The 133,901-nt window shown below is 43.3% G+C and overlaps 9 protein-coding genes across 14 annotated transcripts; 1 reads left to right on the top strand and 8 right to left on the bottom strand.

Annotated features, from left to right (window-relative positions):
- Nucleotides 1-13,389: 13,389 nt before the first annotated feature.
- Nucleotides 13,390-20,909, bottom strand: si:ch211-266g18.9 (transforming growth factor-beta receptor-associated protein 1). The gene is made up of 11 exons (XM_062396497.1): nucleotides 20,091-20,909; nucleotides 19,712-19,906; nucleotides 19,391-19,545; nucleotides 18,338-18,420; nucleotides 17,869-18,219; nucleotides 17,641-17,698; nucleotides 17,415-17,558; nucleotides 16,850-16,984; nucleotides 16,625-16,769; nucleotides 16,117-16,538; nucleotides 13,390-16,018 (listed from the first exon to the last, which is right to left on the bottom strand). Exons 1-11 carry the CDS (start codon nucleotides 20,776-20,778, stop codon nucleotides 15,857-15,859), a joined length of 2,538 nt encoding a protein of 845 aa, XP_062252481.1. The 5' UTR covers nucleotides 20,779-20,909; the 3' UTR covers nucleotides 13,390-15,856.
- Nucleotides 20,910-21,508: 599 nt separating this feature from the next.
- On the bottom strand, nucleotides 21,509-24,966 carry fhl5 (four and a half LIM domains 5). 2 transcript variants are annotated; one of them, XM_062396529.1, is made up of 6 exons: nucleotides 24,797-24,966; nucleotides 24,519-24,699; nucleotides 24,187-24,361; nucleotides 23,375-23,544; nucleotides 23,042-23,228; nucleotides 21,509-22,678 (listed from the first exon to the last, which is right to left on the bottom strand). In XM_062396529.1, exons 2-6 carry the CDS (start codon nucleotides 24,678-24,680, stop codon nucleotides 22,527-22,529), a joined length of 846 nt encoding a protein of 281 aa, XP_062252513.1. In that variant the 5' UTR covers nucleotides 24,681-24,699; nucleotides 24,797-24,966; the 3' UTR covers nucleotides 21,509-22,526. The 2 variants fall into 2 exon arrangements, with proteins under 2 accessions (XP_062252513.1, XP_062252514.1); XM_062396530.1 differs by having other exon boundaries at nucleotides 24,806-24,966.
- Nucleotides 24,967-30,109: 5,143 nt separating this feature from the next.
- Nucleotides 30,110-38,480, bottom strand: fut9a (fucosyltransferase 9a). 2 transcript variants are annotated; one of them, XM_062397087.1, is made up of 3 exons: nucleotides 36,261-38,480; nucleotides 34,170-34,407; nucleotides 30,110-33,948 (listed from the first exon to the last, which is right to left on the bottom strand). In XM_062397087.1, the coding sequence occupies exon 3, from the start codon at nucleotides 33,938-33,940 to the stop codon at nucleotides 32,858-32,860; it is 1,083 nt and encodes a 360-aa protein (XP_062253071.1). In that variant the 5' UTR covers nucleotides 33,941-33,948; nucleotides 34,170-34,407; nucleotides 36,261-38,480; the 3' UTR covers nucleotides 30,110-32,857. The 2 variants fall into 2 exon arrangements, with proteins under 2 accessions (XP_062253071.1, XP_062253072.1); XM_062397088.1 differs by having other exon boundaries at nucleotides 30,110-33,833.
- A 101-nt stretch (nucleotides 38,481-38,581) lies between these two features.
- On the bottom strand, nucleotides 38,582-42,443 carry manea (mannosidase, endo-alpha). Of its 3 annotated transcripts, none has more exons than XM_062397084.1 (5): nucleotides 42,286-42,443; nucleotides 40,911-41,520; nucleotides 40,314-40,423; nucleotides 39,800-39,876; nucleotides 38,582-39,643 (listed from the first exon to the last, which is right to left on the bottom strand). In XM_062397084.1, exons 2-5 carry the CDS (start codon nucleotides 41,410-41,412, stop codon nucleotides 39,010-39,012), a joined length of 1,323 nt encoding a protein of 440 aa, XP_062253068.1. In that variant the 5' UTR covers nucleotides 41,413-41,520; nucleotides 42,286-42,443; the 3' UTR covers nucleotides 38,582-39,009. The 3 variants fall into 3 exon arrangements, with proteins under 3 accessions (XP_062253068.1, XP_062253069.1, XP_062253067.1); XM_062397085.1 differs by having other exon boundaries at nucleotides 42,131-42,440; XM_062397083.1 differs by having other exon boundaries at nucleotides 42,227-42,440.
- Nucleotides 42,444-44,473: 2,030 nt separating this feature from the next.
- LOC133961982 (serine/threonine-protein phosphatase PP1-beta catalytic subunit-like) lies at nucleotides 44,474-59,198 on the bottom strand. Its single transcript, XM_062397411.1, has 8 exons — nucleotides 59,069-59,198; nucleotides 54,111-54,242; nucleotides 48,017-48,247; nucleotides 47,820-47,924; nucleotides 47,641-47,712; nucleotides 47,237-47,388; nucleotides 46,067-46,201; nucleotides 44,474-45,956 (listed from the first exon to the last, which is right to left on the bottom strand). Exons 1-8 carry the CDS (start codon nucleotides 59,118-59,120, stop codon nucleotides 45,852-45,854), a joined length of 984 nt encoding a protein of 327 aa, XP_062253395.1. The 5' UTR covers nucleotides 59,121-59,198; the 3' UTR covers nucleotides 44,474-45,851.
- A 990-nt stretch (nucleotides 59,199-60,188) lies between these two features.
- On the bottom strand, nucleotides 60,189-74,019 carry plb1 (phospholipase B1). Its single transcript, XM_062398132.1, has 42 exons — nucleotides 73,837-74,019; nucleotides 72,844-72,896; nucleotides 72,677-72,740; nucleotides 72,483-72,546; nucleotides 72,360-72,394; nucleotides 71,821-71,887; nucleotides 71,688-71,736; nucleotides 71,295-71,360; nucleotides 71,121-71,186; nucleotides 70,985-71,040; nucleotides 70,768-70,837; nucleotides 70,407-70,514; nucleotides 70,215-70,268; nucleotides 69,775-69,843; nucleotides 69,442-69,613; nucleotides 69,286-69,344; nucleotides 68,737-68,810; nucleotides 68,595-68,638; nucleotides 68,373-68,481; nucleotides 68,220-68,271; nucleotides 68,049-68,129; nucleotides 67,491-67,556; nucleotides 67,296-67,396; nucleotides 67,111-67,192; nucleotides 66,816-66,920; nucleotides 66,627-66,722; nucleotides 66,449-66,520; nucleotides 66,268-66,345; nucleotides 65,578-65,638; nucleotides 65,439-65,497; nucleotides 64,538-64,605; nucleotides 64,415-64,458; nucleotides 64,209-64,308; nucleotides 64,073-64,124; nucleotides 63,864-63,944; nucleotides 62,819-62,884; nucleotides 62,575-62,669; nucleotides 62,266-62,347; nucleotides 62,066-62,170; nucleotides 61,861-61,956; nucleotides 61,642-61,716; nucleotides 60,189-61,564 (listed from the first exon to the last, which is right to left on the bottom strand). The coding sequence occupies exons 1-42, from the start codon at nucleotides 73,898-73,900 to the stop codon at nucleotides 61,304-61,306; spliced, it is 3,321 nt and encodes a 1,106-aa protein (XP_062254116.1). The 5' UTR covers nucleotides 73,901-74,019; the 3' UTR covers nucleotides 60,189-61,303.
- A 1,968-nt stretch (nucleotides 74,020-75,987) lies between these two features.
- On the top strand, nucleotides 75,988-79,362 carry ypel5 (yippee-like 5). The gene is made up of 3 exons (XM_062397680.1): nucleotides 75,988-76,148; nucleotides 77,148-77,314; nucleotides 77,417-79,362. The coding sequence occupies exons 2-3, from the start codon at nucleotides 77,174-77,176 to the stop codon at nucleotides 77,639-77,641; spliced, it is 366 nt and encodes a 121-aa protein (XP_062253664.1). The 5' UTR covers nucleotides 75,988-76,148; nucleotides 77,148-77,173; the 3' UTR covers nucleotides 77,642-79,362.
- A 2,294-nt stretch (nucleotides 79,363-81,656) lies between these two features.
- lclat1 (lysocardiolipin acyltransferase 1) lies at nucleotides 81,657-93,223 on the bottom strand. 2 transcript variants are annotated; one of them, XM_062397133.1, is made up of 6 exons: nucleotides 92,869-93,223; nucleotides 88,089-88,256; nucleotides 87,482-87,680; nucleotides 86,728-86,874; nucleotides 85,073-85,189; nucleotides 81,657-84,076 (listed from the first exon to the last, which is right to left on the bottom strand). In XM_062397133.1, the coding sequence occupies exons 2-6, from the start codon at nucleotides 88,254-88,256 to the stop codon at nucleotides 83,556-83,558; spliced, it is 1,152 nt and encodes a 383-aa protein (XP_062253117.1). In that variant the 5' UTR covers nucleotides 92,869-93,223; the 3' UTR covers nucleotides 81,657-83,555. The 2 variants fall into 2 exon arrangements, with proteins under 2 accessions (XP_062253117.1, XP_062253118.1); XM_062397134.1 differs by lacking the exon at nucleotides 92,869-93,223 and having other exon boundaries at nucleotides 87,482-87,811; nucleotides 88,089-88,222.
- A 7,156-nt stretch (nucleotides 93,224-100,379) lies between these two features.
- On the bottom strand, nucleotides 100,380-110,721 carry lbh (LBH regulator of WNT signaling pathway). The gene is made up of 3 exons (XM_062397837.1): nucleotides 110,469-110,721; nucleotides 104,994-105,096; nucleotides 100,380-102,220 (listed from the first exon to the last, which is right to left on the bottom strand). Exons 1-3 carry the CDS (start codon nucleotides 110,495-110,497, stop codon nucleotides 101,993-101,995), a joined length of 360 nt encoding a protein of 119 aa, XP_062253821.1. The 5' UTR covers nucleotides 110,498-110,721; the 3' UTR covers nucleotides 100,380-101,992.
- Between the last annotated feature and the right edge of the window lie 23,180 nt (nucleotides 110,722-133,901).

The following is a 133,901-nucleotide window of genomic DNA, read 5'->3' as shown; positions in this document are numbered from 1 at the left end:
TCCAACATTAAAACTTTATATGCTCGGGGCATGTTTATATTAATGGATGTTTATAGGGGATCTCTGAAAATAGTCACCAGAATGGCAGAGGTACCTGTGCGGCTACACAAAGACCGCATTGAGGATGTACAGGACCAGAGTGCAAATTTACATGGAGACTCGCTTTCACCTGTCCTGACCGTCTGGGCTGCTTCATGCCCGCCATGATAAGGTAAACAGGGGAAGTGGTGGACGTTGTTGCACGGATGACAAGAAAAGACGGAGATTTTAGACGTCTTAGATCGAGAGAAAATAATCCTGTTTATTTCCAAAGCAACACCGACACCATATTTAGTTTTTTATTATTTATTTCTTGTTATTATTTGTGTCAGTGTGGCTAACAGGGGACAAAGTGGCCTTGATTTCACTCTCTATTTCAGGACAAACATTTTTCTTAGGTTTGTGTAATTGAACTAATAAAACTATATAAGGAGCCACTGGAGGAGACATTTGCTGCCGGTTCGTTGTGAATGCAACCTTCTGTCCTAAGGCCCTCGTGTGCACTACTCACGTTGGGACACCAGAGGGCAGGTTTTTACTGTGCCACCGCAGCCCCTCCACGGAGCAAACAAGCCGCTGCTCCTGCTGTGAAGAAGAAGAAGAAGAGGGCTCTGCCTGCTGTGGTCACTTGATATTTTTGGCCCCCTCAGTGTGTATATACATCATCGGAGGTTTCAGGCCTTTTTCCACAATTACAGCTGGTTTGTGTCACAATGTTGTATTTCCTCAATCAGCTCCATCCTCCAGTATTATCCTCCCTCGCCCTCACCCTCCAGCTCGCCTTGCTTACTCTGAGATCCTCCGACTGTAATTTCTCAATTCCAGGCCAGCCACATAGGAAATGCATACACCCAAATAATCACATGTTCTGGAACGGGCGAGTGGCCTTAAACGATGTGTAGGGTACTCTGTGTCCCATCCCAGAGTCGACCGGAACATGGGAGTGTTTGTGGTACATGCTCTTCCTGTGTTCATATGATATATATACTGTGCATCCCGCTGACGGCATGTGTGTATTTGCAGAAAAGACTGCGATGAGTCGCACAATTGAGGGCTTCAACCATGTTTCTATATGAAGCGTCTTCTCTACACATTAGTGTGACAGCCATCCCTCACCAGGGATATGATTAAAGATGCTACAACATGAAGCTTGTGTGAACCCCATACCATCTTCTTTTTTTTCTTTTTTTTTTTTCAAATTAGAGCAAATTATCTGTAATTTTCCTAAGTGCTACCTTCTCTGACTTATAGCTCCTCATCATGTTTGGCAAGTTTTGTTTAAGTTTCTCTCTTCCTGTCAAGTAAAAACAAAATGAAATTTGTGATCTTCATTTTTAACTGTTATAAATTTTGACAGGAGAGATGATTCACTGTGAAGAGGTGTGGTACATGCACATGTGACATAGGAGAACCAGGGCCGTGCAAAGACATTTAGAGGGGCAGGGGGCACATGGAACAAGATTTTGAAAACACTGTACACCAACACAGTTTTTCAGCATTAACCACTGAATTATAGCAACAAACATCATACTGTCTAATTCCACAAACATCTGTGTGTTTATATGAACACAGATCTCAAAAACTTTCAACTGTCCTACGCCCTCAGATAAACTACAGCAGCGGTCTGTACGTGAATCAAACTCCAAATCACTGCCAGAACACTTAGATAATTTCATTATTTACCACAGACAGCCACACAGCAAAGCTGCTGATCTTCGACATGGCAACAATATTCATAGAATCATACACACATACAAATTTTATTTCACATGTTTGCTTTTACTTTATCAGCTGAATAATAAAATCCTGTTTACCCGAGTACCAAGCAGCGGGAGCTTCCTGTTTTGATGAGCTACTGGTAAACACCACACCACACGATGCTGGTGCCACCAGTTTTATATATATTTTCTAGTTATACTATATTATTTTAAAATCTCTGTATGCCGGAGCCCCGAGTGGAGGCCCAGGGCATTCCGCTTTTAGTCAGATTGAGATGAAATGACAGAGCAAGGGAGGGTGGGGTTAGGACTTTATATGTTTATAGGTTCCGATAATTTCAGTTTATTTATGTTTTTTCAAACATGGTTAAACCACTGCAGAAGAGGTTCTCCGTTTTCAGTCCAAATGTGCTCAGAACAATGAATCTTCTCTTTATGCAAAGAAAAAAACAAACAGCAAAACTTACATCTGTAAAGAGGAAGAAACATCCAAGCAGTGGCCTTGGAACTAGAGTAAACTTTGGATGTTGTTTATAACCTTGCAGCATATTTTGTATTTTCTAAACTCGCCACCATGCTCAATCGAACACGACTTTGTGTCCTTGTCCTTGTACTGGCAGAGGTGAAGGCTGTGAAAGTGCACGACCCGGCCCGTCTCTGCTCGGCTCATTATGGCGCCGCAGAGGCTTGATGTGGTCGTCAGGGCTTATTGTAATAACCATTAGGAATTAGGTTAACAGCCTCTAGCTGAAGGCGGTGACGCAGCTTTTCTGTTATATTGAAGAGAGCCTCTCACTGTAAAACACACACATGCTTTCAGTTTCATCTCACTTCACACACTTGATAACATAGAGTAATTTTTACTGAGTTCAGACAAGGCGAAACATGGTTAATTATGAGTGAGACACACCCAAAGTCTCAGAGAAAGCTGCTCAGCCTCTTTCAGCGTTCTGTTCATTGTAAATTTTGTGTTACGCTTGTTGGTGAAAGTTAATATGTAGAAGAATATTTTGAAGCAAAATGATCATGTTTTCCAAGCGGTAAAATTGAAGACAAAAACATGCATGGGAATCAGTGACAGGGCAAAAATGTCCTCGTCTGATCTTCCTGAAGGACAAACGCTGGCACTGTGAGGTCCAGGTTTTTGTTCAGGCCTGCGTCCATTTTTAACTACAGCCTGCAGATTGGGCTTAATTCCCCAGAAAGCGCTGCTGGACAGTTTTCCTGGCAATGTTTGTGATGTTTGTGCTTGTACTCTGCAATGATAACAGAGTTTGAGGAAAGGCCTTTGCATTTTGTCTGTTTTCGTTCACTCCGCTGGCCAGGAATTGATGTTTCTGGTTTCCTCGCCGTGCTGACTGAGGCTCAACCCACACCCAGGAGGAGAACATAATTGGCGGTTGATGTAAGGGGGGAACTTGACCGAGCACGTGAGTAAGTCAACTGCTAAAGATACACCATCACTGCTGGGATACAAATTTAATGTTTCAATAAACTCCAAGGACCACTAAGAGCTACTTTAAACTTTATGAATGGCAGACTTGACAGGGGCCTGTGTGAGTGATTGTTGGGGAAATTAGAGAGTCCTGAAAACAAACACGAGCCCAAATGGAGCCAGAAGTGTAAAAGTAACTGAAAAATGGTGGTGGTGCTACTGATGGTGGTGGTGGGCGCCAAGTTTTAAGCCCCACAATGGCAGAAAAAATGTTATGGATGAGAAAGTAAACGCTGGGTGTCGTCCAGCAACCCTCAGGTGTGAGTGTGTATGCACGCGGAGCAGTGAGTTGACGTGCAAGCTTTCCTAAGCTTCAACAAACAGTCGGACATTAGTAAAATGCTCAAAGTTTTTTACTTCAGGGTGTTTTATTGTGTAAACACATGAAATGTTCTATGTAATTAAGACGATAAGTTGGAAAATAGTTGGAAATTTGCACCCATGCACCGCTCGTGATGTTATCGCCCGAAACCGCTGTCAGACACGCTCCTGGAAGCCAGAAGTGGCTCGCTGCCGCTCGACCACGTCCAGAGCTGCTCTATCTGATTTGATTTGTTTCTGCTCTCGTAGCTCAATTCGCTGTTAAGTTTATTTCTGGAAAAAGTCTGAGTCAGCCGCTGCTTTTAGGCGTCGTTCGTCGTCCTTGTTTAACCGAGGGAATCAAGAGTTTGAGAGTGGCAGCAGCCAGAAAGTAATTTAACGAAAAGACCTCAGCCAGACGGTTTATGAGGTGCTGCAAAAAATAATTATTGTGGACACGATGCACTACAAAGGTAAAAAGGTCAGAATAACGTATTAATTTTTTTGTTTTGTCCTGAAGCAAGGAAACAATCCCCACTTCTCAGTCATTATGACTTTCCACTCTTCACTCTGGTTCACCTTCAAAAATCCCCAGCAGACAGGCTCCTCGAGGTATCTGCTTATTGTGGGATCTTTTAAAGATATCAAAGCTAAATCAAACCACCTAAATGGGATTTTGGAGCTTAAGTATAGGTGGTGGCTTTCTGTAGGGATAATGACTAATCCGCTACATCAAGCCTGCAAAAAGTTGAGGTTTTACTGTCTGTATCAGGCAGCTTCAGCCGTTTCACAATCAACGCTTGAATAAAAAAACAAAAAAATACTGTCAAGTCTTGAAGAACAAGGGGGTGAAAACGTGCAGCAGCGCAGAGGCGGATTTATATTTGATTTGTCGGTTTATAATTAAATGGACTTTAATGTGTGGGAGGGAGGTGTTACTTTGTGTGCCTGAAATACAGAGCGATAACCAAGAAACAATATTTAAAGGTTCAGTGTGTAGAGTTTTGTGACATCTAGAGGTGAAGTTGCATGTTGCAGCTGAACACCCCTCACCTCATCCTCCCCTTCCAAACACAAAAGAGAACCTGTAGTAGCCTTCCACTGTCTCAAAAGGTTTTTAGTTTGTCCAGTCTGGGCTCCTGTAAAAAACATGGCGGCCTCCGTAAAGAGGACCCGCTCCCTATCTAAATATAAAGGGCTCATTCAAAGGTAAAGAAAACACCAATTCATACAATGTGTGTAGATGACCACACAATTGAAAACATCACTAGGATTATTTAATATTCAATTTCTGCCAATAAATCCCATTCACCTAAATCTTACCCACTGAACCTTTAAACAAACGAATGTCAGCTCACTGGCAGGAGCCAATAGTTAGCTCTGTGCCATAATGAGGGACAAGACAAGTGTTGTTTCTTTATACACAATATTTGGCCTGTCTCACAGTAAGTGTCGGAGCTAAACTGTCAGTTAGTGCCCACACAGTTCACATATCTCTGCCCATGCTGTATATATATATATATATATATATATATATATATATATATAGAGAGAGAGAGAGAGAGAGAGAGAGAGAGAGAGAGAGAGAGAGACGTGACCACAGGAAGTTAGCTGAGCTTAACACGCAGCGTGTCCAAAACAATGCCGAGGTCGAGGCTCGACCAGCCTGTGGTTTCGAGGTTTGTTTTGCTGGCTGATGGACGCTGTGTGGGCCGTTACTGCCACCAGAGCCAGAAAAGTAGTTTAACTGTGTCTAAATGGGAATAACACTACATTATATAATATAAACAAACAAAACCGTCCTGTCCACTGTCTGAAAATAACTTTGTCATTTTGCCTTTCTTGTCGTTTCATGGAGAGTGATGCACGCGCAAACTTTGATGTTATGTCATAATATGACTGGTGTCTCTCATCTGCCTAAACCATAGTGGTGCAGATCCAAATACAAATCTGTGTCTAGTGAATTTAAATGTGGTTTAACAAAGCGACTGTTGGGCCTTGGTGGAGTCCTGGACTCTACTGAGTGACATTCTAGTTAAAAAGGTTTGTTAATTGAACTCAGTTGTGACCGAGCAGTCAACACACGTCTTCCCATAAAACCAACACTATAGGATTCTTTGGACGGGCTATAACTTCCCGGTGCAGATGTTATCTGAGTTTGTTATTGGCGATCCACAGACACAAGAACATCCCAGAATAAGTCAAGATGAGAGAGCACACAAACTAAAAGTTTCATTCCCTATGGTTTGCACTCTGGTAGCTGGCTCCTCGTTGTGTTTGTTTTCGGGGTTTACGGGGACCAGACATCATGTTTGCAGGATATTTTGAAGAAATGAACCAAAGGTGGATCCTGAAAATGAAAAAACATTGGTGTGGAGAGTTTGTCCAAAGCCTCACGTGGCCTGCGACTGTAGAAAACGAAATTTGTCTGGCCCAGCATGGGTCCTGGGTATTTCTTGGCTTTGCTGTGTCTTTTGAATGCCCACAATAAAGGAAACCATGGCACATTAAACACGTCTAACCCTAGGTCATTTCATACTATGCCCAGACAGTCAGACAATACAAATCTGAAAACCAAGCTCAAAGGCTAAAATTGTTGTGTTTGGTGAACATTAACTCTGAAATGTTCTTCAGGAAGCTTTGAAAGCACGAGTGGTTTAATTTCTTCCTCTCACAAAGAAACAGCTGAGCACATCTGTAAAGGGGCTATTAGACCTGCACTTATATGTAATGAGCCATTAACCCCCATCCATTTTTTAGCAGGTAGTGCTGGTGTTCAGGATGATGTGCACACTTGTAATTCTATAGCTTCTTACATTCACTTCTTGATGAAAGGCTTTTTGTGGAAAGGTTAAGGCCGATGTGCTTAATGGGCTGAATCCTGGCTGGATTTGTGTTAAATCTTGCATGTGAGACAGCAGCGTTACACAAATGAAAACTGTGGTGATGAAAATGTATCAATGAAATTCTGAAGAGCTTCTTTGGGGGTCGTCATGTTCTATTGCTTTTTTAGACACTTCTCAAAGGCAGCAGGGCGGCCTCTTTCTTCCCTGGACACAAAATTCAAGGTATTTCTCCTCGAGTTGATCAACGTAAAAAAGACAGAAATAATAAATGCTTCGAGGTGGTCCGCGAGGCCGAAGCTGCAGAGCAGAACAAAGACTTTGTTATTTTGATGAGCCAACAGTTTCTGTGTGCAGCGCCTGTTTTACTGTGAGGGCTTGTCCCGTCCCGAGGCCGAGCCAAGTGGTCTTAAACACAGAAAGAGTGTGAGTCATGGTGCTCTGTAATTTGGGCACGCTGCAGCTGTCTTAAGTGACCACGGCTGTAGACCTGTTAACCGGGGCCTGATCCACATGTAAAACTTTCCTTTCCTTCTAACATAATAATTATAATGTCACTTCCCAGGGAGCTCTACCTCAATTGCAGCATGTACAGGTTTAACGGCAATGACAGCTTGCTGGAAGATCTTTCTATGACAGGCCTGATGACTATTTTGGGTCTCTGACCTTCTTTCCCGACAAAGATCCTCTGTTAATCTCTTCTATAATTCCTGTACCAAATCTCCCTTTTCCTGCATAATGCACTTACTGTAAATACCATTTTCAAAGGTTATGAGTTTTGCTTCTAAGGCACATCCGAAGCCGGTAAATATATGTCTTCCTCTCTGAAGCCGGAGCTGGACAGTTCAGTCTGAATGGCACAAGGTGAAGCGCTAGTTGTGCTGAATGGCACATATACTGTATGGGACTTTGAAGAGTTTCCAATTGGTGTTTTTCTCAGATATTTAAAGGTCCGTATTTTAAACAAAAATCTCCAAATGTGGAAGTTTGAGGTCCTGCGGTGAAGGAAGAGAGAATTACAGCCCTAATACTGGTGCACTTCTTCTGCTGCACTGTTTACATTGGTCTAGTCACATTCTGGTCAGTTTGCGAACAGCTCGTGGTTGAATAAACCTGTGGTTGTAGCCGCTGGTAGAATCCAGACAGACAGAGAGACAGACAGGTGGACTGAATCCATGTCTGGAAAGCCCTGTAGTGCCATAATTCAACGGCAGCAGCTTTTTTGAGTGACCGTTTAAAAAAGTGACATTTGAAAACATGGCTCCCAAGATGTTGCTGGATCTCATTCAGGTTTTTTTCATCCTTTTTGTATTTATGCAAAATAATTTGTTTTAAAACATAAAATAATGTAGCCCACTCTGTCTATGCAAACATTCAATAAACTGCATTTAGGCTGCCATAGTAATCAGCTTTATAATTATGCTAGCGACAAATGTTTTGGTAAATGCGCTATTTGTGCGATTTTGCTATTGCTGCATAGCTTGTGTTAGCATTAACAACATCAGCATTAAAGTTACTTCTTTTACTTTTCAAAAGTCAGTCAGGAAAAACAACATTGGCTCTTGTAATGCTTCTACACGTGTTAACCTCTTCGTAGCATGCTAACCAGCTAGCCCTGGCCTGGTTGGCTGTTCACATGACTGTATGGACGACATGACAGCTCCTTAAAAGTGAAGCCAAAACATCTTGATCACCTATTGTTGGCCGACTGTAGTAAAGGTCATAAACCGTCCTCCTCCATGTTAGTGGACGGGACAGAAAAATCCAAGTCATATAATTTTTTTTGCAAAGATGTGATTTGCAGGTAGTTCTCATCACACTGGAGTTTGTTAAAATGCTGATTTGTTTTGGAAAGTTTGGTTTCACTTAGTTATTTGATGCTATGATAACGTGGTGAAAACGTGATTGACAGCTGAGACTGACAGTTTGATAATAGGAGTATTTATTTCTGGTTTCATTGTGCTTTTACATGGAGGAACAATGAAGGCCCACAGCAGGTTGAGTAGACGCCACTGTGCTCCGACCCTTTTCATCTGAGGATTCCGACGATTCTAAATATATTTTCGATGAACAATAGCATGCAAGATATTTTAGTTGACCCGAACGTGAGGTCAAACTGGAGCAGAGCGATTGCAGTCAGGTTTTTATTACAGTGCGTTTCTAATGACAGAGGACGACACAGTCCCTCTCCTCCTCCTGCTGCTCTGTCGTTAAGCCGGTAAATTGCATCCGTTTGCTGTTTTCGCAACAGATCTGAAATAAGAGATTTAAAACCTAAATGAGATTAGCTTCATGTTTGGACTCCTATCTCAAAGCCCGTCCCTATGGCTTCATACACATTGTGTGAAGCACCTCAGCTGATTGCTCTGAGCGTGATCCCCCTACACCTCAGAGACAAGCGGTTGACTTCATTGAAATTAAGCTAATTATATTCCACGCCTGTGCGTATGCAGCCACTGTAAGCTATACTTTCACCCGCCATTATCTCTCCAAGGTTTCGTGACTGCGAAACACCCTCTCCAAATTAAAGGTCGGAAATGTGCCAAAACCTGACATTATAAACTCAGGAGCTTTTTTTAATGGGGAGCAAAAAACTGCCCCAGTCTCTCAGGATCTTCTAGTTTGGCTTAAGATAAGATGCATCTTGTTTGACTTGTTCTCCGGTCGGTGCACAGAGCTGAGGAGCTGAGGAGCTGAGGAGCTGAGGAGTCGGTTCAAACTGTCTGCCCTGTGATGAAACGGTCCAGTAAACTGCAAATGTCAGTAATCACCGGTGGATAAGAAAAAAAAAAACGTCTGGTATGTGGAGTAGCACCTACGAGTCGCACAGACACACACTTTGTCAAACATGCCTTCAACAGACATCTGCGAGATGTTTCAAACCACAACCATCACAAATAATGAATCGTTCAACTGCGGCTTCTCTATTTGAATGGGGAACATTTGGTTTTCATTCACGATTTGAATGAAAAATCTCCTTTATTTGTATTCATTGGTATCAGTAGAAAACAATAATAAAAAATAATGAAAATCATCCAAAACCTTTTTTAAGTTTTAACTTTAACGGGGACTTTTAGACAAATGAAACCTGCTCAGTGTTGTGTCTTTTTTACTAAAGTTTTTTTGTGCTTCAAAAGAACGATTCAAAGCATCTAAAAATATCTCCAGCACTTGTTGCCTCACATATCACCTCCCCCCCCCCCCCCCCCCCAGGTTTTTATGGGCCTCTTTCTCTGTTTTACTCAAACATATAATCCTTGCTGTTGCCATGGTTTGGTTGCGTCATTATGCAACATGTTAAACCTACATAATGTCATGTTATAGAGCTAAAGCGGCGTCGGGTCTGTGTTAAGACAATGGAAAGTTAGAGAGCTTTATTTAGGACTCCGTCATTCACTTTGCCGTCACCACAACCCTAACTGGGCTTTGATATCTTGTTGTATCTGGACCCACAGTGTTTGAGCATCTGCTGAAAGCTGAATGACTCAGTCAGCAAATTATCCGTCACAGATCACATGGACCGAGCAGTGGTGAGAACAGCATTCAGATCAGGGTCACAAGCTAAATATGGATGGTCCTGAGGGGGAAAACTAAATTCTGCTCTTTCAAGTCAATGTTGATTTATTTTATTTGCTCATCTGAAGGTAACCTCAATTTTCCAACAATCCCTGACATCTGAAATGATATGAGGGGCCTCAAAAGTCAAAATCACAGGTTTTATCTGTGGCGTCAGGGGTGTTGTTAAACTTAAGGCAAAGCAGACAACTGCCTGGGGCCCCTGAGCTGAGAGGGGCTTAATACCTAACCATTTCTAAAAGTTTTTACCTTATTTATCATTTTGATATCAAAAGCTGTTTAAAGATGGGAATGACGCAGTTTGGTGTCATTGTGTCTGGGGGGGGGTCCCTTTTGCCGGGGGCCTCCATACTCCCTTGAAACCTTCCTGTTCGGCTCACAGTTCAGCAGGTGCTTTTATAAAATCATACTTTGTTATTTATTTTTCAAGGTTTTTATCAGTCTCTGGGCTTTTTCCTCGGAAGGTACCAATGGCTTCATACAACTTTAACATACATGCAGTATTACTCCCTGAGACACGTAAAGACTCGCCTCCATGTGTCGGACTCAAATTCACCTACAGTCATTACTGTGCAAAACAGGTTCCAAGTTAACTGATAAGATTAGAAGAAGGGCAAAGGTGACACAAATTCATTTGGTTTAGTCAGAAAAAAAATAAAAAATGTTTTTTTCCTGTGTACATTTTGTGTGGAAAACATCTTGTACTCTTTGGTAATTGTTATTTGCCAGTTTTCCTCGATGCTGATGCTCAGGCACTCCTGAAATACCCTCCAGTAAGTGTTGGTTCATGAAACCACAAAGTGCCGAGATGTCGTGCAGCTTCACGTCAGCAGAGAATCCTTCCATTCTTCTGCGCTCGGTGGTAGTCAGAGTTCATGAAAGACTCAATGAAAGCCCTGCGTTGGATGCGCCCAGAGATATTCGATAGATAGAAATAGAATTGTAATTCTATGCTTAAATACAATACACCTCTAATTTGACTGAGTTTATGATAGTTTGTGATAGTTCAGGGTTGTTCATGGGACTTTTTTCGGCTCTAAATACAATACTTAAGATTTCTTCTGCAGATGCTTCAGCTCAATGGATAAACAAGGCCTTTTTGGGGTTAGTGTTGGATTTCTTCCCCCCCCCGGGGCCTTTACTGTGCGGGTTACAGTAAGCCTCCAGTGGTGGCTATCGGGGGACATTTTTAACTCCTGGCCTATCTGTTGTGGTGAAGGGTGTGTGCATCTGTGGGGAGGATTGGCGCTAAATGTCTAATTATGAGTGATTCCATGGTCTTAACTTTCCCAGGGTACAGTAACAGTAACGTGCGGCACATGCTCTGTAATCAGTGACGTCAATCACCACATGAGGCGCGAGCTCTCAGATAGAGCCCAGGGACCCTGCGGTGCCGAACTCCCATCCCTTCTGTCTCTTCAGAGTTTTAATTGTTTGTTTCACACGGGACAATCATATTTTATCACCTACAGTTTGCCAAATTGACGTCTCGCATTATAAGCAAAAGATGTAGAAGACAAAGAAATGTAAATGAGGCAAACTCTCGATAACATAGATATATACATGTATTAAAGGAATTTATTGAAATATGAGTCGATCTAATCTGTTCGTTTTGATTTTGTGCAGCTTAAAATATAGATGATTACATTTATTAACACAAAATTTTATGTAACAATGAGGGAATTAGTCAGATTGTGGTTCCGCCCAATTTTGAATATTCTTAGCAGGTCCATTTATGTTCAAAGAAATCCAAAAGCTCCAAAGATTAAAGTCTCCACATTAAATAAGAAAAGAAAAATAATATTTCAGGTGGACCACCACAACTAGACAGCTTGTGCGTAGTGCTCACTCCTAGAAAAGAGCATGAGGTTGCCAAAAACAACTCAACAAAAGTTAACCTTCATATCTCATCTAAAATTGAGTCATTAGTCCAATGCAGTACAGTTATGTTAATAACTCATAGCGTGTTAGGGAATAAATCTATTTGTGGCGGAGTCTGGTGGCATAGAAACAAGCAAAGTTTGATGTTTCTCTAAGATTGATGGCGAGTTTGATGAAAACTGCCCCAGAGTGGCAAACTGCAGGAGAACAGATGACAGAGTGTGTGAGTTATAAACTTGTGCAGATGAGCATTCACAACCTTTCATGTAGGAAACACAAACTGTAAACAACCATATCATGACACACAATGTGACTCATATGGCAGATAAAAGTCACAAGTGGCTGTCAAATTAAAAAGTGAATATGGGGGGAAACAACAACTTTCGTGTTCCCCCCCTAAAGTCAGACTACCCTCCCTTCTCTGACCACCTTCTCCCACCCAATAATTTTCATACAATCCCCAAGGCACTATTTATAATAATAAAACTTACTTATTTTGGAAAACTAATCATCTGGAGGTAAATAAATGGTATTTTTGCGCTAATGCTATTTATCTTGAAATTACCACTTATGTGCGTAATTAAAGCATAAATCTCCATTAAAGCACCCTGTCAACAAACTGTTTTTAACACTGTAAGTGGTGAACAGTGAACAATAGCAGCCCTGTAGACCTGATCTGACTCTATAGCATGCAGCATGATGTATATAACCGGTGGCTCCATGGATCAGGGCAGGGTGGGTGTCTGTGGTCACTGTCTCTGCCCTGTGTGTCTCCTGTGGGCCACCCTACGCTTCTCTCCCAGTGGCGCTCGGCCAAACCCCAAGGTAGCAAGTCATGAAAATGAGAGTGTTGCTTTAAGGGTTTAAAAAAGACGCGCTTTGATCATCCTCTTTGGCTATTTATTCCCATACTTGTTCTGCTATATCTACAGAATTAGTATTGCTGGGGGGAAAGTGGGAATTAAAGTTCAATCGCTTAGGTTTTCCACTAACTTACCATTATTGCTACCAAAAGGGTTGCAAATTAAGATTCTCCTTGTCTTTCACCAACCACTAGAAGACTGAAAAATACGTCATGAGGGACATGATACAGTAATTTGTGGCTTTGACTATAAATATGATGCACGATGCACAGAGAAGCATTGTGTATGCATCTTTCCCTAAGGCTTTATTTAGTGAGGTACCTGCTGCAATTTTCAGGATCTTGAGGCAGCATTTTCTCCATGAGCGGTTTTAGAGTCGGTGCCAAAGAGTGGAAAACACATCTCCACTAAAAGTTTGAGATTAAAAATAATTGAGTTAAAGGTAGTGAATTATTAAAACCACACATTTTACCCTTGTGGTCTAACGCTGTCTTCTTGTGGCCTTTCTCGTGTTACATGATCGCAATATCAAGCTTGGTTTTCATTTAAATATATTTTTTCTTCTTTACACCCTCTTTAAACTCACTATGTCAGAAGCAGTGAGGCGGTATATACTGCAGAAAGTACCTTAAAGCTGAATCATTACACTTTATTTTTAAATGATATATTGGATATCATGAATACAATTCGCTTTATTTGCAAACATTATTTCACAAAGAAATACAAGTAAATATAAAATGTATGTAAATGTAAGGCTCCTCACGGTGACCTAAAGTCAGGCTGATCCCAGAGAGATCTAATTAAAACTCATTGCTATAAAGCATATAAAATTCAATGTGTTAAATCATGCTTTATAGATGTGGTGTCTGAGCCTAAACACAAGTACTGTATCATTTTCTGGAGCAGACATCTGAAACATGTCAAAATCACACTTATATACAATCCTCAGTGAATTCACAGTGAAGTAGAAAACTGATGCCCCCACGTTATGTATATATTTTTTTATATACATACCATGAAGGCACACAAGGCTCCATATGCATCTCATATAACTGCTTCCTTCCCTGCATGTAAAACTATGTTAACATGTAAACAATTACATCCTACAGTCCAGACAGCAGACATTTTCCCCTTAAATTTAGACGAGCACAGGAAGAAAATGTTCCTATTTTCCGTCCTAGTACTGACTCTGTGGTGACGGGGATATTTATAATGGGAGACCAATGTCTGGATACCCACCATACTTCCCTCCAACTGTTGACTTTTGCATCCAATCCACTCCACTCATGTGTAAAATGACCATCTGGCCAGCACCCCAGGGTGCTCCGAGTCCAGGCTGACACAGGCACCAGGCTCCAGTTTTCAGGAGGGTTACATTCATCAGGGACTCATGATTTTAACTTTAATTTAATGTGCGATTCCACCAAACGTTGGGAGGTGTGTTTGTTCTTGTGTCTGCGTATTTTTACCTTCTGGTTACCCGGGCCTGTTGGTCAACATCAAAGATGAGAAAAACATGTTTTGAGGCGCAGCGTAACCTCAAGCGTTCAAAACAACACGAATGTTCCCTGAGGATGTTCCAGAGAGGACAGAAGTGGACACGCTCCCTGGGCCCTTGGGTCCAGCCAGCGGTCGCCAGGCACCGGCCCGAGGCCCAGGCTGTCGCAGAGCAGCAGGCCTCACAGCGGGCCTCACAGCGGGCCTCACAGCGGGCCCATATAAACTGTGAGAGGCTCCCTTCATGCAGGCGAGGGAGGAGTTGATGCTTCGTGCTTTTCTTCACACTCTCTTACTCCATGAGCGCTCAGATCGTGATTGAATGAGAAGCAGATTATCAAAATTACAAAGAGGCGGTGTGGAGGAGTGTGCATGGCAATTCTCCTGCGACCACATCAGAGAAAAAAAAGCTTCTTCTTGAGGTTTCCTCGCACATGGGTCTATTTATTTATACGACTCAGGTTAAATTGATACGGTGAGAAATATAATGAGGTTTAATCCTAGTGATGCCCTCGAAAGGCTTCACCGCACTGAGGAATGTGAACCCAGCTCCTGATTGTCCTTTGCCCTCAGTGGGAAACAAAAAACCTCATTAGCACGAGATCTTGGCGGAGGCTTCACAAAGAGATAATCCCATCCAGCGGGCTCATAATTCACTGTTTATCTACATTGCAATTAGTCTCTCACCCCAGCCCAGAACACTATGAGCAGTCCAGCCAAGTCGCTGCTCCAGCCCCCGTAGGCGTCTCCGCAGCTCTCGTCCCAAAATGCATCGGTATAAAGAGAAAGTTGGGGTTAGCGCCGAGTCTCGACCTTCTGACAGACGCAAACAAATATATCTCCACTGCAACTGTCATCCGGCTCACGACATGTGATTACGTTTTATTTGCAGTTTGGTTACATGTGGACGATGGAGTTCGAGTGTGATTATTGGGAATAGACGTCTGTGATAATGACACAGGGACGAAAAATAAAAACTGACTCAGATTTCATATTCCAAGCAAAGCACCCAGATGTAATTTGGCTGCATGTGAGATACGTCCACAATAGAAGTGACTCAAAGCTCTGCACCGTTTGACTTTTCATTCCAAAACCTGCCTTTTGCTCTTGAATGTACATTAATGCACAGGCTGGATGGAAACAGAAGTATCTCACGTGCAGCATGTTGACTTTCTATTTCCAGCTCCATGCAGACAAATAAACCCAGTCAGTGGAAACCATGATGGTGGGGATGCGTATATACAGCACTGGAGGATGGTCAAATTCTCTCTGGTCATCCGGGCGACCACGGGTGGTTTCCATGTAAAACACCACTGTCTGATCAGTGAATATACAGTATGTCCCAGAGTGTCCTCCACAATCCAATTTATAGCTATTGCTGTCTACAGTGTCTCTCGGAAAAAGCTCAGGCATGCCGCCCTTAAAAAGTGCAACGAGTGCTCTTTTGCCTTTTTTAAAACCAGTTATTTACACTATGTATTTTCTTTTTTCTAATTAGGGAAACTGTCTGGTCCCGGGTCCATGAATTGAACCGTTGATGGGAGTTTGCTTAGATGACACGGTCTAATCTAGATAAATCATCAGGTGAGAAGCAGACACTTAACCGGCTTGAGATTAATGTGATTCTCGGGAGTGCAGAGGAACTCATAATGTGCACGGACAGGCAACAGACTGGTTGATCGTGCAGCCCACGTGCATCAAATCGCCGTGCAGGTCACAGGCAAAGTGGGGCTCGGCAAGGACTCGCTGACAGACCTTACACTTCTGCTCCTTGTCCAGTCTGAACATTGCTTTAGAGGCCTGCATCTGCAGATGGAAGGGGTCAAAGGTCAGGAGGGTTCAGGAAAGCATAAAACACAATATTTGCAGCAGTAACAAAATGTAGATTATGTTATTTAACTCACCCAAGTGACCTTGTGCCGCATGAGCTCCACCCGGGCCAGCGCCTTTTCCAGCTTCACTACGCGGCTCTGGTGGAGCGTTGCCCTCACGGATCCCACTAAGAACTGGGAGACGAGCTGAACAGACCAGGAGTCGGGCAGGAGCTGGACAACCTCCTCCGCTGCAAAGGCCCGCGGGTTATCGTTCAGCAGATCCACCGCAGTGCCGGTGGGATCCTCGGAGCTCAGGTAGATTTGGAGCAGGGTGAGCAGCAGGGCCTGTCTGAAGGGGGCGTCGTGGCCCTGGGCAGCCCGGCAGCAGTAGGCCTCGGCAGCCTGGGGGTCTCGTTCCCGGTGAACGAGCACCTGCAGGGCCCGGGAGTGTTCCCCGCTCCTGCCGAGGAGAATGGCTGTCTCTACGTGCAGGGTCGTTGACTTGACTTTCTCTGCAATGAGGAAAATAATCAAGATTTCTGCTTTAATTTGCGGAAGATTCTCCAATGATTTGTGGTCCCACAAGACGTCCACACACCGTATACAGTGGAGACGTCGTAGAATTTGGATTCCCATAACAGATGTTGCAGCTTCCCCCTGGTCGACCTCGAATCTGCTTCCTCTTCCTCTCGCAGCGTCTGAGCAACATATGCCAAGGCCAGACAGCTGTGATGTCTTTCCTCCTTGAGGGCAGATTACAACCGATGGTTATCATCGATGAAAGAGTCAGGGTGTTCGACCAGGCGGCTGCTGCTGTACCCACCTCGCAGCTCAAATCATGGATCAGGAACTCAAGATACAAAACCGACGCCAGCGGATATTTCTCCAAGAGGACGAAGACGTCTTGTGTCTCCAATCGATCATCTGGAGGGCGGTTGGTGAAAATCTGCACACCTTTCTTTTTTAAAATAAAGAAAAACTGTTATTGGATGATTTGATGACCCATAATTGCCCCATAATTACTTAATATGATGGAGTGGGTGGTGTTTTGCTGTGTTTTTCAATCTGGCTGTATTGTGCAACTCTGCCCTCTGCAGTCGGCGTGTGAGCATTAACCTCCTGAAATCCGACCTTTTCTCAAGCCCTTGCTCGAAAAATGACATACATAAAAATAATACTATATATTTTTGCAAATACAGGGTCTATATGAATATCCCTGGTCTCTGTATAAAGGTTACACATGTGAGACTTCTTCAGAGGAGTAGATGTTACGATGTCACAGTAAATGAAGATCAAGACATCAATGAAGGATTTCCGGATCACCTGAAATATACCATTTTAGAGTGAAGTTACCAGATGAAATCGTGCATTAAATGATAAATAGGCACCTCTTGGTTTTGTTGCAGAGTCCAGTCTGCAAACTTCCTCACGATATCTCTGTCGTCCAGCTGACTGAGAGTCCGCACTATGTGTCCGTACACGTCTGAGCAAGAGTCGTCTTGGTGGGAGCCCTCTGCAATATCTACCCAAGTCTGACAGAATGAAACATGATAAAACACACAGCGTTTCAACATGGAGTTAATATAGAAGTGTGGAGTTTAAGGGGGAAATCACCTTTATTGCATCAGTTTGCCTCCCTTGGCTTTGATAGAGGGAACCTAACGCAAAATATCTGAAAAAAGAAGGAGATCAAATAGGAAATGAGCCATCATCAATCGTAAAAAATAATAAAATAATATCACAAATGCTGATTTATTCAAGAAAACGTATTCATATCTGTGCATTGAGCGAACTATAAAGTGTGATTACATCTCATCTATGGAACCACATGTTTATCCTCACCTGTTGTTTTTCTCCAGAGCAGGAACACAGTGATCCAGCCTGCACTCGTTAGGAGAAGTGATAAGCTGCTGCAGGTTCCCAGTATCTCCCAGTACCACGTACAGCCTCAGGAGGGCGCAGTCCACCTCCGCACTGCACGCTGAGTCTCTCCCAGTCCCCCTGACAGCTCGGAGAAAATCTGCCAGGAAGTGCAGGTAGTGATGGAACATGTTTGTGTCCTCTCGCCAGAGCACCTGGAGAGCCCTGCCCTTCTGTGTCCCCTGATCAAACTGGGACTGGAAGTTGCTGCCGAGACACAACCTCATGTCTGGGTAGAGGAGGATGAGTTCTCTGGGGTCCAACTCGCCTGCACTGTTCATGGATGAATCAACGTGGATTTGTTTTAACACGAATTTTACTACAATCTGTGATTTACTTTGCACAGTTTGAATATGGAGGCTCGTGTTTCCTCTGTGGGCTTTACTCTCACATGAATAGTTCTCTGGCCTCGGAAAAACCCTCCTGGTAAAAATGAACAAATCCAGCCAGGCAAGTGACGGCCTTCTGCAGCTCCTGTCAGTGGAGAGAGACTCGGTTAAAAACAGGCCAACATGACATGGCAGCCTCTTCAATCTGCCGACATGTGAGCTGAAATCATTGAGGCAGACGACTGTGTGACCCTCCTTCAATCTCAAGGGCAATATTTTCCTCTTAAGGACATTGAGACAGAATAAATGTAGACTCATTATTATCAGTGGGCTATAAAATGATGAATTCAGAGAAGTACTGTAATAAAGCCAACAGCTTAGCATGCTAATCAGCAAATGTTAGCATGCTAATATGCCAAGCTGGTGAACCCAGACTTTATAAAAAGATGGACGACATGACTGCTCCTCAAAAGTGAAGCCAGAGCGTCTCTGTCTCCCCCTGATGGCTGCTTGCAGTATAGGTCACATATCCCACCTCCCCTATGTAAGTGTACGGGACATGGACTAAACTAAGAAGTCAATAAAAGTCAAGTACACATCACATACATGTTTTTTAAATATGGTTTTCAGTCATTTTATGTTGTTCATATGATGCTGATATTTGTTCAAGTGCTAAGGGATCAGGGAATTTATATATATATAAAAATATGTATAAACTCTGCAAATAAGCAGTTTAAGTACTCAGACTGCTTTTCCTTTTTTTTTAAATCAATGTATGTTTCTACTATAAGAACTAGGCAATGATGTTATATGCATATTATCTACAGTGATACCTCTATTTTTCAAATTTCATATTCACATTTTATTCCTTTTTAATAATTATGTAGTAGTAAATAGTTTAATATGGTAAAAAAGTTGCTGAAGAAGTCAAGCAGTCTCTCCAAAGTATTATTTTACAAGATTAAATTAAAGGAAGAAGAAATACATGCATCTGTTAATAAATTATCCCCTAAAATGTGTATCCTATGAGGAAAAATACATATTTGTCAGTGACATCATTTTCAGAGCTGAGACACGTTTCATGTCTTGCTTCACATCTACAGATCAAATCTCACCTTGTATGAGTCGAGTGGACGACGGCTCTGAACCCCGTCCAGCAGCAGTAAAGCCTCCTCGACCCTCTCGTGTCCTACGAGCGCCTGGATCTGCTCCTCGAACGGCACCAGACGCAGGCTGAAAATGTCTCGCTCTGTGAACACCAACACGCCATCTGAGGGGAGATCCGTAATGTGTAGGAACTGTAGGTGCAAGGGATGATGCAGTGGATCTGTGCAAACTGGGGCAAACCTGGCTTCACCATTCAAAACCCAAACCCACAGATGGACAGGTTTTCCATGTGCCAGGATTAGGTGATTTATTAGTACCGCCTGGTTTACCTGATGTGGAGAGCAGACCCTTCCCTCCATGGAGGCTCACACTCTGCTTGCACCGTTGATCCAACATGCTGTAGACAGACAGCACTTGGGGCTGCAGGGTGAGGATGTAAGGGAAACACACAGTGGCTGCCAGCACCTCCTGAGGCCACTGCAGGGGAGGGCGCTGGCAAATCCCCGTCTTCATTACGAACATGCCTGGGGGACGAGGGTGAGGAAATGATGTCTTGGCAAAACAAATAACCCCTGGCTGTATGAATATATGTGGGACTCATATGAGCTGGTTAACTTTGGAATGGAGGCATGTAATGACACATGGTGACGTCTGTGCTCGACAGCCTGCAGGACTAAATGTACCATAAAGATTTCTGGCAGCGCTTACCCAAAGATTCAGGCCCATTCAGGAGGAACTCCCCTCGTCCCACTGAGGTAACAACGACACACTGCCTGTTGTGACTGTGAGGAAAGAGCTCCTCTCTGCTCCCGGTCTCCACGTCGCAGAGGAGGTACCTGTCGCAGGTGCCTACACACAGACTGGTGCCATCTATTGCCAAGGCCACGGGATCCTGCTGTAGAGGCACCTCCTTGAGAACCTCCCAGCTGTCCACTCCCACCACGTGGATGCGGATCACTCTCCTGCGGCTGGAGGAGGTCACCATCTGCACGCATCCTGCCCGAGCTGCGAGCAATGAGTCGCACACCTCAAACAGAGACACGTGCTGGATCTTCTTCAAGGCAGGAACCGGCTCCAGGGAGAACATGTTGAGGGCCGTGACGCCGCGGTCCCACAGGACAAGCAAGTGGTTGAAAAGCGGGACCGCTCTCAGTTGGACGACTGGGTTGCTGGAGCCCAGTTTCCTGGCTCTACCTTCTCTGGTTTGGCTCTGACCAGGACTCAGGTCTCCGCTGGAGCTGTTTTGTAGGATCAGGTGCTGCACTGATGCATTTTTACTCCCAATATACAGATTTCGATCGAAGCACTCGAGGCACTGGATCCCGAATTTGTCCTTTTCTTTTGGAGCTTCGTGTTTTTCATAGATCTGTGTTTTTGTGAATGCTTTAAAAGCCATTGCAGACACGTAGTAAACCTTTGACTTTGGTTGTGCAACTAATCTCGACGGTTACTGAAGTATGAGTAACAAGTAATATTTCGCTGAAAAATCAAAACCACAGCTCTCCTTCAGCGATATGTAAGATAAGATGTCCCTACCTCTCCGCTGTCCCCCCTGCCTCTTTGAATCCTCCACAACTTAATGAATTGTAAAGCAGTTTCACCTCCCCCATGTGACTACATCCTGCCGGGAAGTCAGTGTCAGCATTTTCTGCTCATCCTGCCATGTGAGGACACTTACACAACTCTCTCCAGCCGCCTCGCCGAGAAAGCAAACTTTTACAAGAGTCAAAACACAAGGTGCGGCGAAGACGGCGGGTATTTCAGGGTGCCCGCAGTGGAGGTCACTTGAGATCCTCGGCTCGGGCGCGGACCAAAGTGGTGGCCCTGGTCAGCGGGAAAAAGTAGAAAGGCAAAAAGATCTGCTGATTAAACCATGTAGGGGCGACCTCGTAGTGTGTTTACAATGTGCACGAGCTGGGTGTGATGAGGTCAAGAGGCCACAGCAACACAGCGGAGGTTTGTTTCATTGGAGTGATGGTGTAACAGGACCATAAAAGATCTGGATTTTAAACCAACCAGTTCTATTTGTTGTTCTGAACTTTTGCCTCTGAGGAATTGTATATAAGTGATTGCAAACAAGAAATAAGGATGAACAACAGCAGGCAATAACATGGCATCCCTCTCTGCATGATGTACATAGAAAGGTCTTTATTGTAATAACCTTTTGTATTTTTTAAGCATTTCACATATGAGAAGCACTTATCATGCATATTTTTACATATTTTTTTCCCCATGCAGTCATAGTATGAATAAGTAAATCTAGAAGCAAAATCAGAAATATCCAGCAGATGGTTTGTTTTCGTAAACAAGTGGCATGCTGAATATTGGTTTCCTAAGTGAGATTTATTTGAAGGGTGTAACTATGGCAGGGGAAGAACCAAGTACATTTAAGATGCGAGTTCGGGATTTACTTTTTTCAGTTTCTTTAACTTCTTTTCTCCTTAAACCCACTTAACTGATTTCCACCACACTTGACTGGAGCCTGGGCCTGGGACGACTACACTGGTGCAGCTGGGTATAAGGGGCGAATCCAGGAGTGTTTTGTTTTTTTACCTTCTGTGTTATAACAGATGAATAATTTAGCTTATCAGACTATTTAATTTGTATGGCTCTGCACAAGCAACAGCCAGTAGCCTGAGGTAGTTTAGTTCTCATTATGTCAAAGGGACTTGATTTATACATTTAACCGTCGAAAAACTAGACATGTGTTTACTGTTAAACAAGATTTTAAAGAGTATCATATCTTGAGAACTCTTATTACCTGAAAAGTAATTAGTTAATTAATCTTATGTCAATTGATCAATTGGTCAACATCAGCTCTAATATTTAACAGCATTTCATCCTTTTCACAATGGCACATATGGCGTCCTGACCAAAAAGCTACACGTTTATTTAATGCGAAAATGTATGTGTGTGTGTGTGTGTGTGTGTGTGTGTGTGTGTGTGTTTGTTTGTGTGTGTGTGCGGGTGTGTGGGCAGTGTGAGCGAACGCATGTTCATTTATAACACCAAGCGTTTGACATTCAGAATTTGGTTATGCATCAGACACGCTGAGAAGAAAATTATTCATGACTCTACAGTATCTGTATCGGAGCATTAGGCCCTGCTGCTATTCGGATTAAGCGGCGACCCCCGCTGGAAAGATCACTTCTCCCTGCCGCAGTCGGTGCACATGATGTTGTCGCGCTGGGTGAGGAAGCCGCGTCCCACCAGTGACATGGAGCACTGGGTGCAGGTGAAACACTCGCTGTGCCACTGGCGCTCCTCGAAGGAGATGTACTTGGCGCCTGCCAGACCTGCACACAGAAAACACGTGAAAATGGTAAATGGATTGTATTTACAGTATATAGCCCTTTTCCTGGTCTTGTTGATGACAAACACTGTAGATTACCACGTCCTGAGTGTGGCCATCCTGCCACACTCAGAACGTTGAATGCCAGGGACTGGGATTAAACCGCTGACCCTCAGGTTCATGGACGACCTGCTCCACCTCCTGAGCCACAGCCGCCCATATGTCCATGCATTTACATGATATACGGGTCAACCTTGTTTATATGACAGCTCCTGCACAAATGCAGATAAGGGCATCGCATGTGAGCGTGCGAGCAGCGTGAGCGGTGTGTGAATGAATGAAAACATGGGCACAGCCCCTGACTCACTGGTGATTGGCTTGGTGCAGCCCACACACTTCTTTGCATACAGGTTGCTGAAGCATTCGAGGCAGTAGGGGAAGTTCTCCCGGGAGGTGAAGCGCTGGCCCGACAGCTGCTTTCTGCAGCCAATGCATAGGAAGCAGTCACGGTGCCACGGCTTGTCCTGGTACGTCACTCCACCTGTTGTGATGGACTGAAACATGCACACAGACACACAATCAATGATGTTTTTTCACTAGTTGTTACACATGCAGTAACAGTCATTACTGTTAAAACGCCTGAGTCAGGAGGATAGCCTGCAGCAGTCAATACACATGAAAGACTCAGCTGTAACCCTACCTTCTTACAGGCACAGCACTGGTAGGCAAACTGCTTCTCGAAACAGGGCACGCAGAAGTAGCCAGTGTCTTTGGGGATGAAGGACTTGGTTCCTATTGGCTGCTGGCAGCGGTGGCACAGGAAGCAGGTCTCATGCCAGCTGTTCCCCTTGTATTCCATTTTGCGGGAACCTGGCACATGGGACGAGAGCAGCTTAGTCAGCATATGGTTCCTCCATGACAGAAAAGCAGTGCGGCTCAAAATAGTCCTGCTTGATCTGTGGGGAGGGGACGATGCAGTCTTGATAATCTTGGAAAGAATTTTTGCATTGTCCTCTGGTGTTTATATACTTTAAACTTTCCATTTTCATATTACCGCACATATAACAATAGATATGACATAACTGCTGTGTAATCTTTGTAAGCCTGTTATTTTTTCTGCAGAAACAATCACCACAAAGTCCATTTAGTGGCTGTGAGCTTTCCATTGTATCACATGATACCAGAAGCCTTTTTCATTGGTTATGATACTGAAAATGATTTCTTCTCATCCATGTTTGTTTCAGTCGAGATTGAAAATTTGTTCCTTGGTTTTAAAAACGCCTTCATTCCTTTAACGGAGTTATTCCTTTCACTGTGAGAGATACTAGGAGCGGAACCAAATCTTTCCAATTCTGAAAGTTCAGCGTAGAATATGAAAGTAGCAGAAGGATCAGTTACTCCTCTCTCCAAACATTCCCAAGGTCAAGAATGAACTTGAAATCTTTCATTGCATTTTTCCATTTTTGTTGTTGTTGTTATGATTGATTATAAACATGACAGTGTATGATGTACCTGGCATGACGGTTTTCTTGCAGGTGGTACACTTGGAGGAATAGTCATTGGCATGGCACTCGGTGCAGAGCAATAAATCTTCTTTGGCGGCAAAGGCCTTCTCCACCAGAGAGCGGCTGCACTTGGCGCACTTGAAGCACTGCTCGTGCCAGTGGCGATCCTTATAGGACAGGTCCTGTGGATATTCAACAGATTCGTTATTGCACTTGGGGTTATTCTGCAAGGTAAGAGGTTTATTTAGTACATGAATAGTCAGAAATAAATACTTTCTTATTTTATACCTGGGTTAAATCAGAGTCAGGGCTCTATGGGCGATGGAAGTGCTTCCTTACCTTGCAGTTGCAGCCAATCGGTAAAGAGCATCCCTCACAGCAGTTGGCGAACAGGCTCTCATAGCACTTAGTGCAGTACTGCACGTCCTCTTTCATTATGTACTTCTTCCCCAGCAGGGAGTCCTTGCAGTAATGGCAGTCGAAACGCTCGCTTGTGGACATCGTCGTCTGCTTTTCTTAGCTGAAGGTCAAAGAGAGCAGCGGTAGGAAGATTGGACAATAAAGTAAAGTGGGAAGAGATTGAAAAAGCTCCTTTAATAGTCCAGGCAATCTCTTACCCAACTCACCAGGCAAGCAAAGACACCAAGCAATTTCTCTCCCCCTTCGTTTGCGAGAATCTGAGAAAAAAACAAGCAGTGTTGTGTCGACCTCGGCTGATATGGAGCGAGGATGAGGCTGTAGAGCTGGGGGCTGCAGAGAGAGAGAGTGGACCAGGCACCAGGATGAAAAGCGGTGAGGCAGGATTAGGGGTCTCCACTGTGGGGGATCGTCTATAAATACTGGCCCTCTTATTAGCGGTAATCTCTGGGGAGAATTGACATGCTCCTCTGCATCATTCTGCACCTTTTAAGGGCGCTGATGGTGCACATATCACCAAGCCTTGAACCGATCCAATCATTGCTGCTTTATCACTTGGTAAGCAGCAAGAAATGCAGTTTGATTACTAGCAGATAGATTCCTGTAGGAAAACACAACAACGTATGTACGCAGCTGATGCAACACGTCAGGAAAAGATGAGATATGTGCTTCGGGATATTTTTCGTTTTCTCAGTTTGGATTTCGGTGCCAGACCAGAGAAATAGTCGGCCATTTGGATGCGTTGACGTGTCCGGACACACTTGTGGCCTTTGTCAGTGCCTGCAACACTCACAGGCAGTTGCAGATGGCTTATGAGAGGTAGGCGCCAGCAGCTTTGTGGTTGCCAGGTACTGAACTATACTGCCAGGACCTCTCAGTGGCTATTGAGAGTGCTTTGGCAGCACTTCAGATGGAGGGAAGCTGCAGGCCTGTGGATGTTCAACTCGTCCACGGTGAAATGAAGGAGGAGGAGCAGGAATGACAGATTAATAGAGACCATCTTGTTGATAGCGATACTCGTGTAACTCCATCAAATTCTCTTTGTGTGAAGCAGTGGAAGAAGAGATCTCTCAGGCCATGGGGATGTGTGTATTTAATGTTTGTGTGAGTGTTGGACTAAATAAGCTTATTAGGTTTCAGGTGTCAAAAACGCATCTGAAATAAATCAAATTGTCACTTTTCCACTTGGATATTAATCAAAATTCTTCTGCGTCTTTGACTGACACCTGGCTAATTACTTTTCGATTCTTGGAACATGTGCTCATATCGTTTTTCCAAAAGGATCAGGATGGGGGCGGACATCTTCATAAAAATAGCCTGGGAAGACCACCAGCCCAGCCCACCGGCCTAATCCCTTGTATACACACACAGGAAGGTCAGTGACAGGGATGAGGTTGGGAGGAATGCAACTCTGTCTGGATGAACTCTGTCTTCACTCTGAATTCGATCCGCTGCCACTCCTCATACAGAGAAAAATAAAAAGCAACTCCGACAACAAATAATAAGCTGCAGTCCGTTTTTGGATTCGACAGATGATGTTCAAACAGGGTTCTGCGGCGCGTGTAGGTGGTGTCTACAAACCTCTGAGGAACAACTAAAGGCTGTGTTATTTTTTAGCTACACGATACATGTTATAAAAGCCTTTCAGCACAAACTAATCTCAGGTTTTTGGTCTTATGCCGTGCCATCCTTCAGGTTCGTCTTATTTCCAAGCGGGAGGATCCTGGGGAAGACCTGAGGTAGCTTTCTCTCCGGATTAACTTGCCGATGTACTGCGCCCTGGCTCCCTGCTGGTGTCCAGATCGGCGGCCTCACGTCACAGAAAACAATATAGACCTTAAATAAACCCAAGAACCAACTGTAGGACGAATCTAGTCATCTCCTCTCGAATAGTGTCTAATCTTTGTTGTGTGGCTGCACAGTCTGAGTGTGCAGCCACACTCACAATGAGTTTGCACAGTGACCCATATTCACCGGAATACAAAAACTCATCTTTTAGATTGAGTTGGCATAATATCAACATCATCATGTTGGGAAAAAAATTGCATCTGAACAAAGCAGATTAGTGTGCATTCTGTTTATATTGTCGGACTTAATCTGCACTCATGCATGGATGTGTTTGTATCTTTATTTATTATAGCTGCTCTGATCTGATGGATAGCAGGTGCTGCTCTTTGTCTCGTGGATTATTAACTTGTACACCAGACAGTGCCAACGCTGCAGAGCAAAAAAGCTCGCTGATCTTGCATTTTCCTTTTTGCCCGCTTAATCCTCCGATGTCAACTAGTGAGCAGCTGCCGGCAGATTTCCAATGCGGCCTGTCCAGCCGTAATAAAAAGGCCTTTACTTGACCCGGACTCAGGTGTCCTCTTATCTTAATGTATTCAGTGCTTTACAATAAGGTGTCAGGGGCTGCCCCCCCCCCCCACACATTAATCGAATGATCTCACAGAAGAAGAGAAGCATTTCCTTTGGTGGCTCCTCTGAGGTGGTGACTTGTTGCAGACTGGTCAACAAGACACAGTTGAGTTTCCCTGGAGCACAAAAGCCTCCCTGCACCGGAGTTGACAACTGGGTTGGCATGGTGATGACAGCATAAGTGGGATCCATTAGGTTGAGGCGAGGGGCGGCTCTAGTGGTTAATGAGTGGACTCACACAGACCGGGCCCTTTGAGAAGGCCTCTGCTTGTCTGCAGCGACGGGCAGAGCTCTCTTTCAACGTGGCGTTTTCCAACTGAACAGGATAGCCACACAGGGGGCTGCCGGGGATGAAGAGATGCAATCTACCATCTCGGAAAACCTTACACCCCTCCAGGGAGGCCGTGTGAGGGCCCTGGGTAATGCCATCACTGTGCCTGCCCCTCCTCCCCTGGCTCTCACCAACGTGAGTCATGGTGTGTGTGGGTGACAAGACCTGTCGCACAGCCAGACATATGATCTCCACTGCTGAGGAGAAAAGAAAAAATTGGCCACTCCTCGGAATGCACAACCCATTAAAATGTTCCGCCTCTTCCATCCCATTCCTCCTCCAAGTCCGGTTGATATAATGGTGTTAGTGTAAGTGAAGGTTTTTGGTGCCAGCAGCAGCGAGTGAGGACACAAAACACACTAAATGAAACCTTACACCTAGAGTTTGTAAGACGTGTTGGAGCAGAAAATAATGATCAATTATTTAAAGCCAGGAAAACACAAAAGCAAATAACAGAAAGGTTAATCTACATTTGACTGAAGCAATCTTTAGTAAACTTCATAGAGCTTCAGAGGACAGAAAGAAACAACGACCAGGTGTCCTCGCTTCTGTTGAAACACTCTACACCACTACTGCACCTCAAATAAACAGGCTTGAGTTCACTGAAAACTCTCCAGAGACCTAGATGATTCAAAACATTCATCACTATGCAGCACGGTGTTCATTTTCTTATTGGTCAGATAGGATTGAAAAGGTGAATTAAAAATGTCAGAAAAAGTAAATGGTTGAATAGCTGCTAGAAATCTGTTATAAGTCACACACATATCATATTTTGGTCCCATGGGAGCAGCAGAAACAAGCTGAGAACGTAACATTGACGTTATACCTTTTTAAGTTGCTGTATGACTAACTGGATTGCAAAGGATTAGTTATTTACACATTCAGAAGTTACAAACCAAGTCCGATGTTCAAGTAAAGATAGTGCTGTTGATGCTAGCTGCCTATCGTACATGAATAATACAGTCAGCAGATTGTTCTTGTGTATAATAACAGTACAATATTCTGATGTAATAGTTGATAAGGAATAGCCTGGTATCATAAGATTACATCACATTTGAGAATGGGTCTGGAGCCCTTAGTACATTTTTTCCGATTTCCGACAACCAATCAGAGCAACAAACCGTGTGACTTGGGGCAGAAATGTGAACCCATAACCATTGTTTGTTCTTCTTATATAGAATCTAGTTCTTTGGATACTATCTCCAGAGCAGATTCAACAGACCTCCCCACATCAGTACCAGCGTTGTAAGCGTTAATGCTTCAGCTGTGTTCCGATTGGACGCTACAGATCATCATATCAAACATCAAGGACCCATTATGGACCAGTGGTTGTGACTGATCTGACCAGTTTCGGGACATGATGTGAAATTGGTCTGAATGGGAGGGCGACCAGACCCGGCTTGTTTATTGGTCTGGTTTAGGCAAGAAAGTCAATAAGTGCGTTTCCCTGAGGAACAAGAGATGCAATCTGTACGGTAATGTCCTGTAATGTGTTTAAAACATGTCATTGCAACATCCAGAGCTGAAAACCTCAGTGGCCCTGTCCCGAATCCCCCCCCCCCACCTGAACTTTTACATTAATCCCCAACTGACATCAGTGGATTATTTGTGCCACTGATCCAGGCAACACGCATTTGTCAGACACTTTGACCTGCGGAGTTGAGTGGAGGCCGTTGACAAAGGAGTGTCATCTTCGCTGCATGGTGCAGGAGATGACTCCAAATATCAGAGTGCTTGCGAGCGTATGGGGTATCTAACAACAGATAGAGGATCGAGGCGTAACCACCACAACACACTCTCTTTGCTCTCATCAATCACTTATCAAGGGGCTTTTGGATTGCTATTTATACCTCTGTCTGCATTACATGGGACTGTAGAACAGCACGGGAATCAACTGTGGAAATCCCATTGAGATGCATGAACACTGGGTTAGGTGGCACCATGTAAACAATGTCGAACCCAACAAACTCAGAACTCTATATATCCGAGATTAAAGAAATTAGAAGTACAATTTGGGAAATGTGCTTAGCTCTGTATTGTCTCTACCACAGTCCCATTTGTAAGGCAAGTATATCACTATGGCCACTAGCTTGTTAGCTACTAGCAGCTAGCTCGCTCAGTATGACGGTAAAACAGAATCCACTTACCCTCAGCAACTGACTCTAGCTTGTAAAATGTAATTTGTTAAACCGCCTGTAAAATAGTTAAAGTGATGTTTCCCCACTTTTGTTTTTGCATAGTTGAACAAACAACAAATAAGATGAAGGCCAGAGCTTTGCCCCTGCTGTAGTGGTATGGTCGCCATCTGTCCAGTTTTAAGTCGGACAGTCCAGTTTTTAAATATATCCGTCTCTTTGTTCTCCTTTTGAGATTATCCCTCTTTATACTTTATCCAATGCTATATTATAGATATATAAATAGGCCTGAATATTAGTCGGGGATGATGTGAATAAAGAGGGGGGGATTTTACGTTTCGCAAAAGACTACTGGTCTAACAAGGTGCTGGATGAAATGAAACGGCCAAATAAATATCTATAGCTAAAGGGCACTGAAGGGAATCAAATTAGTCATGTAGCTTGAAGTCCGCTACACCAGACACAGACCCGGTCCACCTGGAGCAGGGCAGACCATAAAGACCTATTTAATTCCTGAGAGTGGATTCATCTTTAAAAGCAGAAAGGACGACGTCTGTCTTTATTGCGTTTTATGTAGCTGCGATGTGGATGTTAGCAGCAGAGGCCCCATCAACTCTCAATGCTTCATCCGTGTTTGCTCATTTATCCATATCTTTATTTTCTTTGACACTATCAGAAGACATCTACAGTTCAAACACAACATTTGGCAAAATACATTGATTTGGCGAAACAAACAAAAGAAATAAAACCTTACTGATTGACTCACTGACATTTTCAGTGAACTGGCAAAAAAAAGTAAAAAATTGACCATCTTCATGTTCAATCACACAAGAAGATTTCATCTCACTTGGTTATACAGTGTTTTTAATGAGGACTCCAGCAAAATCATGGGCAGGTCAGACAGTATCCAGAGACGTCCTGATTCACTCTCTGGTGAGGGGACACACTCACAGACTCAGACACGGGGACAGAGAAGGTTGCGGCTCCTCGTGTTTGTTTTTGTGCAAATAAAGAAAAAAGGAGTGAAAGGAAGAGAGGCTGAAAAAGACGGACAACACTCAGAAAGGGAAAAACTTCTTGTTTCTTAAAGTCGCCGACCTCAATGGGCTAGGAACCTTTTTCTGATGATTAAACTGTACAGTATGAAGCCCACGGGCGCCAGTTCATAGTGAATCTGTGGGACAGGCAGAGGTCTTGCATGACAGGTTTTTGGATCTCACAATAGCTCCATCTAAAAGACAGCCACCAGCACAGTGACTCACACAACTCCACATGAATGAAAGTGCTATATCTCTGCTGCATTTGAGTGGGACTTCTTTTCAATTAGGTCACACCAACAGGATTACTGCCTATAAAAACTTCTCCAGTGTAAAATTACCTCCCCGGACGAACTCGTCCACCTTGCAACACTGACACCATTGTTTCTGATGCAGGTTATTATTTTCAAGTCTCTCTCTCTCTCTCTCTCTCTCTCTCTCTCTCTCTCTCTCTCTCTCTCTCTCCTTTCACGTTGATTCACAGTCTCTTGAAGCACCAGCTTGACTTACAAAGGAACAGTGAAATCACATCCACCGCCTGACGACACTTGCATGTTATAAAGAGATTTAAACATTAAAAATATATACAACACCACTGTTTTTCCTCCCCCCCCCCCCCCCATGAATGCAGACACTGCGGGCGCTCCCTCCGTCTGGTTCACACAAACAGGAATGATCTGTGTTAGTGGGCTGGATCGATCCAGTCTACAACAAGGTTTTATATACAGGTTTTCGTGATGGCATTCGGAGCCATATTCTATAAGAAAAATAATTGGATTCATCAATATTTACATCAATGGTCCCTTTTGACAGTGTGAAGACGTATCAAAATGATAATAGACCTGACTCGCTGGAGTACTCTGACCAAGAAGCCACTGGCTTATCTTGCATAAAATGTTGCCATGGTTTTGCACAGTACCATCTTGTCAATAGCTGCAGAACGCTGTTTGACACACATTGATTGTGGTGTAATATCTACAGATGCTGAGCGGTCTGTTAGTAGTGTGTTCTCGAGTGGTGTAGGGCTGTAAACAGGAGTGTAAAAAAAATAAAACTTTAACAAGCCACTGCAAACTCCCCGAACAGCACTGGTGTAATGATTCAAAAACAGAAACGTGGAGGATCTCGCTGCAAGCACATTCTTTCCTAACATGTGGGCAGATCTCACCTCATCTGAGTTGGTCTCATTCTCACTCGCTTTAACCATAGGCTGCAGGAAACAGTTTCAAAAAAATCAGTGTGGATAATTGAGATGAAATTGTCGATGGGAGAACAGAAGCAGCAGCATAACAGAAAGATTCCGTTGTGTGTTAATTTTGTGCTATTTCTGTCCGTCACGTGGTGCGAAATCACTTTTCAAGATCAAATCAGTCGGCAACATAATGAGCAGTGTGGGAGTTTCACATCGCGGCACAATGGCTCGGCACTGTGCCGTCGCCATCCACATGGGATCCCACCGCACTGTGACACATCACAAGTGACAATGAGCGATTCGCAACACGATTAAAATAGTAACCTCCCTCTCACCGAGCGGAGTCACGTCTGCTGTCAGAGAGACGAGCGGGGCGATGATCACCGTATGCCTTCAACGACCACAGAGCACGATGAAGATCTGTCTCACTGCTCTGGGGTCAGATCGGCAACCGCAAGATCAACTGTGCAAATGCAAACTTAGAAAAATATGGAGAAAAGAATCACAGCTACATAATTTCCATTATACACATTATGTACATGACACATTTTTTTTCACATTTGAGTTCAGTAAACACTGCATAGGTGACTGCATCACTAGCACGGATGAAATTGTTTCTTTTTTGAATCGTTTAATGCCTCACTTGAATAAATATCACATAAATAATTTCGCTTTTTCTTCCAAGTCTACTTCTGCAGCCAACACTATTGCAAGGTCCGCTGTGTGCCACTTCATGAGAAGGTGAGTTTTGAAGAAAGATAAAAAAACAGCAAGCTTGCATTCAGAGCATGATCTGTCGTTCACGCGCACATGCATTCATAACTCATAGTAAACAAAGAAAAATTGAGAATAGCAGCAAATGTGGGTATGTTGAGTAAAACATGGATTAACGCAACAATAAAAATGTAGTGCATTTGTAATTTCCTTAAAAAATAAATACAAATAACAATGGATTAAAGAAAAAAAGGCAAAGTAAGGCTTAGCATTATGGCTCGCAAATAAAAAAACAAGATGGACATCTCACTGAACCACTAGAAAAACAGCTCTCCACAGAACAGCCAACATGAACCTTCATGTCAACCGAAGGACAAAAATCTTAAAGCACTGCCTTCAACAACAAAACAAGCCCTTCATAGCCTTTCACAGCACTATCCACCCCAGTACCACTTGTCGAGGTTATTGAATGCCTTGTACTCCTTGTGCCTGCGCAGGTAATCACAAGCCAGGCATGTGTGCTCTGCCCAGAAATAAGCCTTCTTTACTTTAAAGTGCCGCCGCCACTCAAAGTACCTGACGTACATTTCTTCATTTTTGTCCAGGAGCAGCAGGTAGTCCGCCAGCTCCTTGGGTGAGGGGAAGTCATCCACGTGGATGAAGGCATCTCCCTGGATAAAGTTCTCGTAGTTCGTCCGGGGCGGGCCGAGAACCACCGGCACTGTCCCCACCGAGAGCGGGTTGTACAGTTTCTCTGTGATGTAGTCCTTGTGGATGGAGTTCTCAAAGGACAGATAGAACTTACAGCTGGCCATGGTGGGGAAGTAGTCCTGGTCGGCGATGTATTCCCCGAAGGCTTGTCCGTAGGCGTGAACCTCGATGTGTTTGTACAGCTCATTGTAGTACTTCACCCGCACGTGGTCCTGGTTCCAGTTGCTCACAATCCAGCAGATCAGCTTGTTTTTGCTGGGTGGCACAAAGTCCTCCTCGCCCTCCGCTGCTACGATGGACCCATAAGGCACTTCAATGTCAGCATCCTGACGGTAATTGAGAGTCAGATTGAAGATGTTCTCGATCCCCGGCAGCTGGGACGAGTGCGACGGCGACTCCAGGTTCATCCACACCCACTTCTGGAAGGACGGTCTCTGGAACGGCGGCAGGTTGGAGAGGTCGGTGCAGATGTCTCGGTGATGGATGATGACGCCATCTGACTTGTTGTAGAAGTTTCTGTCGGCCGTGATGAAGCAGCCCTCGATGTTGAAGAGAGAGCTGCAGACGCTCAGGTCGTAGGTCTGTCCGAAGGGCCAGAGCCATATCAATAGGGTGGTCACGTTTTTATCGCTCTTGGTGGAGAAGAGAGTCTTAACGTGGTCCGTGGATGCTGTTGACTCGACGGGACCTGACAGCCAGCTGGTGGACGGTTTAAAATACATCAAAAACAGAGTGACAAAGCATCCCAGTATGAACGTGCCGAGCAGAAGGGGTCGTAGGATTCTGTGAAAAGGTGCAGATGGCATACTCTGTCCTGAAAAGGGCAAAAAAACAGAAGAGAAAAGTCATGATCAACAGGATGCTACACTGGAACTATCACGTTCTCATGTAATGACTATTCCACTGGAACATTGACTTTGAATGTCTCAATTAAATCCAGCATCCGCCTCTTCTTGCAATAGCCTACGAGTACACACCCTCTGCTATGGGATCAATAAAATGTGTGACCTCCTCGGGCACAATCTGAACACAAACCTTGTGGATTTGACGGAATGCTGAAATCTGAGCGGGAGTGGGCGTCGTGGGGGTCGGAGGGAGCAGCTCCTACATCGGGTCGACGGCGGGATCAATCTTCGTTGTGAATCAGCGCTCATAGAAAAAGAGCTGCAGGTCACGGCTAAGAGAGGCCTCCTGCGCTGAAAAAATAATGATCCTTAATGATCTAATGAGGCGCGTTTGATCTCGAATGCACGGGTCCTCTCAGCGATGCCTCCTTTACATGAGCAGAGGGAGAGAATCAGAGAGAATTGGTTAGGGTCTACAGGAGAGGGGGGGAAAAGACACAAAGCATCACCAAGAAAACACAAAGCATGCATGTGTTACAGGTTATGTGCTGTCAGCGAGCAGGGGAAGGCTTCATCTCCACAAACAACTCAACGGATGAGCTGGTAAATAAAACAAAAACACTACGGTTATTGCAAAATTTCCGGCTAACAATGGTTGTTGTTTCAAACGTTGCCATTTAAGCTTCGGGTCCAGGCTTCCAACTGTTATTAGCTTTTGTCACGCACGTTGTGTACTGTAAGAGAATGCTGCCATCTTAAGGCAGAGCAGAGTAGAAAGGCCTCCCCTGGCTCTCCAGCTCTCTGGGGCTCTACACACCTGCATGCTGCATAAACAGGCCACACGGGCAGGAATAAACCTTCAGGGAGGATTTTGCTTATCTCATGCGTCACTGAACCATAATAACACCAGTAATTGCAACTCAAACGCTGATACTCTCCACATTATGTGTCCGGCGCGCCACGAGGGGATTGATATCGAGGCACCGCCGCCGTCGGCAGCATCGTGTGTGTGACTCAGTGGCAGTGATGTGCACCACGAACTCGGGGCCAGATGAGGGCAACTCCTTTTAAAAGCTTACGGTATCAATACATTTTCATGTAGGCAAATCCTCTTACATTGCTGAACCACGCTTTCTGCAGCCGTGATAAGCTCTTTGCTTTACAGGGGACGCAGCCCGGCGGTGCACATGTGGCTATACCTTCCTATGGTGGTGCCAGGGAGTGGAGCGATCAGGGCTGCGGAGATCAAAATCAAGGGGCCTATCAAATATGCAGTGTGTGGTGGTAAAGTTATAGTGTCTCCATGGTGATGGTGCTGAGGTCAGAGTATTTGATATGGGAGCGTTACACGGCTCACAACACTTGTTATTTTCCTCCCTCCCTCCCTTCCATCTTATGAGCCCGGAGTGGGGCACGTGCTCTGCCCAGGCGCTCATTCACATTTTAAAGAACATAGCTGAGTTTTTTTGTGTATTTTTTTTTTTTTTGTCAAATGTATTGTGATGTATTTGGGACACAGGGAGAGGGAGAGGGAGAGAGAGAGAGAGAGAGAGAGAGAGAGAGAGAGAGAGAGAGAGAGAGAGAGAGAGAGAGAGAGCATTGCATGGCTGAGTAGTCTGCAGCAGGGTTTGAAATGTCTGGAGCGAGGCAGGAAGCACAGATATGCTTTTGTGGGGGAAGCATCAGTCACAGTGAATTCAAGATGTGATTTCAGTAACAGGTATAAAAGGACAGGATGAAAAAGCTTGACCCCTTGCACACCACAAAAAAATAATCACATATTGGCCATTTACTTTGATTTATGTGTGTTCTGTCAGGAAGGCCACAGCACTGAAAAGGGGACACTCCATCCCAGGTGAGAATTAATTTCCACCCTGTGAGCACTGAAGGTCATTTTAGAACGTGATGCCATATAGAGGAGGAAAATGGTTGTCAAGTGCACTGAAGTTGATGAGAATATTCACATTTTTGGCGCACCAGAAACGTGCAGCGGTATGAATTAAACCCATGGAGGATGATGCTGGAAAGCAAAAGACTCAAATATGCAGAGGAGTCCAATCTGAATCATGTGTATTCCCTCAATATGAAGTGTGCATGTGCGCTATGGTTATGGGAAGGCTAAGAAAAACAAGCTTCACGGTCATACAATGGAAAAAAGCACCGATGATTCATAATTAGCTGGCCGGGAATTGTCGTCAAAAGAGCAGGTACCGCTGCTGCTGCTGCCGCCGCTTCAGCCACCGGGGGAGAGATAGAGGAGAAAAACAGCAATTTCACTCACCATCTTGACAAGCGCGAGTCAAAACAGACCTTTCCTCTCATTTCCTCCAGAGGACCGGACCCTCCTCGAAGGCAGCGCGACGGAGGATGCGTGGATGCGGCTGCAGGGGAGAAATCCTGCCCGTGCGCGGAGTCGTGTTCGCAGGGATGGATCCGGAAGAGCCCGCATCCATCGTCTCGATCCTCGATGATACCTATGCACGGTCGGCTGCAATGTGCGCGCGGTCTTCTGCACGCCAACGCGCACACAATGACGGCTGCACACACACACACTCAGGGACACACACACACGCACGGAAAGAAATGAGCAGGGAGGAGAGGACGGGTGCATCGGAGGCTAAGCCAGCAGCCTGCACGCCAGAGTCATGGCTCGGTGTGTGAGGACGCCATGTATGCCCAGGCATGTGATGCGATGTGGAATAATTCCCTGCTGCCTGCCCATGCGCTACCTTCCTCTGTTTACCGTCAATGCAGCTGCAGGCTGTGGCAGAGACTCCGTGCACGCGTATGCGTGTGTGCGTGTGATGCTGAGATAAGTGCACGTTACACTTTAACCATCAGTTTATGGTTCAGATGAGAAAAGACGGGAGAGTCGTGCGTGTGTGTGCGTGTGTGTGTGTGTGTGTGCAGGGATCAGCAGGTTTCCCCTTTCACAAAGACTGATGTACCAAAACAACACAGATATGGGAATGTAGAGTGTTTGTTTGTGTGTGTCTGCCTCTCAACCAAAAAGGCAGTTAGAGGTGATAATGCACCACCATCACCACTAACCACGTTACACACAAGTTATTAAAGCACCTAATGCAGATTTCCAGGTAATTAACAGAAGCTGATTGGCTGCATATCCTGTAACAAACAGAACACTAATGTCTCTGTGAAGAAGGTGGCTGAAAACATGCTGTGAAAATCGGTGTCACCAGGTTTGGACATTTAAAAAGCCTTTGGTTTTGGTGTAATTGAATCTAAATGTAACTCTTAAATTGTTGAAAGAAAAACTAATTTTCAACAATTCAGAAGGTTTGAAACCCTTCAAATTCAATGCAAGCCTAATTCGAATAACAAAATTTGAGGTTTTGAAATGTCACATTACACATCCGAGATAGCGTGGATATAGAATCTGCCTGGAATCTTTGAATATCCAACAATTAGCCAATCAAATTGCGCTCCACCGGTCATGTGGTGCTGATGCTTGAAAACATCACCATCCACGTCTTATTAACAACTAAAGAAAACATTTAAAGAGGCAATTTAGAGCGTCCAGGAAGCATAGAGGGACCACGTCGCTCCACTTCCTCCCACTCAAGTTTTCAAGTCTTAATGGCAAAAATGGCCCCACAATGATGGTATTGAGCCAAAATTAGCCCTCATAACTAAAGAAAGACAAGCACACACACATGACATATTTGAGATGCACAAGGACACACATACACATTATTATTAATACTTATTAATATTTTTATAACATGAAATAGGCTAATACGGTTCAGTGACCACATTGTACGTCTAAATAGAAACTTCCTTCACACGTTTTAGCAGCATCGGTGGATTCTTACCTGACCCGTCACATTTGCTTACAGAACCAAGTGCTAATATCGGGAAGTGGTTCTATAGAGTCACACATACTGTGTGAACGGTGCCTGGAGGAGACACAGAAATATCCACACGTTTGAGAAGACCAGTTTCTAAAGTTTTTAAATGACATAAGAGAACACACACCGTATAATCATGATGCAGGTGGGCTCCTCATGTCTCATATAGCTGATGCTTGGCCCTGGAAGGTGCAGATTTCAAGTGTAGGACACGAGGTGTGCAGCTTTGTGCAAGTGGATCTTCTTGATCCTCTTTTCTTAGCCTGACATACACAAATAACAGAATACACACAAGGAAGGAAAGGGTTTCAATGTAGAAATGACAGCCTCACCTGACATTGTTGCACTTAACTATGAAGGGACCATGGTATCTTCCAGAGAAGGTGTCTCTCCTGCGGGTTGTCAAGGACTAAGTGGGGATGGTGTTGGACGTCTGATCTTAATTCGAGGTTATGGTCACGAGCACATATTTGGTGCCTGTAAAGTGGGAGTGGCTAAAAATCCCAATGTAGATACAATTTAAATAAATAAATAAATAACATAGATTACGACTGTTTCTGTAGAAAGGGCTTTAACCTTTAAATATAATCTTAAAATACCCCTAATTTATGATATTTGCAATCATTTCATTTTTTTTCTGCTGCTGTGATTTAATCATGGATTTGTTGCAATTAGTTTGGATTATTTGTAATTATATAAAGTGGGTCAAATAAATACAATTTTACAGCACAAATAAGCTTAAAATAAGAATCAGTTTATTTGAACGATGGGGATTAAGATACCAATCATGATCTTAAAATATGAATCATGCAGCTCTGGTATGAAATACCAATGGTGTTCTCACCTAATGCCCCCCCATATTCAGGTTTGATATAGTGTCAGTTTACAGGAATCATGCTGCAGTTCCAGGTGGATACATCGGAGACGGTGACAAAACACATGCTGGTAACGTTATTTATCCCAAAATGTGCCAAGGCGGTTTCAACAAGTAATACTAGGACATCAGTTAAATTAACAGTAATTCACCATAATGTAAAAAATTAAGAAAGTGATGTGGTTCATCATACAATTATTCATCAATTTCATTTCATCCATTCTGTAACCAGAGCCCCATTAGGTTTTTATGTCAATACTTTTTGTACCAGGAATTCTGTGGTCAGATCATTCTTGCCACCTTCGCCGCTCACCACCGAATATGGCAGCCCATTTGCGAGTTATCTCCAGGTAGATGGCAGGTTTGTTGGGCAGGTAGTCCAGGTACACCGTCTGGCTCGTCTTGGGAATGGCCATTTCAATCTGGGTCCCCTCGTGCCACTCGTTAAAAGACGTTATAGATATGAAATCGGGCCTGGCCTCTAATGCCTTGCTCAGCGAGGTCTCGTAGTATTTGCCGTTTATGCGGTTTCGAGTGTTCTGGAGGTTCCATGGTCGGATGCTTGTGTCTATATAGCCCGGGCCCACACTCGGGATGAAAATCAGGTTGTTGGCTTCGCAGAACGCTTTGATAGAGTCCCAGTTCCGCTGAGTGGATCCATAAGAAAAGCCATTAGTGGCGAAGTAAGTGTAGACACCATCGAATCCTGACGTCACGATATCTCTCTTGTGTTTCTCCTCGACAAGAAGGGCGATGAAGATGGCGTCATATGGGGTGTGCCTGATGCTGTCAGCCTCTGTGTGTTTCAGCAGCTTCGCCCACTGCTCTGAGTTCATCAGATACGAGTCGTACACATAGAAGAGTGGGAGCAGCTTGCCAGTGTTCGTACGGTACTTGAAGAACGCGGGGTGCTCTCCGTATCTGAGGAGGAGCGTTAACAGATTGATTATCAGACAGAAAAATGTCACGGGAATCCATAGACGCATGAAAACATAGTAATTATCGATTAATGCAACGAGTCGTGACAAAGTGATTCGATGAGACAGTGTGAGACTGAAGAAACACAGCACTACTCACCGGTCTATGATGTATTTGACATTAGAGAACATATTGACTTCATCTCTGTCTTTGTATGGCTCAATGTGAAAAGCTACCTGTGAACACAGACATCACAGCAACATAAAAACATTAGCACAGACAATCCAATCCACATGTTTGTTTTAATATTCAAAGTATTATGGATTACATCACTGATATACTGGAGGATAGATACAAATATATCACAATGATTCCTATGATGGCATTTTCAAACACTTTGATACTTCAAAGTTTAACCATTAATATTATTAAAAAAATATGTTAAAAATAACTATATCACAAATGCAGCCAGATGCATAGAACTGGAATCAAGAAAATCGATTTTTAAGTAAAATGTAAACATGAATTCACAGCTTTTACACATTGTTTATTCATTCAATTGGTAAAGTTTTCATATCAGCCGGGTCATACCTCGGTCATGTTAGTAAGTGACTCTGTCATCAAACATTTGATCAGCTTTTGTGTGATGACTCATTAATATCTGCATACAGACCTTAATATGGTATTTATGAGCCACTTCCAGCAGCAAAGGGACAAAGTCATCTGTTGGTTCACCGTTGTCATCTTTCATATCAGGAGGATACCAGGAAACAGCAATGACCCCTGGGAATAAACACAGTTACAGGTCAAACAGAAAGAAACTGAGAGAAAACACTATATAATAACCATAATAATAATAATACTAACCAGAAGTGCAAACAAAATGGCAGTTAAAGTGCAGAGATGGAATATGTAAATAAATATGAAGTACAGTTAGAAATATACATGGAATATAAATGGAAATATAAATGGAATATGAACAGTAAAAAGGGGGAGGTATGATACAAGAATGATGAATACACTAAGAGCAAGATAAATATATAAAAATATGAATACACTATAGGTGGGATAATACAGTAGGAATAAGTTAAGTGCAAATGTACAAATGTACAAATGTTCAAGTGTGCAAATGTTCAAATGTTCAGTGGCTGGATACGAAATGTGCAGTGGGAGTAATACTGTAGGGGTTACTGCTTATTTCTTTCTTAATTCTTAAACACGTCACACAACTTTTTCCTAATTTAAAAGTTCAAAAGAAATCCTCTCTTACCAATAGCTGCAGTACGTAGCTGCTGCATGTGATCCTGTATAATGGAGGGGTCCTTTGAACTGTAAGCTCCCAGAGAGGGGTAGAAGTTGGACCCGATGTCATCAGGCGGGCTGTGTCTCCCTTGTGGATACCCATGAGCCACCTTCGAGTCCCAGTGTGGCAGCTGCGGATGGTCCCAGTGGATGTATTTGCCATCGAACTTGGGGTTCCCAAACCACGTGTAGTAGAAGGTATGGACATAGTAGTTTGGAGGAGGAAACCTCCTCAACGTCGCCTCCAGTTCTTCATCTTTGTCCGACTTAGCAGCGTTGCCCATTTCAATCTGATGGGGTTTAATGACGTTTTCTCTCGGGATCTGCTCTGCATTCTTTCTGTCTGGAAACACGGGGCCGCTGAATGGAGAGTCCTCTGGGGAGAGAGCCTTCAACACCAGCGTTATGACGAGGGCGAGCAGAATCAAAGCTAATAATGTGATGCAAGATTTGCGCCTGAACCTTCCCATCCTTTAGTCTGTGCTGGAAGAACTCCACAATTCATTGCTGAGGCAGCAGAGAGGGACTGTTGTTGGAGAAGAAGCCATCGAAACTCAGTCAGTGAGTTTTTGTTCAGCCTGGAGGTTTGAGGAAAAAATAATTAGTTAGAATTAATAATTATTCTACTAAAGATTGTCACAATTGATGCAGTTATTGGGTTGGTCCATAAATATACATGAACATGGTGTTTGAAAATCAAAATTTCAATTTAAGACTAAAACTATACCAAAATTGATTAACCTGCTATTTTCTTGATTTAACCTTAAAATCCTCATCAATATTCCTTCAAACACATTTTCAAATTTTAAGGCCTCAGTTGACTTGAGACAATGTATATTATGAATTGGTGCTATACAAATAAAATTGAAGTGACATATATTGACGCTGAAAGAATATTCCAATTGCTGCAGCTGTATTTTAATACTACTACTAAGTAAGTCAAGTCCATGTTTGTTTCTAGGGGAAACAATGATGTGTAATGGAGAGTGGGGGGCCCGTTGGAGCCCAATGACAACAGCGATACCCCGGGGCCCCTAAATGAGCCAGATCCGCCCGTGATATAGACAGGGCTGTTTGGAAAGACTGCACTGAATGCGGAAGTCGGGTCAAAAACACAGAAACAGTTCAAGTCCCTTGTGTTTATCAAATATTTTAAAACAGTTTAGAGATTTATCAAGAGAAAATGACCATAACAAGCAGATCCACTGCTGCAGCTCCAAATGCAAAAAGATGAACTTTGGACTCAGCGGCAGAAATGAGTTTGATCCTCAGACACACACACACCTCCGGGCTCCCGTAGAGAAACCACGTCTATTTGAATCTAAAAACAGAGTGTTCGATACCCGGTTCAGTCCCTGTCGTGGTGCAGAGGACGGGACATCTTCTCAAAATGTACACACGCACAGAGCAAACCTGCACTTCTGGTTCAGCAGCCGTCCCGACTAACGGAACAGATCTGGAAACACCGGGACTGGGACAGAGGGTGGACTGTGACCCATCCATGTTGTTAAACGAGCCGAGGTCACATGGTGTATCTCGTTGAGACAACGACATCGATAGGAGCAACTTTCACTGAAGCACGGAAGGGATGCCGCCCCCGTTCGACGTGGATGATGTACTGCACTGGAATTCTCGATAGCTAGATAGACAGATAGACAGACACAGGGGCGGCTCCTGGTACAGGCGACAAAGGAGGTTAAAAGAAAACATCCTCATCCTGCGCAAAAGTCTACTGCGGATATCCTGCGCAGAAGCATACTGCACAAATTCTGCGCAGAAGCCTACTGCGCACGCATATTTTCTTTTTTTTATTAAAGATTTTTCTGTTTTTGTATTTAATTAATTAAAATTGACATAGTGTACGATATTATGCAATTAATAGGGAAAATCATGGCAACTTTAAGAGTACAGTAAATTGCCAACTTGAATATGGGAAAGAGTGGGACTTGTAACCAGGTCTTTCTTGTTGGAGACCGACCACTCTACCGACTAGGCCACACCAGCTTCTGATTCCCATGAGGAACTAAGGACACTAAGAAGATGGGCAAATGATCATATGTGTGTGTGTGTATGTGTCATTCTATGCTGCTTTTGATACACACTTCAGAGAAAACATTTTCTACTTTACTACATATATTTGACAGCCTTACTCAAAAGTAACTTTTATATTTTTGGATTTTAGATACTGGAGGATTTAACATGCTTTAAAAACCTATTGTTAGAGAATAACCCAGTAGTTTTCCAACCTTGTCTTCGGAGGCTTTTCAAGAAACACAGTCTGTCCTGAGGAGGCCCCCTGCTGGCTGCTGGGTTCCTCTGCTGCTCTTGCTTGGTTTGTGTGGCTTGTGATTAACTTAAGTTGTCCATAAAAGAAAATCTTTAATATCCTTCAAGGGCAATTTGATGTACAACCAGTAATCAGTGCAAGACAAAAATAAACCAATATACAATGTAAATAAAACACAATATAAAAACCCAGTTTAGACTAAGTAGCAGGGAAAAATTTGCTTTTAATAAATGAATTGATAAGTCGATCAACAGAAAATTACCCGTGAACTACTTCTACTTTTAATTTCCTGTTGTGTTTCTAATAATTATTGATGTTGTTGACATTTCCTTGATAAATGGGTGGAGGTTTTATTACCTCTGCTAAGGAGGTTATGTTTTCATCTCGGATCTGTCAGTCAACAGGTTATGAACATGTTATAAACTACTGGACCAATAACCACACAACTTGGTAGAAGGAAGCTGCATGGGTCAGAGATGAACCTATACGGCTCTGTTGAGCTCTACTGAGTGCCAGTCTAGTGAAAGAATCTGAAATCTTCTCTCAAAAAACACCCCCCCCCCCCATATGGTTTGTAGTGTGAAGCTAATGAGGTGTTTTATAAAGATGTGATTGAAAACAGTGAATCCACTTTATTTCAGCATGAACAGAAAAAAAGAAGGGAGTTTCATTTCACCTCACAACAGTTCCTCATAGCAGCATGATGCATACAAACCTACTCATTTTGGCAGCCTAGTAGGGACATTTGCTGATGTCACAACCCGTGGCTCAGTGGACAGGTGAGCGATTATCTAAAATATCCTCCTGGATGGCTCCCTGTGTGAACAGTCAGGCGGCGGTTCGCACAGAATTTGCGCTTTCGCCTCAGGTATGTCCCTGACGTATATTTTTATTGTTTTTTATAGCTTACAAATTTGTCTGCATGTATGTGCATCTGTTTAAAGTCCAAAAGTTATTGGGGATGCATGAAAGTTTGCGTGTGTATGTTGGGGGGGCGCCACTTTGAAATCTCGCTTAGGGCTCAAACATTGCCAGGGCCGGCCCTAGACAGACAGACAGACAGACAGACAGACAGACACACATGGAACGTACAGCAGTCTCCTCTTTCTTATAGTGAAACTATATGTCTGTATCTTGTCTCACCGTGAACTTACTACACGTTTCCTTCTTCCACTGACCTCCTTGTTGTTTAGGGCAGAAAAGAAGAGAATGCACAGACACGAATAAATACAGACAAATCAATCTGTAGTTTCCATCCAGTTTATTTAATTTATAGACTTTCAAACAAACTCGTACAAATTGCAAAACAGCTTTTGGTAACACCTCATTGTTTCCTTATTATCGTCGTTAGGAAATAAATAAAGTGAGTAGAAAGTAAACAATGTGAAGAAAGAATGCAGAAGTCCAACAGAAGAATGATACCACAGAGAGCAAAGTAGAAAAAGAAATAAAGAAAAAGGGAGCGAAGACAAGAAAGAGGCAACTGTTTGCAGTGGACTGATGCTGAATCGCTGACCGGGCTAATCGGTGGTCAGCTGAATAGACAACTGAAGTACCTCCAACATTTTTTTAATGACGTTGTAATGAAGAACTCGTGCTGTTGAGTTTAATTTACATCAGATTTGTACTGTAATGCTGTTTTTGCACACCAGGTGGTATCACAATCACACAAAACAAAACTGCCTGGTACTGGTACCCACTTCCTACTTAACCAGTTTTCATATTCTGAACTTAAACTAGTTCAGTGATATCTGGGAAACTATTTTGGTGAAAACTAAGAATTAAGAAATAGCCGATGGAGAACATCCACCAGCTCTGTTTGAGAAGAGGCATGTTTGTGTGTGGGTGTGGAATTGAGGCACGAGGGGGGGGGAGAAGACATAACAGAGTGGAGGAATTGATGCCCGGAGGAAGATGTGTTCGAGAGGAGCGTCTCCACTGTCAGCAGCAACTGATTCAGCCTCTTTATTTCATTCAAGCAGGTCTCTTCACATTCTTTGCTACTCATATGGACATGGACTTTTTCAACAGTTAAATATACAAACTGTGTTTGTGCACAACAACCACGAGCGATAATGACTTCAAACTGTTAAACTGGAATCCAAGAGATGGTTTTTGTGTGTACGGATTGAACACTGGCCGTAAATATCAGTCTTATTGAAATATATTGGCGGAATTCTCTCTGCTTTATCAGAGATCAAGGCAAGAACAATATTCATTTTTGTTTAACTGAAAATAATCCCTTTGAACTCAGCCCCTCTACAAGGAGAAGGCAAAATCCATACACAAGACGGAATCTCAGAAAAAAATTCAAGTGGTATCGGAAGTAAACCCACCAAAAGATTATTTGTTAATAATATCAAAAATACCAATAAACAGGCAAACAAAAATAACACAGATTGGTCACAGCAAATTTATGTACACATACACATTAAGAAAAGAGCTGTCAGTGGAGTCGGAGGGTGAGTGGGGAAGAAAGAGGGGAAAAAAAGATTTGGGCGATTAGATGAGCCCCATATCTTTGCTATACAGGGGAGTTACAGGGGTTGCCATGAGGGCAGACCAAGGACAGACCAGGTAGGGGGGGGGGGGGGGGGGGGGGGAAGAGCCGAGGCCGAACGTTCACCTCTTCTTGGGGGCTTGGGCGGTGCGGGGTGGGGTGACAGGCCGGCCAGAGTTTACCCCACCGTACTGGTACTTGGCCTTCTTCTCTGAGGGCTTTAAGATCTTTAAAACACCAACACGTAAACAGAGAGAGATAAATACATGTATGTGAGACAGAATGTGTATGTAGAAAATCTTTTAAAGCATAAATGTCCCTGCAGGTTCTGCATTACCTGAAAGGAGCACATGAGGGACTCATCGACGCTCATCATGCCGCCAGCGTTGTCGAACTCCCCGCAGTAGTTCGGAGCAGAGAAAAGTGTGACCAGTTGGCGTTTGGCAAAAAACTCATAACCATCCTCCACAACCTGTTAGAAGACACATGAACACCCACTGTGATCAATACTTCAGAGGCAGATCTCCAGCTAGTAACAGACTGAGCCATCAAGACTGAGTGTACAAAACCACCTACGGCTGAATCAATATCAAAACGCCCAAACGCTCAGAGCACAAATAGCTGTGGACTCTCCTGCTAGATGTTCATCAATTAGCAGAGAAGTTTGTTCCTCTATCATCCATCTGATGTCTTGTGTTACGAATGCAGAAAGCTGATTTTTGTTCTCTGCATGATATTCCATTTTCAATAAGCAAGGAATTTTTTTTCTATTGATAATATCTATGTACATTTTTGTATAAATAATTAAAATCTAGAAAAATAGATCAATTGAGAGCAGAAAATTAGGGGTTAAACTGTTGCACCAGGTCTAATAATACGTGTTTTAGGACTGTGGTCTGTGTCTTCATATCAGCAAAGTCATTATAGGCATTCTCGCCATTTGGCAGCCATCTTGGTGACATCTCTGGGGACCTATTTTAGGACAACTAGAGCGGGCTCGTATCTAAATGAAAGAGGAGAGAGCAATGCTTGTATATGGTCATTGGCACCTAAACTAAGACTACATTTGTTGAATCACCATCAAATATCATAAAACATTTAATTTGTTATCCCAAAATAAGGCTTAAAATATTTGTTGTTTCCAAAGCTCTTAAACAAATGCAACGGTTTATGTCTGATGTTTAAATAAACACAGTTGATGCATCACACACGTTTTTTTAACATCAAAATGGACTTGCTATGTGTCCCAGTCAGCAGGCGAGGGCTGAGACACTTGACGTCCAACTTCATCTTTAAGGTTACAGACTTTTCTATTCAGGTTTCTTCTAATGTCTGGTATCAGTCACAGTTACGACTTGCAATGAGAACACACAATCTGATGGAGGTGAGCCATCATTACCGTGCATGTCCAACCAATTATAAGCCCCAAGATTAATTTGCTTGCAGTGTGCTTCTTTGGAATTACACCTCATGTCCAGCCTCTCTACCTTAGTTCATTCATAAGTACCTGGTGGGCTCTGCAGATCAGGTCCAGGTCGTGGCGGTTGAGGAACTTGCTGACCACGTCTGCTCCAAAGGTGAAGGAGACCCCGCGGTCATTCTCTCCCCAGCCTTGCACGTCCTTATCTGGGTCTGACCACAGCAGGTCGCACAGCAGACCTGAGGGACACACAGAGAGGAGAGAGGGAGAGGAGGGTCATATGAGTGAGGAAGGAGTTAAAAGAAGAGCACAGGCTGACAACAGTGAGGAAGAAGCTGCTGATGTAGCACAAATGATTTACTGATATAAGAGCTGTTGGTTCAGGAAGAGAAAGGTTGGGAGAAAAACCAGAGAGAAATCGGGAGGAAGTGAATATGTTCAGATTCAAGGAGGATTATGCATGCAAGTGCGTGCAGACACACACACACTACCTGTATCAGGTACATCTGTTGGCCTCATGATCCTGCGAATCTGCTCCATCGACTGCAAATCAGGCGAAAGCCCTGAAACGGAAAGAAAAGAGAAGTTTCTCAAAAGACATTTTGATCAAGGTCGTCAAAAAAGCCACTTTTTCCAATTTGAGAGAAGCGGGGAAATATACGTCTCACACCTCCATGGCAGCAGAAGATCTTCTCGTCGATAATAGCAGCAATGGGGAGGCAGTTGAAGCAATCAGTGAAGGTCTTCCACAACTTGATGTTAAACCTGCGCTTGCCTGTTGAAACACATAATCACACGTTATTGGAACATTAGTTAAATAGGTACTTCAGGCATGTTTGTGTGCAGGAGGAGTTTATTTCTACCCACACTCATCGTAGAACCCGTAGATGCGGTTGATAGAGGCACACTCATGGTTGCCCCTGAGCAAGAAGAAGTTCTCTGGGTATTTGATCTTGTAGGCCAACAGAAGGCAGATGGTTTCCAGGGACTGCTTCCCTCTGTCCACGTAGTCGCCCAGGAAAAGGTAATTTGCCTCTGGAGGGAAGCCACCATACTCAAACAGCCTCAGCAGATCTGTGTACTGGCCATGGATATCACCTGCGAAGAGGATGTGAGGGGACAGGGGGGGACAAATACTGTTGAATACTTTTTTTTTTGGAGACAAAGGAGCAATCAGCTGCAGGACAAGCAATATTTTTAGTTTCTTCATCTCTAAACAACACATTCACCCCCACATATGCATACACACCAGCTCCTCTCTATCTGAAGCTGAGTTTAAGAACACAGCTATACCTGCAGGTTGGTGGGGATATATCAGGGACTTTGACTATATAACTGTGGCTATTACTGTCATCGCAGAGGTGAGGTAATGGATGCACACACAAAAAGAGACTTTAGAGCAGCCATCAGATCAATGCCATGGCCCATGGGACACGAGCTAGCAAGGGAGAGAACATCTCCAATCCAGGCTAATCACAAAAATAAAGGACGCACATCCAGATAGAGGCGTAAACTGACTAATTTTAACAGCTCTCCCAGGATTCTCTCTCCTTTCTTTGACACCAGTCAGGCAGGGATGAGCTGGAGGCGCGTTCACAAAAGCACAGGATCTCTGCGGTGGGGGGGGGGCCTCGCTTCATCACCTGGCCAAGACCTGCTTCCTTTTTTATCCTCCTGCACCAACTGAAAAGCTGCTCCAATTTTGGGTTAAGTGCTCCAGACAAAGATGACTTCAGAGGGCATCTCCAGAACAGCAAGGACAATAATAACAGGCTTCATTGTGACTGGAGCGGAAAGAAAATGCATGTGCCCATTCTTTTTATGGCAATGCTTCATTACAAGATGGCACCAAATAATACAAATGAAAATAGGTCTTGTTAAAGTGTGCAGCTGTCTGGCCTTGAGATTAAAATAACCAATAAAAAATTGCAACTCTATAATGAAGTCTCGAGAGTGGCTGGGATGTAATTTTATTCCATGGTGCCTGTCAGTGATCTCGGCACCAAAACACCAACCACAGCTGGCACCAAACCTATATGCCTGCACGGGCTTGTACTTATTTTTGCCTGTGTCTAAGGGCTGCACGTAAAAGCACCGTTTTCTGCAAATGAATGATTACATGAATGTCTGAAGTACAGCTCTTATGCCCAGTGCATCATCAATCATTTCTCACATCCCCAGCCGGCCATACACAGTTTTGATGCAAGTGCAGCATGGTAGCAGCTTCACAGTCCTTCACATCAATAATACAAAATCAATGAAACAAGTCTTGAAGTATTAATGCAACGCTAGAGTAACATATCCAGCTCACTCGTTTTGAGCTTTACCTTCTTTTAGGAAAAGGAAAATGTGATGGTAGATGAAACAATGATTTATTAGAATGTTAGTCTACCACAACAGTAAAACTAGTCATAACTTTAGTCTTCTGTGTTTGGGAATAAGCAGTGGGCAATTTGTTCAGTCTTAACAGGGGGTTTCAACAAAAACACAGAGACAGATTTTCACCAAACATGGGTGTGTATCTCGAGATTATAACATTTTGGAGCTGATCGCTCAGGGTGTGGGCGTGGGGGACGACACTCCTGCAGTAGAGCTGTATGCTTGTTCTAGCATGTGCACAATGAAAGCAGTACTGATGAGTTTATACCGAATCCTGCCGACCTGCAGAAAACACCAACATCTTTATGGATGTTTTAATTGCCACCTATGAGGGTACTTGGTGCTGCAGATAGTGAAAGACCATGAGAACAGCACTCCTGTTCTTTTCAATGCCATTTGGTTTCACCTTATAACTGAAACTAATGCAACTTAGTTAGTTCAGCATTCTCACATGGATCTCTCTCTTGTGGAAGATGGGGTTTGCTCTGATAGGGGATGAATTTTTGGTCATTCCATTTTGAAAGGGGTGGCATCCCCCCCTCATCCATTGCCTATTGGGAAAAGTTTAAGTCTCCATTGCAAAAATTAACTAAAGCTGGGAACTGACCTGTGAACTTCCTGAACCTACAAATACTGTTTTTAAATCTTTGAGGTCAGAACCCGACAGAGGACTTCATAAACACAGTGGATATCACACAGAAAACAATAATTCTTGCTTATGCCTGCACCAAAACAGAAATGGCCATGAAACAGTAAATAAGTAGCATTCTTAATTTATGTGGCAGTTTTCTGAGTTAAGGAAAGGAAATGTAGGGCCAAAGCCACATTTTGATAAAATGGCAGATGCAGACACATGGCAACATAGACTGTAATCTCTGCAGCGACAGCTGGAGATGAGTGAACTTTGTAAGAGCCGGGCTAACTTCAGCTGAGCTGTGGCTCTGTAGTAAAAGCTGGGTAAACTGGATTATAAAATAATGCTCTTTCATTCATGGAATACCAAACTACCGCTGAGCTACGCTGATATTTTCAGTGCAGTGGTCTATGTTTTTTGTTACTTCCCCTGCTCAGAATGATTTAGTGGCCAGTGTTTGATTGGCTGTCGGTTTGAAAATGGCCTGAGCTGAGTTCAGTATCATCAAATTCTAGGAGTCGTTGCAGGATCTAGCGCAGCCTGAGTTATTGCTGCGTACATGAGTTTGTGAGCTTCACCGAGAATTTCTATTCAGCAGCCTCCCTGCCTCCTTCCTCACAACAAATTGTAGGATGACAGTGAATTATTTACTCAGGACTGCCTCTGCAGAGTCAAAACAGTCCAAGAATAGCAACATAGAGATGCAGGGTTTTAAAAGCTGAGAAAAAGGCAGAAAACAAAAAAACAACAACAAAGGGAAGGTCAATCTTATAAATGGATATATCTCATATATCTCAAGAAGGCACAATATGAAAGCACAGGTCATACGGCCGCTCTACAATAATAAAAGTGCACATCAGTAATCGTATTCAGTAGTAATCTTGTGAGTCTGGTACATAAATGGATTTTAAGGAAAATACAAGAAATATATTCATGCTGCAGTGCTACAATGTAGCCTACTGAAGATAAGGCTAAACGGTAAATAAAGATATTGTCTATGCTTGCACAATTTAATGTCCATTATAGGCAAAGTGACCTTGTGCAGTCAGATCACCAGATGGTTCAGAAGCACCAACATGCAAAAAACAACAGCAGTGTGAGGAATATTAAACAATACTGTTCAGATTGATAATAACATAAACACTCAAAAGAAGAAAACAGAACAAATGATTTATGAAAAACATAATATGTGCAATAATATTTTCAGGGATCATTTGAAACACCACAAGCACAAATACAAGTGAAAGAAACAAACTAGCAATACAGTAAATGAATGTGCACCTTAAAGGTCGGATGATGGATGTTAACAATAACCAAGAAAATTAGCTCAGGTGACTAATTCATACAAGTTACTGACAATATTCTAATACAATATGGTTAATTCTATTATTATATCATAAATTATTTATCATTTTATGTATTTTAGCATTGCTAGTTTTGTTTACTGTCTTATTGTCTACAGGTATATGAAAAATGGTCTCCTCACTTCTCAAATAGGATCGACCTTTTGGGTTGAGCTGTTAAATTCTGTAATGTCCGTGGAAATAAACTGGTTTCAGCCTAAATCTGATTTCGGTTAAGAAAATAAAAGACTTGTTAATGAAAGCATATATTTAAAAGTTGTATGTCTGTTCCCGAACCCAAATGATCTTGCTTTAACAATGTTCCTACTTGTAGTGGCTGTTAAAGTGACACAGGGACAAAGGTTCATGTGAGGCCTAAATTTTGCTCAAGCAGTCCGAGTTTTGTTTTGGACCAGTGGACAGAGTTTTCATGCTGATCTGCAGTGACAGGGCAGCAATAACATGAATGATGCTTGTACTGAAAAGTCCCTCCTGTGGCCCACAGCTCTGTAGATAAGGGTTTTTGGCATGGCTGATGGATTTTGAGTCACATCACTTCCATTCAAAGCGCAATAAAAAAAAATTGCGAACCGGAGGCTAAGGGGTAGAGTGGTCATCTTCCAACCAGAAGATCGGCGGTTTGATCCTCAGTCTTGCCCATCTGCATGCCGAAGTGTCCTTGGGCAAGATACCAAATCCCCTAAACGGCCCCCTCATAGAATAATTGTAAGGTGCTTAGGATGAAGAAGTCCGCCAAATGACATGTAATATAATAATATAATAATATAATGATTACACTAACAAGAACATGTTTTAATGTCTACATGAACAACTGGCAAGTGTTTGAATCTATCTAATTTTCTGTTAGACAATAACAAATGGCATCATATTCAACCGAGACCAGACACTGCTGAGGGTTTAGAAATGATGTGGTAAATGTTCCCACAGAATCAAAACAGTAAAAACAAAGCAGCAGCCAGACTTTTGGTCTTTCTTCAGCTAATTCAGCTATCAACAAGCTAACAAATGAAGAGCATTTAGTTCTAAATCAACACAAGGTTGTGATTATAGTTTGTTGTTAATAATTATCATCTGTCCGAATTACTTTCTAACACATCCTCACAATGAGGGACGGATTGATTATTATTATTATTAGGGAACATCATCGTCAACAATAATGAGTTGAAAAATCCAAAATATATATTACATATTGGCAGAATTGTGCTAGTGTCTTTAAGTTTAACATGTAAGAGAGAGTGAGTATATGTAGAATCAGATCGATGCGACCTTAGTAAATAAGTAAATGCAATCAATGCTGGGTCTTTATAGTGAGAACTGGTGATCCGACAGTCGTGGGTTAAAGGTGAGTAATCAACCTGGTGGGTCCAAAGAGACCCACACTATGACAAATAATGCCGCTGCACACTCATGCATATTTAACAGACACCTGTCATGGTCAGGTCTACATATATGAATCCTTCACAACCAGTCGACATGTTTGTTGTTGTCCCGGATCTCTCAGACTTTGCACTGCCCTCTTTAGAACTTGCTTATTGATACATCGTTTGAAATTGACTTCTCGTATCTTTGTACGAAAAAGCAGCCTGAATGAACCTTAATAAGACTCACAAAATAAAACATTTTGTCTATATAACAACAATCAAACAAAGTAAATATGTGCATGTAGACACTTGTATGAGGAGAGAGAGGGGTGTGTACTCATGAGCAAATACAGTATATAATCCTTTGAATTGTTTTGTATTTGTACATGTATTAGTCCAGAGTTGTGCGCAGTTGCAGCACAACGCTGGGGGAAGAGATAAAGCATGTGGGAGTATGCTGAGATGTGCAGGAGACAGATAGAGACTGAGATAGGGCTAAGTATTTTGGAGTTAACTTGCAAAGTGTGTTTTTCTATGTTTTGTGTGTATGACAGTGATACACATTCTGTTCTGTGTACATGTTTCCCCTGAATTTACCTTCTGTAACCCACACAGGGCAGTAGCTGAATATATGACCCAGGCTGAGGCAGTGTTATCCCATCTGGTTACATAAGGAAACTCTGCGTCAAAGAAATGGATTGCTGCTCTGGTCTGTGCTCTGAAGAGTGGGAGTTTGACACTGGTGCAGCCGACCTGTAACTTTTTCTGTTTGAGCTGCTCTTTACGAATTAAGATGTGTTGCCACTATCCAACATTTGCCAAAGATGGTTGGCAAATATTCAAGCTGCATGTAGTAGCATGACTTAAATTAGTGGACCCCAGAAAAAACAAACAGTGCTGACATTTTGTTATAGTAATGTGTCAATCCATCACACAGCCCGTCACGACCTTCACATGAGTAATAACATCGCTTCAACAGCAGGATGTCGATACAAGTCGTGCAAGAAATTGCACAGTGGCACTGAATTCATTTTCAGGAATCAGGAAGATATTTGACAGGCAGCTATAGCTTAACTTAAGTGTTCAGACCAGTTACTTTCATATTTAGGCTTTAATATAACAGTGTAACAGAGGGAAAAAAACAAGTGCAAGTAAGATAAAGTACATGAAGTGAAGTGGTGAGAAAAGAAACTTAAATGTGGTTATAAATCAACATCACTGACCACAGATCTTCAGAGGAGCCTCGAGCTCCAGCAGGATGGGCTGGCTGAGGAAGATCTCCCTGGACTTGATACAGAGGCCCCGCACCTCTGCCTCCGTCATCTGGACTATCTTCCCCGGGCGACATCCCCGAACTGTAGAGGAGAGAAAAGTCAGTGGGTTCAAATTTTATTGTTAAAGGTAATGCAGCAAGTTCGGGAACCCCCGACACCACAAAGTTTATCAGAGCCAGGCCATAATAGAATACTTTGCAGCCAAGGGGGAAAAGAACTGTTGTGGCGGAACCACAAAGCAATCTTAAAATCTGATGAGCTGTGGGGGCGTAATGATTCTGCAGCTTAGAGCTGCTAGGTCTCAGTCATACTTAAGAAACCCACTGCTTAGACTACACCAGCAGCTTGCATCTTCAGCAGTGGTGAGGGTTTATTGGCTGTGTAGTTGCACTGTTAGCTTAAGCCGCCTTTCTGGGAGTCTGCCACGGCTCTGGGTGCAGATTTATCAGATTTATACCAAAGAAAAGAGGAGAAAAGAGGAAGAGTTGCAAACTGGCTACAGTCAGCAGCTGAAATAGTCAGAGATAGTGTCAATAGATATAGAAAACAGCTTCAACATCACATTACCTGAGGGGCAGAAAATATAATTATATTACATATCATTTAGCTGAAGCTTTTATCCAAAGCGACTTTCAATAAGTGCATTCAACCATCGGGGAACAAACCCCATAACAGCAAGAATCATGTCAGTACATTAGCTTCAAACAAAGTCCTGCATGTATTTAATAATGTAGAAGCAGAAAATGGACTGCATTTAAAGACTTTGGTCCAAGCTTGACGTCACTGCATGAGGACTGATGACAGATCAAATGCGGTTAAGAAACCCTTAACTCAGGAGTTATGTAATGATTGGCCACTTTGCCTTAAAGCTTGACCCCTTGTGAAACAACGTGTTCGTCAGAGAGGAAGTTTCCTTTCAAGCCTTTTACTTCTTCCCTTTTTGGATCCTCAGAGGAAACACAATAAAACTGAAGGGACAAATGTGGAGCAGTTTCAAATGGATTAACTTGTGTACTAGGAATTACCAAAGCTTAGTGAATGTGTTTTTGTCCAAACACAGACATGCTACTTGCACACCCAGTCTCATTAGTCGTCTAATTCAACCAATTCAGGGAGAAGGGAATGAACCAAAGGAACATGCATCCTCACAGACGATGAATCTTTGAGCCAAGAACTATTCTAGGTCCTGAACAACCTTCATCAACGGCTGCTTGACATCATCAATTTTCTTTATCGCCCATCTACTGTATCTGCACTGCTTCATACCCATGTGCTGAGCAGGATGTCAAGCATAAAATTGCAGAAGCAGGGCTCTTCCGTCAACGGCCAGGCCTCGTCCGAGCTGAGCTAGTTAAGCTTGGATGCTTCACCCGCTTGGTTTTCACACTGCATCTTTCGCTATTTGCACTTTTGCAGACTGACACTTTTGAAAAGAGATCACGTCCTTAAGAACATTGAGGGGCAAAGGCTAAAATGAAGCCACGACAAAGATTTGACAACGTCATATACCAAATTACTGTTTGTGTTTGTGAGTAACTGTGTGTAACTGTGTGGTTGTACACGTGTCTGGAGAAACTGACAGCGTTTCATAAGGTTTAATTCCAATGAATAAGAGCTCTCACTGACACTTGGCTTTTCCTCAAGACCACATTTCCTCAGACAGCACAACACACAATAAGCTATTATGTTGAGATGCAGAGTGAAGGCTTAAGGCTTTTCACGTTTCCTCTTGTTTGGAAATTTATCACTGGAGAATTATGAGTCTCTTCATACGGTACATCTGTGCTGAACATCAGAAAATACCAATGAATGTGTTTCAGACCCTCTACAACTTTATTATGCCCCTGGAAAAGAGACGAGACTTTGTGGAAAGCCTTTTAAAGCTAATAAAGTAATTATTTTATTAAATAAAAGATGTCAGATGTCTATAAAATGTCTGACCATAATAAAAAATACCTGTTAAAGTTTCATTCGGCCTCAGTTAATATCTTTGTCCAATCAAGAGTCCAAATAAAGGGAGTGGGAGACGGCCCTCTGATTGGTTTATTGCATCTCACGTCCAAAACACATTCACAATTAATTCAGGGACCTTTTTTCCATCATTAATCTAACAGTAGTAGATTTGGACAAGCCCTAAATGCACCAGCTCCACTTGCTTTCGAACATGTGCTCAAATTGTTAAAACAGAGCCCAAAGGATTGGTATTTTTTCTGACATTTGCGTTCTCACACAAAAACCTCCAGAAAGTTTCAGGAAAATATATTGACTTCCGTGCATGTCTGAAAGCAGTTGGAGTGTTGTAATCATACCAGCTCTGGTACATCGGCTTGATTCCCTGAACTCTTTGAGAATAAGGTTATTTTACATTTTATCAAGGTTTGCAGACCAACAGGAGACCAATACTTAACAGGATATCTTTTTCTGAATTTCTACCCTTTGGATCCAGATTCATTTCATCATAAATATCACAGAAATCATCTGGGAAATACTTCCGCTCTGGAGGTGGCATTTTACAAGCTGCGCTTTCTTTCAGGGGAGACGACCGACATGGAAACCAGGAGGCGCTTTTAACTGACATCTACAATATTCCTTAATGATTTGCTCCTTAGATCCAAATTAACCATGTAACACAGACAACTCACCCTTAATTCTATCTCATCACATCATTAGATACAAACTGAGAAACTGTGTGAAAAGCTTATGAGATGACAACATCCAAATCAATTAGTCTTGTGCAGTCACTTGTTTTATTTGTGTGAGAAAAAAGGCGTTTCACAACAACAAGATCAAAACAACAAAACTGACTACTTGTGAAAGACAGCAATGCCAACATCTGTTGAAAATATGAGCAGCACAATCAACAAGTCACTGTGAAGTGAAGAGACAAACTGAAGCTCCAATTTCTGCAAACACTCTGATGAGCACAAATGTGTCTACAGATGTGACTATTGTTTAAAAAAAAAAGTGAAAAATGGGCGAGGAGCTGATGGCAGACAGTGAGTATCTATATTATATACTTTATTTGCCATGAGTTGTGCAAGAAATGCATTGCAGTTGCAGGCTGACACCACTTTTCCAGCAATATAATACCAAATTATTCCTAAGATGCATTTCAGTGCTGGCATACAGTTTCATCTCCAACAGAGATACTGGTGAAAACTATGCCAAGGACAAATGCATTTGCCTTCGTGTTCTGGTGTGACTCAAAGAATATCTCACAGGAGAACAGAAATGTCTCTGCCTTCTTTACAGCAGGTGGTCAGACAACACAAGAGGATTTTTGCACTTCGCGTTCGGTGCCAAATCCAAAACCAGGTCCACACACACACCAACAAGATTTCTTTGATTTACCAAGTACAAAAGCAAGCAGAAGGGAGCTCAGTGTAGCATGTACCCCTGCAACGGCCTAATGGTCCCATTAAATTAAATCAAGCAGCACCAAATTGCACGCACACATAGATACATGTCCTTTAAATATGCCAGAGTTCTTTTCATCAAGATCCATAAATTATTCCCTGTGATATTAGCGAACGTGTCTTGCAATATCAAAGAAAGTTTGGATCCCACCCCTTGATTCGGATCTGCAACAAAATGTTATATTAATTCCTTGGTTCATGGAGCACCTCTCTCCAAAACGTCATGGCTGAGTTGTTTGAGATTAAAACATAACCTCCTTGATCGAGGTAGCAAGATGATTGTGAACAAAACAACACAAGATGAATTTAAACTAGGCCTGGACCATGTGTCTAAAACCTGGACACTTGGATGAAACCACACAAGCAGTATGGAGGCATTTTCCTGTTGTTTTTATATGTTTGAAGAAGTGGTCCCCGGTCACTTCAGTTGTATTGGAATTGGCTGCAACGCTGTTTACCCCTGAAACTCCGGGAGTGTTCCGTGGACTCAAACACTTCACCCTCCACCTCCATCGGCACAGTAATAGGTTCTATTGCTCATTATGACAATTATAAATGGGGATAATTCCTGATATTGTCTCAGTACCCAGCTCAATGAACCGGTCAGAGAAACACTGTTTTAAAAATGTACTAAATGTTCTCACAACCTGACGACAGATGTTTGCAGCCCGTGTGCACTGAATCACAACAACACACCCACTGAAACACACACACAAACCCAGATGAGGGGAGAGAGCAGCAACAAGACCCTGCTTCACAAGAGTCACAGTACCAGTCAACTCTGTCCAGGATGTTGTGACAATAACATTCAATGTCAGATAAGAGAGGGTTGTGTGGGTCTACGTTTAAGTGTGTGTGTGTGTGTGTGTGTATTTGTGTTCAAATGAACTAGAGCAGTTGTTTCTTTACAGCTGATCTAAAGATTGCTCTTCCCCAAAACGTGACATTTTAAAAATTGACCAGCACATTATGACAGGTGACAACAAAATGATCCGCGTCAAGGGCAGAGAAAAGGAAAACCAGCGTTGAACCCTGAGGAAAAACAAATATGGACAGGAACCCAGCCAACGTGAAGGATGTAGCCGCTAAGACTTTTGATCTAAACGTTAAACAGTCCCAGCCCCTCCTTCTCCATGCGCACCGACCGTAATATGGACAAATAAACGGGTCAGAATACAACAAGAAAAGACAAACGTGCGGTAGAAAGTTAAATTAGAAGCTAAAGTCAAGATGGAGCCCTGATAACACGAGTGTCGGAGAGTCGCTGCTTGTAAACTGAGATGTAGGCGTTTACCGCCGCCTGTGTTTATAAACAGCTAACGGTCCAGCTAGCCGCTAGCCCCGACGTTAGCCGCGCTAGCTAAACGCTTCCCTGCGTTTTCCCCCCGAAGCAACCGCGACACAACACAAACGAATACACGCTCAACTCTCAGTCGAAGCGGAAACTCAAACTCCGCGCAGTGTCGTAGCGTCAGTGGGGAAGTTGTTCACCTTCCAGGAGCCGAGAGATGAGGCTGTCCACGTTCAGTTCTCCCTCCGCCATCTTCGAACTGATGCTGCACAGCGCTGGCCCGCGTCAATACGCGCCCCGGACACGGGGAGGCGCTGTTTGGCAGGAAACTAACCGTTGATGTCAGAGCACTACAGGTGATGCAGTTAAACGCCCTCTAACCACAGTTATATAAGGTAAATACGTTTATTAATGGCATTTTGAATTCATAAACACATCCTGCGTTGAGATATATCCATTCTGCATGTTATTATTTTTTAAAACGACCTAAATACACTGACAATTTCTACATCTGAAGTGATATTCAGGAATATTCTCATATTTACCTTTACCAGCATAAGACAGTATCAATCGAAGGGATAGTTCACCCAAAAATGAACTATCCCTTTAAAATCAAAATCTTAAATCAGTATCAGTTAACCAAGTTGGAATCAAAACTAACAAAGATAAGATAAGTAACATGAAATACATGTGAGGAATATAAAAAAAAGTGTATATATTCTCCTCCTCATGTTAAATCTATTGCAATTGCTCTGCCCCATATTCAACAACATTAACTCCAAATAAAGTGGACAATGAGTGTAGACAACATTATATGATTGAATTATCATTAGTGATGCATAAATATAGAAGAACAATTAATTTTGTAGCTGGGAATCATCTTTGTTTAATCTGTACCAGCACAGGGAAAGCAAAAATAACAGTACGATGAGTACTTTCGAAAATGTTACATAAGTACAACACTTGAGTAAATGTACAGTCCAATACTGTGTGTTTAACAGGAGCAGACGGTGGCTTTCATCACTTTATGGAGGTCATAAACAACCCCCTTTAATGTTTTATCAGCAGGTCATATTCCTGATAAAGGTAATAAATAAATGCTGGCTGATGTGTGCCGAGCCGAGTCACTCATGTGTGGGGGCTTTGTGTCGTTTATGATGGGGGGACATTTTGGATTCCATGTCTATCTAAAATAAACACCACTAAAGGTTTTGATGGTGGTTGTTGGCTGGACAGACAGGCGACATCATCAGCCCAGGACTCGCTGGTCCAGATGACATTCGAGCAGTCAGGATTAATTATTGATTAATTATTATTCAATTAAATGTCGAAAAAAATACTTTATTTCAGATATTATCAAATGTATCATTGCATAAAATAATACAGACACTACACCTATCAAAGTGCCCTGTTGTTAGGGTCACTCAGTACATTTATTTAAAATACTTGAGAGGTGACTATTCTGTGTTTTACTCCACAACATCTAAAATCATCTTTTAAAGTCCTTTTCAATTTATTACATTGATATGTACAAGAGCAGAAATAAGTTAAGGGGCAGCCAGTGAATCTAGAAAGCGTTTTTTTTTAGGAGGTAGAGAGGGTCGTCCACCAACCAGAAGGTCAGTGGTTTGATCCCCGGCTCCTGTATTGCAATGTGCACGATATTGAACCCCAAATGGCCCATGACGCTTGCCCTGTGTGACAGTAGAAGCGCTGAATGAATGTCTGTGTATGGGTGAATGTGACTTGTAAAGAGCTTTGATGGTACTGGAAATAAAGTCCATTTACCATTACCATCCTTCACGAGGAACAAATACGCTAATGTCACGGTTGTGGAGCGCAGCTGGACCCACATGAAGGAGCTAGGCAGGAGGCAGGAGGCAGGAGGCAGGAGGCAGGAGGCAGAGGGCAGAGGGCAGGAGGCAGGAGGCAGGAGGCAGGAGGCAGGAGGCAGGAGGCAGGAGGCAGGAGGCAGTGGGCAGGGGGCAGGAGGCAGGATGCAGGGGGCAGGAGGCAGGAGGCAGGGGGCAGGAGGCAGGAGGCAGGAGGCAGGAGGCAGGAGGCAGGTCCAATTAGAAAAAACACTATTCATCGAAAACATATAAAGAGGGGCAGGCCCAGCGGGACACAAACATGCAAACTTAAACTGTTCAGGAACAACAAGGAACTCAAAGCTGACCGAGACTTAACAGAAAACTCAACAAAGACAGGAGAGCAAACAGGAGATCAGAACTCCAAACTAAAACAGATGACATGCTAACACACCTCACTGCCATTTTTCCACCTCTGCATCCAGTAATGTTTGCTGTGGTTCAAGGACAATAATAAACTTGTGTAGACAGAGCAGACAGGCCTATCTTAACCCTAACCCTATCTTATCACCACAAACAATGTCCTTCTACTTTCATCGTAAATTACGTTGTGTTCAGACACTTTTAAAACCCAGTGCTCCTCAACCCCACTCCATGCTCCGCCATCCTCTTCTTGTCTCCCTTGTCTCTGCAGTAGAAGAAGAGCCAGGTAGCAACACAGCCAATCAGAAGGCCAACAACGGCAAGGACGGCGGCGAGCCAAACGGCCACGCTGTTCGAGCAGTCAACGATGAGAGGTGGGGGCGTGCTGAGCGTTGTGGAGCTGACGGTTGTGGGTGCTGGCCCAGTCAAGCTGTTCCCCTTTGTGAAGATGTATGGATGCTCCTGAAAAACACAAGTCAATCAGATACTTCCACGTGCTTTCAAATCAGTCACAAGTGGGTCAACGGCTGCTTTCTTACCTCAGTGGGGCATTTTATGCTATTTCTGGAATTGGTGAAATTGTTGTACGTCTGTTTTTTACCCACTGGCTCCAGCTATAGGGGTGAAACAGAAGTGAGAGTTTCAGTTCAGATTGTGACCAAAGTGCAGCGAGAGGTTGTAATTTAAACTGACTTTGTCCAAATCCTTTCCTCTGTACAACTCGATTAGCCCTTCACTGTCCGTGCGGCCACACTCACCATGTTATTCCACAGATTTACAGCCATGTCAGCATGTCCCCGTTCACTGAAGTGGAAACAGTCCTCAGAGAAGTAGGTGTGATCAGGTCTGCCGTCCTGTAGAGGACAAAAATACAGCATCAGTGTTTGCAGGAAAAAGGCTTATTTACTCCCCTAACCAACAAGAATCTATAAGTTTCTACAAGGAAGGAGACAAGTAACTTACAGAATTCAAAGGAATGATAGAGTTTTGAAAAAAGGGCTGAACCACCACAGCAAAATCCTCTCTGCCCTCATAGCGGCCTCGGTACGCCACATTTTCTGCCTCCATCTGAAAGGAAAAACACGTTGTTACCACAAGCAACACAACGACCACGTCTCCTCAGAATGTGAGAAAGAAGAAAATCGTCGTTCTTGTCAGTTCACCTGCATTTCCCGATTGATGCGTTTGACCTCAGCCAGCTCTAGAGAATCCTCTTCTACTTGCATGAAGCACGGGCATGCATACCTGAGGAGGGGAGGTGGAGATCAAGAGCTGATTAAAAAAAATAAAAAGCTTAATCATCACTGATGCAATTCACTCTATATTATGATATCTGTGGATGAGCTAGTCCTTTATTGAGCATCATATTATTACATATTCCTGTTGTGACAAGTTATGAGATCAATATCTAGACGTCTCTCTCAGACACAGAGCATTCAACATTCCGTTCATGAGTGAATCGAGGAGCGTACGGTTGAATCCAGTTGCAGCCAAGAGTGTCTCGTTTGACTCTGCGCAGGCCTTTGATTTCCAAGATCTCCATGACATTGACTAACGTCCTGGGAACCTGCAGACAAAAGAAAGGTCGATACGACTTTACACCACTTTTTTCAAAGAATTCAATTCTATCGATCCTTTTTGGGCATCGATGGAAAGTGAACCGTGCCTTTTTGAATGCAGGATCTCTGCTGGTATTTATGGCCCAATCCAATTTACCTCTTTGTACAAAATGTCCAAGCTCGTCATCATGTGGTCTCTGTAGCGCTGAGGCGACAGAGAGGCCTGTAGGTTGGAGACACACAACGTACAAGGATAGTTATCAAATCACAGTAAACACATGGACACATAAACCTTGACTGTGATACGCAGGGCGGCATGGTGGGGCGGTGCAGCACTGTCACGCAATATGGTCTAGTTTACAACACATTACAATTATCTCCTATCTTTATCTATTCATCCATTATGAGTAATTTCATTCAGTTGCATGCAATATCCTAATGTCTACTCTATATTCTTTTGATTGTATTATCTCTATCGCTATCCATCTCTTAGTTAACAAACTGTAGCATCAGTAATTACATTTGTGAGCTGGATGCAATGCAATTCTGTTCTACTGTGTCTTGTGTGGGTGACAGTAAATTGTGTGGATCTTGTGCCGCCACAAACAGCACAGAGCATCCAAGACCAAGATCCCCTTGACTGACCCTATGAGCTGTCACTATCATAGTCTCAGAGCTCTTAGTCTTAAATTTGGGTTAGGGTTGCTCTGCCTTGATACTCTGTTGCAAAGCCCAAACATTAAAGAGAGAGAAAACCCCATCAGTGATGGAAAGAGAGAGCAAAGAAAGGAAATGGAGGCGAGATGAGAAAATAGAGAGAAGGAGCGAGGGAGAGAGAGATGAAGAGAGTCTGGGTTGACTTCAGTGTTGTTTATGCCTCTCAGAGAACAAGGCCCGCCACTGTGGCCCTGTGTGCTTGTTTAATTCAGACAGAGCCCTGTGCTGGAGGAGGGGGGCTGTTTGTGGGAACTACAGAATGTGCTCATTGAGGAGAAACCACGTCTGCTCTCATCTCACTCTGACACGATAAAACAATTAGAAAAAGAAAGAAGAAACAGCTCCTTTGTTCCGCTCCGGTGCTCGAGCTACGTTTTGGAGAGTGATATCATGAGACAGCTCCACACAGGCCGTCAGCAGAACAGCGTGGGGACGTTTAACCACTTGTCCTGCATCTCCTGCCACGACGTCTTAAAGCAGCTCACCCGGTCGTGGCAGTACTGACACAGGTCATTGCCTCCGATGAAGAGGGTCACCAGCTTCCAGTCATTGTTGAAATCCACTGACTGTTTGTATTAAATGGATGGAGAGAGAATCACAGAGACAGAGAGGGAACAAAGATTATTCACTTGATTCTCTTGTGCATTTCTTTAAACGTGGAACCAGTGCATGCGTTAGGACACGTTGGACTCACAGAATCATTTTTCAGGATATCAACCAGACGTCGGACCTGCCCTGGGATTCCTCTGTGGAGAATTAGAGACAGTCATGAATGCACAAAACATTTGAGAGGGATCTTTTTTAACCTGATGGCAAATCAATACACTCACGATATTTTGGCCCCTGATACGGCCACGTTGAAGCCAGACTGTTTTTTCCCTTCTCCCATTGACATTCCCTTGATTTGAGGATTGAACTTCTTCAGAATATCTGAAAATAAGAGGAGAGAAAAAGTCCACCTCTGTCATCTAGTGGTGCTACTGTGCATTACACTTATAAAAGGTTTCTACAGAAACAAAGGGAGCTCGAGACCTACTGGGTAATGTTGTGACAGTCTCCAGAGTTTTGTCTCCTCCGATGCTGGTTAAAGAAAAAACAATAATTATTAAAGAATGTGCAGGATGAAATGCAAAAAATGTGTTGTTGTACAGTCTCTCACCTCCATGCGACTCCTTTGTACTCGGTTGAGAGCTTCAGCAGATTCTTGGCCTTTGCACCAAACCCAGTCTACAAAAGAGATGCAGACATTATTCTCATCATGTTTCTCTCTCTGACTCATTAAATTGATATTGCGCTCTCTGCTAATCAAATTATGAGATTAATCAGGTGACGTAATTAGTCCAGCATTTATCCATGTCCTCTGGTTCTGTATGACCAGTTGGGTTGTGCAGATATAATGTGTACACAACTTAAAAAGACGCACAAGAGTGCTAGCTGGAAAAAAACTATTATGTTTCTACTAGTTTCACAAAATAATCTATTATATTTCTTGGTTCGAGTCCCTAGTGACATCACTGGTTGCCACTCTTCAAAATAGAGATGAAATAAAATAAAGCTATAAAAGACATGTAAGTTAAAGTTATCTATAGGGCACCTTTTCACAGACAAGAGTCACAAAGTGCTTTACGGGGCCATTACAGATAAAAAGTTGAAAACAGAATTGCATATGCGCATACAAAAAGCAAAAACACAAAACAGAAACATAGGAAAACACTGTTAATGGATAAGAGACTAACATGGTACACATGGTGCCTGTTCAAATGTTTTTTTTAATGATTTTTCAGCATCTCTATCGGGGCGTAGGAGGTGATTCAATCACTTAGATGCTACGGCCTCAAAACTCGATTAAACAAGACTTAAGACGGGTGAGTGGGATCTGTAATACATTTAAATTACTGGAACTGAGAGAGCGAGTGCATGGATAAGGGTGGAGTGATCAATATGTGAGAGTGAGAATTTTTTAATGAACATTGATCGCTAGTAAAAGTTCAGTCATCAAGTGAAGAAGACAATGGAAGATAACTGAAAGCTCTGGGGGAACAAAACTAGTCGGAGCTCACCGATAGAGAGTCGCCCAGAGCGGCCACCACTTTGATGTCTGCCGGCCGTAACCTGTGAACTAACAGAACATCAACGTGAGCACACACGCTGCATCCAACTCACTTCCTGTGGCTGCTGAGTGACACCATGTGACCTTACCTGAAGTGGGCACAGAGTTGGACGGAGCCGTGTCGACGCAGGAGAAGTCACTTCCCCAGTTCTAAAGAATGACAGCAACGTGTTTTACGCATTTGCAGTTGTAATCTATCGCCCTCCATCCTGCACCAGCTCTATGATTATTGTGATGGAAGTTCTCTGGAAGCTGGTGAAAGGAGAACTCGGGCAGCAGCTGATGTCTTATGCAAAATATTTTTATGTAGACCTGATGCATCAAGGAGACCAGAAGGTGAAACAATACACCAATGCCAACAGAGTAACATGAGCAATTGTCACCACCGAGTCTCACACAACATCCCAATTTATCTCCCTCACCCTGCGTCACCCAGTCCAACAGCACATCCAGGAAAGGCTAGAATTGCTGTCACTCTCTATGTTACATGTAGGTGTTGGCATCCTATTGGACAGTTAAGCCTAAAGCATGCATAACAAAATCACATAGCCCCTGGTGTAATAAAATGCTTCTATGTCTGGGGCGTCTGAGTTAGATATGAAAGTCCATGACACCACAATGTACTGCTAGTTGGCCCCTGTAAATGTAACCTGACCTTGGGTTTTGCTTGGAGAGAGAAGGGAGTATGTGCGGAATGAGACAGGCCCTATTCTCCTCACGGTGCTGCACTGATGTAATGTGTGTGGAAGGTCAGATACTCCTTCACAGTTATGACTTACGTTAACAGGAGGAGGGATGGTCGGAGGGCCAGTGAAGGTGTGGTTGCTGTTGACTGCGGTCCTGAAGAATGGGCTAGTCTAATGAAGAAATAAAATAAAAAAGAATGTGAATCCACAAAATCGATTAAATATGCTTATTGTATTGTCTCTGACTGTTGGATGTTGCTGAAAGCCACTTTACCTCAGAGGGACACTTCAAATCGATACAGGCTTCAAAGTCTTGGGAGAAAGTCTTGTTCCCCACTGGCTCTAACTGAGAGATTGTAAAAGTCAGAGATTTATTTGTGAATCATTCGGAGAAGAAATTAAAGTCAAAATGCAAAGTAAGAAATGGTGAAGTAAGGTGAAGTAAGTCACACCATGTTGTTCCAGAGAGCTTGAGCCATGAGAGTGTGAGCCTTCTGGCTCAGGTGGAAACAGTCGGGGGCAAAGTAAGAACGATCAGGACGGCCGTCCTTTAAAAAGCAAAGAAGGGACGACATTTTTAAACATACTAAAATGAATAAAAACACAAATCTATTAAATGTTTCAAGTTTGTCAGCGTCTACCTCTAATGTGGGAAGTATTATCTTTCTCATGAAGGGCTGCAGGACCACGGAGAAGTTGTCTCGTGTGTCGTAGCGACCCGTGTCAATCAGCTCTCTCATGGCACGCTGCAAGGACACACGAACAAAAGATAAAGAACAGAAAGAGGATGTCCCAGGTTGGGGAACCAGTCAAATGTCCAGAGTCTTTTTTCACAGATGAACAGACTCCACAGGCTTGACTTGAAACCTTTGATATTAACTATTTGTATTTGTCACTTTAGAAATGTCTTCCTTTTGACGTGTCATGGTTTAGTACCTGATATTCCCTGTTGAAGTCGTTGGCCCTCTGCAGTTCAGCGGATCCTTCTTTAGGCTTCAGTATACAGGGACAAATGAAACTGAAACACAAACATCAAAACTCTTAAGTAATGAGCTGGTCATGCTTATTATTTTTATTTTTTTCAAACCAAACTGTGTCTTAAAAAAACAGAACTCACTAACCCTGCAAACCAGGTGGGACATCCCAGAGACTTATCACTGTGCAGATCACGCAACGCCTCAACGGGTAACATCTCCACCAGGTTAACAATGGCACGGGGCACCTGGGTAAAAAAACGAAAACGTGAAGTTCATAGTGTGTCTGTGGTTCCCGACACCGAAATGCTCCTGCGAGAGTAAGATGAGGGAATCATGTACTTCACTGTGCAGGATGTCCAGAGCCTCGCGGATACGGTCGGCCACGTTCCTGGCCGAGAAAAAAACCTGTGGAGAGAAGCACAGACAGTGTCAGTCGGTCAATCCCTGGTCAGTCAGCAGCTATTGTGATAAAGAATGAATCATTTGAGTAAGGTGGTATTTCCTGTTGTTGGTTTGAGCTTCTTTCATGTCAGGATTTGTTGCTTTTGGATGGATTTCGACAGTTGATAGATCAATATGAGCAATTTGAACATGAGTATGGCTGCAGGACATTGTAATGACCATTCATCACTATTATTATGACACATTATGAATGAGTACAAAATGCAGATTAATCAATAATGATAAAAGCCAATGTTTGCAGCCCAAAACAAATTGCAATTAATATTTAAGTTGATCAATATTATGGTAATTGTTTGAAATGTCAACAGATTGTGAATCAACACTTTTGTCCTCTGTTATAAATTAAATATAATTCAACAATCATAAATAAATTAGGGGAAAAAAGTCAAATATTAAAGTAGGATTAAAGTCTTGATAAAATATATGAGTACTCACGCTGTTTGAGCAGAAGTCACATAGGTCATTGGCCCCAATAAACATAGTGATCACTTTCCAGTCATTGAGGAAATCAATGCGCTGTAAAGATAAAGGTGAATTAAGTAATTATGAAAATAAAAGGGAAACAAAGGTTACACAAGGTTCAACTGTCGTTCACCACAGCCTTACCGAATCGTTTTTCATTTTGTCCACCAGGATGCGCACCTGTTGAACCATATCACTGAGAACAGGAAAAGAAAGGTGTGTATTCATTCCTCTGATGTGCTCATTCTAAGTTCTGCTCAGGTTTGATTTGACAGGATTCAAAGGAACGTGACTGACCCGCTCTTGGCTCCCGCCACAGCCTGGTTGAGGAAGGCCTTGGGATTGTCCTGTTTACCTTTTCCCTGTGAGAAGCCGGTCAGTGAGGGGTTAAACTCCTTCAGGATATCTGCAAATCCACAGATAAGCTTAATGTTGTCTCCTGATTGTATAAGACAAGTCTAATGCAATTTTTTTATTCCTTTTAATTTGATGAAATGACAGAAAATAATTTGAACGTACTTGGCAGGGTGGTTACTGTGGTGATGTTTTCATCTCCGCCGATGCTGAAAGATGCAGAAACAGCTCATTACATCACAGAATCACCAAATGAATTCCCACACTGTTAAAAAATGTGACCCGGGTGAACTTTCCATTCTCTTACCTCCATGACAGTCCCCTGTACTCATTAATCACTAACAGAAGGTTGTCTACCTTTGCTCCCACACCATTGCCTGCCTGCAGTGAGACGACACATTCTGAGACCACGGAAAAAAACAGTGGAAACATTTCCCATCTATCTATCTATCTATCTATCTATCTATCTATCAATCTATCTATCTATCTATCTATCTATCTATCTATCTATCTATCTATCTATCTATCTATCTATCTATCTATCTATCTATCTATCTATCTATCTATCTATCTATCTATCTATCTATCTATCTATCTATAGCCTTTTTTTTATCGTGAGAATAAATTTCACTGCCAACATTTCCCTTTTATCTTTATTTATCTTTTATCTAATTTTTGACTCATCAGTCAATTGTGTTGCACTTTGCACTGCACTTACTGTTATACTTTACTGACTGATGGATGTCATCTATTTATATCTATTTATAAATCTACACCTGTATTGAGATCAATTTGACTTTTCAAAAGTGGTGCAGAAATAAATTGGCAAACATAGCAGGAGAATGAAAATACTCACTGTCACAGAATCGCCCACCGCTGCCACCACCTTGATATCTCCAGGTCTGAGTTCATGCACTGCACAGGAAGTAGAATCAAGTTGGTTGGTAACAGTGTATTTCCATACACATCCATCAGTAGAACAGACAATAAGAGCATGAGAAATGTTCTCTACCTGAAGTTGGTGTGGTGGGAGATGGACTGCGGTCTGTGCAGGGGATCTCTGTCCCCATCCCCTGAGAACATTTTGACTTCCTTCTGCGGTCTGTTACTGAGGAGGCTTTGTTGTAAAGGGTGATCTCTCTGTCAGAGGGGGAATTTATCTGTGTCCTCAGGAAAGGTTGTTCCTGAGAAGAGAGTGGAAAAGAAGGGAGACAATAGTATTTAAATCTTATTTTGAAAGTCTGTTTTGTGGTGTGGGACCTTGGATTGAATTATGAAAGATTTTTGCATCAAACCACAGTAACAGGTGACTGAAAACATTGTGTTTAGCAATGGTTGGCCTCACCTGGGTGGGGCAGGGGATAGCGATTACACCGTTGTCCATGACCTTTGTCTGACCTGTCCTTGGCTGCAGCTGGAGGAGGAAACGCGACGATTGGTTATGATTTTCCAAGTTGGGCCATCATGTTTAGCCAATTACCACATAGCATGTAAAAGTGCTGATTGCACAACGCGCATGTTCATAATGCAGAAGCGTAGAGGGAGAAAGACATCATGAAGATAATCCCACCAGGTTAATCTATACATCTCTTATCTAATCTCAGGTCAGAGCAACAAGCCCTAACTGTAGTAATCGTTCCATCGCTTTCATTTTACGACTCAGACGCAGGGTCGATGACAGTGTCAGAACACAGTAAAGATCAACGCAGAAGATTTTCCACTTTCTGCTTTGTCATTCTGCACGTTTGAATTAGCCATTTGTTACTTTGGTTTTTAATAAATTACCATGTTTGTCCAAAGCTGAACAGCAAGCTGGTTTATGTCAGAGCCCAGGTTGTCCTGCAAAGAAACACAGGACATGTGCTCGTTAAAACATAAGCTATTTTCGAAGGACACTTTGTTAGTCAGAGGAAGGTTTGTTTACCATATAGTTATATTATTGTTATGACATCTCGAAATATAATTTTCTTTACTTACAGAGTCTGAGCTGGGTTCAAGGATGACTGGGGCAGAGTGTAGCACGACAGAGAAGTCTGACCTGCTGCTATACCACCTTGGATTTTCCAAAGCAGCACTTAGAGAATCCTGAAAACAAGAAAGGCAGATAATTCTTAATTCTTATGATATCTTTATTTATATAGCACCTTTCAACAGTCATTATAAAGTGCTTCACAGAAAAAAAACATATAAAAAACAAGAGAATACAACAATCTAAGACAACAAGAAAAGAATATAATATTATTTAAACAAAAAAATGTGTATATATATATATATATATATATATATATATATATATATATACATTTTTTTATATATATATATATATATATATACATACCTGCAGCGTTTTTAGAAGAACTGCTTTTTGTAGGCGCTGGTTTATACCTTCATCTCTCATACAGTCACAACTGCAACAATAAAAAGGGAAAAACATCAATGACATCTTTACAAAGAGGAAGATCACACCATCATAGATACAGATCATTTATTTTTATTTTAAAAATAAAAAGCTATTTCTGCTAGCTCCAAAGAAATAAAGATAAAAAAACTCTCACTTGTCCTGCTGGTGAAACGCGCTCCACACTGTGACATGGATTAATGCACGATGCAGCTGTAAACATGCACCAAGCATGTTAGTTTTGTCTTTTATTATTTATTCAGAGCAAAATTCTAATGAAAACGCTACCATACCTTTTCTTGCAATATCAGCAGAGCTCCCTCCGCATCCCGAACAACAGCTTCAACATCTGCAGCAACCTGAGGCAAGAAAAAACAGTCACATAATATTATGGTCCATCTATACATCCACTTGGTATATAGCATTACGTCGAATCACATGATTTTTCATAAAAGAAGGAATCTTACGTGAGGCGAGCAGGAACACAATGAATCTGCCGAAACAAACATCAGAACAAACTTCCAGTCTGAGACCTGCAACAAAATATTATCATTAAATAACGTATAAGATATATGAAAAGAGCAAAAGTGAGCAAACCCTATATCTGCAAATGGTTTTCTGTCGCCATTAACTTTAATTTGTTTAAAGGTGATAAAGAAACAAGATGCTTATTTGGTTTCTAGCTGTGACTTAAGAGGATTTCTTTATGTGTATGGAGTCTTCAAATACAGAATCTGATCCAAGTCAAAGTATCATGCATTCGTGTTGTTTTATTCTATTTATGGGGAGTAAACTGGATTCTCTGAAATGTCTACAAAACATTAAACTTGGTTATAACTTCTGAGAGGGTGAATGTGCACCTGATGTGACCGGGACCACGACAGTTCTTCAACTTCCTTCAACAAACTCCTGCAACACAAACCCTCTCACATGATAAGCTTCAAACAGCATTAAGGTGTGTGGCCGTTCATCTGTGTGCGATGTGTTTATTACCTGGGCTGCGATGAGGCCTGAGCCACACGCTGAGGGATCATTTCAGGGGTAAACATGGAGAGCAACTCTGTAAAGGTCACACAGACGCGATTGTAAAGAGTGGAACTACATTAGTTTCATCCCTCACAGCACATTCAGACTGGGGATTATGAACAGTGTGAGGTAAAATGCTTTTATCATTTTATCACCAGGGTTTATGGCCCCTGGTCTTATCCTGAGCGGTAAACTCGACTAAAATACAAGATTATTGTTTCCTCGCTCGTTCATCAGAGTGCGCTCTGTATCTGGAGTTTCTTGTAACACGCTCTTGACTTTTAGTTCAAATCCACTCAACGGTTAATGAGTGACAGAGAAAGATTATTGTGTTTAACTACAACAAAATCAATGACCACGACACTAACGTTGATTTACGTGCACTTTGTGTAAATAGAAATTGTAAAATACTTTGTTGAGACCACTTGTTATTTTAGATGATTATGAACTTTTGTCTTTCGATTTTGTGGAGATACTCAGTGGTGAGAAAGCGCAGTGAGACTTACCAGTTATTTTGCTGACCAGGTTGGATGCTTCGTGCCTAATTAAGGAGATGTACACATCTTCAGATACAAATGTATTTAAAGCATCACTTCCTGCTCTTCTAACTAAATGTTTGTGCGTCTTACCTGTGTGACAGCGGCATCCCCAAGGTGTAAACAGCTGAGACATCGGCGGGTCCGAGAGCGTCGACTGAAAACAAGTGAATTAAAGCAACATTATGATACAACACTTGGAAAATTAAATATATGTCACATGGCTTGAATTGATCAAATAAGAGATCTGATCATGACAGGAATCGATTGAAAGAAAAAACAACAACCTGAGGAGGGTGGAGACGAGGGTCCAGGTGACAGTGAGCAAAGTACTGACATGTAACTGTCTTCCTGTGACATAAATATGAAAACTCTTATTATTGTCAATTTATCTGTAAAAAGCAAATGACGGGTTTTAAACAACACTCAGACATAATGAGGGACAGTTCCGTACCGTCTCTGTTCTTTCTGATGGCTGATCATGTTCTCCCACAATGTAAACAGCATCTAGATGTAACATAGGAAAGGTATACAGCAAAAAATGTAACACCCAAAGGTAATGCAGTAAAATAAAAAATTTAGTTTATTACAGACAGACCATTTTCTTTGTTAAACCACCCATGGGATCACGTTTCTTTACTTTTGCTTCAAGGTTCAAGTTGCTTTCTGGAGAATGACCTGACGTTACAGTCACTTACTGCTCGTATCCTCATCCTGTGTAATAAACTGTGGTGTAATAAACTTGGTTTAGTCTTTTTCCATTGGCAATCGAAGGTCTTTTGTTCACATACATAGCAGACACTGAACTCTTTGTCACACATTATAATGCCATTGTGACTGATTATAAGTCTATTGGGAAAAAACTATAACTTATCCCCCCATAAGTGGAGGCTGGTTTATAAGCAGGTACTTGATTATAATATAGTAAAGCACACATTGGGGTTGGGCTGAAACTTATATCATTGTCATTCTCTGTTATACAAAAAGTGAGAATATATTTTTTCAATACCATTTTTGCACTTAATGCTTTTTTTACATTGGTTGCTTTGCAAATTGTTACGTTTAAATGTGGAGGTTTTTGGATTTGCACTGCATATGCCTGCTTTAAGTGTTAACCTTATGTCATAAAATTCAAGAAAAAGCTCATAATCTGAAATGCGCAGGTTAGGCATGAGTTCAGATAAAGCTTCTGCAATGATTAATGTGTAAACTAGTCTAACTCATGGTGCAGGATCATTTACAATATGTGAACATGACCACAACAACTAAAGAGGGAAACTGTCTGTGCTCTATCTTTCTCCCCAAAATAAGAAAATTCCTTGTATGAGGAAAACCTACATTAATCTGATTCTGATCCCTCAAAAGACCCCCGTCTGCAACCTGTCATTCAGCTCACTCAATAGGTAAACATGACTGTAAATGTGTAAAGTTACTGGCTGTTCTTTACCTGTAAACTGAGCACAGGATCCAACGAGGGCGGCCAGCATCAGGAGCGCACATCGTGTCGTCATGGTGTGAGAGCAGAGGACTGAGCGCCTTCCACACTGAGGGGGTTTGTGGGTTTCCTCCTTTTCTCTTCCCTCAGCCTAAAAACCGTCTGCTCTCACCGGCTTTAAAATGTGCGAGTGCAGTGTGTGGAGCAGAGAGAGAGTGAGAGTGTTCCTGAGAGGGAAAAGTGTTGAAAATGTGAGGAAAAGGTGTCTTTGTGCAAACTCTTTTATTGTCCCTTTATCAGTTTATCAGGATAACAATCGAGCAGATTCCTGATCGTTCCTCCCTCTCCGTATCTGTGACTTGTTTGTCAGTCTGAAGCTGAGTCACCTTCAGTTTATCCTGGACAATTGGACATCTAAATAATATATTACAATTCATATCTGAGATCAGCTAATGTTTAAATTGTTGCTAATTTCTTGTCACTGGCATGTAGCTATGACCATGATATTTGTATATCTGTCAATCAATGAGCTCTGTTCCTATATATAAAAATATCAAATAAAAATATATTTAAAAGGCCTAAAGAAATAATCCTTCATAATCATATTTGGTTTATGTTTTTTGCCAATACAGAGCCAGACACACTTTAAAACATCCATCATTTAAAAAAGAAATGTCACTGTAATAATTAGGACATTAGTTTAGATGCTGCTTGAAAAGAAACCTTTTAAAACTTGTATTCAATGAGACAAAGTTTCTGTATGCTCTGTATTTACTAGTCTTGATGACCACTCAATGTACAGCACTGTAACACAAACGCATTAAAGGATTAGATTGATTATAAATTAATACAGTTGTGGATCCAGGTAAACATGATCTTCACTGTAGGAAGATTAACCTCTAATACTTAGTGAGTGTAATTTACAGTAGAAATGTTAGAATTGAGACAGCACATAAGTAAAGTAGTATCTCAGGCAGATCGTACAGCACTTGTCGCAGTTGTCTGGTACACAACACTATTTATCATTAGCTTACATGCTAACTTCGGTTAAATATATTCTTTTTAGCACAATACTCTCAACAAACCCCATTTAACTATATTAAAGTAACAGCCGGTACAAGTCTAAAGAAAGGAGAATGGAAATGCGGTGATATTTCATATTTACTAGTACTAAATATGGTTAGTGACTACCCCAACATACACCACAGATTAATTTGCACAGCTGACTATGTTACTGTCATTTTTAAATCTGTATGAGGCACATCATTAATCGAGAGAGAAAGGGGGGGGGGGCACAGAGGTTGCTTGTGTATAGGGCCTAGATTCTTGTGCTGCGCCCCTACACACCTATAATCATCCAACTTTATATAAATCATGTGTAAATATGTTCCTCCCTGATTAAGAGCTATGCAAGTGCTTTACCGAGCAGCAGCCAGTTCCTGTGATGCTAAATTTAACCACCAGGGGTTTCACATAAATGTTATGTAAGAATATGTTAACAACCGGCAATTTAGCAAAACTGTTTATGTTCAGTTTTGGAGATGAGAAGAGTTGAGATCAGATCAGATTGTTAAACTCTTTATGGGTTTGTCCTCAGATTGGCTTTGCAGATAGTCCGACCCTTGGAATCGAACGACGAGTAAAACAAGTTATCTCGAGTTATCAGATTTTGTTTATGTCTTTTTTAATGTTTTATAACATTTTTATGTGTTGCAACAAAACAAGTGCACCTATCAAAATGCTATTACTGAGGGAAATGACTGTAAATGTATATTGCAGTTGAACACGAGGCATAGCTGAGGAGTAGAAGAGAGCATAAGAGGAAATCCCAAAATCCATCCAATCAGTGAGGAGCCTCCAGAAGGTTTTGTTTTGTGGACTCAGACACTTCACCCTCCCCTCCACCAGCATAGTGGTGAGTGGATGATGAGTGCATTTTCATTTTTTGGGTGAACTATCCATTTAACTGCAGTTGCACCATTTTATTTCCATGTCACGTTCAGAATCGTTTCTCGGTTGCATGTCCACCAGTGGATGTTTGATTCTTCCACCCGCTTTTCAAACCACGACTCAAACCCGCTTCCCTCGTGTATTTTATCTACGTGTGGGATCTCTGCTGCCCCCTGGCGGAGCTGCGCCGGCAGGACGTCCTCCCGGCCGGATGTTGACAGTAGCTCGCGCAGCTCAGACAGGAACAGCTGGAGGAGAATAACAAAGCCACCGACGACGACACAAACTGCAGATGTCCGTGTAACACGCGCCTCGTCCGTCCGTGACACCGCCGCTGCTGGGGACACCTCGAGCCGCCGACTCCGACCCGACAGGTGAGAAGCGTCCGCGGCTGGGAACGCGTCGTTTTGACCCTCTCGCCCCTAGCTTGTTTCATTAGCACTGCTAGCTCAGAGGCTAACTCAACGTTAGCTTCCGTCTCGCTGGTTAACTGAATAGCTAACTGCGCTAAACCTCGATGAAAATCAGCCCATGTCCTCCATCTCCTCTCCCAGTAGAGCGTGTCCACGACCAGTTTGGACCAGGAGGTTGTTCAGCTGCTCTGCGAGTCGTGTTATTCGAGTATTCGTCATGGACATCTTTTATTTTCAGAGCTGCCATGTTTGGTCAACACGACTCCGGACACAACACAGTCCAGGGACATGGAGTCAGAGCTGCTGTAACAACAAGAACACGTCGAAATGATAATGATAATAAAATGATGATCTTGTCAGCTCACAGTGTAGTTTTATCTAAGCTAAAGGCTTTAAAGTTATATTCCTGTTGAAAAACATAATCAGTTAAATATGACACATTGAGCGGATTCACTTCAGTTCACTGGTGGCAAACACTTAAAACAGGATTCTGATGTCATTCAATCAATCAGTTGGACTTTATGTGTGTTTTTGTCTTTCCAGTCCATTTCCTTTCTTTTAAAAAATCCAACCATCCACACACAGAGCAAAACAATATGACATGAACAGGAACTGAGCAATCGCTGACACAACTGTCTTACATTTTAAATAAAACACCAAAAGGAAGTAAAAATAATTAAATTGATCAAGATTAAATAAATGCTATGAGGAATAAATAAAACCAGGGGTAAATAGGAGTCTAATAAAGTGAAAATAAATAAGTAAGTAAATCATTGAATAATAAATTCAATATCATAAATTGAGGATCTGTAAAACAGTCCAGGATGTATAAATGAATAGATGACGTGCCTTTATATCATAGTGATGTCTTAGAAATATATCCATTTATGTGTAACTTCTGTTTTTAGTTCACTTGCAAACAAAACAATATGTGTCCTTCTTTTTCCCCCCCTACAATAGATCAATCATTTTCCAGAGATCTGACAATGGGGCGTATCTTCCTGGACCACATTGGCGGAACACGCCTCTTCTCCTGCGCCAACTGCGACACCATCCTGACGAATCGCTCTGAGCTCATCTCGACGCGTTTCACAGGAGCCACAGGCCGAGCGTTCCTCTTCAACAAGGTACAGTGCAAAGCCATGAAGAGAGAGATGGATCATACACCCAGGACACACACATTCAGTATCTCATTCCTGGCTTGAAACCCCATGCGTGTGCTTGTGCAGGTGGTGAACCTGCAGTACAGCGAGGTCCAGGACAGGGTGATGCTCACCGGCCGGCACATGGTGAGGGACGTCAGCTGCAAGAACTGCAACAGCAAGCTGGGCTGGATCTACGAGTTTGCGACCGAGGACAGTCAGCGGTACAAGGAGGGGCGCGTCATCCTGGAGAGGGCGCTGGTTCGGGAGAGCGAGGGCTTCGAGGAGCACGTCCCCTCCGACACCTCATGAGCCTCTGAGGTTGAAACCAACTTGAAAGGCTCACTCCTGTGCACTCCTTTCCCTCTCCTCTACCCCTTGTCCCCTGTGCTGCATGGCGCCACCTGCAGACTTTGTAATCAGTGAAGTGATGGCTGACCACCCCCCCCTCCCCCCCGGTCTCTGACCCGTGACCTTAGACCTCTGCTGATTAGAAAATTGGCTTGGCTGGATCTATTCTGGCTCAATAGGCTTCCCCCAACAAATACCTGCGTTGTGATGTGTCGCAGGGTACACCCCCCACACCCCATCCCTCCAGAACAGCAGGGGACACTGTTGTAACTTCACTTGTTTACGTGTTCATACGCAGTCACACAGTCTCATCATCGCTCCACACGGCATGCTCCAATAGTTGAATACATGCACGTGAATAGACACCATCAGTCACTGTTTGTTTTGTTTACTTAGATGACTGTAAACAAAAGTTAGAAACGAGTGTGTTCATCGTTCTCACACTCGGGCAAAGCAACAAGCCCAGTTCTACACTGCAATGTCAACAGAACCACATTTCTTTATAGGGGCTTGTCCTTCTGTGTCGTGAACTTGGTCTCTCTGTATCCGTCATTGGTGAGCCCCAAACACAGTCAAGAGAGATAGTTGTAATTTTATTAGCCTTTATTTTACCGAATGTAAAAGTGTTTTCAAATTTCTGTTCTCATCCAAATGATAAAGCACAGATTGATGTCATGTGTAAGTATTCATCGTAGTGTTTGATTGTGATGATGGGCAGGTTTCGCATGATGCACAATTGTTTTGATTGACATGACATTTTTGGGGATGAACACAAAGTGGCGTTAAAATGTCCCTATGCGTCCCAGTTCGTGGTGTGGAAGTGAGCCCCTGTGCCCAGTAGACAACCCGTAGTGTTGATCCTGTACAGAGTTCAACCAATCAGCGTCTGTTACTATGGATTCTGTGCCTGTGTGTCTTCAGTTAGTCGAGCGGTGACGAGCCAACGGGGCCTCAGGAGTAACACAATAGAGGTTTCACAAAGAGCCCATTCTCTATCTCAACACAGTTTTTGAAACGACAACAAACCAAAAACATTCTTTATAATCCTGATATTAGGGCACATTTCATTTAGGCGTTCGTTCCTAACAACGCAGAGCTCTGGACTAACAAGTCTTTAAAATCTGCACCGTGTTCCTGCCCCTGTGTTATACCATCTTTGCCCTGTGAAGATTTCCAAATGTCACACTGTTAGAAAAAAGAAATCTCAGTTTTCCTGACATTTGAGGTTATTTTTGGACGCAGGCTCGCAGCGCGTGCATCATGGCCCCGGTGTAGCATTGTGCCGTTTCAGATGTGGTGCCCCGCAGGCGTTACCAGAATGGAACAGCCTTCACAAGGGATGCTGTTAATGCTTGTCCTCACCTTTGCAAGGTCATGTGAGAGGGTGCATGTGTCATTTCTACACTAAAACACAGAGAGGAGGCTGACACCATCCATATCAGCAAGTCAGTGCAGTGTACAGTCAACGGCCATGACAGAATATAGTTCTCACTTATTCACTTTTAGCGATTGATTTTATTCAATTTACTCTTTGTTATTATTTTATTGACTGATTCATTTATCTTAGTGTATTTTTTTCCTGATTGGAGGTTCAAAGGAAGTTGTTTTCGTGTATGGCTACGTAAGGATTTTTCTCTGGTTTGATTTCTAAATAAAGATGCAGTCTTGCTGGGTTCAATTCATCATGTTTGTGCTTGTTTTGTAGCTTTCTACACTCTAACAATAATTATTATACATTTTCAAATGACATGAGTCGTCCTACAAGAAATTTGTGCCAAAGGTAAATCAGATTTATGAGCTTCAGGTTTGGCCTGTGGGTGGCAGCAGAATACTGACGAACAGGATGATCTCTGTGGACGTTGTCCCATGGAAGCAGGATGCTGAGTCCCTCGCCTGCCTCTGACGTTAGCTCCCCTCGCCTGGTTTGTGGAGCTTCACTGCAGGATTGAAATAGAAGGATGTTACTCGCTGGGAAGGAGAAAATGAATGAAATCGGATGGATTATGTGAAGTCAAATAAATGCCCTATTCAGGCAAAAAAAAACAGAATGAGCAGTTAGGGAGAAAATGTGAAACATTTGTGACCAATGACACATCACATCCAGACTATAATCCTTAATCCCACCTACTCTGCACTCACTGTGAATCACCCACCATGCAGAGGTTTGACTGCATTTAGGTTTATAAATAGGCAATGACGTTTCAGCCCTAATCCACCCACTAATATCGCAGTGCTGCCACAGAGTTATTTATAGCCGTGATCCTGTTGGAAGGCCTCTTTGTTGGTGTGTCTGTGTCACAACGGTGAGATCAACAACAGGTCTGCTTCTCTGCAGTCACTCCTGCAGGCGCCCTGCACTGAGCATGCAGCACTAAACTTAGCTCGCATAAATATGAATTAAGGTCATTGAACAAAATAAACTGTCCCGGGTTATTTTAGTAACCAACAGCAGTTGCTTTCCTTTTCCTTTTTTTCTCCTTCGCCATGGATCTAAAGGATTAATGGATTGAGGAGACTGATGTTTTTATGAGCATATCCAGTGCCATTTAAATGCCGGACATGACTCGAGGCAAAAAGGAGGCTCCGTCTCCGGAGAACTGACTGTCCTGCTTCATAATTCATAGTAGTCTCGGACTTCGTCCCTGCATAACCTCAGGGTTGTCTGCCGTCTTTATTGAAAAAGCCATATGGTCAGATAAGGATAAGGATAATGACACTGTCCTGTTGATCCTATTAGTGTGCATGCAATTGGAAAGACACGGCACCAATCTGGATGTGGCGGTCTTTTGTGTGTGTGCTTACAAGGAGACCTATTTTTCCACTACCCTTCAGAGACATCCAGTCCTCTTGGGACATTGGGATTCTCTCAAGACGCAAACGTCCGGCTCTTATATCCAACTAGTCTAATACTAAGCTCTGGCTTTGAGAAACAAGTCCAACAGCAGGAGTACAACATGAACTAGTGAAATGGTGACGTCTGCGTCTTCCTTCCCCCCACTATCGGACCCATCAGAGCAAATTTGAGGTGGATTCAGATGCAGAGGATTATTTTTGATTGAAGAGACCAAAAAAAAGAACTGGGAGCATAAAAGTGCCCTTAATTGGCCAGTGATTCATCACCCTCCCCAGTTATTTTAGTTCACCCTCACCTTTTTGTCTTTCCCCGATTCCACGTGATATCACCATCACACCCCCCCCCCCCACTCTGTCCATCCAGCGATATATAGAATGTAGAAATAAACTTCTCTCATTCCCCCCCACTCTCTCTTCACACAAACAGAGCAGTGACATCATTCTGTCAGCGGGAGAAAATAGCATGCTTTCCATTGACATCACTCCACATCCCGTTGCTAGGAGACAGGGGAGTCAACATTAGTTACTATGGCGACCGCTCTTCACCTTCAGAGCTCCTGACCTTCGTCTTCGTCGTCTGTGGCGGACGAGAACATATTTGTTTGTGTGCAGGCAAATCAGGCAATGAAGACTATCGGCCCTGGTGTTGTGTAACATGGGCGTTCAAGGTCTCGACTCAGCCGCTGCAGCGTAGGGGTTGATACGGTAGATTAAAGCAGTGACGGGGGAATGCGTGAGATGACGGGGAAGCAGCTGTGAGGCAAATTGTCAAACTTCTTTTATAAAAGTATAGTGACAACTCACTATAATGTATCTAACAGGGGCCGGGGAGCCCTGAAGGTCCTTGAGGGGCTTCCGGGAGGGTCCCATGCAGAAATGGAATCATTTATCTTCATTCAGAAGTAACAGACTGACATATGGTATAATACTATTTGTGTTTTTGAGTTTTATACACTTCCTGTAATTAAACAAAATGTTTGAGAATATTTAAAACTGAGGACACCATCAACCTAATGACAGTGATATGAGCAATAACATCATTTACCCAAAAAGATCAGGTGAGTTGTCGGGCGGTAGTCGACATTTGCAAAAAACTTGAAATAACAACATCTGGAAATCCAACTGAAATGATACAGCATATTTATTCAGAGATATACACATATATATATATATCGTCCTTTCAGAGACGGACTGATAACAGAGTCCACTGTGTGTACCTGAGGACAGTGAAATTAATGAGGTCCAGCATCAGCAAGTGATTGTAAAATGAGCGACACAAGACAGCACAGGTGAACAGGTAACTCCCTTTTCGAGCTGAGCGTGTGTTGAGGATATATGGACAGAGAACAGTGTTTGGTAATCTACAACATGCTGCTGAGAAAAGTGTTAACAGCTGATCACAGTGACTGAAACCAGCCCCTTCACATGAACTACAGGAGCTTCAGATTCACATAGAAAAAGGAAAGACGCTTCAGACACCTTCTATATAGTGCGGTCAATCATGAAAGACGCTTATATAACAAACTAGGGTTGAAGTCGTGAGCTAGATCAAACACTGCACAGTGGCGGTGAAACTGCTAAAGGTCGTCAGAGAGACGCGAAAGTTCCCCGACCCAGAGAATGAACGTGGTTTGAGACGGCATCGAGCTCAGTGGCAGCAGGAGTCAGTGGCTAAACGTGTGGTTGAAGCACCGCTCCAGTCTTGTTTAAATTTCTGTCCTTTTTTGGCACAATTGGGAGACGCTTTCTCAGCTGTCACTTGCTAATTGAGTTTAGCAGGCGCATCAATGCCAGTCCTCTAGAGAGTGACAAAAGCAGAGGTGGGCATTACAGGGCTTTTTTGGATTAGGGTGAGTTGAGGGCCAGTTTTCCACTCCAAGTCTGGTCCTATGTGCCACCCTGCACATCCAAGGGTAATGTTGTCCCAACAGGGCATTCTTCCACCCCAGCACCCCGCCTCTGCACGGCATCCCTTCATTCCAAGAAAGGGCACAAAGCTCATCTGCTTCTACGCTTATCCACACGTAACATCTCAGTCAGATGTTGATCTTGATGAGTCGCTGATTACAAGCGTGGACTCAGTGGAACTGGCAGACGAGCTGGTTAGTGGTGAGTGGAGCTACACTCTCCTACTACATTCTGTTTGGTACTGTTTTACATCGCGTCCGCTTCTCTCACCTTTGGCTTTTATGCGCAAAAGCTACTTGAGCAAACAAGCATAATTATACATAAATTTCAACATAATATTTTCAAGTGATAAACAACATCACAAGTTTTTTCTTATGACTAAGTGGGAAATTCCATTCCCCAATTTGTATAAAAGGGCAATTATACCCAGTAAAGGTAAACAGTGGTACATATATACCTTTATACACATTGATAATCCTCTAGGATTTTTACCCGTCCTATGATGGATTCATTTAATTAGTCTCATCATACTCCCACTAACTACAGTGCTTATTTGAAAATTGGTAAATCAAGTCATCACATGTACATTTGAACTGTACTATGGCTCGGTTCCAAACTTATGAAAAAAACAAAATAAAACCAAGGGCAACACAGGCTACAGTCAATAAAAAAAAAAGTTAACAGGAAATGGCAATAGTATAAAAAAATTATTTCTAACAACAATATTCCATGACACATGTCAACACTGAGGTTCTTCAACAACAGATACACTGACAACAAAAGAACAGATAAAATGCACAGACAGCAAGCGAATCGACTGTGATTATACAGGAAGAGAATTGAAGGGCAGGTGACGCCATGTATCATGAATTTCTTGAGCCCAACACAAATTTACATAACATTCCTCTTTTTTTCCTTCACCAGAAAGTTGAGATCTTTCCACTGAAGCCATGCCAGCTGCAGGAGAGCACATACTACTCTCTTTCTAAGGCATGGAGTTCCGGCTCCCTCTAAGGGATCCTCTAGCCCTCTGGCCTGAACACACAGCAACAATGGAGTCCTCAGCGTCCTTGCCAAGCACATGCCATTGACCAGTCAATCCAGTCTTCCATCTTCACTGCATCTTCCCATCCATCTTTTTCTTGTCACCCACATCAGCAGCTCTGGACTTCCAGTATCGATGGCAGGACAACTCCAGCAGCTCAACCCCTCCAACCAGCTTCTGCTGGGCCATGTACACTCCAACCATGACCACGAAATAGAGCCTGAATGGAGCCCACAGCCACAGGCCGGTGATGCACAGAGCGATGAAGCCGGTCCAGTACAGCAGCGAGGCGGCTTTGATCAGAGCCACGCGCAGCTCCGTCTTACAGGGTGGCACACGAGCCACACCTTCTCTGTCGAAGGCCCGGGGCTGGCTTGAGTAGAAGTCGCGGAGACGGACCTCCTTCTCAGCCCAGCGCTCTCGACACCAAGCCTCCAGGTCTGATGAGCCGGGCAGGGAAGACACTGGGTGGCGGCGGACGTGGAAGTGGATCTCGCGGGGGAAAAGCCCCAGGATCAGGTGGCGCTCTGTCTGGGGGATGTTCTTCGGATAGGCCACTGTGATGTCATGAACGGCATCCAGATTGTCTCCTGAGAAAAAAGGGACACAGCTCTTAAGTTTAGTTAAATAAAAGATCAGCACAACAGGACTTCCCACTTTAAAAGTCCCGACTTAATGTGAACTGTATAGTTCCAGACAAAGACATGACACTACAAGGAGACTTCATATTATCCCTTTTCACATCCACACTGGTTATTCAACTGTGCTGTTCACCTTCAATATATCAGCTCCTAACTCAAATACACATGGACCTCTAATTATCCAGGGGCTTAGAGCTTCATCCCCGCCCTGCTCTCAAACAACCATGAGCTCTATACCATCCTATCATCAGTACCCGGACAACACACATGGAGAACTGAATGAAATAGAGTGTACAGGACACCTGCCAGCGCCTGCTCCTGTACAGCTCAGGTCTATGATGGAAAAAATAAGGCTCAGAGGGGCAGACTGGACAGAGACAACATGTGCAGCATGTTAGTCAGCGGTGCAGAGAGCCAGAGAGGAGTATTAGCTAAGTCTTATGAAATCATAATGATTCACAGCACCTGCTAGGAGAGTTAGTGCCATGCTCAGCATCCAGGGCGGGTGGGGCTCGAGACGGCGAGACCAGAAGTGGTATTTAAGAACTCTGGACGACTGCCATAATTGGCTCATAGGGAAACATGAGAATCCCAGGGGTGCTGTAATGGCTGGCAGGAGGATGAATTATAGGTCTGAATCTTCGAATAACAGGTATGATCCCTCTTCTCAAAACAGCGTCAGTGGAATAACTAGTCATTATAGTAACATGTCAATTTCCCCTGGTTATGCTGAGGACGTGTTTCCACAACTATGACAGGCTTTGTGCCCTACTTATTCTTTTTGCAACCAAATCATTCCAATCAGCAAAAAAGAAAATAACACGTCACTGGTCTTTTGACAACGCTGTTTGTTGCATCACCATCTACAAAATGTTCTGGAGATTTGTAAGAGGACCATCGTCTTTACATGATTTCAGAAAAGTGTTGAAGTGGATCCCAGCTGACCTTTTCGCAGTCTGTCCACAATGAAGGTGAATCCAGTGGTTCGTGGATGCAGCACATACTCAAACTTTGGCAGGTTGTTCTTGGCAGCAAACACATCACTCTTTGCTCTCGTGTTTTCTGCAGGAGACAGACACAGTGATACATCTCTAGGAGACAGACTCACTCACACTTTTTCACCAGTACATTGTGCTAAAAATGTTTTGTGTTCTCACTAGGATGCAATCAGTAATTGTATATTATACTATTTACATTACAGTTACAACCTAGTAAAACTATTTAATCCTTATACCTATATCAGGGGATAAACAACTTCAATACAGATATGTTAAATAAAAAGCAATTTGGCAATGATTCCGGAGATGTTGATATTAAGACCTTGAGACTAGCAAATGTAACTGAGGCTTGATATTTTACAGTTTAACCAAAGTTTATTATAAACTACTAAAAAGAAAACAAATATAACCGAACATACAGAACATGAATTAAGAACATTTTGGGGTAAAATGTTAACAAATGCACATTGTATACACATACATGCACATTCTATACGCCTGACAACGGGATGTGACTTAATTTATGAAATACATCCTCCAGGGACAAACACTTACACATTTGTAAAAACCAGAGCGGTACATAAAACACAGGAAAGATGAGTGTTTATTAACCAGACATTCCTCAGGAGCTAGTTGCAGGAACATGGAAACTATATCATGACTCATTAATCATATTATGTAACAAGCAGCTGCTTCAGACACAGAGAGGTAGTATGGACAGACCTCCGCTGATCAGGCCTCTGTTCCCTCGAGGGGACGTACTGAACTTGTAACTCTTATGCAATCTTTCAATCAATTTAGTTTGTAGAGGGTCTTACGTACATTCAGTACCAGCTCCTGAAGCTCGAGGCGTGCGTGTGCAAACTAACATGCTTTAGTTATGCAATATATCAGGGTTACATGCTACTTTTTAAATTGTGTTCAGTCGATTATAATTCTGTCAATTCATTAGGACCAACTGGCACACAGTCACTGGCAAAGAGGATATTAGGTAAGATCCCACAAGAATGAATTGTGAAACCGTGATACCGTGAAACCTTTCATTATCCGAGACAGTTGTCATACCGTGAAAGTCTCCTACAGTTGCAACCCTACTCAGAACATACTGTATACATAACGCCACAATAAGCCCCGTGGTTTAAGAGACTTAACTGCAGACGCAAGCTTGTGCAACCACACGCGCAAGTACAAACGCAACATCAAAAGTGAAACAATCTTTTAAAGCCCTAAAGCTGCCAGCCAATTATGATGTAACAAAACTGGACCCCCTCATGACATCACGAGAGGTCATGACATCATGAAATGTAAAGAGAAGTTAAGCTTCCCCTAGAAAAGCTGCTCTAGAGTCTGATTGGCTTAATTGTGATCCAAAGGGGCTTTGGACACCAAAGATCAGAGCATTCCTGCAGAAATGACTGTGTGGGGGGTGTGTCGGGGATTTGACTACGTCTTATCACTTTGAAATTATGTTTGCGTAACAGTGTCAGGTGTCAGGCCCCACCGAGCTCCATAGACTGGCTGGTGGACAACACATTCTGAGAATAACCACTGAATTGTGAGCCAAGTGTTGTAGGTATGGATGGAGTGATGCAGTCTTCTCACCAGTGAGGTCTGTGCCTTCTGGGAACAGCAGCAGCTGCAGTGGCTCTCTGATGTCACAGAAGTAGTCCAGCATGTTCTCCATGTGTCTCTTGTCCGCCTCCCAGCGACGCTGAATAAAGACAAAGCAGGCCACCTGCATTGCCCAGCCTGGAAAGTACACACAGTGCATTGTCTTTATATGTGTGACTAATTACTTCCCCATATTCAAGTGACTGTGCAACACTTTTTCAAGAATTGTCCTATAGATCTGGGACATTTGCATCATGCTCTATGATAACCTTCTGGTGGAAGTGTTTGCAGCAAAGACTAGAAATACCAGTCTCCAGTTGGAAGACTTCGCCACCCAGTGTGGCTTCAGTAACCATTAAAAATATGTTCAGACTTGTGAGGTCACCGTGACTTTTGATCACAGAAATCTTATTAATTCGTCTTTGAATGTACCTGAGTGTTTTGAATTTGAAGAAATTCCCTCAAGTTGTCCAAAAAAATGGGACATACACAAGAACAAGCAAAAACATATCGCCTCTGGCCAGTAGTTGTCGCTGAAGTGGAAGCATAAAAATTGCTTATTTTCTTTGCTTATAATAAACTGGCCTGAGTTTTCCTATCTATTCTAAATGTCCACAGTTGAATGATTTCCCCTCCTCTTTAACGTAAACTACTTTGAAGAAATGCTCTATGAAGAAAATATTATATATTTTAGTATGCAAAAATGTGCAAGTTAGTATAAGCCCGATGACAACTGTACACGAACCAAAGCCAGGCACAGCCTTGAGGACAGCCTTGAGGCAGATCTTCTCCAGGCGGAGGTAGCTGTATCTGAGCAGACAACACCAGAGGAACATCCAGTCCAGACGTGTACGATGGTTCATGATGATCACGCTGCGCTCCCCCGGAATGAAGCCATCCCCTGTTATCACCACCTTCACCCCAAATACCAGCTCCAGCAGGGCCTGTAAAGCGCAGAGTAGTGGGGGGTGGAAGGAGGATAAAAGAAAGTAGTGCGAAGGGGGAAGAATGGAAAGAAGAGTGGGCAAGAGATAGAGAAGGATTTAAAAAAGGATGAAGAGGGGGAGAGGAGAGACTGGGAAGAGGAATGGTGGCAAGATGAATTTAAGAGAGAAAAGAGTCAGATGAAAATGAATAAATAATGCTATTCATTTTTGTTGCCACTGTAAACAAGATTTGCATACATTTTCTCAAGGGCAGTCTGAATAAATGAAGTGTACTTCTGACAAAAATAAACAGGGAAGAATAAATAAAGCTGGAGATGACGCATCTTGTCGTGACTGTGTCAATTAGGTTACTTCAGACCATCTGGCACACACAGACTTAAGCTCAGTAAAGGCCGGGGTACACACCACAGGGAGGGTGAGCCAGGTAGCGACGATGCGATCGGTGATCCAGCGGTACCAAGCAGGAGACAGCAGCATGAGGGGCAGAACTGGGCCCAGCATGAATATACTTCCAAAGAAACTACCCAAAAACAGGGTCACCATAAAGTAGAGGCCCCGCACCGACACAGCCATCTGTGGAGAGATGAACGAGACGAGGTTAGTTGGATTATGAGTCACATCTAAGCATAATGTGAGATGAAGATGGGGCTAAAAAATATAAAAAATGTTTATGGAATGTATTCCTGTCTAGCTACTATGGAAAGGAGCTGAAGTGGGGCTCATCAATACTGAAGCCTGCTGTTCTGTTGTTTTTCCGACATATTTTCCCACAAACAGTGGAAAATCCAGGGCAGACATTCCACCCCAGGAATGTAAATAGGAGAATCTTTCTGACTGTGGTTAACAAATCGAGGGTGCGTGGTCACTAAATCAAGTGTGGCTGTGGCTTTGGAATGATTAACTCAACAATTAGTGGCGCAACCTTTGAGCCACGTTTTCTGACATAAATCTCGAACAGCCACTCTCGGGTTGTCGGCTGCCACCAACCAGTATTTTCGGTCTATACACATTTTTTTCCAGGACATTTTATCAGTCCAAGTAACTGGCCCCTTAGTGCAGACTTCAACTTCAAAACACCAAAAACATTTTTTGTGAGGCCATCATGATATTGACAGTTAACCCCCAAAATCTACAGTTCATCTTAGAGTCCAGGTGTGTTTTTGTACCAAATTTGAAGAACTCCCCTAGATATAATATTCGAAGATCAAAAAAGTATTTTGTAATGTCAAAATTACTTTTGAAAATTTAATTAGAATCAGTTCCACCACAGTTCCAAGTGACCAATTTTGAAAGGATTCCCTGGATGTGTTCATGACAAGTTGCGTTCACAAGATTCTAAATGTGTTATGAGAGGTCATAGTGACCTTCGACCATGAAAATCAAATCAGTTCATCCATGAGCTCAACAGACTGCTCGTACAGAATTTGGAGAAATTCCCTCAAGGTGTTCTTCTCAACATGTCATGTTAACAAGAATGGAATGGACAGACAACCCGAGAAAACAATGCCTCTGTCCACTAACTGTCGTCGTTGCTGTGGCAGATAAATATCCAACAAAATCTTTTCCATAACTTTTTTATGTAACAGGAATTTTCAACAAATGCTGCCAGGTCATTATTTTAGAGACAACCATAGATAGCTATCCTGTTGTCAACCTGGATGAATGTAAAAAGAGGGTAGACTGAATGCTAGTTACGCCTTTTTGTGAATGCCACAGAAACACCTCATGGTCATTAGATCCCTGAGGGAAGAGAGAACCAAGTAACAGGACCTTCAATTGTCTATGACCTAACAAACACCTTTATAGGGGCTCATAGGGACATACCAATGGGGATCAGTTGTCACTTCAATGACATCAGTGGTGACCTCTTCAGCATCCTATGGTTATATTAAATGTGGCTTATATCCGTCTTGAAAATCCCTACATAACTGTGGTACACCCAACTGAGGTATTTTAACTTTATTTTTCCTGGTACGGCAGGACAGGCTTGTCTCTCAATGTCCTGTTCATCTTGTTGCACCTGCTTTGGCTGTACTTTATTAGTACATGAACTTTGGTGACCTCATGTAGTACATATAATGGGATACATAAAAATCCAAAGTTTTTATAAACCCAGACGAAAACAGATTTCACAAAACGTAAGCTTAGAACTACAACCGGATCAGTACCTGCAGGCGTAAGGTGAAGGTTACAAGGAGAATTACAGCGAGCCATGATCTGATTGAATCTCTGCCTTGCTGACGTATGGTAGTCTGAGCCACGTCATCCAACAGGTGCTTTCTTATTTAATGTTAACAGTGATTAACACCCTTTCACCTCAATTAAGATGATGATTGCACAAGCATTTGGTTCAGACTACCTGACCCCAACACTCCCATCGTCTTGCTCACGTCGACAACCTCTGTGTCACCGTGACGCAGCAAGTCTCACCAAAGTGGCTGAAGGTGCAATTAAAAAAAAATGCAAGTCTGTTTGCGTGCATGTTTATGCTGGCAATGAGGGTTTAAGGGTTACTGGCTTTAACAATGGAAAATATGAGGCATGAGACAGGTGAGGAAACAAGGCTTGCTCAGCACAGTTGCCACAATTAGACTATGTCCCAACGCACACAAAAAACACACCCTTGGGTGGCTGCTGGAACATTCAGTCAGATAACACATGCAGCACAGAGGCATAACACTCAGAGTACGAGATGTGAGAATTGCATGGAATTATGAACCTTTAAGTGTTAAATAAACATGTTTTTGTTCCGCTTGGCATGTGCACCAGGGACCCAACACTTTTTACGTAAGGCATCCAAGGAAACGCTTTTGTTTTCATTCTCCAAAGCTAGCACACGCTATTAGTTTGATTTATTCCCATCCATCTGGGTTGGTTTAACATTTTCGCCGATGTAATTATCCTGAAAGCACTGCCGAAACACACCAGCAGAGGCAACACACAGCATACTCCCCATAGTCCAAGTCTGAATTCTCTGGCAATCATTTTACATTCCTCCCTTTAAGCCAAGAAGAGCAGACATCCCAGCAGAGCATAGCAGAGTGAAGAGGTCAAGCATGTCTAGGCTAAACAATGTGCTTAGGCGGTGTGTGTGTGTATGTGTGTAAAAGGATGAAAGAGAGGAAGGATGATAAAATAGATAATTAAACTGCAAACAGATTTAAGTGCAGGTCTATTTATTGATCTAAAGGGCACTTGGAAGAATCCAAATCTCTCCCAACAACGTCTACATCTCTTCATCTCTTTTTTTCTTCATAAAAAATACATTATTATTATTGTACTTAGGCTTTAGTTACGTGAACTTGAATTCAGAAATGCAAATCTTTTTGATGCATTTTCCGTGTAAAATAACTTCTTGATGAGCAGACAATGACCAAAACTTGATAAACAGCAAAACATTTAGCAAAACTCAGGTTATTCAGTTATGTGTTATAACTCCTCACTGTGTTTGCACAACTCATTGGCCATATATGAACTTTCTTACATTATGATTAATGAAAATTATATTGCAATAATTACTGATATTCATTTATTGCCTAGGCCTAGATGATACCAATATGTATGTGAAGGGCTAATATCAGTCAATGCTGTGATTCACACCCGACACGGCTCCAGAGGTTCACAGAGGACATTTAGGCTAAAACATGATGAAGTTGATGTCGGGATTTACGGACACTTAGATGACACCACAGGAGTGTAATGGAGGCATTTAATGCTTTTGTTCTTTTATTTTTTACGTTTTAATAAGTGGTCGCCGTTTACTTAAATTGTATTGGAATTGGCTGCAATGCTGTTTGTCCCTGGAACTCCAAAAGGTGTCTTGTGAACTCAAACACTTAACTCAACATAATACAGATGGCTTAACAGGCTGAGATGATTATCACCTCCCAAAGGAGATTATGTTCTAGGGCGTGTTTGTTTGTATATTAGGGTAGTTAGCAGGATTATGCAAAAACTACTGCCACTCCAAGATTATCACAACATTTTTAAAGTGTCAGGGAGGAACCCACTCAGTTTTTACGTGGATCTGGATCACGTGGCAGATCCAGCATTTTTTCATATCACTTTGTTTAACGTTGTAAGTTAAGGCTTTTACTGGCTTGCGCATTTCCCCAATGTGGGACTAATAAAGGATTATTTTATTTTATGTAGATGCAAAAAAAAAAGTTGGCACGTTTAGAATACTTATATCTATGCGAGTGCAATTTGGTGCAGATCCAAATTTAAATGGGGTTTTATAAGGAGACTGTTGGGCTTTGGCAGGGATGTGCACTTGCTGCAAGATCATTTGATAGCAATGGAAAATCTTCAAGCAGCCCCTGGGGGATAGATACACTGTGCAAACATACTGAAAACAGGTATGGAAAAGTGTAATATATTCTGACAATAATTCCAGTGTACACATAACTTTGCATGTGTTAACATCAACTTTTGTTGACCGAAGAATCACATATTGACTGATCTGTAGATAAATGATGAGGTGCAGTGCCTGGAGCCTCACAACCTGACATCTCACCTAGTTCAACAACAGTAGTATTTTCTGTGGCCAGCAATAGGAAAAGCAGACTGGGTAAACCAAAACCTCCCAGATGAATAATCAAGAGCAGTTTTCCATTAAGCTAGGGTGGGGCAGCTGGAGAGCATCGAGGGTTAGTTACGGTTTAACACGAAGGAGACTGCTTGCACAAACAGGAAGATGTGCACATAATAATCCTGGTTAGTTAATGTCATGGTCTTCAGATGCAAGTGAGTGACAGCTTTAAAGACAGAGCTGTGATGGGTGCGATCAAGACAAGCGTGCATAGCAAACGTCACACAGTTTACACCATGCGAGCTTCTGCACCGTTACAACGTTAAATGACTGCGACTTTAAAACTAAGTACAACTCAGCCAATAAGTTGAACTGTTCGTAAAATAACGTTAGTATAAGAGCATTCGCTTTGGAGGGGATTAGCCTACATTGCTAACTGCTGTCCTGGTAATCTCTGCCTGCAGCGCGCGAACTGTCAACAACAACCGGGGCTGGCGAAAACAACAACGTTCATGCTAACAGAGCAAAACACTTAAAAGGCAACATTTAAACACAACGCTAGCACATGTTAGCCGGGGTAAACCTGTTCAGCTAGCTATCTCGCTAACCACAGTGGAATAGTATCTACATGCCGTTGAATGACAATACACCCACCTTTACTGTTTTCCTCCAAATGCAAGGTTTGCTTGATAGGCGAGCGAGCTGCGTTAGCTCCTGTTAGCTCCTGTTAGCCGAACCACTCGCTTGCGACATAGCAGCTCCGCTACCTAGCTAGTTAGCAGCTCGCTAACATGAGCTAAGCTGACTAGCAGAAGCTTATTTACAAAAATAATTACCGCGTTACTGGTCTTCAAGGCAAAAACTGTGTTAAATATGAGCGGAGTCTGTCGCGGACCCGCGGTTACCTCACTTTCTTTATGTTTCTTTACTTTAATATCACTGCAGCTGAAGTGTAGCCGCCATACTGCTCTGCTAGCGCAACCTGTCACCTCCTATCTTACCTTGCACCCAGGCGCAGACAGGGGGCGCTGTTTGTAGCTGCAGTAACGGGGAAACCACAGAGGCAGACTGAGCAGCCGCAGCATGTGCACTCATTTTAAAGAATAAGTAGATTACACACACTGATTGTGGATGTAGTTGTTATATTTTAAGCTGTGAGTAGAGTTTGAGTCGAGGGGTGCAAAGTGAAACAGGCAGATAACTCTACTCATGATCCAATGGTGGAAGAAGTAATCACATCTTTTTTCTCATATAAAACTAAATGTGATACTTTTTACCATCATTATTGCATTTGAATTAATATCCTGAGCAACAATGTATCAAATTATTTGTATGTGACCATTTTCAGATTCAATTATTTGGCTTCATAATTTTATAATTGTCAATATTCAAGCAACGTAACTTTTTTAAACTAGGCTAGAGTTTTAGTAAATCATCCAACTGACTTTCCAACACTCTCTGTCATGTCAATCATAAATAGGCTGTTTTTTTTTTACAGCAGACAGTTTGACATGACACAGCAGGAAAACCATAGGTGTTAAATAATAAAGTTAATCACTGCCTATGTTAATTTGAAGAGGAACATCTTGGCCTTTGCTGACCCGCCTACGAATATACACTGGACTCCAGTGCATTGGAGTTTTTCCTGCCAACCCCCTGCAGAAACTCCAGAGACTGTTGGCATCTCAGGAGCCCATGTGAGAGAGCAGCAGGAGATTATACTGATGATTCACTGTGAGCGGGTGGATTGATGATGTTTCTACAACAGATGCAAAGCTGAACAAAAATAAAACAGGTTTCTCTAGATTAAAAAGAGCCGATGTCACTATGCTATAAACAAATACAAGTGATTTCCACAGCAGCATTTGCACCTTATGTCCTGCCTCCTGCCTGCTCTACCCAGATTCAACACCTCACATTTAACGCTCCCGAGATTTTCTTGTTGTTGTGGATGCGTTAGACCCAGACAATCTCTTGCTTATTTCTTCATATCAAAAAGTCGAAACTCCAGAAAAGGTCCTGGCTCAATTGTCTGCACATTACCTGAAGTTCATGTCTGAAAACTGCAAAGTGTGTCAAGTCAAAATGTCTGCTGTGAAATAAGCCAATACAGGTTAAAAAAAATAATAACTATAATACACTTTACTCAAATAGCACCTTTAACAACAGACAAACTAGTAAATCAAAGCAAAATGCAATTGCGAGAGAAATAACAATTGGCAGGTAACAACGTGACAGGAAGACCAGACATCAACACTGAGGTTTGTCACATACAAACTTGATCACATAAAAGCAGTTGAGGGAGAATAAATATAGTTAAATAAAAAGGTGATAAGAAAATAATAAAGAAGACAATAAAAAAGATGATAACAAGATAATTAACATCACAATAAAAAAAGAAACAGCACAAGACTACACTGAGGAGAAGTGCTTCATTTACACCCTGAGATTGAAACAGTGAATAAGCTGTGAACTTCAAAATGTGCTGTATTTATATATGCAGAGCGTCTAAACAACACCTCAACACCTCTTTTCAATATTTGCTTAATAGCTATAAGAGCAAAGAAAAAGGATCTGGTGCAACAGACACATTTCAAATGTGCACACTAATCAAATAAATATCTTAATTGGTCGAAAAGTGGTCTTGGGCTCTAATGAGAGACGGACATAGAGATGGCAGGTGACAAAAATATAACATTTAACAAATATGCTGCTATTTAAAGCTGACTGTAAAATGATGATAATTGTTTCATAGGTGATGACGTCAGCAACTCGTGTACCACAGACTTTCCGAGTGGTTGGACCAACTTGTGATGGCGTTCACGAGAATTTACCCCGTCAGGAGCAGATATTTTCGATAATTCAAGACCCCACCCATTTCATTTCAGGAAGTTAACCTCTGCTGTGTCCTAAATGTCTGCAACCACTTAGAGCTACACCTACACGTCATACTTGTATCTACTTGTTGTGCGCTCAAGGGAGCTTTGCTCATGTTGCAGTGCTCCACCCAAAGATCCCGGCGCTGCTAATCAGTCAGAACTCATTCAAACGTCAGAGCCTGGCATTGACCGAGTCTCCCAACATGGCCTTTTAAAGTAGTGTAAATCCCAGCATGTGTCATATGTTTCTCTTACCCACCGTCATGTCTACTGTTGCAAATTACCTCAGCATTCAGTGATGTGCGAGCGCTCGGACCGGCCGACGTGTCTGAGTGTATCCGAGCATGCACATGGAGTTGTGTTGGGTGTGTGTGATTGCGTGTGCGTGGCTGAGTGAGGTAGACGAGGACTGACAGACAGGGGTAAAAGAGAGAGAGTGCACTTAGTCAAACTCAAGACTTTTCCATGACCTGCTCCCTATGGCATGCACTCTATCTGGGCGACTGAGTGAACTGTATAGCTTTATCAGTATAAACCTCTCAAGGGTCAACGCATCACTTCAGAGGGGATCGGAAAAAACTCTGCACAGAAACAAGCTCCGATTCTTTTTTTTACATTTTGATGCCAACTCACCTTCAAAAGCAAAGCACATCCACATGATTAATGACGCTTGTCCGAAATAATTTGGCCAAAGCACAATGATCAAGCGCTCCTAATCATACTACCTTTAAGAATTCCAAATATCTGAGCCCTGCGGTAAGAATCACATTCGCTCTAATCCACCAAAAGATAGAAAACATGCTCACTTAAGTTATATTCAGTAATAGAGACAACACAGGAGGTCGGCCAAGTTAAATTCAAGTGAACGCTCAGATCCAATTAGCAGATAAATGCAGAGACCGGGGAGGTTAATTCTCGTTGGACATGCCGTTCCACTTATGTAAGCCCACAAGGGAGACAGTGACTTTTTTCGGGCATTGTTTTGGTTTATTTTGAGACTATTTATAGCTCCTTAACAAGGCTTTATCGAGAAAAGAACTCATCCAGTTTGCTTTTTTAAACATTCTTGCCTCTCATGAACTCAAGCTCTCTTTCTTGAACATTGAAGAGGGGCCACGGATGATTTCACTTGTCTTTCAGTGAAGTTCCTTCTCACACTGACAGCACATCTCACCCTTGCACTTGACACCTGACAGCACCTGACATTCCTGTCTTGTTTTTATTTTTTACGGGAACTGGTTTTGCATCCCTTATCCTCCATCTGTGTGTTTCCGATCCTGTCTCCCCTTCTTTCTCCTTTTCCAGCCCCGGTCCCGAGGCAATAAGGATTACAGTGGCGAGGCCATAAAATGGCTATTTATACCAAAAACAGAGGAGCGGCCGCCTGTGGCTTTGCACATTAACACACAAAAACTACAGTACGAGGCAGATGCCAGCAGACGTGTATTGATCGAAGCTTTAAAGAGCTGGAGGATGAGATGTGCACGTAGCTCGAGATCACCATCCTAAATACAAAACGAGTCCCAGGGTGATCAGACTTATCCATAGAAATATGTGCAGTTGCATTGTGTCCTGGAAGGCCGGTGTGAAGACGTGCAGTTTGGAATTCAGGGTGTGCCTGAGTCTGATTAACTGTGAAGTTGAGAAGGCTTTGTTGTGAATAGAAATCATTTCTGCTCAACTGTTTCTAGATCTCATGACTTCTGGAGCTCTGACGCAATCCGTGTTGTTCTGGATGTCATTCGGAAAGTACAGTAGTCCTGAGTTGTAACATTTTTATGAGGGCATCATAACACTAAGCAGGTTCCCAAGTGTCGTTTGTGCCGTGGCTGCATTTTACCTTATCTCACTACGTCTTATCTACATTGGCCACCGAGGGAGACATCCAGTCTGGGATCTGTGATTTACCCACGTTCCCCCGTAGGTGTTCTCTACCTCTTCCACATCCTTCTTTTTCCCTTCCCCTGACTCCTTCACCTTCTAATCCTCCCTGTTGTGTGCTTCTCAGCGTATCTTATTCTAGCTCTTCTCCTGTTGACAGTGCCAGATATGTGTCTACGCTCAGTGGGCCGTCTCCAGACAGGTTATAAATAACCAGCAGAGCTTTTTTGCTCCATGTCCTGAGAGCTCTGCTTTCTTCTCACACTTGAGGAACCATGGGAAAAGAATCTTTCCCTTACGCACACGGCGCTCATAATAACAGACACGGTTATACATGAAACCTCGGAGCGCATGCGGCCTGCTTGCACGCTTTGCACAAACACACAGATGCGGTTTTGCATGCACACACAGGATAAACCTTTGTGGGGACTTACACAATAAGGTTGCAGCACAAAAATAGCAAGGTTACAGGAACAAGGGCAGTGTTTAGGATGAAATGTTAACTTAGATTACATAACCTGCTCTGTGGGAATGCAGAGTACAAGTCTCCTGTCATGTAAGTATGGGAAACTCGCTGAAACAACAGAGCGGGATAAAAGTCTGGGACAGCGAAAAATAGAAAGCACAAGAAAACAAGGGTATTGGAGAGACGGGTAAAAAAAAAAAACGGCAAGGGAGTGGAAAAAGAGTTCAGAGGATAACCATTATTTTTCTCCTCCTGACACTTAAGACAAGAGGGGGAGTGGGGGTGGGTGGGTTATGTTATGGCACATGGAGGGGTTGGTGTGAGTTTATGTGTGGAGGAGTGACACTGAAACAGTGTTAATGTGGACTATAGTTGGGAGTCGGGGAGAATTCGGGGGTTGGCAGGTCAGACTCCGCTGACACACTGGGATCAGCGAAGGGATTGTTTCCATCGGAAAGAATTCCAAGAATGAGCGAGAAGAGCTATCAGTGACTTCACTCAGAGGAGCCTAACAACGGTTTTAATACATCGCAGGCGCGCACGCTCTCAGAGATACGGTGCCAACAATGGTGTGCCAGACACTCTCCTTGTAACCGTATGTCACAGAGAACCCAGAGCTCCTTGTCCAGGTCCAGTTGCAGAATGAACGCTGTCACATGGGACCACCAGGTTGTTAATGTGTAGATTTACAGTAAAAAGACTTTTACACAAGAGATAAAGTGGTTAGAATCTACAGTGACTTCAACAACAATGGGGCACATCCACACGGGAGTGCATGAGTTCATTCTCGGAAAAACTTGATGTCCAATCCAGAATGTTTTCTTGTAACGTGAAACAGCCATGACTAAATAAGCTATCAAGTTTAAACTCGGGGGAGAAAACGTCTGTAGGAGTTATTTATTTAGATTGTAATGGAGTATTTTGGGGAAATATGCCTATTCATGCTCCTGCCGAGAGCTGCATAAAAAGAGTGATAGCGCTCCTCGGCCCGGAAAATATCACAGGTCAGTCTAGATTATCTTATCAGTTTTTCAGAGTTAAAATGCTAATGAGTTTTATATGTGTTGATAGGAACATATTTTGCCTGATGTTGTCTCAAGTTAGACCCCTGGTCTTTGGCTTCAGCTGGACAATATCATGTAAGCATGAGTGTTCATCAAGTTCTTGGCAGACAAGAAAATATGATCATCTTTCCAAATAGTCTATTTATAACTTCTTTTAAATAAGAAAAACTCAGCTAACCTGCCCTATCAGGACTCTGCGGCTGTGCTGTGATCAGATTAGGTTGACATCTGCTCGGAAACATGTGCAAACAAAGCAACAAGTCATTGAGATTCAAAATGCTGATTTCTGACTTCATACTTTTTCAACTTTGAAACATATAAAAAGCTTAAATTATAAATTGTGAGAAGATCATGATCGATGATGATAAAAAGATTTTAAGTTAAATAGGTTCTTCAAAGTTAGATCTTTATTGGTTTTAACAACCAGCATCTCAAAGATGGTGCTAAAGTTTAAAACAAGATTATTTTATGACCGTTATACGTTGAACTCCTGTGAACCCGAGTTAATTAAATGAGATTCTGGGTGAAGAAGAGGAACCAAACATAAGAGCCTCTCGAAATGTATAAAAGCAAAGGAAAGATGCTCCAGGGCTTTCTCCGATATCTTCTAAAGCCTCCGAAAGACAGGACTTTTCTTTATTAATGCCGAAGCATATTGCTTTCTCCAGCAATATCTGAAAGACGGCACAAGTTCAGAGGTTACCGGCTGATGTCACATGCTTTGGTAGGTGGACGCAGGGTCGGCCGCACTCTCAAGGGGCCGCGCTCTGTCCTTCCCTAATTTCTGATGACTTCTTCTTTCCGTGATCTCATGGCATTTTCCATTGAGATCAAGGAACAGTCATTAAGAAAAGGGACAGAGGACATTTCGATTTCTGGCCCAGAACTAAAGCCACTACATCCACATGCTCACTGCCGCTGACCGCTCTTCTACCACAAGCCTGGGGGGTATTAATAACTCTTTATACAACTTCTTTTTCTTTTTTTTCAGGAAAGAGGAAGCAGAGTAGAATGTCAGTTCATTGTTCTCTTTCCAGGAAGCGACTTTAAGTCCCCTGAAAGTTTCACCTTGGCCAATCCTTTAGGCCCCTGAGGTCCATACCGCAGCAGCTCTGATGGACTGTTCCCGGTACTGAGCAATCAAACTTGACCTGCTGGGCCGCTAATACACAACGTAGCAGCAAATCACCTCAGACGTTTCCATTGTAACCGTGATCAGAAAGCTTTCTGTTTATTCCTGTAAAGTCCCACAGTTCCCCATTAGAGCTGTTCCACTCAACCACATTTTATTAGTCCTGCATCATTGTGGTGAGTGTTTATGGGCAGAGCGTGAGGAGCTGCTTCCACAGGCTTCTATTCCACACACTATCCCTAATACTTGTGTATTTGTAAAGCTGAAAGATTGCTGGGTCAAACCAGTGTTCTCTATATATAACTAGCTTGCGTTGTGTAATATTTTTAAAGATGTTACGTTTTAGGGGATATAAAAATAAAGCGTGTGGAGGTTTAAGATTTTGTTGTTGCTAAGTGTCAGATTGTGATTCTGTGTGTGTGTGCTGAAGAGGAAGTAGCATGTGGCCTGTTCTCGCTTCTATATAAGATACGTGCATCTGCATTCGTGGAGAGATTCTGTGCAAGAGACGAGCACCGCGCAGGAAGTAATACTGCTTATTCTCTAACCGCTGCAGGCAAAGTGAGTGTGTGGGGGGGGGGGATTCACAAAGAAAAATGAAAGCATACACAAAATGAAAAGTCTCTCGGAAACAATACTTTAAAACACGCTGGAGGAAAACCCCCACGGGTTATAAACACTCATTTACTCCATCGTGTACCATAAAAACTGCAGGTACGCTTCAGTCAGATATTGTCACACAGTTGGATAGCAAAGTCAAATGTTTATTTACAGCCTCTGTAATTGTCACAGAGAAAAGTGGTCTAAATACAAAAAAAAACAAGAGAAAGATGGCGGCTAATCTCCCTGAGCTTTACAGAAACAATGTGGGACCTGTGGGTGCCGGACGAAGAGAGATGTTTTGTACACAGCCCTAATGCCACTCGAATGAGAAACTACGAAAAGAGAACAGGGACATAGTACATCAGTCATGCTTATACAACAGTTGTCAGATTCACAGATCCACGTATTGACCGACAAGACTTTCACAAACAGTTTGTTGCGTTTCTAAAAAGGTGGAAAAAAGAAAAAAACAACCCCACCACATTTTAAATACAGGTGAATAAAATGAGAGCGAGTGAGATTTCACACTAACAGGACCTAACTCTTTTAATACTGCGTCACACACCGTCCGCATCATTGTTTGTGAACTTCGTCCTACAGTCGGAATTCCCCCGTGAGCTGAGCCTCACAACACTAGACATATAGCGGTTTTAAAAAAAGGAAACAAAGAAACAGGAAGACCAGGAAAGCGAAAGTTTCTATTCAGATGTGTTCAGCTCAGAGCGATGCTGAGAACAAAAAACTATCAACAATAAAAGGCCTCAGGGGAACGAGTATTTACACATCCTTCATCGGGGCTGTACATTTAAATCTCCCCTCGTGGTTAGCCAGCCCTCGCCTTCTGGACAAGCTGCTTACGTCACATTATCTTTGCTTTGTCATTGACCTGCAGCTTGTCTCATGACTACAAGAGGCCAACGTGCTGACGATCGTTGCATGACTGTGTCCTAAATTAATTTAGGACTTAAGTATTCATAACCGTTTTTCTCCCCCTCTTTAACCTTATTCATTAATATGATTAAATCTTGCCTTTTTATTGTAATCGCAGGCCAGAAATTTATATATTTAACTTAAACAAATCCAGTGATGGGGGAAAAAAAAAAAAAAAAACCAAGTAACATTTTGCACAAAATACCCCACAAAGGCAAATCACCAAACTTCTCCTCAGAAACAAAACAAATCTATGGACAGCTGCGGCGATCACAATAATCATATCAATCCAGAAACCGAAACAGTGAGCTGTAGACAGTAATCCTATACAGGTACCACAATTGGTTCTGTATGCGAGTAAAAGTCTCTGGGGTCATGACGCCGGCCATTTTGAAGTAAGGTACAGAGCGGTAGTGCCCCCCCCCTCCCTGCAGCATAAGACCTGTCCGTGAGGCACTGAGCTGCCGCCGTCACACGGGACATCCGTTCTGGGCTGAGACACAAACGCAGCGGTAGGGAGGCATGGTAGAAAGTGAGTGTTTGCTAGAGAGGTGTGTGTGTGTGTGTGTGTGTTCTTTTCAAGTCAGTTTGGGGGTGAGTCCAGGAGGATAAATTATTGTGAGAATGTGTGTGGGTTTGTGTTGCCTTGTCTTGCAGGAGTGCTTTGGTGTCGAGGGCGGAGAGATGGCATCACGAGACACTGCCCGTGCGTCCGCCAGGTGTCAGTCTGCCGAGCGCTGAGGTGAAGTGTAACCAGTGTGTGACAGGGAGAGTGGGCCAGAAAGAAACAGAACGGGGGAGCGTGGGTGCCTCAGTGCGGCCTCTAGTGCTGAGAATTCTGCGTGGCCTGTCCATTTTGAATGCCATTATTGTGTTCCTCTTCCTCTTCATCGTCCTCCTCCTCTTCCTCCTCGCCACTGATGAGGAACTCCTCCGGTGGCCAGCGAAGCTCTCCGCTCTCGACCTCTCCCTCTGTCGGCTCAACCACGATGGACGGCAGGCGATCTTTGAGCTTGCAGCAGCGGTCGAAGTCTGAGGGGTCGGGGAATATCTGAAGGAGAGACGAGGTTGAAACGCCAGTTAAGAATCTTTCATTAACACAAACAGGGGCTTACCACAAAAAATACACCGCACTGGGACGAGTTACATCAGAGGCCATCTAGAGAGAACCCACGGTAAAAGTCTGCATCATGTATAGTCGAAATACTCTGCTAGGCATCGTGCCAAGCAGCTTGTAGCTGCTTATAAACTCATTCAGTACCACGTCAGCCACTACTCAGAAGATTATACAAGCGTGTAATCATAGCATTTCAAATGGGTAAGGTGAAACCAGACAAAAGGTGAAAGGTTTGCTGGGACATGATGTGTATGAAAAGAATATCCATCCAAATTACATGTTAAGCTTGAAGGCTTTATAGTCTTGTGAAAAAGGTGTCAGAGAAAAACAAAACAGGTTTTGGAAAGAACACGGAGGCACGGGCGAATCCAGACTGCTCCGGCTGCTTATAGGAATGCAGGGTGTCACTCTCCAATATTTTAATCAAAGCTGAAGGGCATGAGAGATATTCTGACAAGAGCGATTACATGCACTCCCTATTCTGGCAAGATCGGACATCTACCTCAGATTTTCTGTGTTCTCAGAAACCAGAGAAATGGCCCAGAGGGGGGAAGAAAGAAAAAAAGTAGAATTCGCCTGCCACTCCTGGTCCAAGAACAGCAATTTTTCCTTTGCTGTTGTTTGGATAAAGTGGACGAATATTTTTAGACCTGAATATTTCACTACAAGACATTGGCGGAGGGAGTATGGGGGCCGGCAATGTCACCGTCTGGGCTAAGAGCCAAATGGAAAGACAGCATTAGATGAGGCAGGAGAGAGACAGAGACAATAAAGAGATAAAGGGGTTCCAGCTGTGAGGAAGATGAGGTCGGAGGAGGAAGAAAAAAATAATAAAAGACCATAAGCTTTAAACATCCCCGGAGAATTTGGGAATTTGTTGGGTTCTGAAAGTACGTAGGGGACGATCGCTTGCTTTATAAATGAGCTGGTGTGCGATTATGTGTATGAACATGCCCGTGTTCATGTCTAATGCCTGCGTGTATCAACGCCTGCGAGGCCAAACCTCACTGTGCGTCAGCACCAAGGGAGGTAGGCAGCGAGGAGTGACCTTGCCTTTGGACCCTCAGCTCACACATGTCATAACTTGTTTCACTTCCAGTGGCAGGAAGCAAAGACACATCATCAGCCAGGCACAATGCCGGCTATTTCAGGATCTTCTGGGGTGTGTGTTCACATTGGGAGGGGTGGGGGGGATGCACACTATATGCCTGAATCATGACATTGCTCATTGAGATGATAAAAGAAACTTGTTACTCCTTCTTTTCCACATTCATATCCAATACTATAGGTGCAGCTGCAACTAAATGGTCACACAATTTGTGTCAAAGCCCCGGGCACCCATCATGGCGAGAGTGACAGTGCTTCCTACAGTGCATCTCTGAGCTATGGCCGGGACCTTAGGCAAAACAAACTAAAGCGGGGGCGTGGCGATGGAAGAGTTGCATGTTGGCACCCTGCACGTCTTCCGCTCCGCCCTCCTCTCATCCTCAGACAGACTCACAGCTGGGGTGTGAACTGGGAGAGGAAGCCGGCCTTTTCCTTCTGGGTCAGTCTACATCCTCTCAGAATCGACGTCTGCATACAGCATGGCATCAGCAGGTCGCTGTAACGGTTTGTCTGATCAATGCAGCTTTCAGACAAATGATTGAATTGTATCTTCATCTGGTATGAATCGATTCAACCCTGAGCAGAAAACAACCTCTTTGTCCTGTGGGTTGTGAAAAGCCCAGCAGGTGGCCCATTTACCTCAGAATAATTCAGCACCCGTGACCATAAATGTGCTGTTACTTAAACCATTTAACGGCAAATGATGATGAAATTGATGAAGCGCTTTCACCCTGGGCACAAATGTGAAACTAAACTCAAGCAGCTGTGACTCTAAGTGGTTTTGTTCCCAACATGGCCGTGTTGAGCGGACAGTAAAAACAAAGCAGCAGGAAGCAACTTGTCAGGAGCACCTGACGGCTGCGTCTCTCATCCGTCTCAATCTGCACGGTTTACCATCGTGACGGGCCACAGCAAATTACAGACCATTTCCACTGCATTCATTTCCTCTGCATGTTTAAAATAATGAGCAACCGTGACTGCCAAAGTTTTACAAAGTTAAAAATAGGATAAATGTAAACCGCTGTGTAACCTAGTTATTTTGTCTGTTTATACACTTTAGCTTGTCCGGGGGTCTTGTAGTTTAATACTATAGACCGTTTATAAAAGATGGATTTTGCGTCTCCACTTCTTCCCACTATTCAAAAGAACACACACAAAAAAAAGGAGCAAGTAGTGTGTTATATAAATAGTATCAAATAACTAAAACTGACTCAATGGACATACAGTGTAACTGCCAGAAACCTTAGAGAATTTTTTCACATATATTTAGACTTTATAGTTTGGTCCCCGTCCCATCCAATAACATGGAGGCAGGATAAAGGACAGATACAGCATCCAGCCACCAGGGGAACACCTAGATGCTTTGGCTCCATTTCAGGGGAGCAGTCATGTCATCCATCTTTATATACAGTGTTATGATATTTCCACTATCTCCAGTCCAGTTCTCCATAATGTATGGATGAAGACAGACAAAATGTCCATGATAAACATTTACATTTGTATAAAAATGTAAGGGTAGGGAATTTGGGCCAGAGGCAGCGTTTCACTATCATGCGTGTCTGTGCTTGTGTGTTGACGTGCATGTGAGTGTGTCCTATACCTGGAAGGAGAGTCTGTCCTTGCTGGGGCTGAGCCTCATGTCCTCCATAGGGGTGGTGTTGATCATCACCTCCGTCATATCTCGGCTGGGCACAAACACTGGGCTGCAGGGGGGGAAGAGGAGGAGTTATGAGTTCAGATACAATGAAGATGGAACATATTCAAGTGCCTTATTAAAACCATTGAATTTGCATAATAGCAGTCCCCATTGGTTTTGTATTACATATTCACGCCAAACGACTCTTAAAATCAAGACTATTAAAACTGATCAGTGATCACATGACATTTTTTTTTTTTTTTTTAAATACCACCACATAAGAATCCTACATGTACACAAGTGACTTTGGTTCCCTGCACTTGTGCTAGTTTTGTTAATAAAATTCCACACAACTTGACCACAACACACGGAGCATTCATTCCACGCTCAGCCGTGTTAATGCACTGCAAAGCTGCACGGCTCACGATGCGGCTTGCGTCAGGTGACCGTTTCTAAATACAGGATGATGTGGTCTTGCACTAGCAAACAGAAAAACAGTCATTGTGAGAGTGTGCTAGGGGCGAGCTGTGGTTTGCACTCAGTTCCACCGGAGCCCGGTCAAACTTTTCCATTTTAGATCAAAGTAACACAAGTCTGTTTATCCATGTTTCCCCTGCATCCACTTTCCACTCTGCAGCTTTGTTGCTGCAAAGATTTTCTTTTGAAACTGACGTGACGCGGGTCCCATGACGGACACGGACGCCGACTTGAGACAAGATGCTGGGCGGCCTTCTCACGCTCTCTATTTAAAGCCCCGAGCCCTGTGGTCAGTGGCCGAAGGCTTGTGGTTTGTGTGGTCACTGGATAAATGGGACAAAGAAAAGTGAACACAATAAGAAGCTCACCCTCGTCCAACACATTATCTGATCCAGTAGACTTGTTTTTCGGGGGGGGGAATGTCTGTGTGGGCTTTGACCTACAAAACCAAAATGTCACCGCGTAGCAGTAAAAAAATGATTCCATGGTAGTGACTTAAACATTGTTTTTAGATAAGGAGCGATTATGTAAATTGAACCTCTTGTGCTATGATGTCAATAAGACAAGAGAAGAAGAAGACTAACAGAAGCTCCTTCAAAAACACACAGTAAAAGCAAAAAATACTCTTCATCAAGGAGCTTATGGGGAATTCCTCGGTAAAGCACAGCTCTGTCTTTCTGTTTCCATTCATGACTCAACTCTGTATACCAAGAATGCTTTTCAAAAACCCTTCATCTCCATGTTTATCTACACATGAATTATTGTAGTTTTGCTGTGAGAACCCGTGGAGTTCAACTTAAATTCTGGCAGACGTTGTTGGACAAATATAAACTCGTAAAGAGACATTTCTCAGGAATTTAAAATCTCATTAAAAGCTAATCACAAAGGTTTTTTTCTGCTAAGGCCTTTACTTGCTCTGGTAAAGCTAATGGTAGATATTGCTGTGCTACTGAAACTTCTAGGGTTTTCTAACTGCGCCAGACTACAGTTTTAAATCAAAACAGTATTATGCAAATGTCACGTGTCTGGATTCAAACACAGATTCTGTAAATTTAACAATTCCAAATGAGCCCCGGGACTTTTTGACCTCCACATTGTAAATTTATAATCTTTTGAAAGTCTGTCAATGAAGTGCATTATGTTTTCAGGTTAATATCCATGGGCACAACATAACCTAGCTATGTTCAAACACACATCTTTGTTTGTCGTCTTAGAGGCAGAATTAACAATGCCATCAATTGTTAAAAATCACTAATATGTCACACAAACACACACACACCTTGTAGACACCCAGCTAACACTGACGACATAGCTGGGTGTCAGGTGGATCTAAAAATGTGGCCTAATCACCATATATTAACCTTCACTGCACTTCAGTCAGTCCACACAGCCCACTCAGCCAAAACAATAGCTGGATATCCCAAAATATACATAAAAAAAAAAAATAAAAGCAGTTTGAAGGATTCGCAAGGTTTAACATGGAAAAAAATAATGTGAGTCAGGCATGCAAAGTGCAGCAGAGGAGGGGACGGAGGGATGAGCCGTGACAGTGAAGACCTGTGCCGACGGAGGGAGGGAGCGAAGGGAAATAAAGATAAACACTCGGGCCTTGCCAGTCATATTTCTGTTCGGGGATCGTATAAACATCCTGCTCGGCTAAGAATAACAGAACATCGGCCTAATAAAACATAAAGGGGCACAATGAGGAGGAAGTGGAGCTGCACAAGTAACGAGTCGACCTGGGAGGAAACAAACACACACCGACTCCAGTCATATCTGTTACGGCTTCAAGTGTCGAGCTGGGCTGAGCGGGGTCCCTCTGTCTCCCAGAGTGGAGCGACTCACGGAGAGACGGCATGTTAAGTGCTCTGCAAGTAACCAATCTGTAAAAGTAGGACACAGCTAGTTAACCAGCGTCTTCGGCACGTTTGTTGCAGTCTCACCAGAACGTGATGATTCCTAAGCTGCTCGTTATACACTGCACTTAAAATGTCCGGACTGAAGCCACAAATCTTAGGGACAAATGTCCCTCGTTTGATATATAGGCTGGTGTGGCCACTGGCAGTAAACCCCCTCACCTGTTGACCCAGTCAGCATAAGGCATACCTGCATCTGTTCTGCCAGCGACCTAATACTACGTCCATCCAGAGGACAGATGGACGCCAGGTAAGAGGAGACACTCAGGTATGCGTCCAAAACGGGCATTGGATGGATTACAAGTCGAGAGTGGAAACTGTCGATGGTTTAGGTCATCCATGACATGTTAACCAGAATGGAACTCTGAGCGAATATGACCCGTCAAGCCCCAACAGTCCCCTAAATTCACCAGATTGGTTTCATTTTGATCTGCACAAACGCATATTAGTCCCCTAAACCCCAGTTTCCCTCAGCAACCTCAATGAATTATGCTCCGAGGAAATCAGTGGATGTGGTGAAAAAAACAAATGAATCCTATATATGCACCAAATTGTAACATGTTTCTTCAGGTTATGCATAATCAATTGGTTGAGTGGTTTTTGTGTAATCCTGCAAACCAACAACGATAACATCCTTGGCGGAGGTAAAAAAATAAACGATTTGTAAAAAGCAACTGGATTCACTGGTTCCAGCTTCTTCAATGTGGATATTTGGTGATTTATTTATCCGTCTATAAAACAGATATACATTTTCATATCTTTCGGTTTTAGACTATTGATTAAACAAAACAACTAATATGGGAAAATCTTTTACGTCTTAAGCAAGTGGTGATGAAAAGAAATGGTAGATTTCATGACAATTTTTTATAGATCTTTAGGGAATTTTTTTTGGCAGATTATCAATACAAAACTAATCTGTTGCTCCAGCAGCTCTGGAATCCATTTTTAGAAGCTGCACCCTTATGAAAGCTCAAAGATAAAAATCGGTGGTGACCTTTTCAGTGCATTCTTATTATTGTTTGTATTCACCCTCTGGCGGGACAGAGGACCAGCAGGTCATGTAAATCTAAAAATAAGAATTTCTAAAGCCTTTATGATAACAAATTTTAAAGAACTTCAAAACGATCATGATAGATTTTGTTGAAAACAAAAGTTCAATTTCACATTTGATTCATGGGATTTGTGCTGAAACTTTTTCACATCCATTTCCATTAAAAGCCATTGACATCTTTTCAAACTGGTTTCCCCCAACACTGACGGTCACTGGGACGACAACACAAAACGTTCTGGTTACCTGCTGTCACAGTCACTGGTGTTTGACCTTCACCTCATCATATCAAACCACCAGACTCCTCAGACGTCACACTACAGCCTTACATAGGTGGCAGTCTCATACCAACAAGACGCACCACCTGTAGAACCATCTGCTTCACCTGTCAGTCAAAATATGTCTTTTATATAATCTTCCTCACTTGAGATTGACACCAGCGTCTTCCACCTGTCTCAGCAGGTTAAAGCTGGAAGGCGTGTGCTGTGCTGGAGGTGCCGACAGGAGCCCGAGTGCTCCCCCCCCCCCCCCGCACCACAGGAGGAATCTGCATCTTGCGTTATCAACATTGTTTCCCCCCCATCCACCCTCTGCTCTTACTACCACCATCATAAATCTCAGTCAAACAGGGGTGAAGCCGCTGACGTTTCACACCAGCACTGAGCTCTGGGGGGGGGGGGATGAGTATGACGACCCCCCCCCCGGAGGGAGCTGGAATGAATGGGTCGTATCCAGATTCTTTTGGAATGAGCTTGTGGCTGCAGACGCGGCTCAGCGTTCGAGTGCGTAGGAGTGAGAATTACCTTACATGTCCCAGCAACTTGCAGCAAGTTTCCTATATGTGATGTGGAGAACAGAATGTATGAGAGATAAGTTGTGTTGGGTGTCTTCCAGCTGCTGCTGTGTAGAGAACACGTCTTCCTCTTTCCACGGACAGAAAGAGACAGTGTAGACAATGGAATATTTTAATCAAACTCGCGGCTCCCAATCAAAAACGTGCTCGGTAAGTTTCCGATCACGCCCTCGGAACAAGACTGAAGCAACAGATGCATATTCATTTGTTCTCATTAAAATGAACATGACAAGAATGGAGAAGTTTGGCCCCGTGCTGTGAGTAAAAGCAGGAGAGAGTTGGTTCCAGTAAAGAGGTCGATTGTCAACTTCCTGCTCGAGATGGCTTAAAGCCCGCTGAGGTTTTGAACACAGCTTTGTCTCAAAAATAACTCATATCCTCTGCGCAGGCAGGAACACATCTGAAAGCACAAAGACACACTCAGGGCTCCTGTGTCAACAACAGCAAGGAGTCACACTGTCAGAGGGGATGATGATGATGATAAAATGACACTGGAGTAATAGATAGGAGCAGAGTGCATCCATCCTTCTCCGATTGCAGTGCACCTGCAGCACTAAAGACCAAGGGCTGAAAGCAGAGTATCATTCCATTCACTTGTTTAAAAGAGGACACAGCAAAGTCAGTGTGTGTGTGTGTGTGTGTGTGTGTGTGTGTGCGTTTGTTGGAATAATTCCTCTCGCCCCTGAGGCCCGTAAATGAAGCCGTGTGACCACGGTGACCTTTCGGAATTGGTACAAACTGGAGCGTGAAAACAATTTGGTAAATATCTTAATGGAAATTAAAATTTAAAAAAGGTGACACCCAGATCCATCCCCCCCTAACCCCCCCTCTCCCTCTTGTTTTTTTTTTCAGATCCATGTGTGCTGTGACATTTCCAATTTCAGGGGCAACACCCCAGAGAAAACCTCATGAAGGGAAACGTGAGTGGGTGCAGCAAAACCAAAAAGAGGAGGACATCAACCGAACACGCGCGCACACACACACACCGCAACTATGTGCTGCATTGTTCTTATACCTGTCACATGCAGAGACAACAGCTATTTGCGTGCGTCATGTATTCCACAGTGCAACAACGTACCGGTGCGCACACATGGGGTGGGTGAACTGGTGAGAGTGGAAAAAGGAGGAAAGGATGCAGAACTCACCAGTAAATCTCCGGGGAGAATACAGACATGGATTCACACCTGCTGCCAATTACAGCCGAGGACTTCTCTCTCTCTCTCTCTCTCTCTTTTTACTTTCTTTCTTTCTTTATTTCTTGTTCGTGTCGCTCGTCTTCTCCTCCGCTCCGACGCAAACACACAGGAACCCGCGTGCGAACAGAAAAACACGCAGCGGCACTTCGGGGAAACAACAAACAACTGCTTTTATATGCGCGTCTGGTCCGCACCACAGTTGTGTTGGGTATTTATGCGCGAGAGGCGTGCACTCGTGGAGCCCAGAGGAGACACACCTCCTCCCTGAAATCCTCAATGGCAGCTCATTATCAGGCAGGAGCCAATCGGAGCGCAGGTGGCCCTCCACCACCTCCACCTCCTCCTCCCCCTCCACCTCCTCCTCTTCAGGCTCGATGACGATAGCAGCGGCGGAGCTATCTCATTGGGAATGGACGAGGAGATGCAGCATGATGCTATTGATTTGGAGTCTCCAAGGCAACACAAGTGACAGCCTCACCTCCTCTTGAATGACAAAAGGAGGAGAGAGAGAGAGAGAGAGAGAGAGAGAGAGATGGGCTCATTAACAAATATCTTTCAAGGGCAAATCAATGTCTGCATTTTAAAATAATATTATTAATAGTTATGACGATAATAGCGATGATAAAGAATGGTCCCTGCTGCAGGCTTTGGATTGCGTCGATGGGCAATGTGAAACTGACCATGCGTAAAAACGCGCAGAGTATGTTCCATGAACCTCGAAGTGTCACAGTCCTGACTTCCCGTGACTTCTTTACGTGCACGTTGCGTTCAGGACCTCTGGCACAAAGTTTGACCTTCACGTTACATAAAATGCACAGTTGTTCTCCCCCCCTGCGCTGCGTTTGGCTCAGAGGAGGCAGGTGCGCAGAGCACGCTCCAGCTTTAGAGGTAACGTGCCAACAAGCCTCTGCTGCCATCGTGTGGCACTGTGAGGGTAAGTGTAGTGGACGTGCAGTCATTTCGTTTGGGTGTTGCATACATTTGTTTGTTCCTTATTCACCAGATTACTCATAAAGAAGCTCACTTTATGTTCTCCTTTGTATGAAAAGCTATTTGCTCCGGGCTCCTTTCGATTGGAATATGTTCCCTTTACACATCTTCCCCACCCGCTTCTCCTCTTCTCCCTATTTTATATGTTTTCCTATGCCTACTGTACTCAAGTGCCATGTATGTTGTGATTGAATCTATGTCTGATAACCCCCTATACATATAAAACTGAGTTGAATTGAATCTCATTTATTCAACTGATTTGATTTCTCATCTTAAAACGATCTGCTTTTGTTTGCAGTAAAAATGTCACTGCTCAGGGATTTCTTGTATTTATCTCTCTCTCTCTCTCTCTCTCTCTCTCTCTCTCTCTCTCTCTCTTTTGATTGTGTGTAATCTAAGGTTGTAACTTTTGTTGTTATGTCTTTCCTGACTATGTTTGCTTGTTGTTGTTCGTTCTGTGACTTATTCTCCCTTATGCTCTTATGTTTCTAATTTGTGTTCGGGACCCCCCGCAAAAGGAAATGATCTGAAGGGGTTTAACCCATGACAAGAAGAGAAGATACTAAATCTACAGTGTATCCCATATTTCATCAAGAACAAACATCAACCCTCCTCCCACTGTCTTTGTGGGGACGTTATAATGCTGCTCACGGCTTCTCTGCCAGTTTGAGAATGGCCTTTGCTCCATTCTCTGGGGTGATAACAGATGGCACACATGCCCGGCAGAGAGCAAACACTGAGGAAATAAATACTTCTGAATTAGAAATGCGCCACAAAGACTTTCCATAAACCCTCTTAACCATTAGCAGCAGCCAGCCGGCAAGGAAGCGAACCAAGTGTATTTCAGTTTAAATATTGTTCAAACACACAAGGCATGTTTTTGTTATATAATTTTGGAGGAGGTGTCACACTCACTAATAATGTATGGCTACAGACGGGTACAAGTATAGAAACTTTGTATATTTGCTGGAATTGTTAATGTGAATATGTTCACGAAAACATGGAGTCAATTGGCTTCGAAGGCCTAAGGCAACATGATGAAGGTTCAAGGAAGAGATGGAACAAGCTGATGGCAAATATGTTGCAACAGAGTTAAATAAAGTAAAAGATATTGTAAAATACTTAAAATAATATATACAAATTGTTGTCGAACTTGCAGATTGACACAAGCTACAAATATTTTTCCAATGTGTCTTTCTGAGCAAATTGTAATTTGAAGTATAGGCTTGTTTTGATGTTGTTACTGATAGTTTAGGGTTCATATTATTTTGAGATTGTCTTTCAGTCAGTGATGCTCAGGATTAATAATCATAGTTTAAAGTGCAGGTGAAATCAACAGGATTTGGCAGCATTGTGAAATTCATCATCGTGTTTTGGTAAAGCTTGCTAGCGTAGCATGAACTGCTGCTTCAACATATGTTACAACACCTATAAACCTCTTCATTAATTCAAGCTGTTTGTCCTGTGACCTCATCTGGTTCTGACATGTGCAGCTCTGGCTCCTCCTAACAAGAAACGAAGAAATAACAGGAGAGAAACTCAAAGGCATTTTATTGGTAAAGGTGCACACAGTGACCACAGGATGTCGCTAGTGTCTATAGAATAACTGAATGAGACACCTGGGGCCTTTCATGAGCTGTTAGATAAACATTTACTCATTGATTATTGTGCAATGCATGGACTAATTTAAACTACGATCATTTTATATCATAAACTATAAACTATAACCATAAAAAGATTGTATAGTGTGTCTATAATTGCACTGCACTGTGCAAATTTAATGTAAATTGGAGTTATTTGTTTCTTTGCTTTAACTTGATGGAATGATCCCATTTTCTTCTCAATGTATCAAAACCTGATTGTGCATTGGTTTTAATAAGAGTGAATAATATCCACTTTTCATATTCTCTGTCAGTCCAGATCCTTACATCACAGACAGAAGCTCATCGTCTAAAAATGTCAAAACAATTTGCCCTTGCTTGTTTCAAATTCAATTCATTTCAATTCAAAAAACTTTATTCGTCCCTTGAGAGCAATTCTAAGGCTCATAAAGCCTTTCAAGGTAACAATTAAAAACAAGAAAGAAAACAGCAAGGACATCAGTGCAATGTCCACAAACATTTAAAAGGGCAGTATACTAAACTTATAAAGTAAGAGTAGTCTTTATAACTGTAAAAGGACGGTGAACGGGATAACGAGTTGAAAGAACGTAGATAAATACTGATTGATTAAAGTGATTGAAGTGCATGGAGGTGAGCAATGCAGACATACTGTAAATGATGTACAGATAAGGTGAAAGAAGAATATATCTACAGGACCAGGTAGCAGCGGATGAATAAAGTATTGCAGTGTATGGATAAATATATATACAGCAGATTAATATATAGAGAGTTTTTGTTTACAGTTAATGTGAACACTGATCACGAAGAAGGGTCTAAAGTGAGGTATTGTGTAAACAACCTGAACCTGTTGTGAGTGAAAGATCACCCGAGCGTCCGGAGAACAGTGCCCCCCTCTGCTCACTCGGCGGACGTGCAGGCCAGCTGCTTTTTCCTGCCGCTCAACACAAACAGCTGCACATCTGGGCAGGCAGGGAAGCCTCAGGGGAGCGGAGGGGAGGCTGAGGATTGACTGCACAACGTGTAAATGAACGAGGCCCTGAAGGGGACGGCAGTCGACAAGCAGCCGTTGTCCTCTTGGCTGCGTTTCGAAGTAGGCTTAAGTTTCCCTTTTTGGACTCTGACAGTTGGAAGTAGTGGGTTTGTGCGTCTCTGTCCTTTTTTTTCCCCCTCTCTCTCTGTCTCTCTCTCGTTCTTCTTCATCGTTGTGGTTCTCTGCTCATTCTGATTGTTTCAAGAAGGAGCCTTTTGTTCACTGGAGCTGCAGTGACTTTAACTTTTCCGTTCCTTCAAACAGAAACCCCCTCAGAGAAGCGTTGAACAGTTCTCTAGAGATCTCCCTTAAATGTCCACAGTGTTTTTTTCTTTGCTGCATGTGTTTACCTCCATTAGTGTGAGCATACAGGTTGATCGTGTGTGTGTGTGTGGTTGTGTGTGTGTGTGTGTGTGTGTGTGTGGGGGGGGGGGGGGGTTGTTGTGTGTGTGTTGCTAAGGGACTTCTGATCTCCGGGCCCACCACACGCCACGCTTGCTTGCAGGTGGTCTGTCTGCACATGGGGGCTAAGCAGATTTAATATTTCATAGGAGCACAGCACACCCCTGGACGCCATCATTGAGTCCACATGGTCGGCCGGAAAAAGCTGCTCTGTGAACGCTGGGCTGAAGTATGCAGCCTGCCAGCCCCCTCTCCACCATGCTGCTCGCTCGCTCGCTGGGCCTCGCAATTAAAAAGCTAACCACAGCTACAGATGTTGGCAGCTGTCGTTAACCCGTTGGACGCCTCCCTGTGCTGCAGGTCCAGTCGGCCTGATGTTTGCCCGTGTAAAGTGCGAAGCGAGCTTTGGAGAGTACCTGCGTCGGCTCAGTGAAGGAAGAGGTCACGTGGGAGAGAAGAAGCCAGAGACAAAGGCAGGAGGAAAAATCTGGAGAAGAAATAAAGAACAGCCCAAAGCATTTCATTCTGACAGGTTCCAGGTCTATTACACCAGCGAAAACCCTCATCTCCTCTAATGCTCCTCAACCTTTATACACACACCATATAAACAGGAAATCAAAATCCAAAGTGTTTATGAGCAGCTTGCAAAGGTCAGTTTTTATGAATTCAAGCTCAGGTCACAATTAATCAGGTTCCAGTGACGCCCGAACCTCGTCCTGCGGTCGCCGTCGTGTTTGGAGCGAAGTTGGACGTTGGCCAAAGAGCACAGAGAGAGCTTCACCGGCACCATCATTCAACGAGGTCAAACCCGATTCGGATTTGGAAACCGAAGCCAAAACAGGGCATCTTGAAGCTGTTAGGAAACTATTCCAGATCTTAAACAGACCAGGGGGACTGTGTACATCTCCCTAATTGCACATGTCAATTTATGTATAAGCGCTTGGTTTAGTCAAGCTCCATTACCCCCCCCCCCCCCCCGTTCTTTCTGTCGTGCTGTTTTGCTGTCACCGTCTCGCTCTGTTCTCCACTTCCACTTTCTTTTTTAATGTGCATTGTCGTGAATGTTGCAACCGATGTGCACACAAACACACTCACACACACACAAACACAGACACACACCAAACAGCGAGTCACTGAGACAAACCATGTCAGCGCACAGCTTGACAGCTTGTTAATGTTGTGTGACTTCTATGGGAACAAAAGATGCATTGCAGAAACTCATGACTGCATGTAATTAATCCAATCCGGGCAATAACTCTCTCAAATATTTACTGTATTCCTCTATCGGCGGCGAGGGAGACAAATGAAGAGCGCTGACAAAGACCTCACATGTCCGTGGGAGCTCTGCCGGGTTCCGGATAGACGCCGGCAGAGCAGGTGAAAAGAGTTGTTGCTCGCTGCTCCACCGCCAGGGCCCATATAATGTTTTAACACACTGACCTTAACCCTGCAGGGACCTTACTACAATAATGCTGTCATCACCTGGTTGGAGAGTTGAGGCTTGATGGTGTGACACAAGCGCCCAGTGTCCATGGGAGAGTGACCAAAGCAAACACCAGGCAGAGAACTTTCAGACTCATTATTTACTGGTACCTCTGGTTTTCCTGGTCCCTTGTCTGACCTATTATTGCTTTATTGAGTTGTCACAGTGAACATGTTAGCAGTGAGTTACTTATTTGCACACAGTGACATCCAGTGGTCAGAGAAGTTAGGACCCAAGACATGTTATAACAATAACATATATTTCGAGTTTAAAAACTTAGCCCTTGTGGTTAATTTCCTCGAAATTGGAAGGAAATGCATATGTCTCTAGCTGCTGGATGTTTTACGTCCTTGGCTTTGCTTGTTGCTTACTCTGTCTGTCGGGAAACAGCTGGCTGCAGCAGCTGGAAACAAAGCGTGTATTTTCAGATTTTTGCAAAGCAAACAAACTATGAGCTATAAGAGGAGAAGCCGTGCTGAGCTGAGGGGGACTGAAGTTTGTGGGATCTTCACCGAGAGCAAAATCTTTATGTCAAAATGTTTTCTCACACGCAGAACTGAAGATGTAAGAGGATGACTTAGTGAGAGATTTATCGCAATATGCACAAATAAAACAAAAAGAATGTACAGCAGTGGTAAAGTAATTGGCCTTTTTATTTCTTTAAAAGTAGAAACAAAAAGACAAAAGATGTACTCAAGTAACAGTCAAAGTAGCCTTACACTTTTATACATGAGTAAAAGTAGGTAACTGTACCTGCTGTATATTGTGTTTAATAAGAATAATGTGAACTATGTCACATTACTACAAAATGCTGTAGATGATGCAACTGAAAACGCTTTGACTTCTTCTGATTCATTTCAGGTGACTCTTCTCCTTCACCAGTGAGTGCGACTGCTGCAGGAGCAACGCCGCTCTCGTTATTGATCACTTAAAAATTATGTTGTGGGGTAGAAAGTACAGATATTTGCTGATAGTGAAGTTAAAGTGATGATAAATAAATCTAATTAGGTAAAATACAAATACATGATAAAGGTACTATAGAACAGTGGTGGAGTAAATGTGCATTGTTACATCCCACCCCTGATGTGATGGTTCTGTTTGACCTTTGCTCCCTCACATTATTTCATGTCATACTTATTCCAGTTTACATTGCACTGACACTGGGGCAAAGGGGAAAGTGGTCATCTCCATAAAGAAGGAAAATACAAATAACCTCTCAGTCCCTGCAGGCTCAGGGCCATTTTGGATATGAGTAAACAGCCATGTTTTGGGAGCAATCATATGGCAAACACATTTGCTTCTAGTTGGAGGATGAAGGACGACTGAGGATTAGGCAAGAGTTTAAGTGACAGACTCTAAAAAGCCACATTTGTACAAGTGGCCTCATGTGTTTCTCTGCATCTAGATGTGAAAGACATAATAAAACTGAGTTTATGTATGTTTAATCAACACATTGCCTCCGCCAGCAGGAATGACTAATAGTGGACCAATATAAATATTATTAGTGGTCTCCATCAGGCAGGTTGTAATGTTCTGACAGTTGTTTCCGAGCCGCAGCCTTGGTGTGAAAACCAAGCTGTGATTAATCTTGGAAGCAGCGACTGCCGAGGCCTCGTTTTGAGCCGTAACGACTTTTAACACTAGAGGGAAGCCTATCCAAGTTTTCCACTTTGCAGCGAGATAAAATAACCCTGCCCCGCCAAATATTTCTATAGCACGGAGATAGGGCCATTAAAATACCTTTCAAAGGTCACAGGGAGACAACTTCAAGGTTTGTTGTCTCACCAGTTCTGAGTTACACTGGGAGGCGGCGGGGATGTCTTATGGGCTTTGCAAAGAGGGGGGGGGGGGGGGGGGGGCGTCCTGCCATTCTACAGGTTCACGGGAAAGATGGCCAAACATGTTTGCTCATGCCATGGGACACAATGTTTTCAGAGGAACAGCAGGAGCGGTGGAGGAGGCTGGAGGGTGTGGGGGGAGGCAGAGGGGGGGAGGAGAAGAAGGTCTGAAGGGGTCTGGCGGCCACATGGCGCAGTTGCCGCACGGCACTGGAGAGATACTACGGGACTTTTCGTGCTAAACGTCGATGCGGAGGCTGAAAATAAACCCTGTCCAAATACAGGGGGTTGGGTGGTGGGCCGGTGAGGACAGGCCCCAGACGAAACCTCCACCTCCTCCTCCTGAGCTCCAGCTTCGGTCCCGTCAGGGCCAAACATCGTCCCTGACCTTTGGCCCCCCGACCCCCGACTCCCAACCAGCTAAGGGGCCGTATGAAAATTTGTGTTAGACTATGGAGAGATTGGATTGAGTCATATATCGTTAAAAAAGAAAGACCCTTTATTCGGTTTGAGTGTTATCAATTTCTTTTTTGGACCCTTGACGGCAGTATCTCAGAATAATATATATGTGGGAAGCACAACCAAATGGTGAATAAAGAGCTGCTAAGTAAACAGTTATTAGAGCCACAAAAAGACGAAGGAACCCTCCCCTTCTTTGACAGCCTGTCCTCCCCTAATAATTTTTCCACGGTCCCTAAGGCTGTGTGAATTATTTCTCTGTTCTTGTTGTGTTTCTGTTCCAATGTAGCTGCATTGCATTTGAATCATTATCTGTTTTTTAAGAATGCATCAGCAACATTACCCATCCTCTCAGACATGTCTATATTAGAGCCACTGCCGGGGTAGACGTCACATTAGAGCACAGTAAACCGGGTTAAACGCGACCTTAATTGCTTTGTTTGCTGCCTTTTGAAAAGCTCTCTTCGTATCCAATGAAGAAGAAAAGAAAAAAACGTTCCAAAAAGCAGACGAGCTGAGGTCAAAGCAGGAGTAGAGAGCCACATCAAAAGAGGAGTGTGCGTGAACCTGTCAGCAATGAAGGGCCATTACTACAGTAGCAGCACCGTGCCTCAGGAAACAGGCTGTCAGCTTTCTCATTAAAAAACACTGACCTGGGCAGGAGATAGCCTCGGGGGGGCTCACATCTTCAGCTTGAAACTGTTGCTGTTTCTCCATTAACTTCTTTAGGAAAAAGAAGAAATCCACTTAATACAATAGAAAAAGTAGATAATGCAGGATTTTGTTTTGATACTAGTGAAATGCCTGTTATGGAGCCACATCATGCTATTCAATTTTTATTTAAAAAGTGCATTTTAGCTCTGTATCGGTTTTACTCCTTTTCCATATAAACATGACTGAAAACGCATGTCACGTGACCACTCTGACTAAACACAGTTTTTTTTTGGGTTGTACCGATGTGGCCTCAGGACCCTGAACTGGAGAATCAGTTGTTGTCAGGAATTTGTCACATACGTTGTTGAGTCCAAAGTCAAGCAACAAAAAAAAAATGAAATGTGTCTCCAAATTGCACAAAATTGGACAGTGCACTTCCTGTGGCCCTTAACAATACACATGTCAAGTATGAAGGTGATAAGAAGAAGGGTTGTTGATATATGAGAACCACATACACATTTAGTTTAATTTCAAGCAGAATGTTTACACGTGTGTGTGCGTGTGGCGGAAGAAGCAAGAGAGGCCAGGAGTATGATAAACTGTGTGTGTGTGTGTGTGTGCGTGTGTGTGTCTGTGTGTGCATCCTGTCTGTGAAATTAGAAACACAAACACATTAGATCCTAAACAAGCTCACCACATCCAACTTCTGTGAGCAATTAGAAAAGCATCAGCACCATTACACAGGGACTCTGACATGCTATACCCAAACCCTTCACCTTAACCCGATGAGTAAACACACACATCGGTGATGAAGCTAATGGGGAGAGGGAGAGAGGGAGAGAGAGAGAGAGAGAGAGAGATAGAGAGAGAGAAATCCATCTCCATAGTGGGAAACCATCACCTAAGTCTGGCCCGGAGACAGAAGAACGAACCACACAAGGTTGTGCGGTAGTTAGTGAACCTGTCTGTCTCCTGTCAGACGGCTGTGACACACACATCGAACCGCAGGCATCAATACACCCCCCCCCCCCTTTGGTTTTCCAGGTCTATATGCACTGAACGCACAAGTTTTGATGGCTGACGGACATGTCAGGAGTCAAGTAGAGCCTCTTAAAATGTGGCCTGGGGGCAAGGGTCATCCACTAATGAGTAAAAGCTTTTTTTCCCCTCCTTTGTTGGCAGGGAGGGAGCAGGGAAATGTGCTCACTAGGTGGTAGGGAGGTGAGTGGGGGGAGGCAGGCGGGGGGGACAACGTGTGAAAGGATGGGCAGTGGCAGGGGAGAGGAAGGGTGAAAGGGCCGGTGGGGGTGGTGGGAGGGGGGGGGGTCAGGAAGTGGAGCGAGAGGGGAGCCACGGGGTGAGGTCTCAGGTGAGAGGGGGTGATAATGATAAACGGCGTCTGACAGAGGAACAGAGATGGCGAGAGAGTGAAACTTAAAGAAGAAGAGAAGGACAGGAGGGAGATTGAGTCGACTGATGCAAGTGACTTTATTAATTAAGAATTCACATGCGCAGCTTAAGTTGTGTTTGCACTCGGCTCACACACCTTCACAGAATTGACAAAATCAAATCCTTCTGTACTCAGCGATTTTAGGAATCAGGAAAGGTCAATATTTAAGACTGAATAATTAATTTAGAGAACAGGTTCAGTTATAATTTGAATATCTGTCTCTTCTATGAGCTCTTTGAGGCAAATGTCTGGCTCTAGATTTTCGAGGCACAACACATCTGCTATCTAAATATGCTTAGTTTTTAAATAAATAAAATAAAAAGTTTGAAAAACTCTATCTCTCAAAGTTTCATGGAAATCCGTTCAGTTGCTTTTGTGCTATCCTGCTTACAAACAAACAATTATACAAACCAGCCCAACATTAAACCAACAATTGAAGAAGTGTATTTTCCCTGCTTATATCAAAACATGATACACATTTAAATCCCTTATGGTCGAAAAACTAAAAACATTTATAGCCTTGGATTTGAATTTTTTGGGGGGGAAAATCTATTTTCTTCTCTGTCTGTAGGTTTGTCTTTGAAACAACCGAGTTCCACGTAAATCCACATGCAGTGTATTGGTTTTCCCTCCCTTGTTGCACCCTGGGTGTCGTAGGAGCTTGTCAGGGGCCAGACGGCCTGACCCTTACATGCTGAAATTATTTCACAAGAAGTAACTTATGGCCCCCGGCTTTCTCTGTGTCCTGGTGGGCCCCGGGCCCCTGGCAGTGCGGCACACACATCAGAAAGTGCAGATGAGCCACGGGCAGAGAAGAAAGCGAGCCCCTGTGTTCGGAGAGTTAACCTTAAACGAAGCAATAACGGCGAGGCGCAAAGAGACGCTCTTTGTTCCCTCGGCTCATCTGATCTTGGCCTTTACCTCGTGTGGCCAAGAGGTGTGTGTGTGTGTGTTTGCGTTAGACGTGGCGGGCTGTTTGAAGCCGCTCTGATGGTTCTTTTGGTTCTCTCCGGGAAACGTTTGTCTGTGCATTGGATGAGCTCCTCCAGATGTTCCCATCATTCCTCTGGATGTGTACGTGCATGCCGGGCTGTGTGACTGAATGTGTGAGCGTACATGCGTGTGCGCGTGCAGGCGTGTGTTTAGATAGAAAGAGGAGTGGAGGGGGGCATGTTCCAATTAGAGATGGGTAAACTGTTGATGTAAAAGAAACTAAAGCTAACATTTACAGGCCATGACTCTGTGATGTCTCCCATTGTGACTTCAATGCGCGCTGTGGCATTGAGCCTAGCACGCTGTCCGGACGAGCGGGAGAGCGGCCCTGAGGATTGTTTTAAATTCCACATTATAGTTTCCAAAGTGCACTCCACTGCTCTAAACACATTTTAATGTACAATCACTGTAGAAAACACTTAAAGGGTAGTATTTTTCCTGTGTGAACTTCAGCTGCCCTGCTGAAGTTTCAATGAGCAGGACACAAAAGTCCCATCCAACTCGAGGCGCGCTGATCTGTGGCTGACCTGGGACTTTAACCTCCCCGCGGACGGGAGAGCGAGTTAATATATGATTTTCCTTTGTGAAAACAGAGCGCTGCAAAACAGCCATAAAATCACTCACAGCTTAATGGCCAATAGGAGACGAACCCGAAAGCACAGAAGGTGCACAGAGACGGCCTCGGAGGCGAGAGGGACAGTGAGGAACCTTGCTTCCGGAGTACGTCTAGTGTAAAAAACACTGTGGATGAAGGTGGAAAAAAGTTCTCATGAATGTCACTTTAGCAGAATACAAATTTATCAACATGAAGTATGCATGGAGTGTTGTTTCTGAGCTTGAATACAGCAGCTGACAAAACAATCTATACTCCAGACCCACTTAAGCTGCTTTCAGAGGTGCCCTGAGTGAGAGCCTGCAGACTCTCTGCAGAGTTTCACCGTTCAGATCCCTGGTCAAACGGAGAATGTCTGCTTGAGACAATATGGGAACACATCAGGAGATCCTCCGCAAGTGAAAGGGCGTGTTGATGACCTTTTTTAACGAGTGACAGAATAAAAAAAAAGAAAAAGTGCTCCGGAGATTTCTCAGTGTAGAATCTTCTGCTGCGTGGTTCATGTGTGAAAGACAAACTCGGGAGAAAGTCGGGACCCAATTCTGCGGACATTCTCCGGAACTCATTTCTGAAAATGGTTTGACAGACTTGTTCCCTACTGATTTTATTAACACATGTTTCTCTTACTACTCATTTCAGTTGGGTTTCTTTTATATTATATATATTGAAATATGACTTGGGTCAATGGGAAGTATTCTCTTTTTTGGACAATAATATGGGGAAATATACATTTTTGTAAGACAATGACATTTCCTACGTTTTGAGTTGACCTTGAACGTTTCAGGTGCGTTTGTCTTTGAGTATCGGTCAGACAGGTGTCAATCAGTCAGTGTCTGTCAATCAGGGTCATGTGGGATGGATTTTGTAACCTACCACATCCTGAGAGGGGCGGAGCAGAGAAGCAGGTCCGACTAGAGGCAGGTGAAGCCTGAGATGTGATGCTTTGTTAAATTAGTTCATGAAACCTGTTAATTCCCCTTATTCAGTTCAACCTGAGAACCGGAAGTTTTACAAAACTTTTTTTTCATCAGTAATATTATTAATTTAGAACAAACGCCAAAACCACATGTGGACTGTCATGGCTGTTGTCTGCTAGCTCACCTCTGGGCCTGTTTACTCATGAGGCTGCATTTGAAGACTGATTATGTCACTGCGCTCCGTCCGGTCTCTTCCATTTCGAAAGCTCCTTAAAAGGCTGGCAGCAAATACGTCCTCTTTCCCTGAGAAGAGAAGGCTCCCAACATGTGGATCCCTCCTGGTTCAATGTATCCCAGGATTCATTGCGCTTCAGTGACGCACCTTTTAATGGAGATGGAGGTGCTGGCTCTGGCAGGTATTGTGCTGCAACTCATACGAATATCAAACTAACAACTTTCTCATCGTGTAGGCAACAGCAATAATCCGATCACGGAAATCTTGAGTAGACAGGACCGTCTCCATCGATGCGGCCAACAGAGATTGCCTCATTCTGCGTCCTCCAAAGCCTCCAGCCCCTGAGGACAGGTTTCTCAGGGTTGGTACCCCACCACTATTATCATGAAGTGCTTGTGTCACTGTTGAACAGAAGAGCGCTCACCTGCTGTCACCTTCTGCACCTGCAAGGCAACACCTATTCCCGCCAGTAGATGGTAGTAGTGGGTAGCGTATCTTGAGTGACTGTCAGCTGTGATCCTTTTACGTAAATACACCGGGTCGTAAAGCAGTTAGCATGCTAGTGGTAGGAGCTGGGAGTAACATGACTGACATGATTGTATATCTGCAGTGTTCTTATGTAAGCCGTTGTGTGGGGAAAATACTGGTTTTAACAGCTGGTTGAAACCGGTCTTTGCAAATGAACAGGCTGCACAGTTTGTATTGATGATGACTTTATTTTATAACCACTTTTGTAACGTTGTTTACAGAATGACTGTCGGCTGCAATCATTCACAGTGGACGTTTAATCTCAAATATAAAGCAGGACAGTCGTTAAAACGTTTCTGATGTGTTTAGTGCAATTAAAGTCAACTTGCACCTGGACAGAGGGTGTCTGCATTCAGTCGGTAAAGTGAAGGCACCTTAATGTCAAAAGTTGGGTAATTTCATGCGATATGATGATTTGTGGTTGAAATAAGTGCAAGAGTTGATTTAAGACTAACACATGGGAGTTAAAACTCACTCTAACAGTATAGATTCTGAATAAGCCACTTTGGAATCATGCACCTGAAGTTATAAGAGAAGACACATCCTGTTTCGTAAGCTTTTGTGGCTCTCACCAATTCACCTCCCACTCAAAACCGTGTATCAAGTATACGGTGTGTATAACAGCAATCCTGAATCCGAAATTGAATGATTGAGTGAGTGTGCTACACTTAGTGATGATCGATTGTACATGTTTTAAAGATTCATGCATGCAACCTATTTTGTTCCAATGACAACATTCCTGTTACTGAAAAAGCCACAGACTTCCCTGTGACCCCTCGCTTTTCTTTGGAGCCAACTACTACTTTACAAAATCTAATTATTGTTATTTTTATAATTTTGAGCAAAATTAGCGGAGAAAACCATCCAACTTCTTCAGAAAAACAACACACTTTTGTTGGAATTACTGTGACAACCTTTCAGTTGTTGCAGCTTGTTGTTGAGTACAAACGTGACGTGACTGTAAATACCCATAGATGGAATAAAAAGGGGGATTTCAAGCAGCTTCCAGTGGAGGACGGACACAATCAGTGATTCAAAAGCACAGGAAATAGCATAAGGAAAATACCTGCATGAGAATAACAAAAGAACAGTGACAGTAGTGGAGGGGCTTATATAGCTGTGTGTTCATCTTTCACTGAGTGTATTTTGTGCATCAGAATGTTTTGCCAGTTCATGCTGCTGGTGTGCATCCTCATGTTTAATGTGAATATGGATTTATACACCGTGGATTTGTTCCGTCAGGCTTCAAGAGTTGAGTGAAGAAGCTGGTTGTGTTTACTTCAAAGAGGAAGAGCTGCAAACAAACACTTGACATTTGGATTCCTCATTGCTGCTAAAGTTTAGCCAGTGGCTCTGATGCCTTATAATCCAAAACCCTTCATGTCTTACTGAGATTAAAAAAACTCAATGTTTGTGCTACTTCCTCCTTTTCATTCCCTTGACACCTTCAAATTCAGATTGGTAATTTAAAAGTGACTTCAGAGCGGTTTTAATTAATAGACGACTCAATCCCATAACTAGTAAGTGAGAGCACTTGTACAGATGTTCCCACTAACTGTTCAAACGCCGAGCTTCACTTTCATCACACGATAAAACTTTATTTGTCTTTGTATGTAAAAATCCAGTTCAATCCATTTCCCCCACGTTGTTTAGATTGAATCTTTCCTGGAAGTTATAAAAAACAACTTTGGCCAAAAAACAAGTTCAAACAAGTTCCATCTGAAACCTTTTTAAACAAATGAGTGTGTTTTGTTTACGTGCAACATTACTACATTTAAAAAACTTCACTTATGCCACATTTAGGACGTCCACATTCGTGTTGGAGCTCCCTGATTGGTTCTTAATAGTCTCAACTTGACTAGCAGCAAACCATTGTCAACACTTATTTTCTGAAACATTTCCACCTCATTGTCGGCCCAAGAAAAGAAATCCCAGGTCTTACTCTCCGCCATTGTTGTTGCTCTTTCCTGGTGTTTTCTGTGACTAAGCAACAGACTGCAGAGTAGACAATGTGCTTCCTGTTGTTTACACCTGCACACACATGCCCAATGTACACAAACCCTCACATGATGTGCATTTACAGGTGTGTTATCATGGGCGGAGAGCTAAAACACACACAATGTCAAATGAAGCATCTTGGTATGGACGTAGCCTGTGGCAGTACAATGTCATTCATCGGCTATGACACATTGGTCTGACTGCCTTTTCTTTGTGTGTAAACTAGTTAAACAATACCACCCGTAATTGACCTGTGCATGGTTTGCGTGTGTGTGTGTGTGTGTGTGTGTTTGTTTCTCATCTGACAGATCACAGAGAAAAAAAATAAAAATTCCAACCTTCCTCCGTTTCTGAAGAGCCGCACTTGAGCTGTGACCTCATTTGGACACCGAGCACCTGCGGAGCGCAAACAATTATCCCATTAGTGCTAAGAGGGGGCCGCTCCCGCTCACCTTCAGGAGCCCTTCATCCCCACCCACCCACAACTGCTGCACCTACGCCGCGTCGCCCTCCGCCTCCGCTACCCCTCCGCTCGCCACACAAGCTTTGGTTTCTCGCAGCTCCCACATCTGAGGCCGGGGAGTATCTCGGAGGTGTGGTAGCACTCTAAGGAGGGGAGGTGGGGGGGGGGGGGGGGGGGGGGGGGGGTCACGGGGGATCAGCGGTGTTCTCCTGGTTGACAAAGCTCAGACAAAAAGGGCCTTCTCTCGCTGAGACAGACGGGGCCAGCCCACACACACCTGGATGGCCAGGGGAATTATAAGAAGGCTCGCAGTGCTTCAAAGGCACTCTGCCACCTGTGCTCATTGCTGGGAATAAGGATGGGTGTGTGTGTGTGTGTGTGTGTGTGTGTGTGTGTCACATCCTCACACGCACTCACACACACCAAAGGGTTTAAATGTTAAGTCTCAGCGACTGAAGTCCTACTTATCTCAAAGTGATAGATACACACAGACACCGATACAAGCACCCATACATTCACATGTACAGACCAAACAAACTCTCATCCACCCTCACATACACACACACACACACATACACACATTTATATATATTTATATATAGAACCATCTGCACGCACACACAGATACAGACACACACATACACAGCTCCGTGGTGAGGCTGGGAACCTGGGTGCAGGGCTGCTGTAGGAGCTGTTTGAAGCCAGCTGTCACAACCTGACAGCCTGTTGTTTTAGAGGCCTTTGGTATGGCCGAGGGGCCGAGGGGAGAAAAACAACACCAGGAATGTGTACAAGTCAGGACCCAACAGTAAATCCTTCGTCCGTTTCCTTTCTCCCGACGCAGACAGAGGGGAGCAGGGTCGTCCAAAGGAGAGAGCGGAGGGACGTGGGAGCGCCTCGAGTCTCTCGGACGAGCCACTGCAGCGATCTGCGTCTGCCTTCACGCGCCCCGCTTCGCTCGCCCAACGCGCACTGCCCTCGCTTCTTGTCATCGCTCCTGGTGTCTCTTCTCTCAGCCTCTCCATCTCTCGGCCTCGCTCTCTGCCCTATGCATCCCATATGTGCCCGACTGTAATTGTTTTATCATGCAGCTGTTTATCCCGTGGCTGTGTTCATTGAGAGCAGACACACATACACAACCGCTTAAGAGAAGAAAGAACGAAAAGTGTGTGTGGGGGGGATTTACAGACACACAAATGCATTCAAAACATATTCTTGGAGTAATGGAAGCGAAAACCCGTGAAACTTCAGCCAGAGCAATAGAGAACACAACAACACACGTAGCGGGCGCTCGCAGATGTGCACGCACGACCTGCCGCCCTCTCATATTGGGGAAAAACAGTTCCTGCTGCAGTGGCATGCAAAAATAAGGCAATAACATGCGTGGTCACAACACACAAGAGCATGCACACACACGACTCGGCACATTGACGAGGTCACAACAAAAGGACCACGTCTCATGAAAGCACCCTGGGAATTGGGGAGTGATGTTCTCAAGGTTGACGTTCCCTGAAATGGTTTGTTTACAGACACCAGTTGGAGAAAAGAGTTGAAATGCTGCAGTGGTTTTTGAACTCCGTAGAAAAGCTTCTCCATTCCTCTTGTGGTGCGTCTTCGTGCAAACGCCTCATGATATATTCAAGCCTCGTATCCTGGTTTGATTTGACAACACAGACCTCAGATCCTACAAGCTTTCTTCACTCAGTGTTGTTGTTTCCGCTCTCAGTTTTTGGTCTCTGCTTTTATCTCGGGTATTACTCTAGTCTCTTAATGCACCCCCGCTGGTGTATAGTGTAAATAAATACACAAAGCCACATTGAGTATAGACAAAGTTTCACATGACACCCAGTTTGTGTTTTGGTAAAGTTGAAGTACAGCTTCCTGAAAGAAGCGCTCAACCAATTTTACACATGAATTTAATTTAACTAGTGTTACTCAGCCAGTGAAAACAAAAACGTGTGAATAATATCAAATGTGGCTGTGGTGGGAATTTCTAAAATCTGAAGAATTCACACTGGTGTCACTGGAGTTATGTTTGATATATGAATGATTTACCAGGAAGTCTGGGTCACAAACTAGGGGCCACGAAAACAAATTATGCATTTAAAGTTGGGATGTAATGGAAACAAAATAGTTTATATTATATGTTGATCAATAATGTTAGATGAGAAATGTGTCATTTAAAGGTGAAGCCTGGTGTCGTAAGCCTTTATGAAACGTCAACTCCAGAAAATGTTGTGATAATTGGGTCCAGACATTTTTTCTGGAGTTTACCTTTCACAGAAGAAGATCTCAGAAGAACATTGTTCGGGTCAGACATGTTCACAGCAACAGGAAAATCTCTGGAGCGTTCCGACGAGAGCTAACCAATATTGTTGTCTTGCCAATTTCACAACTTCATGCATCTTCTTCGTTCATGGCCCCTTGTCCAAAAAATATCCAAAACATGGACATTTTCCTGCCGTATTCTCATTGGCTCACTCCGGTATGTTCTGGATATTTGACTCAAGGCCTGGCAGGAAAAGTTCTGCTGTTCAACTGACTCAGATATTTGCCTTCTCTCATACATCCCCTTGAACATTTTCAGGAGTATGTACAGGCTTCAGTACATGTATGAAAGCGGCTATATAGAGAGTTATTATAACTGATTAACTAGCTTACAGACTTTTGGACAGTCACGGCATTTTTGCTTACAAAGTGTGAGTAATAAATTCTGAATTGTTCCATCAATGTAATTTTGCATGAATGTCGGGTTGTCAATTTGGAAAAGTTACAGAAATTGTTGTACAAAATTATTAAATACAATCCCCCTAATTCCCACTGCCTATGTATGTATGTGTGTGTGTGTATGTGTCAGTTTTGTGAGTTAATACTGCTGTTATACTGCTCACACACACACACACACAAACAGAGAAGGGGCAGACCAAAGCCGTGACCCTGGTGGTCCAGTGTGCTATACATCATCGTCCTCAACACTCCTCGAACTCCTCTCTGCGCTTTGAACTGAACACGGTTCACTGAACAAGCTGCTGCCTCCCTATAGGGACACACAGAGCGACCCAGAAAATAACCACTAAACTCGGAGGTGAAATTTTATGGGGCTCTCAAAGGAGAGTCCAACAGATGTTCAAAAGAAGCTCTCTTTTTCTTTTTCCTTCTGATACGCACTGTCCAGGCAGGTTTCTAGTTTCTGCCGTATACCTCTGACCTGCCTTACAGTCATATGTTGTATTTTATAAACAGCCCCACCTTTGTTTTGTGAAAATAATCGTGGTTGTCATTAGCATTCATTAAACGAGAGCGGATAGAATTGTGGTTCAGCCTCACAAAGTGGTAAATCTCATTTCGGAGCTGCGTCCTCTTCCAACTCTCTCAATGACTAATTAAGTGCCTTGGTAATTACATCATCGCCATGAGAGAGAGAGAGAGAGAGAGAGAGAGAGAGAGAGAGGGGATTGGAGGCGGGGTGGAAGGTCTGAAAGTAATATTGCTGTTTACACAATTAGAGTGATACATCTTGGTTATGTGTGTATGCTGTGTTGTGCTGTGCCGAGGCGTGTGTGTGGTCGGCGGACATTTGTTTCCTCCCTAACCCTTACATGTAAATACAGTGTAAGTGAGTGTTCTGACAATCAAGCACCTGAGCCAACAGTACTCCCTTTTTTCTCTCCTCCCGCACTGACTGGACAGAATGAGATATTGAGACAAAGACAAGGGGAGAGTGGGAAGCTGGAAAAAAGAAAGAAGGAGAGGAGGCAGGAGAATTGGTGACAGTTCACTTTCTTACAACATATGAAAGAGGAGATGGAAAGAGATACAATTATTTTGGGAATTCTCAGGGTATGTTCTTCATTATGCTTGTAAAGTACTATGCAATACACAGAAATACAAGTATTTGTATTTTTCATCTTATATCTACAAACATTGTCTGTCTGTATGTGGAACGCATATCTTGCAAACTGTTCACCTTGTTGTCTTTAAACTTGACGTGTGTATTGTTAGTGGCCTGAGGGAGTGCAGAGTTTGGTGCGATTTGGACACGTGATACATACAATATAAATAAAATGTGAATAAACAGCCCTGCAGTTAGTGAGGGCGTGTCTATACAGGCATACCAAGTTAAACATGTCTTCTTCTATGTCCTTGGATACATTACAAATGGCCGTCCGTTGATCAAATCTGTCACACTAGCAATAATAGACTAAATACCTCTCATCTCGCAATGTTAAAGAAAGTAGGAAAATCCCTTGATCCGCCCCCTGATCCACCAAGTTTCATGGTAATCCTACTAGTTGACTAGTTTTTGCATAATCCTGTTAACAATCAAAAAAACAAACAAGGATACAAACAACCCCATTGGCCGAGGTTAATATATCAATATGCAAACAAAGCTCTGTGTGATTACTTTCCGACTGACATGTTGCTCCAATAGACCCCGGAGTAACTGACACCAAAGATCTCACAGAAACCTCCTGTCATGAAAAACTTCCACTGAGGAATATTTGTGAATAAATGTAATTCCCAGCCTCCCCTCAAAATGCCAACGACCCGTCTGCAATCTGACCTACATGCAAACATGTATTTATTTACAAAGAGCAGGTAGCCAACTATTCTGCAGCCACATTCTTAACCATGATGTCAATCCCTCTGCAGGGACATCGATAATAAACATGTACCGCTAGGACGCTGCATACTCTCCTGACAGCTGCGATCGCTTGTTTATGTGCAGCCTGTACATAAATGCGAACACGGGGGTCTCAAAGTTTCCAGTCCCATATCAGAGCCTGACCCTAAACCTGAACCCCGTTCCCCCGACTGCTGCACCGGGCTCTCGGTCCTGGGAGACGGCCTGCTGGCCTTGGGGGCTGCCCCCTGGCCTGAGGTGCCCCCCCCCCCCCCCCCCCCAGCAGGCCTCCACGTTGTCTGGTGCGGCTTCGGTCCTCGGGGAGTCGTGTTGAGCAACCCGCCCCCCCCCGTCTGTGGCTCTCTCACCACCAGGAAACAGGGGCCTTCTTCTGCACCTCTTGGCTGCAGCGTTTGACAGCTAATATTTTTCTGCCGAATCCGCGTCTGTAATCCGCACTTCCATGTAGGGATCCCGTTACGACCTGTCTCGAGTGGGCCAGCTGTTCAAACAGGGTGATTAATTAAAGGAATTCTGTTTGTAAAACAATCCCTGACCTTCCTCTCTCGCACTCTCTCCTCCTCCTCCATCCCCTCACTCTCTCGCCCTCTCTTCATCATCACTCATTCACACTCTCGCTTTCTCCCTCACCCTCTCTCTCTCTCTCTCTCTCTCTCTCTCTGGTTTTCTCCCCTCAGACTCTCGATCCGGCTCTGGCCAGGCTCGTCAAGTGGTTAGTCCTTATTAAGACCACAGAGCGCAGAGTTTGTGGTCTCCTTGCATTAAGGCTGATTCTCCCTGTGGTGCTGCACATTAGCAAGACAAACATCCCAAATGCAGCGGGCTGAGCTAGCATACGTGTGTGAGCGCGTGTTTGCGTGTGTCTGTGTGTATGATAGAGGTGCTTCGGGGGGGGGGAGATGGTGGTGGGTGTGGAGCTCTCATGGAGGCGGGGGGGGGGGGGGGGGGGTAGCAGGGAGGCTGCTTTTTATTGCTCTGCCTTGTAGCAGGTGAGGTCTCTTGTTGCCAATTCCAGAGCCGCACACACTCTCTCTCTTTCCTCCTTTCCATCTCTCAATCTCACTGGTTTCCGTGAGTTCTGCAGGTGCCTGCTATTCATCACGGCCCGGACAGATGCCTAAACTCCCATCAGACCGCGGCGTATGGTGACCCCGCTCGTTCGCACCGTGCCGCAGCATCGGGGGGGGGGGGGTCACGTGACGCTTCGAGCAGCACCGAGGCGGCCTGCTCGTACGTGCACATGTTTTCATAAACGTACAAACACTTCTCGTAGACAGCTGCCTCATCACAGGGTCCCCGGAGCACATAAGCCCCCTGACTAAAGCGCTAAACTGGAGAGGCTGGAGTGCTCACAGGACATGTACTATTCTGGTGAAAGCACAGACTGTAAACAGACTGGGCCGCAGCGAATACACGCGAGACATATATGCACCCGGTGCTCTCAACTGTAGTCTGTCCGCGAATGTGCACAGATGTTTCATCACAAGACAAGAAAGAGGCCATAAAACCAATTGGACCAAAACCCCACAGCACACACGACCTTACACATGCCTCACAATTGGTTCTCTCCCTTAAAAGCCAACAGGGAGTATTTTAAACTATTTCTATGAGGAGTCTGTTTTTTGCTTTTTTTCTGTCTTGCAACATCTGTTGTTAAAAAAAAAAAGGACTTGGTGAAAGAATTAAGGCAAGGCCTCGGATGAGGGTCCTCGCTACCAGGGTTATTAAACCATCCTGCTTATGAGTGGTGACTGGGTAGCTCAGGTCTCTCACACATCAGGCACATGCACAGACTGGGGTTGAGTGTCGGCACCTTCACACCATGTCCCAGTCTCAGGGAACATCCAGCCCACTAACACAATATGGCCTAAGCTGCAAGGCTTGTTTTAATTTACAGCTACAACCGCACGGCTACGTCTCTTGGTTTAGCAACTCAGCAACTTTGCTACGGAAACGTCTACTGTCCACAGCACTCCAGAGTTCTAGGGCTCCTAAACTGGAAAAGGTTTGACTCGCCTCTGGCCCGGCTTAAATTTGAAAACTCCAGGGTTGCATTTCAGTCTGGAGATGTTTGGAGGCAATGACGGAGACACTCACTACCGCTTGTGAATCAATTACTAGCATTGCTGACCCTGTTGTCTTTGCTAACAGCTAGCCTTCGCTCTTTCTGCAACAAAAAAGGACAATTTAAAACCAAAACGTAGTAGTTTGTATGTAGCGTGAGATTCTGCACCGTGCATGCTTCACACCATGTCTCAGTCTCAGGACCCGAGGCTGTGCCAAGCGCCTGCTCTAAATTCCTGTATCCGGCCTGTAGTTAAAAAAGGCTAAAACTCGTTACAAATGAGGATCAAACAAGGGGAAAAGTATGAATTAAAATGTGGAAGTGCGGAAGTCATATGCTTTGGGATTTTCGCTGATTTGTTAAACTGGATAACTCACTTGATCTTTTTATTGTCAGTGAAATCCACTGTTATTTCCTTCATCTAAGCTAAGCTGGCAGAGAGAGGGAGAGTCGGAGTCTGAGGCTAAGCTGGCAGAGTTTAATAAGGAGAGATGAAACTTAAAAGTAGAATTACATGGCTGGTGTGTGGCTTATACCAACCAGAGCGCTTCCACAACTCTGGATTCCAAAGCTCTGAGATTCCAGGGAGGTATTAGGTGACTCTAACCGGAAATCCCCTCTCTGTGACCGCTGGCATTTGTTTTCCTTAGCTGAGCTCCGAGATGGGTGGCATTGTGGGCCTCGCTCATTCTCTCTCTCCCACTTCCAGATGCCCAGGAGGGAATCGTTAGAGCTGCCTTCATGCCCAGCCGGCACTGTGTGGACCGGGTCCAGCTTCTAACATGCTGCACTGCCGGGTTACAGTTTACACTCCTCCCTCTCTGCCTCCCTTCCTTCATCCCTCCCTCTCTCTTTTCCATTTGGCCCCCGCGGCCAAGGCTGCACCACCAGAAAGGAGGCTCACCGTTCTCTGTGGCCGAGGAGCTGAAAGCCTTCCTGCGTAATTACAAACAGACACATATTCACAATTTTGGCAAATTGGTGATCTCACACCTTT

The sequence above is a fragment of the Platichthys flesus genome, chromosome 10, assembly GCF_949316205.1.
Source record: "Platichthys flesus chromosome 10, fPlaFle2.1, whole genome shotgun sequence".
NCBI classification, from domain to species: Eukaryota; Metazoa; Chordata; class Actinopteri; order Pleuronectiformes; family Pleuronectidae; genus Platichthys; species Platichthys flesus.
Note: the sequence above shows the minus strand (reverse complement) of the source record. Positions and strands in the feature narration are given on the sequence as shown.

Bases quoted from the DNA above. Each gene is read 5' to 3' on its own strand.
- si:ch211-266g18.9 (XM_062396497.1), bottom strand. From the start codon at position 20,778: ATGGCTTTTAAAGCATTCACAAAAACACAGATCTATGAAAAACACGAA. The intron at 19,907-20,090 runs GTAAGCGCTGCC...CTCGTCCCCCAG, and splicing joins GAATGGGCCTGAATCTTTGG to GCATGTTCGTAATGAAGACG. The intron at 18,421-19,390 runs GTGAGATTTGAT...CTCCACTGACAG, and splicing joins GTCCACTCGACTCATACAAG to GAGCTGCAGAAGGCCGTCAC.
- plb1 (XM_062398132.1), bottom strand. From the start codon at position 73,900: ATGACGACACGATGTGCGCTCCTGATGCTGGCCGCCCTCGTTGGATCC. The intron at 66,521-66,626 runs GTGTGACTTACT...ACAATCTCTCAG, and splicing joins AAGCTCTCTGGAACAACATG to TTAGAGCCAGTGGGGAACAA. The intron at 61,565-61,641 runs GTAAGAAAGCAG...TGTGTTTTTCAG, and splicing joins GCATAAAATGCCCCACTGAG to GAGCATCCATACATCTTCAC.
- manea (XM_062397084.1), bottom strand. From the start codon at position 41,412: ATGGGAAGGTTCAGGCGCAAATCTTGCATCACATTATTAGCTTTGATT. The intron at 39,877-40,313 runs GTCTGTATGCAG...CTGTGTTCACAG, and splicing joins CTCATAAATACCATATTAAG to GTAGCTTTTCACATTGAGCC. The intron at 39,644-39,799 runs GTGAGTAGTGCT...GCTCCTCCTCAG, and splicing joins GTCAAATACATCATAGACCG to ATACGGAGAGCACCCCGCGT.
- lclat1 (XM_062397133.1), bottom strand. From the start codon at position 88,256: ATGGCTGTGTCGGTGCGGGGCCTCTACTTTATGGTGACCCTGTTTTTG. The intron at 86,875-87,481 runs GTTCGTGTACAG...TGTACTTTCCAG, and splicing joins CAAGGCTGTGCCTGGCTTTG to GCTGGGCAATGCAGGTGGCC. The intron at 84,077-85,072 runs GTCAGCTGGGAT...CTTTTTTCTCAG, and splicing joins TGTGGACAGACTGCGAAAAG to GAGACAATCTGGATGCCGTT.
- ypel5 (XM_062397680.1), top strand. From the start codon at position 77,174: ATGGGGCGTATCTTCCTGGACCACATTGGCGGAACACGCCTCTTCTCC. The intron at 77,315-77,416 runs GTACAGTGCAAA...GTGCTTGTGCAG, and splicing joins GAGCGTTCCTCTTCAACAAG to GTGGTGAACCTGCAGTACAG.
- fut9a (XM_062397088.1), bottom strand. From the start codon at position 34,288: ATGAGCGCTGATTCACAACGAAGATTGATCCCGCCGTCGACCCGATGT. The intron at 33,834-34,169 runs GTTTGTGTTCAG...ACCGTCCACCAG, and splicing joins CATTCCGTCAAATCCACAAG to CTGGCTGTCAGGTCCCGTCG.
- fhl5 (XM_062396529.1), bottom strand. From the start codon at position 24,680: ATGTCCACAAGCGAGCGTTTCGACTGCCATTACTGCAAGGACTCCCTG. The intron at 23,229-23,374 runs GTAGGGTTACAG...TGCATGTTTCAG, and splicing joins AGTGCTGTGCCTGTAAGAAG to TCCATCACAACAGGTGGAGT. The intron at 22,679-23,041 runs GTGAGTCAGGGG...TTCTGTGTGCAG, and splicing joins CTGCACCAAGCCAATCACCA to GTCTGGCAGGCGCCAAGTAC.
- LOC133961982 (XM_062397411.1), bottom strand. From the start codon at position 59,120: ATGGCGGAGGGAGAACTGAACGTGGACAGCCTCATCTCTCGGCTCCTG. The intron at 47,925-48,016 runs GTGGGTAGAAAT...GTGTTTCAACAG, and splicing joins CTACGGGTTCTACGATGAGT to GCAAGCGCAGGTTTAACATC. The intron at 47,713-47,819 runs GTGTGAGACGTA...TTTCCGTTTCAG, and splicing joins GATCTTCTGCTGCCATGGAG to GGCTTTCGCCTGATTTGCAG.
- lbh (XM_062397837.1), bottom strand. From the start codon at position 110,497: ATGTCTGTATTCTCCCCGGAGATTTACTG. The intron at 105,097-110,468 runs GTGAGTTCTGCA...CCCCCCCTGCAG, and splicing joins TTCTCCCCGGAGATTTACTG to CCCAGTGTTTGTGCCCAGCC. The intron at 102,221-104,993 runs GTATAGGACACA...TCTCTCCTTCAG, and splicing joins AGGACAGACTCTCCTTCCAG to ATATTCCCCGACCCCTCAGA.